Here is a 144,179-nt window from a genome sequence, read left to right as displayed (position 1 = left end):
TGCTAAGCCATAAAGTTTAGCTCAAAATGCTAAACCACTTTGGCTTAGAGTGTCATCTCAAAAGAGTTATTGACATTCATGTTTTGTGTAACCTGCTTGTTTCTGTTGTCTAAGCTTAACTATTAAGGAATTATTATCCTATTAGAGATCAACATCTCTTATCTTTTTTTTTTTGGTGCTATGGCTATCTCACATTATTAGTTGGTATCATTCTGTGAGATGGTAACGTTGCTTATAAACACATTTACATGTCTAGTAAGGGGTGTGTGTCTGTGTGCGTGTATCAGAGAGAGAGAAAGAGAGAGAATGCAGCAGTCTCCATTAAATATATGAAATATTCTATTGAAGTAATAGAAATATTTTGTTGAAGTAATAGAATATTCATATATTCTATTATGTAATTTGATCTTACTAAAGTCAAGGCTAAGGCCATGGCTAGACCAGGCCTATATCCCGGGATCGTCCCGGGATCAACCCTGTGCATCCAAATGACACACAGGGGATCCCGGGAGCAGGCAGGGACGACCCCTCCATTTGCCTGGGATAATCCTTAGGTCTAGCTAAGGCCCCTGTCTTATGTTGGGCAAGAGGCAGTAGATTCCTGTGTATTTTATAAATGTTTACTTGAGAACATAAGTAAAGGAAGTATCCTCTTGAATTTCTCCATTGATGACTAAACTCTAAAAATCTTAACTCTAAACTTAGTGAAAATGTTTACTAAGGCAGGATCTACTGCTTTAAAATGGTTTTGACAACTGTTGGGGCCCATGACACACTTCATGTACAGTTTCAAACCATTTTCAAAGTGTTATATCCTACTCAGCGTAGATCTGGCCTAAGTCACTGTTATCATACAGTAGACATAATAGGACTGGATGCAGACTAACTCATTTGAATTTAGTTCCCAAAGAAATCTATGGGAGTTACAACTAATTTGTCCTATTGATTTCCACTAAGTCAGATCAGCTTAGTCTGCATCCAACCGCCCAAATAGTATTTATTTATTTATTACATTTCTATACTGCCCAATAGCCAAAATTCCCTGGGTTGTGGTTCATAAAAGTTAAAATAAGTTGATAGTGTTCCTTTTGTGGACTTAATAGACTGTAATCTCAGTCACAAATGCCCTTTCATAAGGTCACTGGCTTGTTATGTTCTTATTAAGAGTATCAACTGATAAAAACATCTTTAGATAATTAAGCATAGAGCTTTTAATGGATTAATCAGTTGGATGTAAGTAAATTTGCTGATTACCTTGTCCCTAGAGGTGCCTTTGTGAGATATGGAACAAAGTGTGAGATAAATTAGTAAAATTACAATGAAAAAGTAACTTATCAGAACAATTTTTCAATTACAATGAAAAAGTAACTTATCACAATAAAAATAATCTAAACACAAAATCAAACAAATGTGATCTCTGGCTTCATTACCACCAAGTATGTGCTCCCACATATTAATCAACTAAAAGTTTAGTTGATTAATCTACCAATTAAACCGATTAATGCTTGTCACCCTAGTTCTTATATAATGGGATCATCAATCTGGATAGGTCTGTTGATCACTCCATTAACCTGGCAAACCCCCATTACCATCAATAAGGCAGGGCTCTTCTGGGAGTATCACTTCTAATATCTCCCTTGAGGCCCACCTGCTTTTACTGAGATAATCATATCTGTTGCCTCTTGGCAGTTCTGGCTCATGTTTCCCCTGAGGAAAATCTCCAGGCAACCATGCATTTGTTACGGAACATAGTCCTTCATGTGCCATATAGATAATTACCTCCGTCTTTGAAAGCATCACCACTGACAAGTGATGTGTTTTCTCTTTAAGACATTGAGATGCAGCTTATCTTGATGCTCAGGGCACTAATTTGGCTGGGCTGAACAACAATGCCAAGAAAAGCTATTTCAAGAGCCAAAAGGGTGCCCAGTGATCGGCCATTTAGTCTCACAAATGAATGGGAGGAAAAGGTGGTGTGCGGGAAACATCCGGTCCCAAGATCTGCGCTAGCTTTGCCACTCCATGTGCTCACTGTGCCGGTTGCTATCGTGCACAAGCAGCCCTGCAGAATGAGCTCAGCTTGGCTCAAGCAGCTGAGCATTTTATAATTTGGTAACTGAAGCAGATCTCTATCTTCTAGCCGTCGCGGCAGAAGCTTGCTCATGAAACATACGGGTGGGTTATGGCATCTGTAACATCGTGAACATCTGTCGGGTTGAGGCCTGCATCTTGTTTCCTTCTCCAATTTGGGGGATCCTAATCTGTTATCATACAAGATGTGACCTTTTCCCACCCTGGTACAGCTGTGCGTCCCCCCCCCCCACATACACACACCCCGCACAAGTTTTCAATGATCCAAAAATAGACATCTGATGTAGTTGTGTTACTTCTAGAAGAAGAAGAAAATTGAGCATGATTGTAAGCTGCTCTTTCTGAGGGTGAAATGTAGCATTGCTACCACTGCTATGCTATAATTAGTGTATCATAGTGGCTAAGAAACAGAACAGTGACCCGGGAAGTGAGACAGTGACGTGGGGGCACTGCCCCTGCAGAAAATTATCTAGCTCTTCTCTTTCTCCTCACCTGCAGCTGAAAGAGGTGGATGGCCCAGTATAGTTCCCAACCATGCTGTTTGTCCTGGTTACTGGCTAGAACTCCAGCCTTCAGGAAAATGTACTAACAGCACACTCCTATGCTGTTGGAGGGCTCAACTTTTGAGTACATGTGGCAGGGGAAATGCTGGCTTATTATCCCAGCCGCAATCGTGCAAACTGGGTCACTCTCTCATTCTCCATGTGGCAGCAGCAGTGGCTGCTAGTATGGCAAGGTACAGAGGGGAATGGGTGACACCAGAGGCTACAGGATAAGGCTGAGGGCCCTGTGCTATACATGTCTGCTAAGAAGTAACTCTGAGCTAGTTGATCAATAGGGCTTACTCCTAGGTAGGTGGGTATAGGATAACTGCCTTAAAGGTTTATAAGGAAAGGATTCATCCAATTGCTATTAAATTACTTGGCACAGTCTGCCTGTTCTAGCTAGTCAAGATGCGGTCCTCAAGGAACTGCTAGAAGATATCAAGGAAGCAGTCCTATGGCCCTAGACGGAGTCTGGTGGGACAAATTGTAAGCCTATGCGGCAGGGTATTGCTATTTACTGTGTTATCTGTACAGCACCATGTACATTGATGGTGCTATATAAATAAATAAATAATAATAATAATAATAATAATAATAATAATAATAATAATAATACCTGAATCCAAGACTGTTCCAACCTTGGCTCCTGGAATCTGAGCTTCCCTCCCCCTTGCAGCCAGTGCAGAGAGAACCAGGACGATTGCCTCTCTGAGGACATCACTTCATATCCATGCTAAGAAAAGCTTCCCTTGTTGAATTGTTGAATTTCTGCCATGCTGTTAAAGGCACATCTTTCCATCTCCCGAAGGCCTAGTTCTACAAGACAAAAAAAGGAAAGCATCCCATTGTTGCTCTCTGTTTGGAATAATAATAATAATAATAACAACAACAACATTATTAGCAGCACCTAGATTATCAGCCATCTCCTGGACTAGTGTAAATTCTAACAAAATCATTTAGAAACAGCTTGGTTTCTTTATTATATTTTGAGTCTGTATCTTGTAAGGAACAAGGGATGAGATGCCAGGTCCTTGTCTGTTAATTAACTTGCACGATATATTCTTTTCTTTTCTTCAGTCAAGTAATTGATGGGTAGGAATGTTACACACAAAAACCAGGTTGTGCAAACTTGTTTAAGCCCATTAGATATAAGTCTCGAGATAAAACAGGGAGCTTGTCAAAACAATTTGTACAATAAAACAGGAACAAGCAGGAGGTGATTTCAGTTATTATAGAGGTATGCACTAGAGATACAAAGGCAGGAACATAATCTGGCCTCTGTTTCCAAAATCACAGCACTTTTAAAAGACTGCCTACAACTTCATAAATATCCGTTGAAAAGTATGAGTCATCTACAGAAGAAAGCTTCCTGTGGTTTGAGAAGTCATCTGGATTAGTCAGGGAATGAACGGTCCAAGAAAGCGTCTACCTGGTTTAGTGACAGGCTGTAAAAAGTCTGCCTCAGAAGATGGCCAAGAATAAATTCAGTTAACTCCCAACAGTATGTCTGTCCCTTCTAGTATGTAGCTTGGCTCACTTCCTTGAGTCAGTTATGAGAGGTCAGGCAAGGGCAGGACCAGAGCTGCAGTAGAATGAGATGGAAAATGAGGTGATAAGAGTCTTGAAGTGTAAAACGGGGTGCAGAATGCAGGTAGGGAATCAGTTCACATTTTTAAATGAGATGGTCAGGCCCAAGGAATTAGAATTCACTGTACCACTTCTAATTATATCATTTCAGACTGTACCACTTCATCATTGTTGCATGCCCTACCACATAAAAAATAATAATTCAAATAGAAAACTAGCACATCAGAGAGGAAGGTTCTAGTCACTGCCATGTAGCTTTCTATTTGCATGCAGTCACACAGGGCAGCATTCAAAAACCTCCCTGCAAGTAGAAATCTAACACAACAGTGACTAGAACCTTTATCTAGATTTCTACTTGCAGGACATTTTTGACTGCAGCATCAAATGGCCTGTCCCATCTGCATTGATCCTACTGCATTGGTAACCCACTAATGTCAGTATACTGTTGGCATAGTCTACTCAGGATCCTAAGGCCAGGGCCGGTGCTACCACAGAGGCCACTCAGATGGCCACCTAGAGAGCCAAGCTAAGAGGGGCACCGCGCCACACTCACACGCGTTGTTGGCTGTGAGCTGGCCTGGCCCGGCCCGAGGATTCAGCTGGGCCTGGGTGGGTGAGATGGCGCCCCCCCCAGCCGAAGCGAAGCCAGGGGCACTGGTGTGGGGGTGGCAGCTCCACATTTGGACTTCCACCCGGAAGCCGTCCTCCCAGAGCCACTCTAGCCACCTGGAAGCCGCCCTCCCAGAGCCACTCTAGCCACCTGGAAGCCGCCCTCCCAGAGCCGGGAGGCTGCCGCCAGAAGAAGAAGAAAAAGCACGTAGCGAGCTCGACCCTGGCTCAAGCCAGCCTCTGCCTTACTCCTGAGGAAAGGGCTCCGGGTCGCCTCGCCTCTCTCCTCAAACAGGCTACGATGTCCAGGCAGGTGAGCAAGCAGGACTCCCTCTCCCTTCCCCCAGGAAAGCTAGGGACTTGTGGACTCCTCGGAAGATAAACTCTCCGGCTTTCCCGATCCTGCGTGCGTGGATCAACGGGACTTGCATCTGACAAAGCATTGCACTGGGAGGCACCAGTGCGGCCCGATCTGCCTATGCCTCCTTACTTGGAAGCTTTATTCCCCTGAGTAAACGTGCGGAGGGGATCGGGACGCCAGGATGCATAGTGGGTTGCGTTCGCACAGAAGTAAGTTCTGGTGAATTCCAGACGGCTCGGTCCCAAATCGAAGTGAGCCAGTCCCAGCTCTCCACTCGGCGCACACGTTCGGACTTCCGCGCAATTTGTGTGTGGGGGGGTGCAAGTAGCTCGCCTTGCCTAGGGCGCAAAATAGTCTGGCACCGGCCCTGCCTAAAGCTCTCCAAATCCTCTACACATAGGGCTTATATCATGCAATCAAGATTGGTTGCCCACAGAAGTTTACAAGTCCTTTACATGATGTCATCAACCTCCAGGGCCCCTCCCATGGTTTATGACCTTTATCCCACTTTCAAAAAGATTGGAGATAATGCGATAAGGGATGTTAATCTGATCCATCAGCTGTGTGAAATGATAGTGTAGTGCTTTCTCTGTTGTGGCACCCCGACTGTGGAATGCCCTCCCCTTGGAGGCCTGACTGGTGCCAACGCTGATTTTATTCCGGCGCCAAGTGAAAACATGGCTTTTTAACAAAGCTTTTAATGGTTGAATTCACTAAGCTGGCATATTGTTTTAACTATTTTAAAAGTTTTACTGCTTTAAATTATATATTGTTTTAACTTGGTTTATCGTTTAATTTGTTTTTAGGTGTGTATATTTACTGTTTTATATTATATGCTTTTACCTGCCGCCCTGAGATCCTATTGATGTAGGATGAGATATAAATGTTTTAAATAAATAAATAATAATCACAGCACCATCTAGTAGTTGTAAAACGAAACATAGAGAACTTACTTAGAACAGAGTTTCTGGATTGCAAACTACATTTCTGCCCGTGTAAAGAAGCCAATCTTAATCCCACAAAGACTCCGAAAGCAGAATGTTCTGGTAAGCATGTGGGATTTCAGTCTCGTGTGATGAACCTTCCAACCTGCATAACTAGAGTCTAGGATTGTGATGTGTTCATATGTACTGTATATGAACTCTTACCTAGTTTGTTAGAGCAAATGTCTGCCCATGTCACTTGAGTTAATGGATCAGTTCCTGTCTGCTACAGCATTAATGATTCATAATCACTGAAGACTTGGGTGGACCTCACAATCAAAATAAGTGAAGGTTTAACTGGGACTCTTTAACAAAATGTTTTTCAGGATATAAAGCTATTTCTTTAAGAAGCTGTTGAGCCTGGTGGATGAACAGTTTCCTCACAGGATCCCTTTTCTGATTGACTTTCATATGAGGACATCTCCCAGAGGGTTCTTGCTGAGCTGTGAGGGTCCCGTCTTTTGACATAACAATTATTGCCGGATGCTAATGCAATAGCAAAAGCAGCATGCCAAAGGAATCAATGGAGAGCTACTAATGAATGTTAATGCATTGTTCTAATTTAGTACATTTGTTTTGTTGATGTTCTTATTAACCTTCTGATCTGTGCTTAATAAACCATTCTATTTTTGGGTACTGCAATCTGAAGCAGTGGAGGGAGGGAGGGAAAGAAAGCTAAAACCAACCAAGTCACTGCAAATGTCACCTACTTTCTGTAAAAATTAAGAATGCGCTTCCCTATGTTTATTTTATAAAATGTAATAAATACACAAATGTATGTCCTAGTGCTTGAGAGTTCTTCACATACCTTCTTTCAGGAAAACTTACAACAACCCTGTAAGGTAGGTCACTATTATTCTCTCTGTATTGCAGATGTGGGAGTGAATCCTGAAGAAGGAAGACAGTGGTTTGCCTAAAGGATTACTAATAAAATTTTTGGGGTGGGTGAAAGAATACAAGACTGATCATCCAATCAGTCTCATATCTTCTACAGGTCATATCCATGAGTTAGAAATGGATGAAGCTCAGGTCCAGTACTCAGGGAGGAACCATAGCTCCATGGTAAAGCACCTGCAAAGGATTTTATCCAATCTCTATTCTACTTAGAGTAGACCCATTGAAATAAATAGGACATAAGCTGGCCACGGCTAGCTTAAGTCCTGTTCATTGCAAAGAGGTCTACTCTAAGTATGATGAACATTGGATAAAACCATTTACATGCAGAAGATTCCAATCCTGGTACCTCCAGTGAAAAAGATCTCAGTAGGTGAAGGGAAAGAATCCTATCTGAGACGCTGGAATGCTGCTCCAGGTCAGAGCAGACAACACACTGGACTGGAACGGGGATACAAAGAGTCTATCCTGGTTACCCCAGAATTCATTTTGCTACCTAAGATTTCTGTGCTATTGCATCTTTGGACATATTTTTGTGCATCCAGCCCAGAGGTACCTATAAAATACCTCTCTTCAACTCTTCTATCCATCTGCAAAGCACATGGGGACCAATTAGGAGGAACATCTGGACTGTAAGAGAACATAGGAAGAGCCATGCTGGATCAAACAAGGGTCTATCTAGCCCAGCACTCTGTTCACAAGTGACCATCCAGTCATGTTCCCGAGCAACAGTACTTCTGATACTGCAGGTAGTATAGAGCCATCAGGACTAGTAGCCACTGATAGCCTTATCCTACCTGAATTTGTCCAACCCGCTTTTATTTATTGCATTTCTATACCGCCCGATAGCCGAAGCTCTCTGGGCGGTTTACAAAATTAAGACAATTCAAGTATAAAACAACAGTATAAAAGCATAATATAAAATACAATATAAAAGCTCAACCAGATAAAAACAGCAGCAATACAAAAATACAAATTTTAAATACAAAGCCATCACTACATTTTGAGGCAGCAAATTCCATAGTTTAAATATGTGCTGTGTGAAGTAGTCCTTCCTTTTATCTGTCCTGAATTTCCCACCATTCAGCATGGGAGGACCTGGGGTTTGAGTATTATGAGAGAGGAAGAAAAAATGTCTCCCTATCCACTTTCAGGTTGGTAACTGAACCAATTATATAGAGGGTTCTCCCTTGCCTTCAAAAAGAGGCTGGACAGCCACCTGCTGGGTAATGTTTTAGCTCAATGGCAGACAAGGTCTCATCCAGTTCTATGAATTGGTCATGGCTGTCCCAGACTCTTCAGGTGGAGAGCTTGAAGACCACAAGGAACCCCCTAATTCTAGTTCTAACCCACCCCACCCCCCAGCATCTGTAGGGAAGCTAAACCATGCCCTTCAACAGTGGTGGATCCTAAGGAACCAATGGACAGGGGCTCTGAGGAATGTGCCAAACCCATAGTGTCAGAGGCGGCAGCTGAGCAATCACTCAGTTTCAGAGGGAGCCAGTTTGGTGCTGGCACAAGCCACTACTTAGAAGCAAAGTGCACACCTCATAAGAAATGCCATGCTGGATCAGACTGAGGGTACATCTAGTCCAGCACTCCGTGCACACAGCCGCCAACCAGCTGTTGACCAGGGACCAACAAAGCAGGACATGGTGCAAGAACACCCTCCCCTCCAGTAACTGGTGCACACCGGCTTACTGCCTCGGATGCTGGAGGCAGCACACAGAGTAAAGATCTACTTGAGAGCAAGGGTCTTCTCAGAGGTAGGGAGGCTCTGAAGCTTAGACAAATGCCTTGCAGCTGTATCTGGGTGTGGACTAGGAGACCTAGCTATGCAGGGCTTCAGCTGAGACGTCTTAGCTGCTGGAGTAACTTCATTTCAGCTCCTGGTACCTTGCAACCTTGCTGTTGGGGTTGATTTCTTGTGTGGGTGATCACTGGACCCTGAGAAGACCTACTTTTGGACTTCCTTTGTGCTGGACTGGTAATTCTGTGCTCTTGACCTTTTCCCTGCCTCCTGGCTACTTCTGCTTTGAATTGCCCTTTGGTTGGACTGATAAAACTGTGCTTTGACCTTTTGACTGACTGCTGAATTTGCTAAATGGGTTGGCCCCCAGGTTCACCTTGACCCAGCCATTGCAGCACAGTTTCTAATTGAATGTCTATTACACAGTGAGGTGAAACATTCGCATGGGGATTTCTACACTGTTTCTAATTTTTGATGGACTTCCTCTAATCATAATACTTCCCACTTCAGTGCTAAGGCTGAAATCCTGTACCCACTTATCCTGGTGTTTGCCCTATTGAACTCAAGTAGGACTTACTGCTGAGTAGAAATGCATGAGATTGTGTAATAAGGTACCAAATAGGAGTATGGCAAGCTTACTGTCCACTTAGGATTACTGTAAACTCCAGATGGTTTATTATACTGACTTAGAACATTGGTCTATGTAGTGCAGTATTGTATATACACACTATTGGTATTTGCTCTCCAAAACCTCAGAGGTCTTCCTAACTCCGCTGCCTTAGATCCATAATTGGAGCTGGGAGGGATTAAATACAGGGATCTTCCTTAAAAGTACAGGTTCTGGCCGGTCTCTCTGCATTATGAGAGAGGGTGGAATTTGAATCTATAGGTACAACGGGAGGGAAATTACCCAAACATGGCAATACTATGCATGTCTCCACAGAGGTAGGTCCCATTGAATATGGAGTTATTTGCTAAATTTCTATACCACCCAATAGGCAAAGCTCACTGGGCACACCACAAAAGTTAAAAACCCAAAATATGACTTGATGAAATATAAAACCTTTAGAAGTTTAAAACAGAATAAAAACCAAATTAATTGAGAGCAGCTGCGCAAGGATCAAAACACAAAAACGCACTAGAAAACAAATGGAAGAGCTAAAAGGACTGAGGAAATTAACACTGTATTCACCCGGTGCCCAAAAGAGTACAACACGGGTGCCAGGCAAGCCTCTCTGGGCTGCTCTTTCTACCAGAAGGCCCTCTCCTGAGTAGCTGCCCACCTTCACTCATTTGGCAGAGGCACCCAGAGAAAGGCTTCTGAAGATGAGCAAGTGGGGATGACATTCTGCATGGGATGATCCTGGCTCTGAGCCATTGATGTATTGTATTGTTGTATTTAGTGTTGTTCCCTGCCTCAATCTAGAGGGAGAGGTGGATAAGAAGTTGTTGTTATCTAATGCCAGCATTTTGCATTGGGCCTGGAAATGAACTAAAAGCCAGTTCAGATCACAGAGCACTCGTATAATATGATCATATTGGCCAGTTCCCATTAACTATCTTACTGCCTTAGTTTGGAACAGTTGAAGTTTGTGAACTGTTTTCAAAGGCACCCTATATAACACATTCCAGTAATCCACATGAAAGGTTACCAGAGAATGGGTAACTTTAGCTAAACTATCTCTATCCAGGTATGGTTATATTTGGTATGTCCACCTAAGGTGGTAACAGGTGCAGCCCCCTCCGAAACAAGTTGAAGACCACTTAGCTGGGCAGATGAGCCACACACTAACAGTACCTCTGTCCTGTCCGAACCTAGTCTCAGTTTATTGGCCTTTACCCAGTCCATTACCCACTGTTTCATCTGCATTTGATGAAAAGGGGAGATAGAGCTCCTTTTCAATGGGTCTTACTCTCAGGGAAGTGAGCATAGGATTGCAGCTGAATGATGTCCAGGAAAGTTCTTTTTGTTGGCATACGTTCATATAAATGCAGAATGAAATACCTGCATTACTCTTCCACAGCACTGACTTTCTCACACAGGAATTAGCATTTCTGTCTATTTATTTATTACATTTATATCCCACCTTTTCCCCCTCTTACAAGGACCCTAAGGTGGCTTACATAGACCTCTACCTCGCCATTTTATCATAAATAACCCTGTGAGGTAGGTTAGGCTGAGAGTCAGCGACTGGCCCAAAGTCACCCAGTGCGCTGCACGCCCGGGTGGGGACTAGAACCCAGATCTCCCAACTCCCACTGCACCACACTGGTTTAATTGAAGGCTCTCTGAAGACTGACATTGTGGCCTCTGGTTCAGTGCTGGACTAAATAATAATTCTTATTTTATGTTTTATTGAACTACATTTGACATATTGACTCAAATACAGTTCTAGAACTCCCACATAGCTAAACTAGCCCAAGTGATCCTAAGACTGGTTGTGATCCATATGCAGAAGAGATTCCCATATGGAGAAAAGATTCTAAATGGCGTAACCATTCTGTAACGTATGCTGCAGGGTATTATTTTTTGGGTGGTTGTGGGGCCAAAAAGTAGTTTAAATATTTGAGCTGTCCTTCAAGGTTTTACTCGAAACTAATCATTAACTGTTTTAAAACAAACAAACCACCATTTTGGCATTCAAGAGGCAGCTGGACAACCATCTGTCAGGTATGCTTTAGGGTGGATTCCTGCACTGAGTTAGGGCTTGGACTTGATGGCCTTATAAGACCCTTCCAACTCTACTATTCTATGATTCTATGACCTTGACGATTTGCAAAGGCCTTGAAAAGATAGGCTAGCTTTCTTTGTTGCTCATGAGTAGCCAACAGAAAGAAAGCATCTGGAGTTCTGGTTCTTCAGTTACAGCTTGAAGATTGCTAAAAAGTGAAAGGAGAGCTAAGGAAGGATTGCACCCTTTTAACAATGGCACTAGCAAATAAACTGGAAGTCTTCATAGTCTGTATCAAAAATCCTATAAACGGGTGACTCATGGAAAACCTTGATAAGTATATTTCCATTTCAAAAACAATGGCACCCGGTACTGGCAATAATGTCTCAATATACTTGCCATTTCTTGTATCTTCCTACTTAGTCATGCATCCTGAAACGCCCAAAGCCATTCTCTGTAATGCAGTGATGTGCATTTAGTGGTTGGAATTCTTCTTTGGGAATTTATAAAAGTTTTATCAATTTGGTTTCTTTTAAATTTAAGCACTTAAAAAAAAATAGAAACATCTTTGAAGTTTTGTTTTGTTTTTGTTTCAGTCTATCAGGTATTGGTGGTCTCTGCTTTTGTGGGCACGTGACCACAGCAGAAAAAGGAGTGAATACTGTTGATTCAGAAGAGATGCCGAACAGAGAGAGAGTTACCATCCTATGCATGCTTCCCTGGGAGTAAGTTTCACTGGACAAGTGGAATTTGCTTCTGATTAAACATACATATAACTGAACCGTAATTCTGTACATTCCTATGCATTTTTATTCAGAATGGTGCTCAGAACGGCTGACTTCCAGGCAAGTGTGGATAGGACTGTAAGCTTATCCAGGTGCAAGTCCCATTCAGTTCTGTGGGACTTCTTCCAAGTGCATAAGATTACTGACAATGATCTCCCCGCTGCCCCCACAAACAACGTATTCACATGAGTACTGCGAAGTGGGAGTTGCTAACTGAAGAAATGGTGTTGCACAGGCAGCTGCTGAGATATTTTCAAGTGGTCCTGATAGCTCATATGAGTAGTAATAAGTCCAATTGTGATCAATCAGTCATTAGTTCAGCTTCTTGTTTCCCCCCCTTCCATTTGTCTCTAATATAGTGCAACCCTATACATGTCTACTCAGAATTAAGTCCCATTGAGTGCAACGAGGATCACTCTCAGGTAAATGGGCATTGATTAGAGCTTAAAAGGCTTAAATTTATTTATTTCCAGTATCTATAGGCCATCCTATTACTGGGTTTTCTCAGGAGGGCATACAACAAATATTATGGTTGTGGCTTTTTTTTGAAAAAAAATCCTATAATAAAACAGTGATCTTCCAAGGAAGTACAAGACCCACCCAAAGAGTGAAAATCATGTTACCGATGTGCAATCTAATAAAAAAAATAATTTAATTGCACCATAAGAACAAAATTAGTTTATTGAAATTAGATTTTTTTAGTACACAAAACTACCTACCCATGATAGCAACAACTATGCAATAATAAACAGATTGAGTTCAGTAAACAAGAGGCAAGGTGGCATCAGGTGGATAATGTTGCTGTGTTAAAGCCCAGAGCAGATGGAACCATCCACTCCATTACCTAATCACCAGTTTGTCTTATGTTTGCTGGATTTTCACATCATGAAATTAGACCCAGACACTTTCATGCTGAGTTTGTTTGGGCCACATTTGTCATAGATGGAAGAACTTTGACACTAAGGAACCGGTGGTGTGTGTGTGCGGGTGCATGAGGAGCTGCTCTTGCATTTGTCAAAAACTAAGGGCTTCCCATATGATGATGAAGCCCATCTAAAGAAGATCCCATTTTCCTTTCCAATTCACTGACACTTGCACTAAACCTAGTTTTGCAGTGGTAATGGAGACATCCAAATTGATCCCTGATGAGGGATTAAGGTGGCCAATTGTCCTTTATCATAGGCAGTCCTCTATTTGAAGGACTGGCCAGTCCAAGTCCAGTAGGACCACCTGGGGCAAGCTCACCCATAACACTGATAAATCCTACAGTCAATTCCATTGCAGGACAGGATCTACACTACTACTTTAAAACGGTTTATAACAGGAGTGACAACTGTTGGGGCCCAGGACACACTGCATATACAGTTTTCAAAACGTATATCCTGCTTGGTGTAGATCTGGTATAAGTAGATGAAGTTGTCGCCACCCTAGTTTACTCAGTATGTGTGACTCACCTCCTCATTTCTGGGTGGGGTTCACAAAAGGCAATCATGGCTTCTTTCCCCTATTACATTCCCCTGCTGGCATATATCTGCGACCCTATCAATTACAGCACCTCTCTCAATTACTTTGATCCACCCCTGTGAAGTACAGGAGAATGGGCAAAAGGGTTGGGAAGGGAAGGCCTTCTGTTCCATTGTGAGATATAAAGGTATACTAATGGTTTTCTAGCTTTAAATGTGGCAGCTATACATCTGAGGTACTAGGTGCTACTCTTTTTATTTATTATATCTCTGAATACCACCCAATAGCTGAAGCTCTCTGTCAATTTAAAGACAGTAAAGCAGGGGGTTTTTTTGAACCTCTTTCACTCTGAGAGCTGAATTCTGTTTTGGAGAAGCACTCGGAGGTGGCGTTCCAGTGCTGGGAGAAGCTGAAAGCAGAAGCGGCGGGGCAAAATAACAGCATATTTTAGCTCTTATTGCCAGTAACTCAGCCTTAGGAGAGGCATTTCAACCATTTAGAATGAGAGAGGAAAAACTGCACAAAAGCTGGGGAAACCACCACAGATTGATGGTTAGGGGAAAGGGGATGAAGCCAAGTAAAAGGGAACCTGGGGAATCCTGGAGAGGAAATTTGCCCTCCAAGCCATGTTAAAGTCCCTGGTTAGTTCAGTTTTAAAAGGTGCAATCCTAGGCATGTTTAGATAGAAAAACATCCTACAATTCCCAGCATTCCCCAGCCAGCCATATTAGGAGTTGTAGGACTCTTTTCTGTCATGCTTAGGATTACACCCTAAAATGCATTTATTTGCAGGAGGGTGGTGTAGGCCGTTATTATCAGCCCTAGAGGGTGAGAGGAACAAAATAAGGCTGAATAGCTCTCAAGTTCATTCTAAGGAGTATTGTGACTGTCTCCTCTGAAAAACTGCTTCCATGTAGCTAATGAAGCTAGTAATGGAAATCTTATCCGGATACCACAAAAAAGGCTCAGTGAAAGGGCCTCAAGAAACACTATGGAGGAAATGCACGTGTTCTAGGATGCCTGTTTATTCTGACACATCCCCCTTTGAGCCCTCCTGCTTTCCTGAATTTTGATCAGAATAAACATCGGGTAACTGTTTAATTGAAAACTGATTACACTTCATTTTCTTTGAGCAACTGTATGTTTAAAAAAACAATAACAGTTTACATGCATAATTATCACAGATCACCTGGAAGGGATTTCTTGGATCGCTAGATTAAGCTTTCATGCTTTTGTCATGTAAATTTGGTTAATTTCCAAGGATTCCCTTCGTCCATTTCTCCCCTTCTCTTCTTCTCTCCAAAACCCTCCTTCTCCGCCCCGAATTACCACCTTTGGTTTTAGATGAGTAGAGTAGACCCTCTACTCCCAGGTAGGGAAGAAAGGCCCCATTTACCTATTTGGGTAAGGTCGCTTACTCAAGTGTAAGGAATGAGACCTAGCCGCTGGTTAAAAGCGCCAGGCGCTCGCTTGCACAGCTGGCATACAACACATACCTCTTTTTCCTTTCCCCACAGCTCGGCAGGAAATCAGGGAGAGAAATAAGAGGTGGGAAGTTCGCCCATCAAAAGGAGTGTTAGGCGCCATCTTTGGGGGGCTGAGGGCTTCTTCACCTTCCTTTCCACACGCTCCAGCGGGAATTTGGGAAGGGATAGTGAATACTGATTGGATGGAGGGAAGCTGAAGTGGGAAAGTTTCTGCCACGTAGGCAAGGTGGGACAGGAATGTCCCAGGGGACATTGCGAATGGGGTTGGGCAGGAAGGGAGATTGTGCAGAATTAACCCCTTTCCCTTCCCAGCTGAGCATGTCAGATGACGTAAAAGGTGACGATTTGGGCTAGTAGCCAATTGTAAGTGTAGGATGTTTTTCCCTCTGTATAAAACTAAAAGTTAATCTCTGTTTGTGGTCTCTCTCATTTTGATCTGCGGAGAGAACCCCATTGCGCAAAGGGTTTTTTTGGTACCTGATTGTGGAAATAAAGCCTTTTCCTGAAAACCTGCATCTGGATGCTTTTTATTGGATTCAATTGGTTCATATTCCACAATATTTATAACACTTTCATGGAATCTAAGTTTATATTTGGCACAGTGTGAGAACCTTAGTAGTTCATTTTCGAAATGGCTTGGGTCGGTGCCTCACTTTGCATATGCTCAGAGACATAGAGCTCCATCACACCAGCGTTATAGCCCGTTGTCATGGTGCGCTGCATACAAAGGACTCAGATGATGCTGTCCATGTCCTGCCCTGATCTCGGCTCTCTCCGCCCCACTTAATGCGAGGTTTTCAAGTGCGGGGAAGGAACGTTTTTCCAGCAATGTGCTCGACCCTCTACGTGTATTTTATCCCATCATACTCAATCCGATGTTCTGAGGGCAGGCGGCATTGCTGATGAAAGGGAGGGAGAGTGCCAGGGCTGAGGTGTCCCTGCGAACAACCAATAGATTGTAAGGGGAGGTACAAATGAGATCTGGGGTGTGTGTGTGTGGGGGGGAAACAGCGATTCTGAGTAGAGATGTGAAGATGAATGAAATGTAAGGCTTTCAAACACTGAGTAAACGGAGGAGGATAATACAAGAGCAAACGTTCAGGTGTGATGGAGCTAATAGTATAATTATTTGACTGTACTATAGCCTTTAACACAGGTTCCAGGGTTGAGCCCTTGAGAACCATGATTTATTTTCAACCCCAAATAAGACATTTCCCCCAGATTTTTATAGCTTGTTACCTGGGGTAAATACATGGCTGGTTGTTTTAGTAATTACTGGGGTCTCCCCCACAAAAGAGAGTAAATGAGGTGAAAGAGTTTATTTTTAACCATGATTCATGGTTAAAAATACCCCAGAAAGCTTCCCTCCCCCTTGTAAATGTACCCATTGTTTATTCACAATGTGAAAGGATAAAGTGCACAATAGAGGGAAAGCTCTGAATGGGAGTGGCCTATTTCATTTTGGTTCAAATGTTTGTTATTTTATATCAAAAGTAATTGCGCTTTTGAATAGTGAGGAGTTTTGTTGTTCTGTTCAATTGATCTGGTTTTTACACCACAATGTAAAAGAAATGAAAAGAAAAATAAACTCCAGAGACTTACTTCATATGAAAAATGAACCATAATTATGCTTTTGAATAGTGAGGGGATTTGTTGGTTCAATTTCTTTGGCTTTTACAGAACAATAGTGTAAAAAAAAAAAAAAAGGAAAGGAAAGGAAAAGGAACTCCAGGGATTTATTACATAAAATGCTTTTATATGATTCTGACTGTCCCCACATAGCTAAAACAACTCTGTGATGCAGACAAACACACATTTCCAGTCATGAATACACTGACATATTTATGAGTGCCCCCTTCAACTACTGTCCCCTAAGAATACATAACAGGAAGAACTTCACCTACTAAGTTTGAGCATGCTGGACTACAGTTAAAGGCAGGGCCAGTAAAAAGAATAAGAATGCTACAACCCTACCTGCTGGAGCAAGCTTCCCCAACCTCACGCCCTCCAGGTATGTGAGACTACAACTCCCATCATCTGCCACCACCATGGGTCGTAGGATTTGTAGTCCAACACATCTGGAAGGTGCCAGGTTGAGGAAGGCTTATCCAGATCTTTGGTTGGGTTGTTACTCTACTGCTATTTCTCACATGGCTGAAGTAATGTAAAGTCCCAAACAGGACCAGCTCTACCATTAGGCAAAGTAAAGCAGTTGTCTCAGGCAGCAAATGCTGGGAGGTGGCAGCCTGCCCTCTCAGCTAACCTGCTGCCTTCGGGGATGGTGAGGGATGCTACCCCATTTCCAGTGTTGGAGACTGCCAGTCCAGTCAACTTATATACATGGAACGAGGCACCATCTTGTCCTTTGTCTCAGGCACCAAATATCTTGGCCTGGCCCTGGTCCCAAGACACATGGAAAGAGCAAAAAAGGGGAGCAAGCAGAAGAAAGCAAGAGCACCTCTGTAAACGAAAGGAGTTCAAGAAGATGCTGTTCTGTAAACTGAGGCAATGTTGGTGTGGGAAGGCCCACCAACATGAACTCTTTCTGTATGAAGCAGGGTTTCTCACATTACCCTGCCAGTGTTGGGAGGAATGAGCTAGACTGCCGACCTAGCATGAGAAAGCATAGTTATGGTGGTGCAGAAGGAAACTAGTGTAAGCTTAGTTGCTTTGAGGTGAAGATTTCAACCGTTTTAGCACAGGAGATGAGTCGTACAGGGTTACTCACATGCAGCAAGCTCTGTGGTTGCTGAAATTGTAGTGTGTTTGTTAGAGCTGACTCATACATGCTTGTGGCACTACAGGTGACTCATGCTTAAAGCCAGCATGGATTTGCTCCTGTAAATTCTCCTCTGCATTCTTTTGATGTGTTTGTTTATTTAGATTTGTTTACCTCAGGGCTAGTAGCTAGAATTTTATGAGGTAAAGTTGCACACTTTTGAATACCGCCCCTCCCGCACACCATTTTCACAGAGTGTGCAGCCTGAAACTGCATATGAGCTAAGGTTGCCATCCGATGCATGCTTACTTGGGAATAAGTCCCATTGAACTAGCTGAAGCATTTCTGATAAAACAGACATAGGATTGCACTTTCAGGCAGTGGGATGTTGAGCTGAGCCTCATTTTATACACAGCTGAAGGCAATGCTGCAGGTTGCCTATGTGCAGTTCCTCCAGAGCTCCTGCAGGTATGGGGCAAAAGGGGTGAGGCAAAAAATGCCAGGGTATTTAAATTTCAAACTGTTTTTGCCAGTAACTAGGCCTTGCAGTATTCCCCTCCTCAGAAGCTGGCAAACCAGTACATGATCAGTAGCCAGGAAAAAGGAGGTGGGGCATTATGGGGAACCCAAGTGGGCTGGATTTGGCCCTCAGGAAGTCTGGATTTGGCCCATGGGCCAGAGGTTTTGCACCCCATTCCAACACATAGCCTGTATAAGTTAGCTTCCAATGTTCCTATGCTAGCCTATACACATTTCTTTTGTTCTGCTATATTGAGGTCCAAGAAACTTCAGTAGAGCTTTTGAAACCTGTAGAACCTCTTTGAATAGGAACAAAAAAACCAAAAAAACTCATAAGGTCCCTGTGTAGCTCTATTTTGCTTCCTTTCAGCTCCTTTTAAAAACTGTTCTCTGCCCCTTACCTGGAATCACAAAGTAAAGGCCGTTTGAGTGAATGGTGACTATTTTGCAGTGTTTCTCTACCCTTATAACAAAGGTCAAGTCCCATTGCCTGAAGGGCCAAAGAACACAATAATTAAGATGTTCTTCTCCCCTTCCCAGTGGCCACATCACACAAGATTCCGCTTGACCTCAACGTTCATTCCCACACCCTAGATGCGACAACCGATATAGCGAGGCTGACCGCCTTGTTCTTTCCTCCTAATGAGTCATAACTATGAGTCACTAAGGCAGCTTTTGTTGCTGTAGGGAACTCGGAAAGGTTTGAAAAGTGTTGCTGGTTTGGGGCCCAATGATTTTCTTACTGCTTTGTGGGGCGGGGAGAGAATGGAAGGGTGTGTTGTCGCAGGTATCATTTTGATTCTGAAATCTGCGGCAGAAAAGGGCAGGCTGAGGGAGTAGCCAAGTTATTTACTCCTGCAAATGGTTATTGCTTAGAAAAGTCCAGGGGGAAGAAAAGCAGCTCTTCAGACCTGACCTGTGATAAATGACATGAACTGATACTGAAGTCTTATGCTACAGTCTACAATCTGCCATCTGCCACTCTCCAGACAGACCTCATTGCCCTTGGAGAAGATGTCTTCCTGACCTTGGATACAATTGCATCCTGGCTGATTAGCCCCATCTGCCTTTTCTTTCCTCGCTGTGAGACTAGATGGTATTTTTTTTAAAAAAAATTAATTTTTTTTACCTCCGTGGGTTAGAGAAAGCACAGCCAACTCCATCACTCTTAGAACAATAGAGGAGCTGCCAGATGATCAGTTTGGACTGGCCACTTGACACTCACCGAAAAAGAGAAGAGGAGTGGGGAAAGGACACAGAGTTTGCATAAAATTTGCATGTGCTATTCTATAGGCAGAGATGCAGATTTAGAATTACTGTAATTCAAATAGACATACTATTTTGACAGGCAACTTCAAGGCCCCTCTTCTGATGATTCTTTAAAGCAGACCTGGAGGTTGTCTTCATGACGCTGAGTTGGTGCCAGTCCGCTGCCAAATCCTGTAATATTGCTGGTGCAGGGTGGCGGCAAGTAATCTAGATGAAGGATAGCAGTGTAGTCTTTCCGGCAGCCCCCTGTCCCCAGCTCGGGTGGATGGCGACCAATCAGGGGTCGCCATCCGCCCAACCATGCCTCCACCGTGACTCCAGAGTGAGGATAGTCAGCAGATGCCCTGCATTGTCTTGCTCCGAAGAAAAAGGTCAGGGTAAGTCCCTGACTTTTTTTCTCCACAGCTTTGTCAGAAAGCCCCAGGGTGGCTGTGCGGTGGCTGCTGCATTGTATATTTAACACAGCGCCAAGGTGCACCCACCTCGGGACTTTCTGTGTGCTTAGACATCCCCCAGGACTGGAAAGCCCTTCAAATAGAGGACTGACGTTTGTAAGGTAGGGCACATAGTCTTCCTAATTTAATCTTTACATCACAGAGCCTCAATATTTCCAGGTTTGATTTGTGTGGGGTGGGTGGGGTGGGGGAGAAACCCTGACTTTATTCTCCTCTTGCATCCCTTCCTCCTTCTGTCACATCAGCGCCATAAGTCACTTCTCCTCTGAAAAGGCCTTGGAGCAGCATGGCTGCCAACATCATTTCCTATACTTACTTCAGAAGGCAGCATGTTTTCTGGCCTTCATATATAACCGAGCTATAAAAGGTGCAGCATCCCCTTTTCTCTTGCAGAAAAGAAAACCTCACCCTTCCAATTCCATTTCCCCAGCTGCATTGCCAAAAGTGGGAAGCAGCCTGCAGTCCGCCTAGACCAGGGGTTCCCAACATTTTTTGGATCAATGGGTACATGTGGATGGAGTGGGTGCTCTCACAAAATGTAGGGTGGCCATATGGAAATGAGGACAGGGCTCCTTTTTCTTTAACAGTTGAATAGAAAAGGGAATTTCAGCAAGTGTCATTTGTATGGATGCAGCACTTGGTGAAATCCCCTCTTCTTCACAACAGTTAAAGCTGCAAGAGCCCTGTCCTCTTTTGTATCTGGTCAACAGCTGGGATTGTTCAGCTTGGGGGGGAAAGGAGGCTAAGGGGATACATGATAGCATGGTGTGGAGAATGTGGACAGGGAGACATTTTTCTCCCTCTTTCAAAATACTAGAACCTGGGGTCACCCCATGAAGCTGATTGGTGGGAGATACAAGACAGATAAAAGGAAGGACTTTTTCACACAGGGCATACTTAAACTGTGGAATTCACTACCATAATTTAGATGTCTTTAAAAGGGGGTTGGATAAATTCCTGGAGGAGAAAGCTATCAATGGCTACTAGTCCTGATGACTATATGCTACCTCCAGTATCAGAAGTAGTAGGCCTATATACACCAGTTGTTGAGGAACATGGGTTGGAGGGATCTGTTGCACCCGTCTCCTGCTTGTGGTCAACAGCTAGTCAGCCACTGTGCTGGACTAGATGGACTCTTGGTCTGATCTAGCATGGCTCTTGTTATGTTCTTATGTATCTGTTTTCATATGTTCCAAAATCAAGAGGAGGTACAGATGGGTATGAATGAAACTCCTAGTTGAGATCTTCCATTTGTACCATTATGACTGTTCTGACTTCCAGAAATTAATTTTCCTCTGCATAATGGCTTCTGTTCCAGCCAGGTTTTCTGTCTGTCTATCTAAAATTAAGTCCAGAAGTCTGTTTCTTGCACCAGAAATAATGCCACTTTTCCTTCATAAGAATAACCCTGCTGGAGAAGGGCTCCATCTAGTCCCTTGTCCTGTTTCTGAAAGTGGCTAACCAAATGCCTCTGGGAAGCCCATGAGCAGGGTATAAATATAACATCAATAGCAGTAGGGATACATAAGGAATTTGTTTCCGTTCATTTTTGATCAGGATTTACCCAGTTCTCACCTCCTGGACTAAACATGGACTCAGATAGAATGTTCAGACAAAGTCTCTACATTTCTGAACTTGCAACATGATTTGTGGACCAAAAGAAAAATTGGTTTGACAGCTTTGTGGACATTTGCAAAATACACATGAAAAAAGTACTTTTGACAATGTGTACAAATATGCTTTAATGAATGGGAGAATAATGGATACATTTCATAGAGGCACACAGTTGATGCATACATCTGAAAAATGCAATCTGATACAGACTTGGGTTGGAGTGAGCTTCAAGATAAAATTTGGAGAATTTTGGTGAGCTCGTGAACAACAATAGCTCTCTCCTGCTGCTGTTCTGCAACAACTGTATTCAAGGCATGTGCTTCTAATACTAGAACCCCTAACAAAACATTTTGTTTAGCTATTAACAGTACCCATGTGGTATACATTCCTCACTCCATAGTTGAATCCACATGTCTTGGAAGGGTGAGGTGGCATCACAACATCCTTGACTGAGGTAACTGATGCTTTATAAAAGACTGTTCATTTTCCTCTCATAATGACAGATATTTTGGCTCAAACTTTTATTGTGTCTTTAAAATACACTCCTCTCCTTCCCGGAATGTCTGGCTTAACACCTTTGCTTCATCCAATTTAATTAGCATTTTAATTATTTCCTCACCCCAGGATACCCCCTTCTTTGTATGCTTTGCAATATGGAGAGTGAAATTATTTCCTCCAGACTAAGCCTTTATGATGATGTTGTTGTTGTTAAATCATATGGCATACAGAAAAATCACTAAACTAGCATGGCTGAAGGATTTAAAGTAATCTTTGGCTTATCATTTCACCATATAACTGTTCTCTATCTTGGCCTCAGCTATTCCCAGCAACCAACATTGAGAGCCATAGTGCCTTCAAGAGTTACTGAAGGTCTACACCACTTCTCATTTTTTTTACAATTCCATCATGGTGAGGCTATATCCCACTTGTGCATTTATACCTCATAGTGCACACAATGACATTTTTATGATATTTTGGATAATATGGAATAAAAAGTGGGAAATAACACAAAAAAGCAGTGTACGGAATGCGTAACGTGCCCCAACAGTTATCAGAGCACTTCAATACCAATAGTGTAGATCTAGCCATAGTCATCATGACTTGGGGTAACCATATTGAAAGGAGGATAGGGCTCCTGTATCTTTAACTCAAAGGGAATTTCAGCAGGTGTCATTTCTATGCATATAGCACCTGGTGGAATTACCTCTTCACCACAACAGTTAAAGCTGCAGGAGCCCAATCCTCTTGACCAGATAGGATTGCACCCTTACTTTGTTAGCTTTCATAAAGATTTGTCATTGTGTCAGTGTCCTTCCTTGAAGAATTTCCTTCTGATTTTTCTCCTTGAGCTCAAAATAAGTGTCCTAGGCCCTTTCTACACCTAAGGATTATTCCAGGAAAATGGAGGGATCATTCCTGCCTGCTCCTGGGATCCCCTGTGTGTCATTTGCATGCACAGGGATGATCGGGGGGGGGGAGGCACGTGTAGAAACGGCCCTAGACATATTGGGAGGGGGTGGGGGAGACAGGACTTATGTAGCGTGGAAACCTTCATAGCTTGGGACCCTCTAAGCTGATGCAACTCCACCAGTTTTGATAACATTGCCGCACATTACCTTAGCAAATGGAAGTTGCCTAGAATAGATTGCCAAGCTATCATTGATCCTCACTAGAGCCATGTGGACAATGGATTGCTCATTCTTCTTCTACTTTGAAGAAAGGGAAGTGAGACTGCTAAGGAAGTCGGACCAAAGGTTACTGGCATTCTGCTTCTCTGGTGGCTACTTAACATTGCTAGTAAAGAGGGCACACAGCACCAAAAAAGAGGACACCTATTTAAATAGTATTTACACTTGCTGATTATATATGCAAATTTAGAAATAATCACTAGAAATCATATAGAAATACCATACATCTCACCAGACGATTTTTGTAAACCGCCCCGAGAGCTCCGGCTATGGGGCAGTATATAAATGTAATAAATAAATAAATGAGTGATGGGAAAGTCTGTGACCAAGTGACCCATGTGCCTGCTCAGTCTGCAGTCCTGGTGCTAATTGTTGGTGGGCAGCTCCAAGCCCCCTTCTGAAAGTTCAAATAGGAGACACTTTCAAACAGAGGCCATTTTCAAATAGAGGACTGCCCATTGTAACCCAGGATGCACAGCCACTCCCCGTTTCTGTTGCTTCAACAACAGCTCGACATCCAGGAATTCAGCACTAGCATTTTTTCCTGCCTCTTTCTTTTCCCTGCCAGAGATAATTTCACTTGTTCAATTTCTCCATGTCAACCCGTGATAAAATACACAGGAGCAAGTCTGGGGTGTGGAGGGAGGAGGAGGATCTTCATGCATATTTGACATACATTTCACAGTTAATAACTCTGGGAGAGAGGCACACTATTATAATTATTGTAAAAGTGATAATTATCTTGTCATGCGAGCTACAGCTTTCCATCCACGCCTCCCCCCAGCATCAGAAAGGCACTATGGGAAAACCATGATGTTTTAAACTAGGCCAGACTGTGAAACTGAATTTTGCTTTCCTTCAAGTGGTTTGATTTCATCTTTGACCCATACTGGCCTGGTTCAGACAACATGTTAAACCATGCTGCTTAACCACAAAATGGTTAAGGGAATGCATTAACCTTAATGCATTTCATTAACCAATTTGTGGTTTAGCGTGTTTGAACCAGGCCATTGAGGAATAAATGGTTTAGAAAATGTCTCCCTAAGGAGATGTTTCTTTCCTCTACATCTACAGATAAGTCCACTTCAGCTCCCTGGCAGTAAAACAGAAAAAGAAGAATTAAAAATGATTAATATGATAATGTTCCCTGGAGGAAAGCCATTTTTCTTTATCAATTCAACAATATCATAGCTGTTGGCACAGTGCTTCAAAGCCTTATCATATTTGTGGGGTGTGGGGGGAGCAGGAGGAATGTTGGGATGTAATCTGATTCACTAATTGTACTATCAGCCATCATTTCTCATTGGCATTTGCATGAATTATTGCCAACTATGTTGCAAAGAAAAATCTGCTCTCACTTGATTCCTTTTTTTAAAAAAAAGCAATATCCTGAAAGTTGTGAGGGAAAATGATGGAAAGCAGGCTCAATTTCTCTGGCAATTTTACTTCCTGCTTAAAAATGGGATTTGGAGAGGCTGCCTTTAAATTTGGAACAATTTGACAACATCACTATAGTGGATGATTCGGACAAGAACAGGCTTGAATCTAAGACAATTGACTGAATTATAGGGAGGACTTTTTTGCTGCTCATTTCTTGAATGAGGTAAGTGTGGATGGATTGTCCTGACTTGTTTTTATCTGTTACTAATTTCTTTTGGTAAAGAAAGCAAGATGTCAAATCAGGATTTATTTATATATTTACCATAATGTATCTTTAGTTGCTTGGGAGCTTCATTGGAGCTCATGGGCCTTTTTTACTGGGTGACTGGGAGAGGGGGGGAGGATTCGAGGTGAGAACTGGTTAAAAGATAGAATATTGTTCTGTTTAGCCGTTTGGGATTTTCAATTCAAATCACAGCTCATGTGCAAATTTGTAGAAATTAAAGACCACTTTATGTATTTTGAAATTCCATGCCCAGGCTGGGATGCTTTGAGATGGACAGCTCCTAGCACTGGGTTCTCCAATGTTGTACCCATGAGCCCCTTCTGTTGGCATCTTCTGGGCTCCCTTCCCTCTCCTGATTTTAATTGTATTCTTGACATGTCTTTTTTTAATTAACTGGGAGGCTGGAATGGCGCAAAGCAAAGTGCTGCCCGTCAGCACCATCTGTATTTGGGTTCAAAAGAGTGTTTTTGTGTTTTGGAGGACTTGAGCAAGTTGCTTTTCTTTTAGACTCATGAGTGTGGCCCTTGCAAAAAGATTGTCTCAGGCATTTTATGAATAGGCAAGCCCCCCCCCCCCATCCTATGGCAACCATTTTGAGAGTGTGTCACACTCTCTCAACATTCCAAATGTGCCCACTGACCCATAAAGGTTGAAGCAGCTAAGGATAGTGGGAGTTGTAATCCAACAGATCTACAGGGCACCGGCAGGGGAACGATTATGTAGAAGATGCCTTATTATTATTGCTGTTGTTAAAAAAATAATATTCTGTGAAATTTATGTGAATGTAGCTTTGCTTACCACAGCATTGCATGTATGTTCCTCTGGATTTGGTCACCCTAGATCGTTTCTACAAGAAGAGCACAATCACGTTTTCATGCTGAAATCTCTGGGGGAAGAGCAAAACAGACAGTGTATATAATTGTCCCCACATCGGCGGGATAATTCAGCTGGGAAACATAGCAAATAATGCCACTACATTTGCGTCTTCCATATTGTTTGAAGACTGAGGTGGTTCAAGTGTGACTTGAATGGGATTTCCTCTCAAGCAGGTACACTTTGAATGGTTTGCACAAGTGCTCTTAAGTGGCGGAGGATGAAATAAGGAGGCTTACAATAACTTCCTTGTCCTTGCAGCAATGTGAGCTCTCAGTTGCAGGGTGTTTTTTTTTAAAGCCAACATAAAGTAAAAGAATGTGAAGAACTCATTCAGAGGCTGTTGAGCAAAACTCACCTATAATCATTAAGCTCTTTTGTGCAGTGTTGTGAGCATGTAGCTCCAGATCTGACTGCCTGTAGGCCTGAAGGATCCATGCTCTTATAGCAGGCACATTCTCTACTGATAAGCCTATTGTATCCTGACTTACGAGTGGAGCAGTATTCCAGGCATGTTTACACATCCTCCCTTTGAATAGTAAGGCAAGTTAAAATACAGAAAGATGTATGGTTTCATTGGAAATAGTAATGAATAACTATGAGAAATACTTTGCTTGTACTTCTTTTGTTCCTGTGATTGATTGGTTCCCCCATCCCCCTTTGGCAAGCTGAAGTAAACCATTTTACTGCGTCATGTGTCCCGGGAGACATCGTTAAAGTTAATTTGGCTGCGCCGCTGCCAAGTTTGTCAAAATATCCTGAACTCTACAAAAAACCCAGATATTTTAATCAGACTGAATTGTGCAAAAATGAATGGTGAGGGAGGACATACTGAGATAGCAACTGGTTGGTATGTTAGCTGCTTGAATGCTTGGTTAAACCAAAGGAAATTACAATTGTGGGGAAACAAATAAAGGTTTGCTGGTGATTATTATTATTATTATTATTATTATTATTATTATTATTATTATTATTATTATTATTATTTCTTACCCGCCTCTCCCTCTGGATTGAGGCAGGGAACAACATTAAATACAACAATACGACGATGATGATGATGATGATGATGATGATGATGATGATGTCAGGTGGAGCCTTTCACAAAAGGAAGCACTTCTTCACATAGCACATAATTATCACCACCAACATAGATGGTTAAAAGGGGCAATTTGTGAAATTCATGGAGGATAAGGCAGGATCTACACTACTGCTTTAAAATGGTTTATAACAGTATTGACAACCGTTGGAACCTATGACACACTCCAGTTTTCAAACCATTGTCAAGTGTTTTATGCTGCTTGGTGTAGATCTGGCCTAAGTCTATCAATAGCTGGTAGCCATGATGTACCACTGCCTCCGAATTCCAGTTCCTGGAGAGCAGCAGCAGCAGCATGGGCTCTTTCCCCCAAATCCTACTTGTGTGCATCCCATAGGTATCGGGTTAGCCACTGGGAAGGGGGGGAGTGTGCTGGATTACATAGGACTTTGGTCTAATCTATGGTCTTCATATGTTTGGTCTTATGTTCTCAGGAAATGCAGTGTGAAGAACAGCATCACCTGCTGTTTTTTGCCAAGCTTTAGCTATCATCATCTGCCATTGGCCATGCCGGCTGAGGCTTATGGGAGTTGGAGTCCAACAACATCTGGAGGAAGACTCATACGCATCTATTTCTAAATGAGTAAAAACATGATTTAGTCAATGCATGTATGTGCCCCAAAATGAAAACTGGAGGATTGGTATCCTTTAACTTCTTTAAGTTCTCTTTGTTTAACCTCCTTAGGTTTCTGGCTGCCTGCTTTGTGGTTATAGCCAGAGATGACAGCATGATGCCTGTAAATCCTACCAGCAGTGCTGGCTCCCACTGTCCCTGGGATCAACATCCTTGATTGTTATGTGACTTTGTCCACCCCACAAGCTGTATCTCCTTTTTGGCTATGCATAGGGAACTCAGGGAATGGTAATTCTTGAGAGAGCACATCACACAGGAAAGCATTATTCTCTCTCTCTCTCTCCCTCTCTCTCTCCAAGTCCTACTTCAACTGTACAAGCACACTCTTTCTGAAGAGCCTGTGTCAGCAATTCACTGTTCAGAATGTTGCTTGTTCTGCTCTAACACTGCTTCTGATTGGCACTCAAGTGTAAATCCCTGCACATAAGTCTCATTTATGTAATTTTAAATGTTTTAATATTGGAATATGTTTAATATACTTTTAACTTTTGTATATCTCTATTTATGTATATGTTTTAAATTTTGTGATGCTGCCTTGAGGCCCAGCATTGGGCAAAAGGCGGGATAATAATAATAATAATAATAATAATAATAATAATAATAATAATGGCTAAGGCACCATGCAGTGTGTAGCCTGCCATCCCCTCCACACTGCAGCTTGCACAACTGAACTGTTGGTGACAGATTGCAGGACAGTGGTTGCAGGCTGTTCCTGTCTTTAACCCCAAACACACACCCCTGGGGTCTTAAATTAGTAGAGGCCATGCTGTTTTTGTGTAGATGAAGACCAACAGAGGGAGTACAGTAGGGATGGGCAACATGCAGCCAGCCATGGCCATTGGTGTGGCTCCCACCTGGTCCCTGCCATTGCCAACACATCCCCCCTCCCAAATCCCAGCAATTCCACTGGGAAATTCAGTATGAAGGGAGCATGTGCCCTAATTCTCCACAGAATAGGGCTATTGACACGCTATTAGAAGCACGATTCTGCTGGGAAACAAGGCACATCCCCACACAAACACATACTCCCCACCCCCCAGCAGATTCACTGGCATTCCGGTGTGCCCCCCTTCCCTGGTAGCATTCTAGCATGGCCAAACAGGCCTCCCAACTAGGATGTTGGAGAAATTTGAATCGGACTAAAATGAGAATCCGACTTGTGGTATCCGCTGCTGACTGGCCTCCTCCGCCTGCACGGAGTCTGTGGACTTTGGGGTCTTTTTGGTACTACCTCGAAATGTATGCAAATTTATTTGTAGGAAAATATGCGTGTTTCTGCTGAGACATATGCCATCCTGGGAAATATACACAGGGAAAAGTTGAAGGCAATAGAGAACAATACAATAAATGTTATGTAAAATGCCTAAATTGTTGCGAACCCTCTTACCGAATTCTTTATATATTTTCTTGCACACCGGGGGGAAAGATTTGGGTCTGTCTGTGAATAGAGTGAACAACACTGCACAATTTATGAAACACAGACAGAATGGATTTCACAAAATCCGGACAGTCCTACTCCCAAACTCTGCGGAACAGAGCTTCCAGAAGTGTTGGATGGCCTTGGGCGGTGATCCTTAGTCTGGGAATAGGGATATTGCGAGTTTTGCTTTTTATTATCATCTGTGACATATTGGCGGGAGTGACTTCCAGAAGAGAGGATCAACTACAGCTGCTGCTTTCCTGGGGGTGGGGGGGAATGAGACATGATATAATTCTTCCTTGCTGTGTATTTCTAGGCCATAAAAAGTCTACCTGCCTCTTGGAATGTCATTCTATTGAAGTAGCATTAAGGGGGAAATCCTCTATACTTAACAACAGTGGAGACACACCTTATTCCATACATGACACACCCAGTAAGCATGCAGGAACATTGGCACTGGGTGGGAGTGGCACAACAGTGGTTAATACTGCAGTTCTGTAAACACTTACCTTGGAGAAAACCCCATTGATCTCAGTGGGACTTACTTCTGCAATCCTATACTCCCTAACCTAGGAATAAGTTCCATTGAACTCAATGCTGACTTCCAGGTAGACATATATGGGTATATATGCTAGCTTCATTCCACCCTGATTTCATGCAATCTCAATAAGAGAGAGAGAGAGAGATCTGCATATTTTTCTATTTTTGCACCCATTGACTACAGCATGTTTGTGTGCAATTTAGAAAAGTTTGCATTTTTCCTTGCACATTTGTTGAATGCATTTTGGCAGGATCTATTATTATTAATAATAATAATAAAATATAATATATTTATTTCTTACCCGTCTATCCCTCTAGACCAAGGTGGGGAACAACATTAAAATACAACATTATTGTTTTATTAAAATACAAACACTATTGAAGTGCAATGACAACTGTTGGGGCCTATGACACATTCCATACACATGTTCCAAACCACTTTCAAAGTGTTATATCCTGCTTGGTGTAGATCTGGCCTTTGTTTTGTTTGCAAAACACACAATAAACTCAGAAATATATGGATCTATGACTGCAAATTGCCTTTGGGTTCATCTTTGGTTCCAAAAGATGTGAATTTGGTAATCTTACATTAAAATGCAAATTCAGGGAATTTCTGACCCATCTCTACATAGGATTGCATTGTAAATGTAGTTCTTTTAGGTTTGATTTATGGAGCATAATATGAAGCAACACGTAACTGTCTAACTGTCGTTTCCCTAATAGTTTTGGAAGAAGCATGGAATGCTACATATGTTGATTGTGCTATTTAAAACCAAAAATAGCTCCAGGAAGTGTTCCATCCTCAATCAGTCTGTCTTCTATCCTTTCCTCACTCCCACACTAAATTTGCAAGTAAAACTAAGCATGGCACAGTTGGTCTTTGTATCATGTTGTTCTCTTCTCAGTCTTGCATTCCATAGTCAATATTTTCACATTTGGAAATGGGTTCCATTTTGTACCTTCGATTCCCGCCCGCCCCCCGCATTGAAAATGTGCACACCCTGCCCTTCAAAGAAAAACTGTCGCAGTGCATCTAAAATACAATACAGCAACCCTAATCAAAACCCAAATAAAAATAACGAACTGCCAACAGAAAAGAACGCAGCATAAAAACTCTAGCTGCTCTGGATGTAATGCTGCAGGAATCACCATCCTCATGCCAAATTTGAAGACATGTAAGAACTCCTCACTCTGTGGCAGGTCATGATCCAGGGAATCTGTAAACATGTGGTCCAGATGACATGTTTTGTCAAACCTCCATTAGACCAACCAAAAGGACAACAAAAATATATGTGCACATTTGAGATCTCCAGATCTTTTTATCAGGCAAGTTGTTACACAAGGCGATGGGGCAGGGGAGGGGTGGTAAAAATACTGACTTGATGTTGAAGTCATGGTATGAGTATGATCACAGTCTAGAGATGGAAATGTTTCTGGAGGACTTGTGTTCTTGAGGCTATTTTTGTATTTGCTATCTCTAACTTTTCGCTTCCAACACGTCCTTCTGAGCCATTCCAGGGCAAAGAATCCCGGTCATGTGTTCTTGTTCTTTTTTAATATTAAAGTTAAAGAATAACTAACTGATTACTTTTCAGATAATACAATAGTATTGAAGCAAATATTCCTTGAAATTGGCAGCTAGGATTCCTAGCAAAAGGATGAATCAAAACAGGTAAGTGATTTTCAATTTAAAGCAACTTTTTTGGTTAGGTTAAATCTTACATTAAAAAAATAGGTTTAGGGTGTTTAGAAAATATGCAGAAAATACATTCTACTCTATTCCTATATAATGAACTTCCAATAAGTTATCAAATTTTAAAGTGTAAGTAAAGCCACACACATATATTAAAACAAAGTTTTGGTGTAAAAATCTGTCAATTAAGCAGAGGTCCCTAAACTTTTTGGGTCAGTGGACACATTTCAAATTTTGAGAGTGTGTCATGGCCACTCCCACAAAATGGCTACCATGCAGTTGGGTTTGTCCATTCATAAAATAGCTATCACATGACTGATCAAAAAATACTGCTTTCCCAGAAGCAAACTGTTGAGACTCAAAGAAAAAGTAACTACGTACAATGCAGAGGTGGGTTCTGAGCTCCAAAACACACTAGAGGGCAACACTTCTCTTTGCAGCAAAACAGCTGCCCAACTAAAAAAAAAATGGTTTCTAATTAAAAAATATATCTTAAGAAATAAAATAAAAATCAGGAGGCACAAGGAGCTTGGTGAGTGCCGGAAGAGATAAGGATATTTACTCATAAAGAAGCAGGAGTGCTTCACACACGATTTTATGATTAAGAACAGAAATCTTTATTCCCACGCATAGTTATATCTGAATTCAGTCCATTTACTTACAATATTGGTGGGGGACATTTTGTTCTGTTGATGGCAACTTTCCCCAAGGTACAAGCTGTCATGATGGGGATGGGTGGAGCCAAAGTGAGCAGTAGGCAGAAACAGATGTAAAAGTGGGTGGAGTCACCTCTTCTCCCTCTCCCCCCTCTCCCTCCACACCCAATAGGCTGCCAGAGGAGGGATAGAGCACTTTTGCTAGAAGTCTGAACTGACCACTTACAAATGAGTTTTGAAATTAGGCTGAAGGCCATGTGCAACCTTAGGGCCACCAGAATGGCTTTTAATGAAACTGAGGCTATAGATAAACAGTCTTCTGTGGTAGAAAGCCTGTCTTTCCTTTGTTTGGACCCAGCCCATGGAAAGAGAGATACTTCTTGGTTATGAGGAGTGTCATGACTAGTGGAGGCTGGAGGCTTCAATTTGAGTGGGGCTGTGAATCCATTCCTCCCCCTCGGGGGAGGCAATTAAGTGGGGAAGGGGGGACAAAATGGGGGGCAATGAGCCAAACTCCCCCCCCCCCGCCACCTTACCTGGCTCTGTGCAGTCTTCAGCTGAGGGACAGGCCTCAAAGCAGAAGCAGGCCACCTGCTTCTGCTTTGAGGCCTGGCCCTCAGTTGAAGACAGTGACGGAGCCAGATAAGCCCCCCTGCCCCCTCACCTGGCTCTGCCACCGCATGGATGGCGGCGGCGGCGGCGGCAGGTAAGCCAACCTCCCCCCGCCCCCTTACCTGGGTCTGTCGCAGGCTTCAATTGAGGCCCCATCTTGAAGCCAGAAGAGGAGGCCATGGCCTCTTCTGGCTTGATGCTGGTGCCTCAATTGAAGCCTGCAACAGACACAGGTAAGCCCCCCTGCCCCCTTACCTGGCTCCATTGCCACACGGATTGCAGCGGCGCCGGTGCCAGGTGAGTCCCCCTCCCCCCCCCCACTTACCTGCGTCTGGAGCTCTGGATTGAGGTGAATTGCTTTGCCTCGATCTGCAGCTCCCCCAACCCGATCCGTCTCTGCCTTTGGCGGAGGCGAATCAGGCTGCTCTGCTATCGCTTCTATGATCCGAAGCGAAGCAGAGCACAGCTTTAGCGAAGACCATATTTTGATGTTCGTATTTAAGAATTACATCTCAAAACACTACCCATATTCCCATCATTTGTGCTTTGAATCCCACATGCATAACCCACAACTGTGCATCGATTGCAAAAAAGGTGCATGTGGGGGGTCCAAGTGAAATGTGCATACACAATAGGTTGCTTGTCGGTCTCTGGTATGCATCCAAAACCCTGCAAAAAACTTTTTTCTGGGATAATTGAACATGTTCGTTTTTTTAAATTAGAATTAAAATTAATTTTTTAAAAAAGAAACCATTTGGCATCAAGAAAGGGTAGTAGCAACATTTCTTCATAGAAAAGTCTGGAAACAAGGCAGTCTGGCTTCCTTCCTCCCTTCCTTCCTCTAAGTTGATGAGAACAAAAATAAAAATAAAATAAAACATTAAACGATCTGGCTTTTAAAATACCATACTGAAGTGGGTTTCCTTATTACAGCTGTTTTAGGCAAGCTACGCCTTCTAGTGATATTATCCAGAATCTTATCTGTTTGGATTACGGCATTTTCTTACTTAACACATACTGTCATAACTTCCAGAGTTTGGCAGGCTTTTAAACAAATATTGTTCCTAAAGATCCTGCTGGTTTCAGTGTTTCATTTCTGTAATACTCTTGTTTGTCATCAATGGAATTCAAGCCCATCAAACTGATCAAGAGGGAACGGGGGCCAGGAAAAGGTAGCCTGGAAGTGCATAAGCTAAGAACGTTTCGGAGCTTCACATTCTTAGCACCAGCATTACCAAGAGAGAAAAGCCACAGAGATCAACAGTGCGATCATCTATGTGCCTACTCAGAAGCAAGGTATGACTTCCTCCCAGGTATGTGTGTAGAGGATTGCAGCCTCAACCAGATGTGATTCAATGCCTTTGCCATGGGCAATTGCTTTTGGCATGGTTTGCGATTGCAGGCTAGCTACATCCTAATGGCCCGGGCAGCTGCTATATGGCAACTTCTTCATTTTATTTATCTATTTATTCATTACATTTATATCCTGCCTTTTTCCCTCCAAGGAACCCAAGGCAGCATACATAATCCTCCTCCTCCTCTCCATGTTATCTTCACAACAACAACCCTGTGGGGTAGGTTGGGCTGAGAGCATGTGACTGGCCCAAAGTCACCCAGTAGGTTTTCTATGGCTGAGTGGGGACTACAACCCAGATCTCCCGACTCCCAGTTCAACACCTTAGCCACTACACCACACTGGCTCATTGTACAGATGCCTTTCTCTATACCAGGTTAATACACTTAAGGCACAGCAATAACTCTGTTTGGTTTTACTGTAGTGTTCTTCATCTTATCAAAGAACTAGAAAAGAAGCTCAGCGATGGGTCCATTTCCCAGGCCTGTCAAAGCAATGCAGTATTCAGGAAGGGTAGGAAACTCTGCTAAAAGTATGTGTGCAGGAGGGGGGGATATGGGAGTGGGAGATCTGCTGCTTGTCTGCTACAACTACAGTGAAGAACAAAAGAATGGGAGTAGGACAGTCCAACGATTGCATCTGCATAGTCAAAGACATCTGGAGGACGCCAGGTTGGGGAAGACTACTCTTGACCATCACAGTTTAGTCCCAATCCTTCTCTCATTGCCATCGTCACCAAGTTGGCTGTGCTAGCCACTAACTTCAATCTTTCCACCTTACCTCGTCTAATCTTTTCCCCATTCTTTCATGTCATAAACCTCTTGATTCCCAGCCAGTTTTCTAACACCAAGTTGTTATCAATTTAGCAGAAATGCCCAAGCTATTACCAGAGAATGTCAGGAGGCATCTATGGGTACCAGGACAAATGTACCATTTGCCCATTGGATGGGCCAGTTCTGTACAGAAGACTATACTTGATTTTCAGAAATGAATTACTTTTCTCTCCATGCTGTCGCCCTGTGCCTCTTTTAAGCTTTTTGCCTGTTTATATACGTGGAAGATGGAGAGAACATAGTCTCCTTTTTGGGGGTAGTTTTTAAAAAAGAATCATATGAATTACCAATATCTTCATGTAATGTAGAGAGTGTGGTTTGATACCTGGAACTGGGTGTCTGTTTATATCTCTATTAATGGCTGCTTTGGAACAAGCCACCATCTTTCTATTTGTTTGATTTACTGGTGCAATTTGAAGTGTAACATGCTCTTCTAAAGAAGGTATATGAAATAGTCATCATCTTGATATGTTGCATCAAATGTGGTACCACTCAAAGTCCCATGGAACTTATTGGGACTGACATCCTAAGATGTCTGCTTGGGACTGCAGCTTTGATGTCACCAAGGGCAGGAGAATAAAGCAGGTTTCTGTTCTACAGCACAATCCTATACACATCTACTCAGAAATAAGTCCCATTGAGTTCAATGGGGCTTGCTCTGGGGTAAATGGGTATAGGATTGAAGCATTAATCTTTCAGAAGAATGGTTTATACAATGGGACAGAACACAATTTTAAAAATATATTTTACGACAAACAGCTAGCCTTCCTTCAGTGTGTACATAAATTAAAACTGCCCACTCACTTTCTTACTATAGTTAAAGCTGCAGGAGTCCTGCCCTGAGTGACCAGATACAAAAGAGGGCAGGGCTTGTGCAGCTTTAACTGTTGTGATGAAGAGGGAATTCCACAAAGTGCTGCATGCATACAAAGGACACCTGCTGAAACTCCCTTTTCTATTCAACTGTTAAAGATACAGGAGCCCTGTCCTCCTTTTCATATGGTCACCCTACCTTCGGGGTCACATTCCAGTGTGGCTGGGGCCAAAGGCAAAAAGGCTTGTCAAAATACCAAAGACATCCACATATCTTAGTTTAGAGCTCTTACGGTCAGTAAGCCTTGGGAGAGGCATTTTGGCCTTTTAGAATAGGAAGAAAATGTGCAATAGCCAGGAAGCCACCAATAGTGAGGGGAAAGAAGGTAAAGCCAGCGGAAGGGAGCACGGACCTCTGGGAAACCTCAGAGGGCTGGAAAGGGACTCCAGGCAGTTTACATAGGGCTAAGGTGTGACAGGCGGGAGGCCTAGTTATACAATCTGTACTGTGGTGTAGTGGTAAATTTGGACATGCAGTTGCTCATCGGTCCCCACGGGCACACCTCCAAGAAGAGTCCAAAAATGTATCAACAAACCAGTTCTAGCAATCTCCACCAGGAGCAGGTCTTTCCTAAAGCTAAGGGGTCTTAATTGCCTATTCAAGACCAAACGGGTATCTATGCGATCTATTAACCCCATAGTGGCTGTGCAGCCGCCAACTCGCGGCCTTTCCCCCCAAAACTGCCCATTTCCATAGTCTGCATCTTTTGAGCTAAGCACTGTCCAACATGGCATATAGGCACCCCCTAGTCATCCCCAAACACTTTGCATTGCAACAGGGAACAATATTTTGTTGCCGGTAAAATTAATTTCTCCCCCGGCTCCTGTGAGGAAAGCAGCTAAGCTCAGAGGGCACAGGGAAGCCTGAGGGGAGAGGGGGCGGCAGATCATGTCAGCATCCCTGCTAATCACAAAATGGCAGTGCTGCATCCCTGTGAGTCCTGGATCCACTACACACCCGTACCTTTGTATACAACACTGGGCTGTGATTGTATTTAACGTTACATCAGAAAAGGGTTTGTACTGGCAGAGTGGTTAAATGTATACAAACACTCATCTGAGAGACTTTAAGCACTTCAGTATTAAACAACAACAAAAAGTAAATTAAAAGAGAGTGACTATTTGCATTTTGCTCAGAGTAAATATCGAGGAACTGCCTCTGCACTGGCATATGGGAGGACCACATTGGATCTAAGTGATCCAACCCCATTCCAGACCAAATAGCGGCAGCCCGGAACAACGGTCATGAAAACAGAGAGATTTGTTCTAGTATCTTACCCAAACACTGGCTTGTGTTGACCTGGATATGGGTAAGGCTTGTGTGCTGTGGTTGCTTAACAACCAGAAGGAGATTATTTGTCCACGTCCTAGACTTGCTGCCAACATGTCTGGGGCAGAAAAGAAGCAGAGCAGAAGGAGGCTAATCTTTCTTGAAGAGACGGCACCCAGGATATATTCTGACTTTTCTCTATGAGAAACTTGATGAGGAAAAAAGGAAGGACTTTCAGGGACTAAGTGCACATTGCCTCTTTAACAATGCCTCCAGGAGCCACACACCCAAAGAAAGTCCCCGAATTGAATCAGTCGTATTGGTCCATATCCACAAGCCAGTTCTAGCAGTTATCACCTCCACAAGGACCAGGCCTTTTCTAAAGCAAACGGGTCTTAATGGGCAAGCTGCCCCAAAATACTTTGCATTAGAACTGTGAAAGCTCACAATAATGTATTGCTGCTGGGGAAATGCACCTTAAGTGAAATAAGCCAACCAGAGCACCTCAATATTTCCCCCTTGTAGGAGTGTCCCTCCATTTCTAATGCAAATCCTCTCTATGCTCTCTTCCGTAAGGATGGAAGAATCTTCCAGGTGGAGACAGCGGTAGGTGTGCAAACTGATTCAGCTGGGACTGAAGAGGGGAGCCACTCCCCAGCGCTGGCTGACTCAGGCGCAACCTTTGCCATAATCATCAGGGGTGGTGAGAGGTTTATGAAGGACAACTTGACTGTGCTGGGTGGAACAGCTGGGAGGGGCACCTGACCTTGCCAGTGCTGAGAGGAGGTCAGACACCAGGTGAGGGGCTTCCTTGGTGCACCTCTCACTGTCCCCATCTGACAGATTCATAAGAGAGAGCAGAGGGAATTTGCATTGGGAATGGAGAAAGACTCCTACAAGACTCCTACAAGGACTTTGCCTGCACTGAAAGGAATTGCTCCCAGTATTGGCCTAGTCCAGCTTTACCCACACTCCCACTGTTATCACCCCATCCCAGGTGATACCAACTGGGATGGGTTGGCATGCAGTGAAAACTACCCCCTCCCCCGTTATTTCCAATCTCTAATTGGAGATAATGGGGAATTCCAAGGAGGGTCTGCCTTACAGGCTGGATTAGGCTGAAGGTTCCTCAGGCCTGTTATAAAAATAAAACAGAAGTGCAACAATTAGTTAATTAAGTAATGATTGTTCCTATTTCATATATTACTGGAGCCCCCTCTTCTCCAGGGGCTGAAATGTGTTAGGCGTCCCACAATTTCAAATGGACAGTTAGGAACATAAGGTAAGGTGACCCTATGAAAAGGAGGACAGGGCTCCTGTATCTTTAACAGTTACATAGAAAAGGGAATTTCAGCAGGCGTCATTTGTATATATGGAGAACCTGGTGAAATTTCCTCTTCATCACAACAGTTAAAGCTGCAGGTGCCCTGCCCTCTTTTAAATCTGGTCACTCTAGTATAGCTCCTGCAGCTTTAACTGTTGTGATGAAGAGGGAATTTCACCAGGTTCCCCATATATACAAATGACATCTGCTGAAATTCCCTTTTCTACGCAACAGTTAAAGATGCAGGAGCCCTGTCCTCCTTTTCATATGGTCACCCTACATAAGGATGCTTTAATACAGGGCTTGGCAGCTTCTGGCCTTCCTCTAGCCCTAGCCAGCATAGTCAATGCTGAGGGTTGAGGTGATTTGCACTGCAGTCCGTCAGCACCTGGAGGGCGCAAGCTGTCCACGCCTGCTTTAATACGTGTTCATACTGGGCTGCAAGTCACTTTCTGTTCAAAGTATGGATGTGTTACTAATATAAACAGGAAAGGTGAACTGTACAGAACCCCTTCCCCTTGTTTTCCCTTTAACACAATGCTGAACTTGCAAGAACCTGATTCCCTCTGGGTTAATAACTGAAACAAAATAGCCTTGCACTCCTCAAGCAAACACACACGCACAGACAAAGACATTTTTGAAAGGAAACACCTGCCACAGCCCTGACCCTATTTTTCGCTTGAAGCAGGCCTGAGGGAGCGCGCGCACATCCATCTGAGGCAGACACAAGGCCCCGCTGACCAAGCTATACTCATCCTCCAGATTTCTCAAATGTTGACAGAATATCTCTTATTCTCATCATTCTCCTGCACTCCCACCCCCTGATTATGAAGGAAATGTTGTGTTTCACTGCTGAGCCGGTTCAGTATTGAACCAATCCTTGTTCATAACAATAAAAACAATTTTACATTACGGGATGCTTGTTTTCTTGTTATGACTCTCCAAATCCGTGCCTTGCAAACGCAAGGCAAAACTGCACGGGCCGTGAAACATAGGATTTGCTGTTGAGTGAATCTTCTTTAAAGACCTGGTTTATTTATAGCTGTATTTGTTCATTCAGTCAGTTCGTTTGTTGCACTCAAACAATTGGTCTGAGGGTGACATTCATGATACCTTCCTGCCTCTCACCCTGGTTTGTTATGATCAAAAGGAATTATTCTAGGGCAAAGAAGTTTCAAACCCTGGGGGGGGGGGGGGTTGGCGATCATGGGGGTAAAAGAAACTTCTTCCCTCATGTGTGGTGCACATGACCATGATTTACATAATTACCCGTGATTATGTGTTGTCTGAACTGAGAGTGGTGCATGGCAGGGGTGCCTTCTTGTTCATGCCTCAACCCCTACTATAAGCCATTGGTTGTGGCATGGGTAAGAAGAACCCACCCCCTTGCACACTGCACCGGATTCGGACAACACTTCAACCTGCACTGCATCATAGGTTATTATGCAAATTGCTGTCATACACACAACACTTGTAGGGGGGGGGAGAAGCCACAATGGCTTCTTTTTTAAAAAAAACAACCCGTGATCGTCTCAACCTAGTCCCTGACTCAGTTTTGCAGGACTTTTTATTGAACTAAGTCTAGGGAGCTCTGGCTCTGGGATACTCTGGGCCCTTAGACCCTTCCCAGGGCAAGAGTTCCACCCCTCACTCAGGCTTCCCCAACCTGGGGCTCTCCAGATGTGCTGGACTCATATTTTCCCCCTCCCTCCCATGATTGATTACGAGTTCCCAGGGCTGGGCAGAGGGGGAGCAGTGGGGCCAGTTGGCATGGGCCTACGATTTTGAGAGGGCCTACTCTGAGTCCCCCTGGTAGAACCAAAGGGGGACCCTTTAGTAAAGATTTGTTACAAAGTAGCTCTCCTGTGAGTGAGCAGTACTGACTCCATTTTGAGACAGCCAAAAAGCCAAGGTGTCTTCACCCCCCATCTCCAGCAGAGATGAGACAAAAGCATGTAAAGCATTTCTGAATGTGAAGAAGTGATGTCTTACATACATCTTGAATAAAAGTGCCTGCCATTACTTTTTTTATAAATTGTTCTAGTTCATATGTATTTAGAAGTGATTAAAAATACTTAATGAGCAGTTTGAAATGGGGCCTACATTTCCCATCTGGCCTGAGCCTATTACGAGCTTTGCCCAACCCTGCAAGTCCCATAAATGTTCCAAAAATGAAACTATCCTACATAAACAGTGCTCTATTATTATGGCAGCTATAGGGTACAAGTGTTAAATTTTGTTCCTGATAAGCGTCACCAAGGGCGGCTGGAAAGTCCCAGAGCCCGCTCTGAAACTTCCAAAATGCCCAGCCAAGGGTCCTGAGGTGTTTAGATAAAAGAAGGATGTGGGTCAATGTGGGTCAATGGGAGTTGTAGTCCAACACATCTGGAAGGCACTAGGTTGGGGTAGGCTGGCCTACCATAGCATGATTTGTTCACTATGAACCACAGGAAGCTTTCCTAGATAAATAAGATTTGCGAGCCATTTCCTTCATTTAGAAATCACATGACAGGGGCGGCGGGGGAGAAGGAATGCAATATTTCACAGCCTTCTCACAAGCAGTCTTGTTGTGAAATGCTTTTTTAAAAATAAACCTTGAGACTTCCTCCATGCCTTCCCATTAGGGTGCTTAAATGTTAATCCACAGTATCTGAAGCTTCCTTTCCACAAGGAAAGAGAAACAAAGACGGAGGCTTGCGCCATGTGGGCTTTTTCAAGCACTCGAAGACATCGGGTGGCCTTCCCCAACCTGGTGCCCTCTCCAGCTGTGCTGGCCTACAATTATTGGCCATTCTGGCTGGGGCCAGGGCTGGCACCCAGGGTAGGCATAGTTGGGCACTCGGCTAGGGCCCACACCCCAGCGAGGGCCCGCTGACAAGAGGGCCCTGGAGATGGTCCTGTTCACAATTACTCACTTGCCTCTTGCTCTAGCCGAGACAAAACCGATGGTGAGAAGGAGGAGTATCAGATGCCACTGCCTACTTGCTCACTGGCTCACAGCCTGTCAAGCAAGGGAGTGGCGGCAATGATGAGAAAGAAGATGAGAATCAAGGGCAGCTGGTGACAATGGCTGCTAGAAGGTAGACCCAGTGAAGGAGGGGGGCCTGTTGAGGGTGTCTTGCCCAGGAACCTTCTAAAACCAGAGTCAACACTGGCTACGACCAGTGGGAGTTGCAGTCCAAAACATCTGTAGGGCCCCCAAGTTCGAGAAGGCTGGTTCGAGGGCCTGATAGCCTGAGGACACACGATGTAACCTTGCTGAAGAGGTCAGGCTGGATAGTGCCTGGATAGGAGACGACCTCGTAATCCCGTGCGCTCTGTGTTGAATTCTGTGATGGGAGAAGGTGGGCACGAAATAAATAAATTTATATACTAAATAAAGAAACAAAGAAACAATCCCTCAGGCATCTGCCCTCGCTTCAATTAGAAGGATGTTAGCTACACTTTCCCCACATCCTTCCCATTCTGCTGCTGCTTTCTCCACCATCACTAGAGCTTAGAGAGCTTAGCTATCAGCTGCTTATCACCTGGGCCAGAGGGTGTTTCACCCTGTGTCTGCTAACAGCTCCCTCTGATGCTCTTTCAAAGGGCTCGCTCCACTGTTGCCGCTGTTACTACCTAGGCCAGGGAGTGCTTCACGTTGTTCTAGTTGGTAAAGGAACTATGAACTAATCATTTCAGGGAAGTCTTGAAACATTTCAGTGTTTGGAAGTGGAGTGCACACACATAACAATATAGAGGTAATACCTATCTTATGAGTTGTAACAATTACAAGGTAATCTTTTGAACACATTTGAATTGCTCCGAATGCTCTAAAAATTACATACATGCTAAAAATGAATATCAATCAGTTGAATGGGACTTGCACTAGAGAAACGCTCAGTAGATATGTCTAAACTCAAGAAACGTAAAATTCAGAGTGCAGCATGCAATTTGCACTCTGAATCTTCCACTCCCCTGACCCTCAACTTTGTTCAGGTTTTATACTCTGGCATTTCTACATGTATTAAACTGTTTCATAATGGCTTTATTTAAGTCAATGCAGTTTGGTAGCTCCGGGCGAAGCCAAACCAAGGCCACCTTGTTATCGGTTCAGGTGTAATAATTCATTTTCTCAGAAGGCTACAGACCATTAATAGCAGGAACGCATCTCGAAATGTTTTTCCAGCCAGCCGTTTCTCAGGTACTGTGTCAATGACAGCTAGTTAATGATTAAAGTGGATTTGCATCACTTCGGAAAAGAAACACATAAGACGATTGTACCTATAGCGTACCCTTTTCTGTTTTATGAAAATGGGTTTCTATTTGCATACCATCTTTAGTTCCTCATGCAGTTGAATGTTTTGTTTGGTATAGAATTATGCCTCTCTCTTTCCCTCTTCATTTGTATGCCTATGAAGTACTACGTAGTTTTAAGGGTGTCGGGTAAAGTGAACTTTTTTGTTTTGTTGCTTCACATGCCTAAAGCCTGCAATCCCATGCACACTTTCCTGGGAGTAAGCCACACTGAAAACTGTGGGACTTACTTCTGAGTAAACATCTATAAGATTGCACTGCCTGTCAGCTGTAGATTTAGGTCTTAAAGGCCCCATTCAGAAGACACCTTAAACCTCGGCTTTAACCACGGTAAAACCACCTTTCCCCCTTATTCACTGTGGTTAAAGCCATGGTTTAAGGTGTCTCCTGAACAGGGTCATTATTAGGGATGTGCTCCGCTTCTAATCGGACCGGAGAAGCAGTAGCGGAGCGGGGGGCTTCGCCTGCCCTTAAGGCGGAGGTGAAGAGGATTGGGGGGCCGGCGGAGCGTGGCGAAGAGGATCGAGGTGAAGGCGGATCCTTCGGCTCAATCTGGAGCTCCGCCGGAAAGGTAAGTGGGGTTTACCGGGCCCTGCCGCTGTCGCTGTCGCCCATGTGGCGACGGCAGCAGGGCCCGGTAACGTCCCCCGCCCTCCTCTCCCTTACTTTCTTCCGTCCGCGGTCCGTCAGCATCTCCAATTGAGCCCGTGGTTCCAGCAGGAAGTCTGGGCCGCACTTGCGGCCCAGACTTCCTGGTGGAACCACGGGCTCAATTGAAGACGGCGACGGACCGCTGACGGAGGCAGGTAAGGCCCCCTCCCCCTTGGTCCCTTACCGGGCTCTGCCGCCGTCGCCGGATGGGCGGCGATGGCGGCAGGGCCCGGTAACCCCCCCTATGGGGGGGGGGACCGGAGCTCCGATCCGGATCCGGAGCTCGGAGCGGAGTGGGCACAGGCGGAGTGGGGGCGGGGCGAAGCGGGCCGATCCGAAAATGGCGGATCTTAAAGTGAAGCGGAGTGGGGGGTCCGTGCACACCCCTAGTCATTATTACACTGGTTGATTATAACCAGAAATATATTTCTAGGAACTAGGAAATGAAAGGCAGTTGGGGAAGGTGCCAGTTTAATTATTGCCTTGTGTACCATAAGCCAAGGAAATGAAGAACTCAAGTAGACAATTAAATTGCACCTTAATCCTACTAGGTGCATAGCTGGATTTGGGTTTAGGTAACCATAGAATGAAATGTTTGCCCTTGAGTGTAGCACTGAACCGCTCTGTTGCATGTGAGCTAGTTTAGTATTCGTCACTGTCAGGATGACTTTTAGAGGTTGATGCTGTAACAAGCAGAGTCAGCATAGCCTGGAGGATAAATACAGTCAGTTAATGGGTTCCAGTCTTGGTCCTCCTGACACAGACACACTGTGATGCCTTGGGGAAAGTCACTTAACCATCCTGACCTTCTTTTCCCATCGGGGGCAGGGGGGTGGCGGAAATTATGTCAGCACATACATTGACTTTGCGAGAAAGCAGTATCTGATTAAATCAGTCAGAAAGACATAATATTGCTGCTGTTTTGGACATCATTCCAAAGGCTATCTTAAGGTAACCATATGGAAAGGAGGACAGGGCTCCTGTATCTTTAACAGTTGCACAGAAAAGGGAATTTCAGCATGTGACATTTGTATGCCTGCAGCACCTGGTAAAATTCCCTCTTCATCACAGCAGTTAAAGCTGCAGGAGCTATACTAAATACAAAAGAGGGCAGGGCCCCTGCAGCTTAAACTGTTGTGATGAAGAGGGAATTTCACCAGGTGCTGCAGACATACAAATGACTCCTGCTGAAATTCCCTTTTCTATACAATTGTTAAAAACACAGGAGCCCTGTCCTCCTTTCCATATGGTTACCCCTAAGGATGCGATCACTTCAGTGGTAAACAGGAGGTATGAATGAACGGTGGTACTACCAGACAGGGGGAAATGAGAAGTTGGTTGTTATTTTAGTTAAATGCAGGTGTCTTTATTATATCCTGGCACTTGTATCATCTCTCTCTCTCTCTCTCTCTTTAAAATAAGAATGCACGTAATAGGACTGCAGGCATAATTTTGTGAGATTGCCACTATGACCAAGAGGGCTCTTTCCCTTCCATCTCAGGGTGCTGTTTCCAATGAGGGTTACTCCTTAGCAAGTGAGTTTAGGATTGAATCCCAAATCTCAAATAAGTGTGCCTATGTTAACAGGCTTTTAAAAAAGACAACACTTGGGACTTCTCCCTGGATTGATTAAAAAAAGGGAGGAATCTTAATGAGACAAAAGTAAACCTGATGAGATTTAAACAGGCTTTAGGAGGGAGAGAAAAATCTTTAGTAAGGCATGCATTAGATCAGATTTCTGGGCATGTTCAACCTTCAGTAATTAAGAATTATTTCTGCACACTCTGCACACTGTTCACATTTTACTGCACTGTACACTCAGTACCTCTTAGGCTGCACTCCTGCACACCCTTACCAGCTGGGAGTAAGTCTCATTGAGTTAAGTGGGACTTGCTTCTGAGTACACATACAAGATTTTGCTGAAAAACCACACTTTGCATTGACCAGAACAGGATACAGCATTTCATTTAAGTTCATTTTTATGCATTAGCATTCTTAAATCAAACAGCACCTACCTTTTTCAGAATAAATGTTGATGTAATAGTAGCAACATCAATGTCAGAGAGCAGAAAAAGGAGGAGCACTTGGCACTTGCTATTTTCCAGTTAACCATCTAGCATCTGTTGGTTGTTGGATTTTTTTGGGGGGGGGTCAAAGAATGCTAGATTAGGCCCTTTAGCCTGATCCAGTAATGTATATTTTATTTTATTTTTATTTTTTGAAGCACACTCAGGTTTATGCAATAGAAAGACAGTTATCTCTTAACTACGAACAGTGCAATCCTCTCCTCAGAATTGAGTCCAATGGGGGCTTACTCCCATGTCACTGGGTATAGCAGTGGGCTGTGCACTCTTTGTCCTTTGCAGTGCAATTTACCCATATGGAATAATGATTCACTTAAAAAGGGTGACCCTATGAAAAGGAGGACAGGGCTCCTGTATCTTTAACAGTTGTATTGAAAAGGGAATTTCAGCAGGTGTCATTTGTATATATGGAGAACCTGGTGAAATTCCCTCTTCATCACAACAGGTAAAGCTGCAGGTGCCCTGCCCTCTTTTAAATCTGGTCACTCTACTATAGCTCCTGCAGCTTTAACTGTTGTGATGAAGAGGGAATTTCACCAGGTTCCCCATATATCCAAATGACACCTGCTGAAACTTCCTTTTCAATACAGCTGTTAAAGATACAGGAGCCCTGTCCTCCTTTTCATATGGTCACCCTAGCAAAACTATAGAGAGAGACAAATAGATAGATAGATTCATTCCAAAGGCAAGAAAATAGGTTTACACCCACAGCGTACATTTCCTGGGGTGTACCATGTTTGAAGCCATAGCAGCCTGTTAGAAGCGCTGACTCATAAAGCAGACAGTGAGTCAGAACCACTTCTTCAAAACTTCTCACACAAAGATAGCATTGTGCTGCTGAAGCCCATTGGTGGGGTGGAAGGCGGAATGTGAGAGGCGTCAGTGGAAGCAATGTCAAATAACATGGCCTGTTAGAAAATCCACCTGGGTAAGAGAACACACTATCAGCTGGCCCTGCACCTTGCCTGTGGTTTGAGGTAAATATTGCATGCGAGTCTTGTGTACAGAGGCACGTCGTTTGCAAAGAGTGGGAAGGTGTGGGCTTCGTCTTGGCTACCTAGAAAGCACGTTGCATAGTTACACTCACTTCTCTTTTGTGGTACTGATATTGTTAAACTAAAAAAAGAAAAGAAAAAAAGGAGCGGAAAGGAACTTCATGCTTGCCACCCCCAGCTTAAAATTGGGTATTCATCACCTTTTGGTAGCTGTGTAGAGGTATTCCCTAATAAAATGGCTAACACTCATTTATGTAATGCCCTTTTTCTTTTTAGATATTTCTAATCCAGTCTTTGTGAAAGGGTGTGTTTACTTTATCTATCCCACCTTTTCCTTCAGGCTAAGTTTTCCCCACTTCCCTTCCCACATGCCACTGGTTGCTCTCAAAATCCACTTGGGTGTCATAATAGTCCCCACCCCCCATCCCATCCTGTCAGCCTGAACATCCTCATCATTCTTCAAGTCTCTTGTGCCACTGGCCATCACCTTTCCTCCTTGGCTGCCACTGACTAGAGTGACCATATGGAAAGGAGGACAGGGCTCCTGTATCTTTAAAAGTTGTATTGAAAAGGGAATTTCAGCAGGTGTCATTTGTATATATGGAGAACCTGGTGAAATTCCCTCTTCATCACACCAGTTAAAGTGCAGGAGCTATACTAGAGTGACCAGATTTAAAAGAGGGCAAGACACCTGCAGCTTTAACTGTTGTGATGAAGAGGGAATTTCACCAGGTTCCCATATATACAAATGACATCTGCTGAAATTCCCTTTCTATGCAACTGTTAAAGATACAGGAGCCCTGTCCTCCTTTTCATATGGTCACCCTACCACTGACCACCATCCTTCCTCCAAGGCAGACAAAATGGCTCTCCCTCCCATTAATTCAGATGAGGCTCAGTTGATTTAGACATCCTGTGGAAGCTCCGTTTAAATGAAGGACGTTGGATTGAGCCAGGTCTGACATTTCTGTCTCCCAACATTCCACCCTTAGTGGCACTCAAAATAGGGCTACCCAAAGCAAACCACCTCATCCTCAGGAGTAGCCCTATGCCTGTGGAACGAACTCCCACTGGTGGTCTGCCACGCACCATCCTTACAGGCTTTTAAGGTGACCTTAAAAACATTTTATTTTTCTATGGCCTTCTTATAAATGAATACTGTTTTGCTGCTACTGCTTTTTATTGTTAGTTTTTACCATTAGCCTTCATTGTTTTTAACTGATATTTAACCATCTATGCTTTTATTGCTTTTAATATTTATACTGTTTTATGTATGGTTGTAAGCCGCCTTGGGAGGATTTCTGCCCTGAAAGGCAGTTAAGAAATATTTTAAATAAAATAAACAAACCTTGCCTTGTTGTAGGGCCAAGTCTGTTAACCATTTGCTGTGGGATAGCTGTTTCTGCACTCAAATCAGCTCTAGGTTTGTTTATTTATTCAATAGGTGAATCAGAGCTTGAACAGAATTGAAAGTGAGTCAACAGCCTATGGCAAGTTCAGGGGCTGTTGACTCACTTCTTTTTCATCCTGGATCATTATCTAAACCAGCCCCCGGATGTTTTGGACAAGGCTCGAGATGTTTTGGACCACAACATCTCCCATCAACCCCAGCTAGCATGGCCAGTAGTCAGGGATTATGGGGGTTATAGTCCAAAACATCTGGAGGGCATTGGCCTACCCACACCCCTGATCTAAACTATAGCAAATGGGTTACTCCTGGCAAGTTGCCTTCACGGTTCTGTTAAGTAGCACAAAGCTTCAGAAACTGACCCAAGTTAAGACTCAACAAAATGAAGGCATGCTTCTTCCTACATCACCTTCCTGGATATTAAGATCTATTGAGGCCCTTCTCTGCTTAACTACACCATTAGCGATAAGGCAGGGGGTGGCAGGGAGGGTTTTTTTTCAGTGATGGTACCCCATTTACAGAACTCCCTCCCCAAAGAAGCACACCTGGGGGGCCTGCTCTGTTATCTTTTAGGCAAAAGGCAAAAGCATTGCTTTTCTCCTAGGCTTTTAGGCTACCTCTTATTTACTTTTTAAACTCTGGTGGTTTTTATTGTATAACTCACTCAGGCATTTTAAAATGTTTTTAATGGTTTTTGGGGGGTTGCATTTGGTTTGTTGTTTTTGCATTTTATTATTTTTAATTTGAATTGTAAACTGCACAGGAATGTGTGTGTGTATGTGATGTATATATGTATACACACACACACACACACACACACACACACGGGTGATATAGAAATATTCTAAATAAATAGTCAGCAAGAAGGTGTGGATGAAATAGCCTGGAGTTCCTTATCCCCACAGCTAGGAGAAACCTCTGCTTTTTAGCTGCCTAAACAAGTCCTCTGTTCAGATAATGCACCCTTCAAAAGATAGCCTTGACACTGATATCAGCATGTGCTTCAGAGAGAAATCTCAGTGAGCTTCTTTTAATGGCTGATGTACACAGTCTGAGTCAAGCAGGAGGCTGGGAAAAGGTACAGATGGATGCAATCCAACTTCAGCTAACGCAAACAACCAAAAAAGGGGACATCTGCGTTAGTTGTCTTGGGGACTGGTTCTACAAACAATATCTGGCAAGTGGGAAGAAGAACATCTTCAGAACAGCAGTGTTTTGTCTTAACAATGGCAAGCTGATGATTGTCTACATACAGGTGTATTGTTGGCACCTGCTATTTATTTATTTTTTCATGGTAGATAGATGTTGGACTAGGCCAATTCTTAGCACTGTAATAAGCAGCTGACATCTTCTATGGGAAATGTTTTATAACAGAAGTATATTCTGGGTGCAATTGGTCTGCTTTTGTTTCACAAAGAACAAAACTTCAGTCTGTACTAGAGGAAGAATGGAGAATATCAGTGGTCCCTGTATCTACATTACTGTAGCTGTAACGTTATAGATAGCTCTGGATGATGTCAGTGATCATGTGATGTGTTCCTTATAATGTTATACAGAAAGGTTTTGTACCATTTTACCTTTCATTGTAACACTTCTGCATTGTTAGACTTCTTTCAATGTGCTCCATTATTATGATGTTCTGTGTCACATTGTGAAACTAATGTCACATGATCCCTCACCGGGCTTCCTGTCTGATGTAACTTCCTCTATGCGCCTTTAGTAACTGTTTCTTTGTTAGAACTATTCTATGCGCATATGCGCATCCTTTATTTATTTTTTTAAAAATAAATTAAATTAGAAATTGGCTATGCACATATGCGCATCCTTTAATATATTTTTTTTAAAAAAAGGTTTTTATCCGAGGTAGGTTGCATGTAATGCCACGGAAATAATGTTTTAAAAATGAGAAAGATTTAACACATTCTGTTCACCAGGCATCCCTACACTTTCCTCAAGAGACAGACAACTCCGACAATCCACAAACCACTCTCTCTGAAGAACTCCTGCCACAAATATTTGAAATTAAGAGCATGTGCATAAAGGAATGTTAGCTAGAGAGGCGCAGAAAATACAAAAACAAGGAAGTGGGAGGCACAGAGAAAGGACAGTCTGGGAATTGCAAGAATCACAGAAACAACAAGAAGAAACAACACAGACAACGGGGTAACGAACAGTGTGCTCTGCAACAACGTTACAAGAAAAGGTAAGTAACACTACTGAGCAACAGTATACAAGGTAGCGATACAAATTACAACGTAAGAAAGGCTCCAAAAATCGATATAGGAAGTGTAGATCCACACCAAGACCGTGCAGGGCCTGGGTTATACCCTCTGAAGATGTTATAAAGGAAGCAGAAGGACTTAGAAGTTAAGTGACAAAGACCACCCCATAACTAGGTTATGGGTGGCTTATGATGTCTCTAAATCAGCCTTCCCCCAACCTGGTGAACTCCAGATGATGTTGGACTTCAACTCCCACCAGCCCCAACCAGCATGGCCCTTGGCTCGCCATTGTAGTACAAAACATCTTAGAGAGCAACAGTTTGTGGAAGGCTGTTCTAAATAATAAACAATCATAGCAGCTGGAGTAGGGGCGGACAAATCTATCAATTTTGGATTCTCTGAGTTTCTCATTTTTTCAATCTTAAATTTGATACATCTCAGTCTTTGGGAATTTGTTTTTAAAAGTTTGCATGAAGATCTAGGTGTTTTTGTACTGATTCTGTGCTTAATATACACAATTTTGTGAGCAATTTCCCTAATATATTTTACCCAATATTTCCTCTAATATGCACACTTTTGTATGCATTTTTGATTGGATGACTCCATTGCAAAATTTGAGAAGTGCAAATTTCAAAAGATGACTGAGTTTCGGTTCATAGAGATCACTCAAAAGTGCAAAATTTGGTAAGTTTATATTAAAATGCGAATGCAACAAATTTCTCCACTATTCCTAAACTGGAGCCTGAGAAGATTGAATGGGAGTTCACGCCATGAATGAGAGTTCCCCTCCATTCACCCTTATCTTCTCTGTGGGAAGAGGCATGAGGAGAAAAAACAAGACTGGAACTTAATTCAGGAAGGCAGAATTTTGCATCTGCCATCTTATTTCTTCTGTGAGGGGCAGTCAGAGGGAGAGGGGCATTGAGTTTCCCCTTTCTTCTCTCATGGGAAATAGGCTAATCACCCCACCCCACCCCACTCCCACCCAGACAAGTTCTTCTTCACCATATTAATATGAAAACACCATATTAATATGAAAAGTGAGGAATCATTTTTATGGGGGAAACCGCTTGCACCTAGGTGTAGTGAGTTTTCTGGTAAGCAAAAAGGCAGACTTCACAACATTCCTATATGCTGGTGGGTAGCCACCTAGAGACATGTGTAGTTTAGCCTGGACAGCAGCTTTATAGTTAATGAAGCAGGCCTTTCACATGCCTTAACTGGTTCTAAGCAAGTACAGCTCAAAATGTCAACAATTGTACATTGCTAAGCCTTTGCCCAATTACCTCATAAAGTGAAAAGATAATGGTGTTGTGCCTTGATTTTGACAGAAAAGCTGACAGACACCTCTTCCATGTTAAGGCTCTGGTTTCAGAGAAAGAGTGGTTGATCTCCCAGCCTGCAATGCTTCAAGCATCTTTGGGAAAAAGAAGCCCCCCTTCTCTTGAATGTGTGTGTGTTGCAAGTGACATGAAATTCTCAAATGTCCCTCAACCCCCGCCACCAAACAGATTTTCTCAATGAGCAAATACTGGGACAAAAGATACTGGACAATCTGCAAAACACAAACAAAAACAGACTTAACAAATCCCTACTTGCACCACAAGAATATGAAACTGTGGCCTTAGCCAGACCTACTTTCTATCCCACGATGGAGGAGGGAAGATCTCACATTGTGATTAATGCAAGATCCCTCCTCCATTTACACATAAGGCACGACGGCCTCAGGAGGAGAGGCATCGTGCCCGCCATTTTTAAAAGAAGACGGAGTGCATAAACAGTTGTGCGCAAAGGTAAGGTTTTTTTAAAATTTTAACTTAATTTCCCTGCTCCCCCCACCTACCCCCGATGGGCACAGCACTCCTCCTAGCCCTGCACGAGTAATTGCGCAAAGCTGGGTCAAGCTGTGACAACAGGCCACATGTTCCACGGTCTTGGGCTCAGCCTGAGACTGCGGAAAAAGCAGGCCCAAAGTGGAGGGCTAGATCCCAGGGCAAGGGAGGGATCATCCCTCCCTAATTCCGGGATCCCCTGTGCGTCATGTGGATGCACAGGGATGATCACGGGGTTCGCCCCGGGATTTTGCCCAGCCTAGCTAAGGCCTGAGATTCAACAGTAGGAAGTCAACAGTGATGCTTCTCTAGGAACTCAACAGTGCTTTTCCTTTTCTGAGAATCCTCTACAAACAGATTCAAAGATGTTCATTACAACACCTTTGGAAGCAACACAATCACTCTTCTTTCAGGTGCAGCAGTACACTTTAGCATTGGCTTTAATAAAACCAATTAGTCCCTGGAGCCATGATGTCATAAATCAGATCCATTCTGCTACAACTCCAGATTATAATTTTCTTCTTGTAATATGAGGACAGTTCCCACAGGAACGGAAGACTATCTCATGAAAGAAGACACAGCTTCCCAGCCTGAACGAATGTATGAGAAAGTGAGCTAAATGTAGGGAGATCTTTTTCCCATTCAGAGAATGTCAACATTGTGTATATTTATGGCAATAAAATGTTTTTGAGGAAAAGCAGAGATGGAATGCATTTTTAATGAAATGCAGAAATTCACAAACTTTTAAGACTAAGAAGAAGAGAGAGATTCATGGGGGTAGTTCAGTTTTGTCTTTTAAAAAAGTACTTTGCTCTTTCTTTCAGGTAAGAATGTGGGGGAATGATAACTCCTGAGGTTATAGAGTCTAACCTCCAGCATTTGACTATTTCAAAAAATTGCATATAAAACAGAATGGTAATACTTTCAGATTTGTATTTATTTATTACATTTCTATACCACCAAATAGGTGAAGCTCTCTCATTCAAATGTCATCATATTTTTCTGTTAAATCATAGCAATGTGATCATATTCAAAACTGATCAAACTATTTAGGCTATCTTAAGTACAGCATAAAGTAACATCACCATTTATATTCAGACACAATCAATACATTTGTTATATTTCTCCAATTTATATCAGGGACAAACTAGGGTGACCATATGAACGGATTTGCCCGGGTTCTTGATGACAAATCCGGGAGCGGGAGGGGAAATCCGGATTTTTCCAAAGAGCAGCTCTAATGGGAATTAACAAAAATGCTTATAACTCCAACATTTTTTAAGATAAAGACATGAAACTTGGCACAATAGTAGCTCTTAGGAAGGGTTTTACTCATATCAAATTTGAAATAGATTCGTTCATCCATTGATTTTTTTAGGATTTTTTTAAAAATTGAGGTTTTAAAATTATTATTTTTAAAATTGTCATTTTTAAAGATAAAGAGATGAAACTTTGCACCATGATAGGATTTAGGTAGAACTTTAGCCACACCAAATTTGAAACAGATCTGTTCATCCATTGATTTTTAGGAATTTTTTTTAAATTGAGATTTTTAAATTATTATTTTTAAACCATCATTTTTAAAGATAAAGAGCTGAAAGTTGGCACCATGATAGCTTTTAGGTAGAGATTTAGCCATAACAAATTTGAAACAGATCTGTTCATCCATTGATTTTTAAGATTTTTTTAAAATTTGAGGATTTTAATTTTTTTTTAAAAAAAATTATTTTTAAAGATAAAGAGATGAAACTTGGCACCATGATTGCTCTTAACAAGGACTTTAGCTATGCCAAGTTTGAAACAGATCTGTCCATCCATTGAGTTTTAGGAATTTTTTTAAAAGTTTGAGGTTTTAAAATTATTATTTTTAAATGACATTTTTAAAAGATAAAGGGCTGAAAGTTGGCACCATGATAGCTCTTAAGGAGAGATTTAGCCATGCCAGGTTTGAATCAGATCTGTTCATCCATTGTTTTTTAAGGATTTTTTTAAAAGTTCAAAGTTTTAAAATTATTGTTTTAAAACAGCTGGAGCCATATCCTTCAAACTCAGGTTGTCAAACCTCCTCTTTGGGGTTTTGCATATTGACCAGTTTCAGCCCTTGGCATTAAGGGGATCTCCAGTCTTTAGGTAAACTGCCACAACACCCACCCTAATGTTAGAGTAGAGAAACTTGTGACAATTATACACAAGCTTTTTTAAAAAATTGAAATTTTAAAAAGCCAGCCATCTGGACGGCCAATAGGAAACCCTGTTAACAACAACAGCAGCTTGCAATGAGTGAAGATACAGTCAGAAAAGGTATTTGAGGGAAGGGGAGACTGTATCACACAAAGCATAGCAAAAGCTTCAAAGTACAGCAAAACCTACAAAAGTAGGAGTGAGTGCAGTTAATTTCAGATACATTGAATCTCTCACTTGTTCTTTATTTCAGTAATTTTAACATTAAGATGCTATGTAGAACAGATTTGTCTTAAATGTGTGCTATAAAATCAGATATGTGACCAAGGCTATGTTCGGGTGGCCACGCCACGCCACGCCCCCTTGGTGCTGGACATGTCCCCTTGGGGGCCGACCATGTTGTACTCCTTTTTGGTTTCCAAAATATGGTGACCCTAGACTCATCATATATATTCTACAGGCACCTACTGCCTTTTAATTTGGGCATATATACAATTACCTTTTTAATACTTTCCAAGATTTTGCTTGACTTTTCTTTTAACTGATACATTTTTGTTTGTTTTCTAATCCCTTCTATCTACCACCTGGGCTGTTTCGGGGCCTGTTCAGACAGCACACTAATCCATGGTTAGGCTGCCAACCCCTTTTCAGCAAATGGTTAGTAAACAAATTTAAACCGTGGTTATGTGGCCACCATGGTTAGAAATGGTTCACATGCCACGCCAAGCCATAATGTTTAGCTCAAAATGCTTAACCACCATGGCTTAGTGTGTCATCTGAACAGGGTCACTAGGATATGATTTTTGGCCTACAACTCCCATCAGCCTGAGCCAGCATAGACAATGGTGAGGGTTGCTTGGAGTTGTAGACCAAAACATCTTGAGGACCACAATTTGTCCACCCCTGAACTACTATACTGCCATTCACATACTTTAACAGACCGCAGGATCCTTTCATAAAGGAAATTCTAGCATTCCTCTGATTGTTTCATTGCTCATTCACTAAAACGTATTAGCTCACTTACATATCACTGCAGATGCCTGAAATCTCCTTTCATTGCTGTACAGTTCCAATAGCTACATTCTTTCATTCTTGCCATAAATCTTATGTCACTTCCAGGTTGTAAGTAAGGACCCATTGTGATGCAATCTTACAGCCATTCTATCTCATAATGAAATATGCAGAACATTTCAAACCTTTATTGAACAAATAGTCCGTATGTACAGTTTCTTACTGGTGAATTTTTTTAATTACTAAATAGCATGGGTAATAAAGTTAGTTTTCACAATTACCTGAAAGGCCCAACCCTGTAGTTTCACCTCTAACTATGCTAACCACACATTTTGTATTCTAGTAGTCAGCAGGTAAACTCAGCTTATGTAAGGAAGAGTCGTATCTAAATATACTTATATATTTATTACAATTTCTATACTGCAAAACGTATTATATTTCTATACTGCCCAGAAGCTGTCTGGGCAGTTCACAACAATTAAAACCATAAAATTCAAGATGATAAAATACAATATAAACGTTTAACATTATTGTATAAAAATAAAACTAATAACCAAACAGAACTTAGCAGCAGTGCAAAGATTTAAAATGCAGTATCTGATTTACTGTTTTTCCACTATGTAACCTCTAGATAGCACTGTGGTATAGTGTGGAATAGTGCAAATACACAAGAAGAAATTGCACTTTCTTTCACTTTTATAATTAAATGTTGCATTTTCCATGTTCTTACAAAAAAACCTCTCAGAAAGTGCTGGTTAGACACAGAAGAGAAATTGGGCAGGTCATGACATAATCTAAAAAACCTATAAAAATACGATGAGTAGGAAATGATGAATGGGAAATAAATGCCTTGTGTAGGAAAGTCCTTAGCCAAAATGTTCAAAGAAGGGAAGATAATATTATAAAACAGGGTTTCCCCTGCTTTTAGCACAGCAAACGTCACTGATAATGGTTACTATTTCAGCTACAGATGATTATAAATACATTGAAGCAAAATTATTTGGACCCTATTTTTCTCGACATGAGATAAAGCAAGAGTCCACTCTTATGTGAGGATTCCCATCTACATTGTATTGCGCTTGTAAAGTCTCTGATGGTGACTGGCTGAGCTGAACTTTATAATACTAGGAACAAAGTGGTTAGGGAATGTTTGCAGCCCAATTCTTGAGGAAAGAAGAAATTGTCAGTTTGGCTCAGAATAAACCTCCTGCAGCTCCTAAATAGCATGCACTGCTTTGAGGGCCAGGCTGAAGAACAGGAAAAGGACCAAGATAATTGGCAGGATAAATGGCAAGAAACACAGAAGGAAAGTAGCTAAATGAGATATGCAGAGCAGGAAATTGACTGAGAAACCGGAATCTGAGGGGAAAGTAGTTGAAGGTGAAGAAGGCTTATGAGAAAAGACCAGGAACTGGCAAGAAGGAGAAATTAATAGGTCTCAAATCTAAATGCTGCTGTGCATAGAAAAATAACCCTGCCCTCTTGTAAAGCTGTTTGCCTTAATGTGACCTTGCTGCTTTGATACACTTGAAATACTTTGTGCACTCATGATTCCTCACTCACAGTAATTTGCATGTCTTTTATACATTGTTGCCATCCTCCAGGGCATCCAACGGATTGGACAAGGGTGAGTTGGCCCATACTTAATTGCTGTAAACCATCCACTGTTTTCCACACCCCAGGATGATTCAAGCAACCATGCCTACAGCAATATTCCCATAAGAATTCATTGCTGGCATGGTACAGGCAAGAGGGCTGCAGCCCAGGGATGGATGCTCTAGCTTTTGGAGATCTTTGGTCAAGGTAGCCTCAGTGCATCTCTCCTCTCCCCCCATTAACCTGGAAGATGTGAGGTGTGAAAACTGAGAAATCGATCACGGTGTCTTGGACTTTCCTGGGTGCTCCATATAGAATTATGGTGCAGGGGGCGTTTGGGGCCCCAACAATTAAGCCCACCCTCTCCTTCCACCAGAGTCCTCCACAGTCTGGCTTTCCCAAACAGATGGGAATTTCATCTTGGGAATCATTGCAGGGAGTATCCGACGAGGGAAAATGAATGTTTTACCCACTTCTTGTACGTTTCGTGCCTTGTTCTTGATGAGCACTGGAAACGCCCTAGCACAGTGGCCAGTTGACGAGTCCAACATTAAGAAGTGCTTGAAAAATTTACAAGAACAGTGGGACTAACCAACTTGGCACCCCTCTGATTCAGTCTTTTGACCTTTCCACTACCGGGCTCAAACTATTTGAACATATGTGCTGCTTTAGCAACCTGCTTGACTAGACAATATCCTCTTGGGATTACACTTGTCAGACAAGTCACTATTTATATACATGAAATATTGAAAAGCTTTTGTAATTCACTTTAGACCTTTGTATTTGGGTTATGCAAATAGTTGTTTCAAAGCCACTGCTTAGCCCTAGAGAGCATATTGTTCATTTGCTGAAAAGGAATGATTTGTACTTCAATTAGTAAAACATGCTGAATTCATCAAGGACCCTGGCCATGATCCAGAGATGCACACACCCCAGATCTCAGTGGTTGAACTATGATTTTTCTTCTTTTTCATCTGAGCAGGCCCCCGATTTTTGACATATTGCACACCACATTTTAAACTCTGTTCTAGAAAACCAACACATTATGTCAAAATTCTACATGTCAATAGGTGTGAGGGCTAGAAAAACCAAGAACCTTCAGTTTTGTATCCAGCTCTCTGTGTTGAGCCACTGAGACTGTAGCTTAGAATGTTTTCCTAGGCAATCAAATGTTCTAAAGCTTCGGATTGGCCCCACTCATCCAGGCTGGCCATTGGATACTCCTGGACAGAAAGGGCAATAAAGAGCTTCCTGTTTGGGCCTGACAACCTGGCTTGAGCAAAAACGTCTTCCTGGCTCTGGTGCGTTTCTGTGTGTCCCTTGGCTCTGACTCAACGCTCGGCTCACCTCTGTCTGCTGCCTACAGCTCAGCTTGGACACTGCATAATTTGAACTTGCTGTAAATAAAATATCTCTGTAACTTTGCTTAAATTTTGGTTAGTTTCCCAAATAACTTCAAAGTGTGGATGAGGGATTACATTTCTGAATGCTCCTTTGCATTTGAAAACAAGCAAATAAAAACAAACTCCTTCCAAGCAAAAACAGCAAGTGACCCCTTAAAGGCAAGGTTTTTGTCTGTGTGTGTGTGTGTGGGTGGGTGGGTGGCATAAGCTTTCATGGATAAGAATCCATGTCATCAACTTGTTAGCCCTCAAACCCGAGAGCAGGACTGGCCACTCCCTCAGTGTATACTTTGCCAATGAATACACCGGGTTGGAGAATGCAAGTTAAAGTTTATTCGTAAATGTTGCAACATTGGAGCTCCAGCGGGAAATGCAAATTAAGAGCTCCCGGAACAAAGGGATCCTCTGGAATATATAGACTCTGATTATATCACTTGTTAGAAGACATAATTGGTCAGTTTGCTTATCTCTAATGGACTTTACTGGCCCATGCTGAGTTAAACAAACTAGGTTACACTACTAATACAAGGTAAGGTGAATACAGTTCATACGTCACAGCTTACATTCAACACTGATTGGTTGAAAGTTTTTCCTTTGTCTAAGATGCACTTAGAATCCGCCATGAAGGAATGGGGGGGGGGTCAGTTCTTAACTTTTCACCTGGAGCATAGGCTTATTTCACAGAATGAAATTCCCTTTTACACGCATCAAACTGACTGTAAATTCTGTGAGGGTAAATCTATCTATCCCTTCCAATAGCCAAAGATCTCTGGGTGGTTCACAACAATTAAATCTCTAAAATACAACATTATAAAACATAATATAAAACCTTAAAAAAAATTAAAGCAGAATAAAACCAGTGTAAAACCAGCTGCAGGGAAACATCTAAAAACACATATTTAAAAACAAACTGAAGAAATAAAAAGCCCTGGGGAGGGGGGAATAAAAAGGTCTTCACAAGCACCCAAAAGAGAGCTTTGGCTATTGGGCAGTATAAAAATGTAATAAATAAAATAAATAAATAAATAAATAAAGGTCACAAAATAGGCACCAGACAACCTCTCTGGGTGGGGTGCCACCACTGAAAAGGTCATCTCCATCATAGCCACCTGACTCACCTCATATCAACCTAACAAGGTTGTTTAAGAATCATTAAACAGTATCCAAAGTATTTAGCTTTTTATTCCACATTTCAAATAGCACAAAATATTTTCAAAAATGGAAAGAAACGAAGCATGGGCTACATTTTACCAATAAATCATAGCAGTTCTTGATATTTATTTATTACATTTCTGTACTGCACCACAGCCAAAACTCTCTGGGTGGTTCACAAAATTTGAAACCTCCAGGTACAGCGTAAAATAATGTAAGAGATAAAAGCTTAAAATTACAATTTAAAAGTGCAACCAGAATAATACCTTATTTGATTCCATTCCAGTCTCGTGCATTTCTATGCTAAGGATATCTAAATCAACTTTCAAATGCCAAAGTGGACAATTTAAAGAGAGATTGGTAGCCCAAAATTGGTACCCACAAGTGGCTGCAGCAAGCTTGGAAGGAGTTCCTACACCTCACTGTTGTATTCATTCTCAGGTTCCTTCCAGCTGACTGCGAAGACTTCAAGCTGGATTTATGAGCTGAAGGTCTGATATATGGTTCCATGCTAGCCAAGTCTCTGCTGTTCCATCAGCCCCATTCAAGCAATGCTAGAACTACAAGTACAAGTCGACTCACCCATATGCCTGAATTTCCCATAGGAAACCGAGGGGATTCTGCAATGGCCAGGATTGATATTAGTGATTCTTTTGCTATTGCTGTTAGCTTTCATGATTCTGAGGCTGCTTCTGTCTCTTTCTCTTTATGGCAGAAGTGGGAAAACACAGGAGGGTTAAGAATGGAAGGCAACCTCATCTGGATCTCCATATAATTCTATGAAAGAGGCACAGTGATGACACAATAAAAGCCAAGTCTGGAAGCATCCTGAGTATATATGATTGAATCAAAGGGCCATACTAGACAAGGCATTAAATGAATGGTTGTAGTCCAAATCGTCTGGAGGGTCTCTACCTTAGATGTTATCAGATATTTAACTTGAGTCAAGAATTGGAGTTTATCTTAAGAAGTCAATTGCAGTATGCTGTTGTTGTTTGAAGTTCCAAACCTCAATCATAAGAACCCTTCATTCCATACAGCAGCTGTTCTCAATCATGAGTCCCTAAAGGGAGTTGGAACACTACAGTTCCCATCACCTCCAGTCAGAGTGGCCAATGGACATAGATGATAGGATTTGTAGTCCAACAACATTCAGGTAGCCACAGTTGGGAAAGGCTGATCGACAGCTATCCACATCAAATGGACAGTTCCCATGTACCCGTTTCCCTTGAATTATCCCCATAGCGTAAAGCTGTTGTTGTTAGCTAAATCACACCCCTGGGTAGTGGTGCTCCTAAGATCCTTTGCATACCAGGTAAAGGTTTTAAGGGGGAGAAATGTAAAAAATCATTAAAAAACCAATGGATGGCACAATTCAATTCCAATTTGGTATGCTTAAAGCCCTCCTTAATATCCATTACTGTGCCTATTTTGATGTCTTTATCTTTAAAATTTATGCAGATGTAAACATTTGTTTAATTCGTACTTTAAACATATCAAATCCACCTCCTGTGTCCCCAGTGGCTGCTTCCGAAACAACAAAAGATTCACTCCTAAAGGGGTAGTAAAATAAGTCAGTTCTTTTGGCTTTATAGCACAAATAAAGCAGGATGCTTGGGAATACTTCACAGTCAATGAAGATTATAAGCTGAAAAACTTCAGAGTCCTTTGCATGCAATTCACAGTGATTGCACAGTATAACGCTGGTGTGATAAAGCTATCAGACGAACATAACAGAGAGAGATTCAAGAGTGGTTCAGAAATAGGCTTTGTGTAAGGACTTGCTTTGACTTTGTAAATGACTGTGCACGTGCTGTTTCAAATGGAAAGGTGCCCGAGTGTGTGCTGTGCTAAACATGAACCATTGCAGACTGCTAGGCTAATTAATTAGCTGGGATTGAAAGCTGTTCAGGCACACTTCTGAAGCTGGTTGTTGACTTGGAAAGTCAGTTGTCCTGAAGCACTTGCTATACCTCTCAATGAAAGCTATTGTCATATTTCCCTCATACACAGAGCAGCTGTAAGAAAAGCGGCAGCCAAGATGGCTCCTTATCTTCTGAAAGTGAAGGAACAGTAAACACAGAGAAACTATGCTTGTAATTGTGCTTTCATGAAGTAAGGCCAATTAAATCGAAGCCCTCCCATTTGAAGGCCCTCTGGAGATTCAGGGCAAAACTCTACTACTATCCCCACCCCCTCTTACCTCTGAGCTTAGCTACAATTCTCACAGTACCAGAGATGGAGTGGGATGGGTGGGTGGGAGGAATGAATTTTCCCAACAATATATTCTTGCAAGTTAATCCTGTTGTAATGCAAAGAATCTTGGGGTGGTTTAGCTTTCCAAAAGACCAGCTCCTGTTGGAATGAAAACTGCTAGAACTGGTTTGTTGATGTGAATCAAGACAGCTGCCTACATTTTTGGAATCTCCTTAGCAGCATAACTATGGGGACTGTCGTGATGATCAGCTGCACTGCAACATTTACCACTGATAAAGGGCATGTGCTTGTGTGGACAGGTACGTTTTGTGAGCTAGGAACTGTTTTGTATGTATTTGCAAACGTGTGCTATTCGTGTGATTGCTCTGTATATTTCGCCTGCCACCTTTCTAGGAAGGGATTGAGCAGGGCCATTCTGAGATGTAATTGGCTTCATGATGAAGATTCAGGGACCAATCTCCCATGTGCACGACACAATCCAAGCTGAAAAATAAAGTGGTCAGCCTCAGGCAGGATTACAATGGTTGAGTCAGAGGTGACTCCTTGGTCATATGCAGCCTTGATTTTGTACTCTGCGTGGATTATGGCTAATAGTCACAAAAGTCCATGTGTATAGTGCGGGTGTGTGTCTATCGCTTCATTACATTTGGATCTCACACTTCCTCCAAGGAGCTCAGGGCGGCATACATGGGGCTGTTCCATTTTATCTTCACAACAACCCTGTGAGGTAGGCTAGAATGAGAAAGTATAAGGTCACTCAGCGAACTACATGGCTGAGCAGGAACTGAAGCCTATGGCTCCCTGGTCAAAGCTGAATTCTCCTTACACCATCTCATCTTGTTTCTGTACATATAGACCCAACCAAACGCTGAGTGTGTGCTATTTTTATTTATTTATTATTTATTTATTGCATTTATATCCCTCCTTTTTTTCTCCAAGGAACCCAAGGCAGCGTACATAATCCTCCTCCTCTCCATTTTATCCTCACAACAACAACAACCCTGTGAGGTAGGTTGAGCTGAGAGTCTGTGACTGGCCCAAAGTCCCCCAGTGGGTTTCCATGGCCAAGTGGGGACTAGAACCTGGATCTCCCAACTCTGAGTCTGACACTTTAGCCACTACACCACACTTTTAAGTACTAAGGATCTACCAGTAGTTGAGGAACATGGATAGGTAACCACTGCGGTTTTTAATGAGAAGTGAGACTGTCATTCAGTGTCTCCCTAACCTGCATCCATTATTGATGCCATAGCTGCAATTCACATCTCATTCACATCTTACAAGACTTACCTGGTCTGGATAATAAACCTATGGTGGTCTATAAAAGGACTAAGAATCTCAAGGACTGGTTGGTACATTCCGACCACACTATGAACTCTGTAAGAACAGTAACACAAACAACGGTGGGGAATTTACCCAAACCCCAGGGATTCCATCCCTGTGGCCACTGTGTGTATTGTAAACACACCAAAAAGACTTTGTCTTTTAAGAACATCAGTAATGACAAGATAAAAACCATCAGAGATTTCATGACCTGCAATTCGACAGGGGTGGTTGTATGCCATCTTGTGCCCTTGCCATAAGATCTATGTTGGAAAAACATCAAGAGCCCTCAAAATTGATGCCATTGCTGCAATTCACATCTCATTTGGCTCCCTCCTCTAGAATTAGAAGGAAATTGCACTAATGGGGAAGGAGCAACAGAATGGAATATTTTCCCTGCTTTGATGGAGATGAGCATGCCATGAGTCTCTCTAGTTGGGAGTTGCCAGTTTCATTGTTGATGCCCTCTACCTTCTTATCTAGCTCAGGGGTGAAGAACTTCAGACTCAGGGGCCAAATCTATGGTGTGACCACACTTAGAATACTGTGTACAGTTCTGGTCACCACACCTAAAAGAAGATATAGAACTGGAAAAAGTGCAGGAAAGGGCAAATAAAATAGTTAAGGGGCTCGAGCATCTCTCCTATGTGGGAAGGTTACAACAACTGGGATTGTTTAGCTTGGAAAAAAGGAGGCCAAATGGAGACTGTGGATGAAGAATGTGGATAGGGAGACATTTTTCTCCCTCTCACATCGTACTAGAACCCAGGGTCATCCCATGAAGCTGATTGGTGGGAGATCCAGGACAAATAAAAGGAAGTACTACTTCACACAGCGCATAGTTAAATTATGGAATTCGCTACCACAAGATGTAGTGATGGCCACCAATTTGGATGGCTTTAAAAGGGGGGGGGGTTGGATGAATTCCTGGAGGAGAAGGCTATCAATGGCTGCTCATCCTGATGGTTGTGTGCTAACTCCAGTATCCGAGGCAGTAAGCCTGTGTGCACCAGTTGCTGCGGAACATGGGTGGGAGGGTGCTGTTGCTGGACTAGATGGACCCTCGGTCTGATCCAGCAAGGCACTTCTTAGGTTCTAAATCTGACCCTAAAGAGATCCCCGTACTGCAGACTCAAGGGCCATGCCCCCACCCCCTACATCATTCCTTTTCAGCAGAGCTCAGCACAGACCAAAGGAAGTCTGTCTTAGAACCCAGGAAAGACCCTATTGGACACCACTGAAGTAGGATTTTTGTCACAGCCATTTGCATCTAGGTCTTAAGCTTAATTTCTGCCCAGATTGGATTTCCAGAAAGCACTAGCTACTTTAATCTGCTTAACTGCAAGTTTTAGGGATATTAAAAGGTTCAAATGAATTCAAATAATACTTTAAAAGGTGCCAATTGCCGGTGGTTTTATAGAGTGCTGTCAAAATGAGAAGAGGATTATCAGACTTTAGCCCTTAGCAATGAACACGCAGTAGAAGTCAGACTGACTCAGGCAAAACTGTTACACTTACTTGACCTTTAAAATTATTCGTTCTTTTTGTGGAGCCACTGTGCTGTGTACTGTTCTATGCGGGGCCAAGGGTTTTTGAAGCACAGCCCCAAATGGCACCCTATCTTGGGCCAACACTTTAAAAGGTCTCACTGTACCATTCAGATATCAGTTCCTGCATTTGTCTATCCTCCTACATTCCACTGCCTGAAGCAACCTGCTTCACCTTGCCAAATGCTTGGGCCAGCCCTGATATTGTATTTTATATCATGTTTTTATACTGTTTTATACTTTGAATGGTTTTAATTTTTGTGAACCGCCCAAAGAGCTTTGGCTGTTGGGCAGTATAGAAATGCAATAAATAAATAAATAAATTTGTATGATTTCAGTGTTTGGTTTCCCCCAGCTTACTTTTTAAGAAAAAGTTTGCTTCCACATGACTCCTTTCTTTGGAAAGGGGGAGATCCTGGGGCATCCCTTCAGCCAGGCAATGCCAGACTCCCTCAGAACCAGGCATTTGAGTTTGGGTGGCTTTCTGAAGAGCTGCCCTGGCAAGTTTTACTGCCAAGGTGGCTTACCAGCTGCCTACCCTCTGCCTCAGAGGGAGTTCTCAGAGTGAGATAGGGTATGGGCCACTGAAGGAGCCACCTGCCTTCTGACTTGCTCTAAGAACCCTCCTTCAGAGCAGTGACCCAATGCCCTATCTCACTCTGAGAACCCTCTCAAAGAGCGGGCAGTTGCTCCAGAGAGACCAACAAGCTGTTCTCCTGCTGCAGTATTTGCCACAGCAAAAAATCAGGGCTGGCAGGACTCTTCGGAACATCTGCTCGTGGCCGCTGCCTTGTTCTAGTGACATGGCAGCGGGGATCTCTCCTTGTGTTGAGGAGCACCCAATTTGCTGCTCCTCTCGGTCTACCGCCAAAGGCGGGAAACTCACCTTGCCTCATGGGAGGACCAGCCCTGTTGGGGCAAGACTGCTTAACTGCTGCTGCCCTTATCTGGATCACCTCCTCAACCTTCTATTTGCTTTTGAAAAAATCCACACCTAAATGGCATCATGACCGGGGCAGGGAGGAATATGTTTTAGCAGCTGCTAATCTTTTGAGTTGTTTTACTCATTGTTAGTTTTGAATGATTGCATGATTTTGTTATTGCTAGGCCGCTCTGAGCACACTCCCAGAGAAAAGGCAGGATCCAAGTATTTAGGACTGGGGTGTTGGACCTCTTTCAGCCCATTCTGGAGAAGCAGAGAAAAAGTCCTACAAAGACCCAGCACTGCCTGGAACATGCTGGAATGGAACTTTTTTCATTCATTCTAAATCAGGATCAAAGGCAACAGGAACAGGGATAAAAATACCAGCATAGTTTAGCATTAGGGCGCAAACCTATACATGTTTAGACAGAAAAAAGTCCTACAATTCGTAGGAGTTTCCCCCCTGTCTAAACATGTATAGGATTGCACCTAAAGCTCTTAGTACCAGTAACCTGGTTTTAGGAGAGGCATTTCAACCTTTAAGAATGAGGGTGTTGTATGTGTGTAGAGTAGGGTGACCATATGAAAAGGAGGACAGGGCTCCTGTATCTTTAACAGTTGTATTGAAAAGGGAATTTCAGCAGGTGTTATTTGTATATATGGAGAACCTGGTCAAATTTCCTTTTCATCACCACAGTTAAAGCTGCAGGTGCCCTGCTCTCTTTTAAATCTGGTCACAGTATATCTGCAGTATAGCTCCTGCAGCTGTGATGAAGAGGGAATTTCACCAGGTTCTCCATATATATAAATGACACCTGCTGAAATTCCCTTTTCTATACAACTGTTAAAGATACAGGAGCCCTGTCCTCCTTTTCATAGGGTTACCCTAGACTGTAGAGGGGGAAGAGAATCTGCGCAGAAAGTGGCGTGGCCACCTGGGTACCCCAGGTGGGCTGGAACTGTCCCCAAGTTCTGAGATTCTGCACCCCTGATTTAGAATGCATGGCTAAAGTTCCGCTCCAGCATGCCCCAGCTGGTGCTGGCTGTTTGCAGGACTTCCCCGCCCCCGCCTAAACATACATAGGATTGTGCCCTGAATGAAACGGGGCAGTGCTGGGGTGGGGGCGCCCCAGCGGAAGGCATGCGCCGGAGTTGACGCTGGCGCTCGCCCTGTCACTTCCCCAAACACGGATGGCTTGAAGCTGTCTCTTTTCGCGACACCGCCAGGAGGAGGACGAGCGAGCGAGCTAGTAGCACGACGGCTTGCCTCGGGTCCCATCACGTGAGCGGCAGGAGCACCGGCCGCCGGCGGAGTAGCAGTCAACTTGTCTCCCGGCAGCTGCGGTATGAGGAAGTCAGCGAGAGGCGCCCTGGCCGCCGCGCTTCCTCTGATCGAGAGCGCTGCAAGGGCGGCGGCGGAGGCACCGCGTACGTGAGTAGAGAGTGCTGCCCCGCGGAGCGCGGCCGGAGCGCTCTTGGAGAGGTCGGGTTTGCGCAGCGACCTCCCTCCATTCGGCTGCTGCAGGCAACGGGGGGCGGGGAAGGGGCGGGAGGGGGCGCGGCCGGGGCTCTTCCTTTGCAGCGGGGCCGAACCCTCCCCACAGCGATGATGACACTTCGGCGCTGGAGCCACTAGGATCCTCCTCCCAAATCCGGATCCTGCCCCCTATCCCTTTCCCAAAGGAAGAGGAACACCCTGATTGATGATTAACTCTCGGGTTTCCGCTGTCTCTGCTTCGGCTCGGTCGGGCCCAATCGGGGCTTTCTCGGTAACGATACATACTTCCGTGCGTTTTGTTGTCGTTGTTGCGCCGCGGTTCGAAAACTCGCTTCGATTTGCGCGCGGGGTGGTGGCGCTGAGGGAGGGAGAGTGAGAGAGGCAGAAGCCGGGAAGCTCCGGCCCAGGGTCTCTCCCCGAGAGTTGCGGCGCGGCGCGGCTGGGAACTAGCAAACGCGCAACCCGTTTCTCCCCCACGCCCGCCCCATTTCCAACCCAGCGGATTTGCTGGTGGCTACTGGATTGCAACTGGCGGTTCAGGGCTGGTTTTATAGTCCTCGGAGGAGGAAGCACGATGGGGGAGGTTGGGCATGCTCTAGGGGAGGGGCTGCTACTATTGCTGGATGCCTTCCGCCAGCTGTGCGGGACAGATGTTGGCTGCCCCCCTTCAGTGGCTGGTCCCGGAGGGGCTCGTGCGATAGGTCCCCCCCAATACACGCCCCGTTGCCTACTTGCGCCGTCTTTCCCGGTGGAACTTTTGCAAAACTCGCCCCCCGCGCGCGCACACACACGCCGCCGAGAGGAGCCGAGCCGCAGCCCGGGAAACTGCCCCGCCTCCGGATTTGCATATGTTTTTGTTTTGTTTTTAATCTTTTTTGCAAGTTAGCGGAGTTCGGCGGCGGCTAATCAGTTGTGTGAGGACGGAGGAGCGAAGCCTGCGAGAGCAGCCGCAGCAGCAGCAGCAGCCCCGGCCGCAATAACCTTGGGGCTCTCGATGGAGGCGGAGGAAGTAGCGGAGGTGGCCGCGTCGGCTGCAGTTAGCGACGAGTGGCAAGAGGTCGTGCAGAAGAGAAAGGCCTGGGCGAAAAGCAGGGACTCTTGGCAAGCCTCGGAAGCGGAGCGGCTCTCGCCAGAACTGGCCCCGGAGCCGGAGATCGCCGGTGGAAAGTTGCCCTTGGCTGCTGAAGGAGGTGTGTCCTGTCGGTCCTCGGCTCGGGCATCAGCCGCCCAAGCTACAGACGAAGGGTCTTGTGTCACCTGAAAGGCGAACAGATTTATTTGTGGCATAAGCCTTGGTGAACTCGTATGCCTAAGGGAGACTGCATGCGTCTGACGATGACGTCCAGCCAAGCGTATGCCTCAATAAATAGGTTAGCCTTTCAAGTGCCCCGACGTTCTTCTTTTGTGTTTGCGGCTGAACAATTGATTAGAGGGGGAGGGGGAGAATGATCTTGAAGGGTGCACTCCTGAGCACCTTTAAATCTCCTTGATCCTATGCAGTAAGCATGCTTAGGATTGGCTCCCAATATTAAACAACCCTTAGTAGGGGGTAAATCCTATTACACTGGCAGTGTTCTAAATCCGAAGCATGTTTACTAACTAGAATCAAGGGGGCATATATAGGGTTACAGCTTCAGTTAAAACTTGCTTAGGATCAACCTGTAAAACTCCCCGTTGTATGCTTTTGTGGTTTAGTAGTAAAATTAAGGAAATTTTGTGGCTTTTGTCCCCCTCTCCCCATTCCTGGCCATGAGCAAGAAAGATGTTTGGCAAGCGTTTGATTATTTTTCTTTTTAATACATTGTTCATAAATTACAATTTCTTGTTCCTTTTCTCGTATTTCTCTCTGCCCCCTTGCCCCTCACCTTACAGGCAATATTCCAAATGAAAAGATTGCAATATGGCTGAAAGATTGTAGGTAAGTACATCTTGTAAAGAATGATATCATAGTTAAATAGGCCTTTTAGGTTTAGACGGAGTCTGTGCCAATCCCATCCTGGGTCCCAGACAGTACCTAGAACTTTGGCACTAAGTATTTTTAAATACCATTAGCAGTTCAACTTCCTCTTAAGATCCAGTCCCAAACAGTTAAGGGAAGTTCTGTAGACTGCAGTGGGACTTTCCCCTCTCTTCCCAGGAGTAAATATGTTTGGGATCATTGGGCACAATCCATTCCATGCTGTAATCTTGTGCATACTTACTTGGGAGTAAGCCACACTAAGGCTAATGGGGTTTACTTCTGGGTAAATTTGTTTAGGATTAGTCTGATATAGTTAGGCATACTTAAGCCCCTTGCTTTTGGGGAGTTCACTTACTGTGTGTGGGATTGTGACCAAAGTCCTTCAGTAGACACTGTGCATGTGAGAGAGAGAAAGGGGAAACTGCTTGGTCAGTGTTGTTTAGATTACAATTTATTACGTTCGGCTGTTCTTTTGGGGTCGCAGGTTCTGTGTCATAAAGACACCACCCACGGTCCGTAGGCAGAAGTGTTGTCTGGAAACACAACTTTTACAGGAACAAAAGATACCTTCCATGCTGTCACTCTACGTTGTGATTTCGGCTGTGATCTTAAATGCATTTAGGCTACAGTGCTAAGCCCTTGTATCAGGAAGTAAGACCCTTGGCTACCAACTGGATTTCCTTCATTGTTTGTAAAGCAGGGTTGAAGTCTAGCTCCTAGACTGGGAAGGAATCCACTTGAGCCTCATGGCTGTTATGCAGAAGAGGATTCTGTAGAAATCAATTACATTTCTAGGCGGACATTCTTTAGATAAGACAGTGTACTGCACAGTGATATTAAAAAGACTTCATTCAGTTTCTTGAAAAATGAACTTTATTAGAGCAATGAATCAGAAACTGCTTAACCCTTAGTATACTCACACTGACTATGAAGCGAAGTTTCTCTTAAGGAATGCTATTATGCTCCCGCGAGCCACGCCAGCAACTCAGGAAGAGACACAAAAAATGAACCAGTTTTTTTTGGGTAATCATGTTTTTGTGGGATGGGGAGAGTTATTTTACTACTATTATTATTATTATTATTTATTTATTTATATAGCACCATCAATGTACATGGTGCTGTACAGAGTAAAACAGTAAATAGCAAGACCCTGCCGCATTACGACTTCCAAACTGGCTTAGTACCTCTGTATTTCTAGTCATCTCCATTCACATTCCTCATAGTTCACTGCAATAAGATTTAAGAGCAGAGGTGCAGAAGGGCTGTTCTCTCTCTCTCTCTCTCTCTCATAGTGCAACCTGTATGAAGTCTTGTGATCTAGAAACTAAGGTTTTTATTGGTTTGATGCTTTTTATTTCTTTTGTTGTGCTTTTCCTTTATTTATTTTTTATGTTGTGTTTTAATTAAGTTTTTGTTTTAGTTCTATTGTTAATCACCTAGAGCGTCATCTTTGGTGGGTAGGTGGGATATTGATGTAATAATGATAATAAAATAATTGCAGTACATAAAAGCAATGCTTGGGATTTGTTGTTGTTTTGTTGGCAAGTCACCCTTACTCCTTGAAGGTTCTCTCTCATTGATCTAAAGAACCATTGCACATTTCCCCTCATTTTTCCAAACCTTTTGAACAGGTGCTAAGTTAATTGAAGCTATTTTTTGCTATTAGCCTGGGTCCAAAGAACAGGGAACTTAGGTCTGCAATCCCAGGCAGAATTCGGAACAACCAATATTGAAATAGGAGAGACTTTCAAACTCAGGTTGTAGTGGCAGTTTGCTGCCCAGAGGGAATTATTCTAAAATGTCAAAACTTTGGATGAGTCTGAAATAGCTCTGTGGATGCTGCTCATTATCTTTCCAGTGTTGTTCTGATTTAAAGGGTGTTCTGGGTAGTTAGTTTACTGATAAAAATAGGAACTGTATTAGCAGCCAGGGCTGTCACTGCAATTTTTTGGTTCTATTTTGATGGCACAGATGCTGTCATTCTCATTGTCGGAAAACAACTCGTGTGGGAATGAATGAGAGCGAGTCCCCCGCCCCTCCATCCCCTCTGCAACCCCAGTTTCATTGTTGTGGCTAGAAATGATTCTGGTTTTTTTGCTACGGCCATCAAAAAGAGCTCAGCATTTTTCTTGCTGGCTGGAAGCATTTCTCTGATAGCTTCATCACACCAGGGTTATACTGTGCAATCACTGCGAATTGCGTGCAAAGGTCTCTGAAGTTTTCCAGCTTATAATCTGCTTTGACTGTGAAGTACTCCCATGGATCCTGCTTTAATTGTGCTTGAAAGCCAAAAGAATCGACCTATTTTGCTACCTGTGTAGGAGCGAATCATTTGTTGTTCTCCGAGCGGCCACTGGGGGCGCAGGAGGAGGATTTGATATGTTTAAAGTACAAATTAAACACATGCTTACATCTGCGTAAGTTTTAAAGATAAAGACATCAAAATTGGCACAGTAATAGAGATTAAGGAGGACTTTAAGCATACCAAATTTGAATCTGATTGGGTCATCCGTTGATTTTTTTATGAATTTTTACATTTCCCCCCTTAAACCCTTTTCCTGGTATTCAAAGGATCTTAGGAGCACTGCCGCCCGGGGTGTGATTTAGCTTCAAACCACCACCACAACAACGACAGCTTTACGCTGTAGGGGATAATTCGAGGGAAACAGGTACTTGGGATGAAGCCTTTAAATGAAATGGGCCGAGGGAACTGTATGCTTCCCTTACAGATTTGAAAAAGGAATTTAAAGCTCTTTGAGAGGGGCCACTGGTAAGGTTAATTCTTTAACCTAGAAACCTTGCAAAACTTGACATTCACTTTTTTTGAAATTCAGAATCAGATAATTCTGTTCTTGTAGAACATCTGAATACTGGAGCTAGGTAGTTGCAAACAGACACACAGGTTTATTCTCTTGTAATGGTTTGAGATGTGAGTTAAAACAACTGAGAGTCTTGTGGCACCTCAAGGACTTAATAAATTTATTATGGCATATGTTTTCGTGTACTAGACTCTACTTCATCAGATGCATTAAATGTTATAAGTGAATTGTGCATAATATACTAGTGAGTAAACCCAGTTTCTTGCTTTCTGCATTAACAGAAAACGATTCTGTGATGCATGCTACTTCATCAAGATCAGGAACTTGTACAGAATATATAATCACACCCAAATATAAACTCCAAAATTCAACATTTGCATGCCAAAATCCCTGTCTGAAGCTTTCAAAGGATTAGTGCCGGTGTGGGCAGACTTCCAGGATCTACTTAATTTTATTTTTTTTACTAGATCCTTGAGGTCCACCAACAAGAGAAGGTGTAAAATCGTGGCTCAGGCAAATGGGTGTACGCTAAGGGTTGGTTCGCACAATCACCATGGGTTAAATGAGCCACGGTGGCTTATTTAATCCTCTGCACATGCTGGGTTCCATTTGCCTAATCACCCACTTGGGTGTGGCTTATCATATTGCCCAAACCTGGGCAGCATGGCTTGTTGGAGGGACAAACAACCCTCAATAATTCATGGGATGTTCTTGTGTTATTTAAGGGTTGTTTCCCCTTCAAACAAACCATGCTGCCCAGGTTTGGACATCACTGCAAGCCATGTCCGGTTGGGTGATTAGGCAAATGGCATCTGGCATGTGTTGTGGCTTAAATAGGCCAACATGGTTTGTTTAATCCACAGTGATCATGCAAACCAGGTCTAAGAGTTAAAGCAAAAGTTGCCTCTGAGCACACCTTCAGCCCAGGAATTTGGGATCAGGACCAAGCTTATAAATCCTTTAACACAAAATCCTCTCCTGGTTCCCTACCCAAGAGTTCTTTTTCAGCAACCTAATGTAGGGGGAACTTTTAGTTGTTGTTGCAGTAGACAATTGATAGGGTGGTTCCAGGTGAGGGTCTTTTGGCGCCATCACTCCTCATTCACTGAACTTTATGGGGTGTCCAGATGATGCTGTCTTCAGCTCATAACCCTTCTGTGTTTTCCCATGACTTCTTCCATTTTTTTTTCTTAGCGCAGAGAATTGGTTAAACAAAAAACAGAACAACTACATTACCTTCGAATTAGTAGCACTAGGAGCTCTCTGTCTAGAAGCACCGATAGGGTAGTATCCAATGTTAGTGCTATGTAGAGTAGACCCATTGAAAGGAATGAGACTCGTTAGTCATGACTAACTTAAGTCCCATTCCTTTCAATGGGTCTACTCTACATAGGATTAACATTGGAAACTATCCAGACTCAGGCCATGGCTAGACCAGGCCTATGTCCTGGGATCATCCCTGTGTGCATCCAAATGACCCACAGGGGATCCCGGGAGCAGGCAGAGATGACCCCTTCATTTTCCTGGGATAATCCTTAGGTCTAGCTAAGGCCTCAGATCTACTGCAAATCAGTGAAATCTACCAGTAAATCCTGATCTACTTTCTACCCAACCCTGCCTTAGTGGATCCAGTGAATCATATTTGATGTCACAGCATTGCTGATGCTAAGCATGTGTGAATGTGATCCATTCCCTTGGATGTGAGGCTGCTGGGAGCCCCATGTAAGAGCAGGATATAAGCGTCATATATATCTTTCTTTCCTTAGTAACTGAAGCTACTCATTCACTTAAAATAGCTGGTGAGGATTACACCTATATAGCACTTAAATTTCCTTTTAAAGATTCTGTTACCAGGCTGGTACCAAACACTGGTGCGTGAATCATTGTCTCTTTGTAGACGTGTGTGTGTGGAATTAAAAAGGCTTAATGTTTGCTATGCACCAAAAGCTTGGAATTTAGTTCTGGCATATTTTGCTGATTTATTGTAAATGACTAGTTCCATCTAGAATGTGAAAATGAGGGATGGAGGAAAATGCCTCTGAAAGGTGTGTGTGTGTAGATCTCTGTGAAAAAGGCTCATAATTTTTCATAGGGATCAATACGCAACCCCTTTTTCAGTCCTCTTCACACTAACCACGGCAACTGTTGAGAGCCTTGACGACTCTCAAACATAGCCATGGTTACTGCTAAAGGGTGTGAAAAAGGGGGTACCTTGAATTTCTCTATGAAGATAACACGCTGGGGACTCGGCAAGAAGGAACTCAATGCAGGTTATCCCCAAGGGTCGGGGCAATACTTAAAACCCTGGGATCACCCTGCTGTGCACCACTTTTCTCCACTTGTTTACCATCAAAGGCTGTAAAATCAGACTGTATACAGGTTCCTCTTGTCAATTACCTTGTCTGTTTGACAGCTGAAACACAAGGTCCCAGAAGAGGGGATCTTGGACAGTCGAAGTTGTGCAACTATGAAAATCCAGCAATTAATTTTTTTAAAAAAATAATTGTGAGAACACTTTCGCACATTACCGGGGTCTAAATAAATAAATAAATAAAACATATATATTTTTCGGCCCCAATTTGCACAAATGTGTGGAGGGATTTTTTTTTAAAAGCCGGGAATCACAAGGGGGACTTGGCAGCAGACAAGGCAGGTTCTGTAGTCTTGACTCATGAGATACCTACTGAGGCCAGTAGAAGGACCGAGGGTTAGGAGGGGGAAAACAACCCATGGTGAACCCAGTCATTTGTCAGGCTCACCGTAGGTTGTTCCGATGACAACACACACTGTGCGGCTTATTTTGCAGGATGGGTTGTCATGACATGTGAACACACCCTATGTAGTCTGTTGATCTACAGGATTTCTGTGCACAGCTTTCTCCACCCCATCCAATCCATCATTTATTGTTATGGTCAATAGCCAGCATGGCCACCCCAACACTTAGGGGCTTCCCGGTGCATCTTTAAAGGAACAGTACTGGGACTAGTCCATAAAAGAAGCAATCCCTCTATGTTAGACCATGTGGCTGGCCCACCTCCTGCGTTCTACCCATATCCTGTTCAGTGCAGAGTTTCCTCCCCACCACCCCCCTCGCCTTCTATGTTCAGTTATCAAAGGAGGAAATTGTCTGTCTCATGTACAAAGTGGTGGTGCTTATCAAATGAATGCCTTCTAAGTGTACATTGAACATGAAAGGAGGTAAAAAAAGCAAGAGTTTGCTTTGTGAATTTTTATGGCAGTGCTAATTTCATAGTTCGTACTTAACTCAAATAATTTGTCCTGGCTATAAATCCAGCTTTGATGGTTGTATAAAGCTTTGTTGTACTCTTGGTGGTGGGGAAAAACAATTGTGGAACATACCCTTGAAATCATTGCAGCTCCGCCCTGGGGCTAAGGAGGCATCGGCAAGTTGTGTTGGTGCTTTGCTTTTGAAGTTATTGTAAAGCTCAAGTCCTGATCACTTTTCATCTTTCTGAGATGGAAATGGAAATTATGCAGGCCAACCGTATGCCTATTTACTGAAGCATACATCCTATTGAGTTCTTTTGGGCTGAGTCCCAAATAAGAATGCACAGGGGTGCAGCCTTCAAAGGTCTGGAGTGGGGGTTGGTGCAGAGACCCTTCCACTCTGTCTATGTTCTACTTAAGAGCTGGATTAAAGTCAGTGGGCATACTTGAAAATAATTGGTTTTGGAGTGCCTTCAAGCTTTGTTACGGAAGTAAGGGTGCATGGATGGATGGAGGATGCTGGGAGTTGTAGGACCTTTTTCTGTCTAAACATGCAGAGGATTCAACCTTAAATGGATTAAGAAATAACCCTGTTGATTCAGTGGCACTATTCCAGGATGAAGGTTTGGGGGCAGATACAGCTGTATTCTCCACCTTGGATACAGGGCCATATTCACTGGGGAGAAGGGGCTATGGGAAGGTGCTGTTTCCAGGAGAATTGCAGGACCCTTCCTGGACTCTTTATCTTCCATTTTTTAAAGTAAGCTTCTCTTTACTGCTAGAGTATGGTGTCCAGTTAACGCCTCCTCCTGATGGAACAGCTTCCATCTTTGTAATAGATAAGGGGGCTATTTTTCCTTGCAACCCCCCTCAAAATCTGCTCTGAAGGGTCGGGGGGGTCCTCTGGAGCAGATTTGGAGGGAGGGGAGCTGCAAGAAGGAGAAGAGGGTGCAAGTCCTGTTATATGAGCAGAAGTCCTCTCACATGACATTGGATTTTGCCCAGATGTATTAGGAAAAACACACAGTTGCTCAGTGAAAAGTAAACCTGCTCCTTTGCCTTCCATTGTGTTGACCAGTGAGTGCAAAGGCAGAGGATTTTTCAGGGATAATTTTAAGTAATTAATGAAAGAGTTGGCATGCCAGCTTTTATGCCATAATCCTCACAAGATGGTGTATAACAGAATGAAAACCAAAGGAGATCATTTGGATGGTCTAAAACAGAAATCCAGTATCATAAGGAACTACCAACTCTCAGGAACTAGTGGCATAAAAAACATTGTTAAAGGAACACATAACGTATTTCTTAAATTCTGAGACACACTTTTCTCCCCATATAAACATCTCTAAAAACGGGGTGCATCTTAGAATCGTGGGTGTGTCTTAATGTTGTTGTTTTTCTGTTGGTGGTACTGAAATTTGTGTGCGTCTTACAATCAATGGCGTCTTACAATCGAAGAAATACGGTACCAGAACAAATGAGTCTCCAAGGCATATTTGAAAGTATGTACTGAAGGGTCCTTTTATGGTTTTGAAGGAAGGGATTTCCACAGCCACAAGGCCACCAACAAGAAGGCCTGATCCATTGTGCCTGCCAATCTAATTGATGATACTTGTGGGCTTTCATGCACACGGGGGTGCTCTGTAATCAATACATGTCCAACAGGCATATTTGCTGATTAAATACAGTTTAAATACAATTACGCTTCTTTAATATGCATGTTTTAAAGTTTTGTTTTATTAGCGATCAATTTCAGAGGGATAGCCATGTTTTTGTTTCTTTGTTTCTTTGTTTTGAGATATGCCTTTCTACCAGAAATGGCATTCAACATTAGTCTCTTATAGCAAAGAAAACCCAAACTTTTTATGGCACCAGTATAGTCCTATGTGTGTTTGCTAAGAAGTAAACCCCACATTGTCCAATTTATCTGTAGTAAGTATGTTTAGAATTACAGTCTTATATCAGTATAAACATTTTGCATTTGATGAAGTGGGTTCTATTCCAGAAAAGCTCATGCCACAACAAATTTGTTAGTCTTTAAGGTGCCATAAGATGGTTTGTTGTTTTAGCTAACAATACTACTTATATATTTTCCCCATTGATTTATATTGATGCTCTCAGGCAAAAATCTTATACAGACTTATGTGGACGTAAGTTCCATTGAACTCAGTAGGGCTTACTTCTGTGCAAACATGTATAGGATTTGTCTACTTGGAAGCTTCTTGACCCAAATGTCTAGTTACAGCCACGCTTGGATAATGTGGTTAGAACCTGATAGGATTGTACTCTTGAAGAAGAAGAAGAAAAAAGCATGCAAGGCACAACTTATATGAACATGTATTGGGTGTGTATAGATGGCAACGAATGTAGGTGTAGTCAGAGGCCAATGCTACCAAAGACTGCAGCCAAAAATTGGGCTGGTTAGTCATATTTTTTTATTTATTGTGGTTGTGTTCCACCCTTCCTCTGAAGAGCTTAAAGTGGTATGTATGAGAGGGTTGTCTCATCTTATTATATGTTATAAAATGTTCTGTGTGGTCTGTCAAGTGAATTCGTCATCTCTCCCCTCAGCTCTTTGGCTTTGTTGCCCTTTCAGTTCCCTAGACTCAGTAAGCTCTCTTTGCTTCCACCCCCTTTCCGAAAAGCACCAAAGAATCCCTTCTCACCTCATGTCAGATTTTCTCTTAACCGCAACACCATTCCTTTTGTGCCCATCTTTCGCTTTGGTTTCTGTCTCCTCCATAAGACATTCCCCTCAGGTTTCTGTTCTTCAGCTCCCTGCCTCTTTCCTATAGGAACATGGGAAGCTGCTTCATAATGAGTCAGACCATTGGTGGATCTACCAGATCAGTATTGCCTTCACCGATTGGCAACTATTCTCCAGGGTTTTAGGCAAGATTCCTTTAGCCCTGCTTGGAGATGTCAAGAATTAAACCTGGGACTTATGTTGTACTCCCTTCTTTTCAGTTATTATGTTCTGCGTCTCTTTTGACTCTGCTTCTTAGCCTTCAGCTGCTCTACTTGTTTCTACTGCTTCTATTTCACCAGCATATGCCAACCTGTCCTTGGGCACTTCTCTTCACCTCCTATATTTCCCAGGCTTTCCTCCTGCTTCAACTCTGCATTTTTCTCGGTGTGTGTCTATTTTCCACTCAGGCCTCTACATCTTTGCCTTGGCAACCATGGTCCTCCTTCCATGCCCACATCAAGGGAGTAATGCAGTAGTCATTAGCACCTCTAATAGAAAATTGAACTGTTTTTTGCTGTATTTTCCCATGCAAAGTATCATAGGGCTTTCACTGTAGAAACGCCAAGAAATAAAATGTCAACACTATGACCCTGTTCAGACGACACGCTAAGCCACGTTAGTTAAGCATCTTGAGCTAAACATTATGGCTTAGCGTGTCATGCGAACCATGGTGGCTACGTAACCACAGGTTAAATAGGCTCATTGACTATTTGCTGCAAAAGGGTTAGCAGCCTAACCATGGTTTAGCGTGTTGTCTGAACAGGCCCAATGTGTCCCTAGAGAATAATGGCCAATGATAGCATTCAGTAAAAAATTGAAAGTCTGCACTGTGTGGTTCTAGATTATTAGTGGGTTTTTAAAATATATATATTTATCTGTGGCCCATTTAGCTCTTCCTCTTTCCTAGGTTTTTTGGGATGTTTTTCCAAACCACATTGACCTTTCACTTTTTTCAGTAGCTCTATTGAGGCTTATTCCATTACAAGGCAGTTTCTGCTTGAGCAAATCCAATATTAGTCCAGACTTCATGACATCACAGTAGCTGCGATTAGATGTCTGATAGGAGGAAGGCGGTGGAAATAATAAAATAATAAAATTGTACCCTCCAACATTTCACAGGTGGAAATAGTTACACTCCAGTGTAGGAGTGAGCGGAAGTCCCAGCTGATCAGTGGTGGTGCGCTGCATAAAGGCAGGGCCAGCAAAATCCAGATTAAAAGTGTCACAAGCAGAGAGAAATGTTCATGTGAGCAGTAGCAGATGTCTCCAGATGAGAAAAACAGGGAGGCAAGTCACGACCTGCAAGGCAAATCAAATACACATGAGACACGCATATATGCACTATATTGCATTCATACCATTTGGAAGGCACCGATTATTGGTTACGTTTTTACAGCTTTGGTTGCGTTTACAGCATCAGTGAGCATTTTACAGCGGAAGAAGACTTGACATGCAGCCATCAGCAACTAGCCCAAGTACAGACAGCGAATCATAGAATAGCAGAGTTGGAAGGGGCCTACAAGGCCATCGAGTCCAACCCCCTGCTCAATGCAGGAATCCACCCTAAAGCATCCCTGACATGGCTGTCCAGCTGCCCCTTGAATGCCTCTAGTGTGGGAGAGCCCACCACCTCCCTAAGTAACTGATTCCATTTTTCGTAGTGCTCTAACAGTCAGGACGTTTTTCCTGATGTCCAGCTGGAATCTGGCTTCCTTTAACTTGAGCCCGTTATTCTGTGTCCTGCACTCTGGGAGGATCGAGAAGAGATCCTGGCCCTTAAGTAGTTAAGTAGAACAAGCAGTTAGTATTGCAGTGCCTCTGAGCATATGCAGAATGCTTTGCCATTACTATTAAGGAACTGCAGTCCCTTCCCCTATGTCCTCCTTGCCACGCCCTGCCCCAATTTCAGCTTAAGAAGCAGAGGTCATAGAGTGATGGTACATCTCCCTGCAGCAACCTCTGTTTACACTTGAAGTACTACTCCACTTCTGAGAACTGCAACCTAAGAACTCATCCATTCGGGTCACTTTCACACAACAATCCACTGCTAGTTCCCCTCCCTTTCCTTTTTTAACAGCTCTTCACAAACACTGGCCTGGTTCAGGCAACACGCTAAACCATGCTGCTGAGCAGCATGGTTTAGCGTGTTGTCTGAACCAGGCCACTATTTATTTATTTATTTTCATTCACCCTCCCTTCTCTTGTCAAAGGAAAGCCTCTCCTAAAGCTTCCTTGCTGGCAATAAGAGCTTTGAGTGAAAATATGCTGGTATTTTCAGCCCCTCCCCTTTTTGCCTTGGGCTCCGCCCACCACTGGAATTCAGCTCTCGGGCTGAAAGAGGTTCAGCACCCTTGTAGCAGCAATGAGCTCTACAGAGATGTGCAAAGCCATTCTCTGGGAGGGGGCTGCGAAGAGAGTCTGGTTTGTGCAGAGAAGAAGGGGGACCCTTTGCAGGCTTTCCCTCCCCTTGGTGCTACTACAAGGTCATGCCGTGCCTGTCCTCCTGTGCAACCCCAGTAAGAAATCCCTTTGCCCTTCTCCAGCCTCAGTAGCAGCTGAGGGAAGGGACTGGGGAACCAGCAGCTGATGGAGCAAAGCTCCCCTCCCTCTCTCCCATTCCCGTTAAACCACCCATGTTCTGTAACAATAATTTTTAAAAAAGCAAAATCTCCTTCCTATTCTTTAACTAAAAATAGAAAAAAGAGGCCACCCAGGCTGCCTACGTTGCCACAGCTCCGGCCTCTTCGAAAGTTGAAGCCGATGGGTCTTCCATGTGCTCTTTTGCAAGAGCTGTATTCAGAAAGCGCAAGATGGGCTGGGGAAACTGGTTCAGATTCAGAACCCATTGGATTTTTCCTATGCGGGCTGTGCGTTTAACTTAATGCTTTATTTGAATTTCTAAACCGGGGTAGAATCCAGCTGAAGTCCTACTCAGAGTAGACCCATTGAAATGAATGGGACTTAAGTTAGTTGTGACTAGATTAGAGCCATTCATTTCAATAGCTGTACGCTAAGTACGTCTTTAGTTTGATTCCACATTGGGGGGGTGGGGTCCAGATGTTTTGGACTCCATCTCCAGTCAGTCCCATTTTGCATGACCAGAAGTTAAGAATGATGGGAGTTGTAGTCCACACTATCTTGCAGACACCAAGTTGCTCCCCCCCATTCTAGACTATTTCTCTACCCCCCATCTCACCTCCCTATTTCCTCTCATTAGTCACAGAGGACCTTAGGAGATTTTAAAATGTTAAGCCAAAAGAGCACTTTGACAACCGGCTTGAGTTGGATTTCAGTGCTGGTTGCTGGGAGACGGCTGGCCTTACTAGCCAGGGGGAGGGAGGCAGGCAGGCAAAGAGGACTTTGGAGGAGCAGGGACAGAGGCCTTATAAAAGGAAAGAAAAAAAGTTGGAACGGAATTTCCCCCAAAAAAGAAATAGTTGCTGCTCAGATGAATTCTGCCCTCTCCTTCCCTGCCCATGAACCTCTTGTCAGCCTGGTGTGGACAGAGCATAGCATGTACATTTGCATCCCTCACAATACTGGCTGTGTGGAAAGTCAATTGCAGTTCCAATGTAGCTTACAGTGGAAGCGCAGTGGAGGAATAACATTAGGAGTGTGTATGAGAATCCTGTCTTTCATTGTACAGTCATCTCTCTGACAAGCTGTAGCCTCCTTGGCTTCCCACACTTCCTGCCCAGGGGAAGACATCATGAATTTATTCATCCCATAGGACCTTTTCAGATCAGGAAGTGGAGGCAGCTTGGGAGACTGTAGGGCAATGGTGAGATGCGTAGTAGAAAGAAAAAGGTAGGAAGTACCCTTAACCACCTCACAGTGATTAGTTAAGGTCAAAATCACCACCTAGACACATTCAAAATAAATTATAAACTTCCCTGAGAATGAGGCAGAAAAATGGAAGCCCCTTTCATGGGGAAAGAAAACTTTCAGGAAATTCCTGAGATTTTTTTTTCTTGCCTCGTAGAAATAAAAGGACACTTTTCAGATTTTTTTCTCTCCACATTTTCTTCACCATTATTTTCTTGTGGTGGCTGCATTCCCTCCACTCAATGCCCTGGAATGATGCTAGGTATGGGGGGCATTGTGGAGGATGCAAAATGGGGGCCAGGCTGCCAACGTAGTTGATGCTGTTGCCACTTGCAGAGGCAGTACAGAAAAATCAAAAACCCTTAGGGGAAAAGAAGAAGAAAGAAGCTGTTCCACAGCCCTTGCCAATGGTGATGCCTACCTGTGAGGAATTGTTGGGGAATTTTTCCTCCCCCTGGAGAAATTTGGTGAAATTGTCGTGTCCCCCCCCCCCCCCCGCGGCCAATTTCTCTGCCCACAAATACGATGGAGAATTTTGAGATGCTCTAGTTTTTTCCTGCTTGCCTGCCTGTAAAAAGCTGGTTCCAGTTTTACAGAACTCACAAGAATGCTGTTCCAATGGTAATTTCTTTTAATGGCCTTCTGAGAAAGCAGAGGGAATAACATTACCTGGTGCTAAAGTAATAAGATCCGAATAACTGGCTTTCTGAGGGTCTGATTTGATGCATGGATACAAGCTAGAAAATCTAGAAGAATGGATAATTAGCATATCAAAGTAATTTCGAAACACAAAACGCCTTAGCTGAGATTGGGACATCAACTGGATCTTTGTCAGCAGACAATCAAGACCTCTAACAAGTGTCTAAGGCAATTACTCTTCTCCGAGAATTAAAGGGAGAGCCATAAACCTTACAGACCATGTATGAAGATGGTAAGTAAGAGCATTTTAGGAGTGGAACTCTTGTGCTCACACCGGTCTCTAAAATTTCTAGGCAGCAGGTGCTGGTAAATGGTAGTTTGTGTAGTGCAAAAAGCACATTTGTACTGTGTCATTATGACTAATGTCCAATGAAAATTTTACAGTTCAGTCTCCAGAGTTAGGTGTGCGTAGGCCCACAGACATCAATGGGATTAGGCATGTGTAACTCTTTATACGACTCAGCTGTATTTAGTGCAGCTAAATTTAGGTAATTTGTGTTTGCAGGGTCAGAATGAAATTTAGCATGGTTAAACCCTATTGATTGCCATGATTTTAAGCATGTTTAAGGCTGCAATCTTGTGCATGCTTACTTGAGTGTAAGTCCCAGTGAACATAATGGGCTTTGCTTCTGGGGGCACACACTGACATTACTTTAAATCTGCATCTAGCAGTGAACACTTTTCCCACCTCATTTTTATTCTAGATTAGGTGCAGGGAGCCCAGTCTGGATCAGGACTCTATACCTACTCTAGAGGCTAAAAAAAAAAAAAAGTGGGGTGGAGAGATGTTGTTGCTAGATATGGGTTTATAATGTCTGTTTTGGTTCTGAGCAACCAAAGGATTGTGCGGTAAGGCACCTTGTTGAATCCTTGGTGTTCAGTTAAAAGCATGCAGAAAGATGGTGGGATGCATCACTTGTTCTTGTGCGCTACAGTAAAGAAAACTGTGGGCAGAACTGTGGGGAGGGAATGTCTGCTTGGTCACTGCAGGAATCGAACAAAAAATGCAGAATCAGCTGTTTCTATTTTTCAGTTTACATAATCCTCTATTTTTTAAAATGTAAGTTTGGTTTTGCATCAAGTGTAGTTATGGTGGCCAGATGCAAAAAGAGCACATTGCTCCTACACCTTGAATAGCTGTACAGAAGAGCAAATTCCAACGGGTGTAGCTTGCTACGCAGGCGACATTTGCTGGAATTCCCCCTCCTACGTAACTACTAAAGGTGCAGGAGCCCTGTTCTCTTCTGCATTTGGCCACACTAAGTGCAGGGTTCTTGTTCAAACAGGTATCCATGAATTGGATAGGAGACAGTGACTGACTCTAATTAGGAGAGGGGCCATGCTACTTCAAAGACACCATCAACAGGGCTTAATCTGGAAAGAGGAACTGCTGTTTTTCTGTGTGGATACGTGATAAATTTGCCCTATATTGCCTCTGACTCTGAATGCATATTGCATTTCCTTGTAGTGCTATCAGGGCTGTGCAGAAGTTCCTCTTTTGTTCTAAAATTGTATAGCTATTGTAGAAAACAAGCAGTTCCACTTAAACTGATTATCTTTTCTGATGATGACTTACAAAAGGCTGGTTGTTTTAGAAGGGGCTTCTTTTCTGGGAAGTTGTGCAAAACTATAATCGCTGAAATATAGTGGGCAGCGTTTAGGCAGTAGGGGAGGCGTGATGCCATTGACTGTTAAGAGCTAGTGTGGTGTAGTGGCTAGAGTGTCAGACTGGGAGTCAGGAGATCTGGGTTCTAGTATCCACTCTGCCATGGAAGCTCACTGGGTGACTTTGGGCCAGACACAGACTCTCAGCCCATCCCACCTCACAGGGTTGTTGTGAGGATAAAATGGAGAGGAGGAGGATTAGGTATGCCGCCTTGGTTCCTTGGAGGAAAATAGGCGGGATATAAATGCAATAATAAATAAAATATAACCTAAAAAAAGAGTGTTCGCTTGCTTGCTTAATTTACAGTTACAGAGCAAGTCCGATCTATGTCTAAATAAGAGGTCAACTAGAACCAAAGACGAAGAGGTGGTGGTAGATGACATTCACATGTGGTTGTGACTTTGTTTGTGTTCCTGGCCCTGCTCCTGTGTCTGCTTCACACAGAAACAAAAACCAGGAAAAATCCCTCAGCCAAAGCTGAGGCTGATTTTTATTGACCGATCGCGAGAGCTTTGGGGTTGAAGACATTCCTTGCGATGGCAGGGGAGGGGCAAAAATAATAATATTTGAATTGGAAAGTACACAGGAAACATGTAGGTCTTTCAGGAAATGGGGAGTTTGTAAAATGCCTGTGAGAGAACAGAATTGATTTCTTAATCGTAGTCTGGTAGCCAAGTTGCGGTTTTTGGAATGTGCCGCTCTGGTGCCTTTCAAAGCACTGTTGGCGGGTGGGAAAAGGGCTCGTCTATTTGGTAATTATATTGTTTATCAACCCAATGTCATAAACAAACACACATTCTAGAACGTTCAAAATATGAGAAGTGTTCAGTTAGGCAGCCTTCCTCAAGCTGGTGCCCTCCAGATGTTTTGGACCACAGCTCCCAGCTCCTCTCTTGACCGTTCACCGTGCTGGCTGGGGCTGATGGAGCTAAAGTCCAAAGCATCTGGAAGACACCAGGTTGGGTAACGGTTGTAGATGCTGCTATATAAGGCCTAAACATACTTCCTATGGGTAAATCCGTTTGGACAGTGTGGGAGATTTACCTCAGCAAACACACATAGGACTGTACTGGTCCATAAGACAGTTTGGGTTTTCTTTGACAAACATTTGAGTGCCATTTTTGGTAGAAAGGCAGAGTACAAATCAAATCAATAATTAAAAAAGCAAAAATTTGGCTATCCCTCTGAAATTGATGGCTAATAAAACAACAAGTTCAAAACATGCATATTAAGGAAGTGTAGTTGTATTTCACTCAGTGGCTTTGATTCCTGGCATGACCAGGTAGGGCTGAGACCATGGCAGGATCTACACTACTGCTTTATAACTATATTGAAGTGCACTGACAATGACGCATTCCATATTCTGTTTTCAAACTGCTTTCAAAGTGATATATCCTGCTTGGTGTAGATCGGGCCCTCTGTTGCCAGTCGGTGTAGTTGCCACTGAGCTACATGGAGCAATGGTCTTACTCCGTAGTAAACAGTTTTCTATGTTCTTAATAGACTCCCTGGTGGAGCCTGTTAGTATGATTTAGAGCACTTGGTAGTAGGTTTTGGACTAATCCTCTTTAAGGGGCAAGTTCCTTTTTATGCTTGTAGAGTTGTATGCAAGCCAGAAATGTTCAGCTATTCCTGGCATGGAAGTGCAGTGGAGATCAAAGAAGAGCCTGTTTGTCTTTGCTTTCCTTGTAGCTGTTCAGTCCTACTCAATTTAAGTAGTTAGCTGCACTCTCACCTGTGACAACTACAGATTGCCTCTCGGTAAATAAGGAAGGAAGCTTTTTGTGAATTGAACAGGCATGGATGTTCTCTCTGTCTACCTTTTCCAGGCTGTTGATATGCCACAAATGCCTTGTAGGCGTTAATGTGAGGGCTAGTAACTTTTGTGGGCTTGTTTGTAAGGCTGTCAATGATAGCAGAGACAGATGAGGTGTTATCCTGGCTGGAATAGTCACTCAGCCAATAAAGGAGCCAGACTGGGCTTTTCTTGTGTCACAGTCTTGGTTGGTTTGCTTTTTTCATGAGCCATTTCAAACATAGCAGTCATGGGTAAAGCTATTGGAAAGTGCAAGAGAGTCCACTATTGCTGTGTGTTTTTTAACCTCTGGTGCCCTCACAGCAATACCAAGTGGTATATAGTTGCTATCCCCATTTTATATTTGGGAAACTGGTATTTGGAGATGGTACCTTTCCCAAGCCCTGCAGATATGGTACAATGAAATATTCCATACAGACATGAAAGTTTGTGGCTATTCTGTTAGGGCTTGTTCATAAGATTATTGTGTCAGCTAGTAAGTGGTAAGTGGTAAGAGGAACAACAGTTGTATCAACGCAGTATTGGAAAACATGATGCCTGTGCTACAGATAAATGTGCCACAGGGTATTTTGAGGGCTGTGGTACTAAATTCTTTTCTGCCCCCACGTTTTAGCTTTTCAGTTGTAGCTGTGCTTTGATTTTACAGTGGTCTCCATTCCAATACCACCTCTGTAGAGTGCGTTATATCAACTAAATGCAAGAGAACCAAGGCGTCCTTCCCAGGTTCAAGTTTCCTGTTTAGCAGTATAATTCACTCCTAAACAGGCTTGGGAAACTCAAAGGCCTTGCTCCTGTAAAATAACTTCCCCCTAACATTCCAGTTGTTCTTCAGTTGGGTCTCCAAGGGCTTTCTGTGCAGATAAATAGCTCTTGTTCTCTCTCTCTCTCTCTCTCACACACACACACACACACACTCCCTTTCACCCCCCCCTTCCACTTTCATTGTAGTGGAATAAATTATAGTGCTGCCTGTATGCAGAAAATGCAAACAGAGAGGCATTTTGACAGGGCTGTTTTACTGTTAGCTGTTAATAGACTATAGAGGTGAAAGGCTTAGCTCTTGAGAAAGAGTGCCAGCGTTGCTGTTCGCTTACCGTTTTGCTACCAGCCAGCGCGTGTATCATTGGCAACAGATCCGAGGAAGGATCTGGAAGAGGTTCTGAAGTGGCCACTGAGGAAGCACAGGAGAGGAATGTTAAAAGAGCCATTAAAAGCCTGTGGTATAAACAAACAGTGCTGTACTTTAAACCTGAGCTTTAGAAAGGTCACTGCTTGAAAATGTTTAACAAAAAAACCTTTCTCCTCCTCTGAACCGTCCCTGCATTAACACAAAGATGTTCCAAGATGCCATCAGGGATGGGTTTTCAGACCAGTTGGCATCTTGTCCACTTGTTCAGGAGTCCCCAATCTAGTGCCCTCCAGGTGTTTTGGACTATAACTCCCAACATTCCTCCTGCCCATTGGCCATGCTGCCTGGGGCTGATGGGAGCTGAAGTCTGAAACATCTGAAGGGCACCAGGTTGGGGAAAGCTGTCCTAGTTGAGCTGCCTTGTCACTTTTTATTGGCTATCCACATTCAGAAGGGGTGTTCGAAGCACCTGTTGCTGACGATTTCTGGCCAGTCTCTTCTCAAAGCAGGGGTGGCCAACTTCTGGTCTCCAAGATGTTTTGGCGTACGACTCCCACCAGCCTCAGCTAGCATGGCCTATAGTCAGGAATGATGGGAGTTACACTAAATCATACTTCCTGTAGTGCTTCCAGATGGGGCTACATGATTTTGTTACCCAAATTAATAGCTAAGGAAAGATCCTTACAGTGGCAAATTGTTGAGACCTAAGTATTTTATTTTGATTATGGCCTGTTCTGCCCTAAAGGCTTTGGTGTGTACTGTGCAACCATCATGAACAATACATTTCTTTGTCCTTGAAGGACAGAGTTCCCAACTTTTCCATGGGCCACTATAGCTAAGCCTTTAACAGTAGCTTGGTGTGCAAATATTAGTAGGTGAAGCTGTTTACCCTTGTGTTGTGAAAAGCCTTGCTTTGCATTTCAGCAGGTGAAGCCTTTCAAAGGACCGAGGTAACATCTGTACACCTAGATGCAGTTAAAGGGACAAGAACAAGCCAGGCTATGTGATCAGTTGGCAACCCTATTCATGGACTAGCGTTGTCAGCTGTCAACCTGGAAGTTATGCCTGACCCTTTAAAAGCTCCAAAGCAGTGAGTTGGGATGCAGATATTGTATCTACTTCCCCCCCACCCCCGGCCCACCATATACTCTATGGCACAAACGTCGACATGCCACAGTATATGCCTGTGTGTGTGTGTGTGTGTGTCCCCTTTGGTTCACAGTGACCATTACAATTTTTATATGCAACAGATTTATTAATATATGCTTCCAAACACAGATTTCCCAGTGAGATTCGAGCAAAAGGTTGGCAATTTGGAGGCATCTTGGCTTTCTAAAAAGTGGGTGTCTCAGTCTGTCCCTTTTTAAAGAGGGTTACTTTCTACTGTACATGTTTAAATGTAGTTTTCAAAGTGTGTGATTCGTCTCCTTTCCCTAGAGAACTAGGTTATCAAGAGGGTCTGTCCCAGTTGGGCACTGGTTTGACCTTATTTAATTGGGGGAACTGGAGACTCATGGGAGCAAATCCTTTTTCACTGGTGTTTTTGTTGCTTTTGGTCCTAAGTTCATGAGATTCTTGAAGTTTTTTCTTTTTCTTTTTTACTTATTCCATTTGGTTTCATACGGTTCTTTCAAGGGTTCAAAGTGTTCCACACAATCCTGTAGCAATTGCAGCATCCCTGTAAAGTGGGTTATGATTGGCTTGCCTAAGGCTACATAGTGAATAAATGGCTGAGCAAGATTTGGACTGGGGACTTCCGGTTCGACAGCTGAGTCTCTTGGAGCGCAATCCTATGCATGCTTAGGCAGGAAAAAAAAATCCTACATCTTCCAGCATTGGCTGGGAAATGCTGGGAGTTGTAGGACTTTTTCCCGGGTCTAAACACGCATAGGATTGTGCCCTTAGAGAGGGAGGGCTGGTGGAACAGCAGAGTGCAAGATCTAGTGCAGTTGGGTGACTTGTTGTGTTCTGGTTCTTTTGGCCTACAACTCCCATCAGGCCTAGCCAGTATCGTACTGAGGGATCATGGCAGTTGTAGACCAGAACATCTGGAGGGCTACAGATTGCCAGCTGCATCCTGTCTTACTGTTTTGGAGTTTCTTAAAAATTCCAGACATAATCTGTGGATAGAGGCTGGCAATGCTATGAGAGGTACTTATGGTTGGATAGTACAATCCTATGCATGTTTACTCAGAAGCAAATCTCACCAATGGACATTGTTATGTGATGTGCTCTCATTAGACCCGTGTACAAACTTGCACACGTTCTAATAAGACTTACACCCGCTTATAAGGAATCTTTTGACATTGGCAATAGAGCGTCTGTGGCTAAGTAAGGTGATTCTTACTCAAGAAACTTACAGCACTGAAGGGGATAACGCCACAATAGCACATTTATTGAGGTTGAAACAAATACAAAGGCACAAGCTAGTTTTGGGGAAATTAGCTGAGCAAGTAAAAGCTTAGAAGCAGTTTCAAGACTGAAAAATAGACTTTTTGAGACTTAAGAGTATGCACACAGAGACAGCAGGGGAAAGAGTAGAGGGAATCTTTAAAAGCAGTATACCCTTCCTGGGGCTGCAGCCCTTTCCTGTAGACCAGAACTGGGGAGAGTTGCAACTCTTGGTCTTAGGTGAAGAGGAAAAGAATACAGCCAGGCAAAGCACTCACTTATGGCGGCTTGCTCTCGCAAGCTGGCATCTGTAGTATGCCCTGTGTTTCTGGTTCTAAAGAGAGAGAGAGCTAGCCTGCCTCTTCTCTCAAACTTGAGGGTTTTTGTATGACTTTATCTAAAGATCTACTTGCTATGGGAACAAAAGAGGGTGATTTGGGATGATGGCTGTACTTGATGCAGCCTGGAGTTCAGCAACAGGACTACATTAGCATGTGTATGACCAGGTAAAACTCTTGCCATCCAGCATTCATATTCTGCTTCGTTTTACCCCTACCTTTGTCTCTGGGGAATGCATTTGAAGAAGTCTATCAGGAAATGGTTACTTGACCTAGACTTTCTGTGAATGCTCTCAGTCTGTAGGTGGGGTTTTGGGTCGCTTTAAAATGGAGTCAGTACTGCTCACAGAAGCTACCTTGTAACAACTTAGACTCCAGTAAATTGATTTAAGTTTGCTCCCTAAATTGGGTTAAGTAAGAATGCAAGGAAAAGACAGAATCCAAGTGAGTGTTTCTAAAAGTATAAGAGATTTTATTGTACTTGTAGAGGAACTGCAACATGCGACATGCACACACGTTAAATGTGTACATTTAAATCCTTTTGTAATCTAAAGTGTGCTCATTCTGCCCAATCTTACAGAATTGGGCATAGATAAATGGATGTGAAATGTTTTAAAATGTAAAATGAATTTCAATTCAATACATTGCTGTAAGGCACTCTACGTGCCAGTTGCTAGTAATGATGATACTAAAACATGGCTTTTCTTTTTCTTTTGAAAGACTTAATTCAGCACATTAACGTCGCTGTGTACTTCAGGCTGTCTGTGCAATCTTACGCATGCTTACTTGGGAAGATAGTCCCATACAGCTTACTTCCTGCTTAGGTTCAGGCTGTTAGGTTTACGGCTGTACCACTTTCGCAATTCGTATCTCTTTGGAAGCTTGGTTTTCTCAGAGCTCGCTTTGCAATCTGTTTTGCCTGTGTGTGTGCGTGTTCATGCTTTCAGGAAGAGGAGGTGGCGGATGTGAACAAAGTGCTGCTATAAGGAAGGACGTGAAGAAGCAACTTTTTAAGGACAGTCATGCATGTTTTAAACTCTTCTGTGGTTTCAGAACACCGCTGGGAGCCTCCCTGGATGAGCAGAACAACCCAACATTAAAAGGTACGGATCTGATGCCTTCAGTGCTGTTCTGTTTTGGCTTTGCCTATTTTGAAAGTACAAACGTAATAATTCAAAAACGCGGTTTTGAGTTGAGTGTGTTTGGAAGTTGCTGAGATAGCCTTGTTCCTTTGCAATATTTCTGACAGGAAAGGCGGGAAGGGAGTAATGTAGGGCTTTAACAGTGAAGGAATTCTTAATCAGTTTTTCCCAGCGATAAAGACAGGGTAGACTTTGTGTGTGTTTGGAGTTGGGGGCGGTGGGGGGGCGGCGAGAGAGTTAATTGATAAGTTCTGTACTGAGAAGTAGGTCAACCTTGTGGTACAATCTTTCTTGGCTTGCTCTGACTGAACTTGCCACACCTGAAAAGTTACCACCTGCGCAAACCAGAATGCAAAAGTTCAAAGTACAACAAGAATCTGCAGGTAGGGACAAGGCTCACAAGAAAATCTTGTAGTTGCTGGAGCTCCCTTCTTTCAGTGCAGCGGGAAGAAACGGGTTGTTTGTTCCAGGCCGTTTCTTCGGCTTGTAACTCCCTGGTAAGATACCCTAAGAATGGCTTAAGATGCAATCTTTGCGTTACATTAAACGTGGCGCAGCAGTACCAAAGGTATGTGGTTGATCTGAAATGGCTATTTTCTTTTAGCATGCAAGCAGAGTCCTTTCCATGTGTTCTTTCGTTTTCCTTTCTGTGTTTTATAAGACTTGTTATCTATGTTCAGAATAACAACATCTGTCAGTTTGAAGCCTTCTGCTGTGCATTGTGGAGTACTTGACTGGTTCCCAAACCTCACTACTGATTTAAAAAAGAGCATTTTTAATATGATAACGTGGTGGTTTTTTAAAAAATGTATTTGGGGCTTTGGTTTTAAATTGATAATCCAGATTACTGGAAAGCAGCCATGACACTAGAAATTGATCTTGCTGACGTCTTTTTAGGCATGCTGGTGAGAAATGGAGGAAGTTTTGAAGATGACTTATCTCTGGGAGCCGAAGGTGGGTGTGACATTAAACGCATGATAGTTGCTTCCCCCTCCCCCGCCCGCGCAAATCAGAATCCATATAATGTGTTAAAACAGAACAGTGTGCTTTTATTCTAATGGAACCATATGGGCTACTTTGTTTGACAAATGGGAGGAGGGGAGAAGATGGAGACCCTTGGGAAATTATGCAATGAAAAGAAAAGAAAGGGTCTTTCAATAAAATGTACTTACTTGGCATACCCATGGGCCAGTTTCCGAGCTTAAAGTGAGACGTGTATGTTCGGTACAGCATAATGTTTCAATGTAGCATTAAAATGTCGAAACTTTATTGCAACATCTCCCCACCCTCTTTTCCCCCTTTTTTAAAGAAAAAAACTTCTCATTCTTCTTAAACTGGAGATACCAGGAATTGAGCCTGGGGCCTTCTACATCCAAAACATGTGCTCTGTACCACTGAGTTATGGTGCCCCCTGTGGTAATAAACATTGCTTTAGTAGACCAGCGGTGCCACATGACTTGCTGAAATAAATTACCTGCTGTTGTTTACACCTGTGGGATGACAAGTAAGGTGTGGTGCATTGCGCAAGGAACCCAAAATCCCCCCCCCCACTCCTATATGATCTACTATTAAAGAGGGATTTTGTTAACATATGGTTTTGTCAGTAGTAATAATGAGTATTAGGCCTGGTCTTGGAAGTCACGTGATGCAGTAGCTGGGCTTTGCAGAGAGATGAATGCTGTCAGTGCCTGCTTGAGACACTTCTTGGGACCAGAATACATGCTCCCTTGAGCTCCCAGAAGAAAGCGTGGGGATATATATGAGTAATCACTATTGTTGCTTTTATACTAATTTAATGGATTTCTTGTGCTTCATTTGTGTTTGATTTATGCATCTCATGGTGTGGGTATCTTTGTAGTAGAAAATGAAGCTGCTGTTCTCAAACCTTCATGCTACCCTAAAATATTTAGCAACTGTATCTGCTTATCTCTGTCTGTCAGCTCTGTCTTATTGACATCAAGTTTAGTTTATGCCCCCAAGGTGGTAGGATCAGGTCCTTGGCAAGAAGACTACTTAACAGCATTGTTTTTGTTGAAAGATTCCATGATGGGGGAGGAAAAAGATCTAGTTCAGTTTTCCTTTTTATGAGTTTTAATTAAATCAGAGTACGTTGGATTAAAAGATTTCCTTACAACAGACTTTTAGCTTCAGGCTTCTCTGCTTGCTAAAAAAAGACATCGAAAATTATTTTCTCTGTGTGTTGGTCTGATTTGTTTGATTGATGACCACAATTAATCATTTGTTATTTATAAAATAAATATGGACTGAAGTGGCATTCACAGAAACATTTAAGGGGCAGACGCTGAAGAACGTATCGTCAGGCTGTGGCGAGACGTTCATGGCTCATGTTCAGCTCTGCCAAGGCTTTACCTCAGGGCTGCTTTCTGCATTTCGGTTGTAAGCAAATCATGTCTGGAATATTTAATAAATGTCCCGGAATCTGAGGTGTATTTTGGACTCTCTATGACCAAATTAACTTTTTAAGTACTCGCAGGTGTTATCATTGACAGTGCCATCATACAGAGACACTTTTCCCCTGCACCGTTATTTGCATTGGTCAAGCTGAGCTTTTGCCAGTTTTTGTGTGTGGAAGCCTGTTTGACCGAACACCATCACAGGAGAAGGGTAAAAAGGAAAGAATATCTGTACCCCAGGCAGAGATGTCTTTCAAAAGCTAGCCCTTGAACCCAGGTTCAAGTGGCTCCGCAAGGCCTTGCTTCACATGCAAGCGTGTTTTTTCAAAATGGATGGGATAAAGGCAAGAGTCCAAAATAGATTCCATACAGGAATGGACTATTGTCAGGGAATGAAGGCCGTGGAGCATGACATACATGAAGTTGTTGAGGGAGAGGCCCCATCTGTGTCCCCACTTTTATCCTTCATGCATTTTGGGGAATGCCTAAAGAATTGAATATGCCAGACATGCTTTCATAGCAGCCTAGTCAGAGTAAAAGCAGTAGTGTTGTTTGTTGTATCAAATGACTATCATCCTGTTAGTGATTAAATAGGCCGGTGCCACCAACTTACATGTATTTCCCCCCCCCCCCTCTTTTCCCCTTCAGCTAATCAACTGCATCAAAGCAGTGAACCAATGGAGATCTGGTAAATATTCACACTTTTGATTTTGGAGTAGTGCCTGACATGGGGTTAGAACTGCAAGGCCATTCGATATAAAACATTAACTTATTGAACGGATGGTCATCAGGGATATATATTTATGGGACAAGACTGTGAGGAGCGTTTTTCTTACTGTGTACAATCTGAATGAAGTAAATATCAGAAATTGGAAATGTTTGGGTTTTTTTTAAAAAAGACACAGTGGCCTTAATTAAAATTGCCCTGACAGCGATCCAGATTCCCAGAGATGCATGGGGCTCCCACAGCCCATGATGGGAGATGGAGTTCTATGCTTGTAAAAGGGGCTCTCTAGCATCAAATGCATGGAGATGAGGCCTAGCAGCCTACAGATCCCAGTGGGGCCCTCTGTGTGTTAGATACTTCGAGATGTTGAGAAGGATTCAACATGGTTTGGTCAAAAATGTCATGTTAAAAGAAATAGGAGTTTGATGCAGGTCCCTGAACATGGCAAAGGACAGTAGGAGGTACTAGACACCCAGGAGAGGGGTGGGTTTTGAAGGGGTCATGATGCTTCAGATAAAATACTTCAGCTGTCCATTTAAAGTGAAAGGCTGTGTTGTTCTCTCCCCTGCCCCTGCCCGCCTTTGAAGTGATGAAAAACAAAGTGCTCTTAATAAAAAAAGAAATGGCACAACCTCATATAGTAGGGACGACTTTAAAAGAGGAAGAAAACTTGGTGTCCTTTGAACTTTTGATTCATTTTTGTTGTCAGTAATGGCATGTTGGCGAAGGACAAGAGGCTTCAGTTTCATCAGAAGGGCAGAAGTATGAATTCCACCGGCTCGGGGAAAAGCAGTGCAACCGTTTCAAGGTAAGCAAAGGAAGAGCCCTGCTGGATCAGACCAAAGGTCCATCTAGTAGCCCAGCATTCTGTTCGCACAGTGGCCCACCAACTGCTCACAAGCGGGATGTGAGTGCAACAGCACAAGCAAAGCATCCATGGTCTGGGACTTGGAATAGGTCAATGGGATTTCTTATTCCTCCAACCCTTTTTTTTGCCTCCCTGACCCAAATCACCAAGTTAATTCTTGATGGTGATCTGAGGGTCTGCATTTTGCCCAGCTTCATAACATTGCTGTTTGAGGTATATTCACAAACTTACAGCTCTTGGAGTTCCATGTTAACTGTGATGGAGGCAGCCCTGTTTCTTGTGCATGTGTCTGCTCTGTTTAGCTATGTCTTGTTTTGTATGTCAAAAGGACTTCATGAATCATGGGAGTTGAACCCCCACCTGGGCTCACTGTGGCCCATCTTTTCAGGCATTCTTCCTCCTCCTCCCGTTGTCAGAGGCGGACTGAGGCCCTTTCTACACCATAAGGGTGTAGAGGGACGCAGGGGAGACGATCCCAGACTTACCTGCTTCCAGGATTGTCGCTCTGCGTCTAAACAGCCAGGCGACATCCTGGGTGTCGTGCCTGTCACAGCCACCATTTTTTTCTTAAAGAAGAGCTGGAGCGCGCTTGTGCTCCCGCGAAAAAAAAAGTAAGGAAAAAAATGGCCCGACCTCTCTCTCCCCCCAGCCCTGATTCCTCCTGGTCCAGCTCCTTCCCTCTACTGATCCCCACTACTAGCAAGAATGAGGGAAGAAGCCTGCACGGGTGCCCACGCGTCCCGTGGTCTCAGGATGATCTCAGGAACGCAGGAAGAATGGGGTTTTCCCAGGGATTATTTATCCCTGGGAAAACCTGTGCTTGTCCCACCCCCCTTTGCACCTGAGAGTCCCTGTGTGTCATTTGGACGCACAGGGACTCAACCGTGACCAGCCTGGATTTTCAAGCTGGTGTAGAAACGGCCTGAGAGAGGCGTATCTGGGGCAGGAGGAAGGTTTTGCTCCTTTTGCTGGTGCCCCCCCCTTTAATGCTAAAATCAGGCCCAACATCTACCACTTCATACCTGAACAGCATAAATGTGAGCAACAAATATGGCTTGCCCCTTCACGTGTATATTTATTTATTTATTTATTTATTACGTTTTTATACTTCCCATCAGCCGAGGCTCTCTGGGCGGTGCACAATCAAAACCATAAAATACAACAAGTATAAAATTTAAAACAAAAGTTAAAAAAAAGGCAATATTAAAAACCAGCTAAATTAAAATCTAGGGGAAGCCTGTGTGAAAAGGTATGTTTTCAGGAGGCGTTTAAAAGATGTTATGTTTTCTGCCTCCCGAACCGCAAAGGGGAGGCTTTTCCAGGGGCTGGGTGCCGCTCTGTTTCAAAAAATGGAACTCAAATTCCAGAGATTCTGGCATATGAATCAATTGAAGGTCCTTATCCACAAGCCACTTAAGGGCACAACCCTATGCATGTAGAGACAGTTTTAAAAAACAGCCCTACAGTGCCCAGCATGTCCCAGCCAGCATGGGAGTTGTAGGAATTTTTTCTGTCTAAACATGCATATTTGAATTTGCGACTGCACACTTCCCTAGGAGTTAATCCCATTGATCTCAATAGGACTGACTTCTACAGAATGTTTAAAACCCACAAGACTTCGGTGTGAAGCTATATGCAAGGGACTCTTGAAACGGTATTCGAGGAACTTTGGAACACGTTGCTTAAAAAGTAAAGCCCTGTTCATGAGTTCCTCTTCACGTGATTGCAATTGTGTGTGCAGCACGGTGGGAGTAGAGCTGGACTGCCATTGCTTGACCCATCCTCTCTGTCCTAGCCCCGTCGCCCTCCAAACTGCTGTTTTTACATTGGTGCTCGTTGCAGTTTAGAACTCTGTGAAATCAGGGTTCTGAATCACGCAAGGAAATGCCTACATGAGTGGAGAAGGTGCCCTGCTGGAAACGTTTCCCTTCTCAGGGCATGGTAGATGACTGGTCTGGTGATTGTGGTGGGATGAACAAGTCCGGTCCTGCTCTCCTCCTTCATGCGATTACGTTGGGCAATGCCTGAAGGGCTTAAGTCTTGCTTCGATTGAAGTTGCTTCCAAGTCAGCAAGCTCCGTATCACCATCTCGGTCATAAACAGACCAAATTCCGCATTCCGAAATTGCACGTATATATTTGGTAGCAAGACTCACACAACCCAAGAAATCCTTTACTAAATCCAAGTTCTTCCATTGAACTAGGTTGCCGATCTTGTTTGTGCTTAACCAACGGGAGAGTTTAAGTGTTTTTGTTTTTGTTTTTAGTGTTTCTGAACTACTAGAACTATATGAGGAAGATCCCGAAGAGGTCCTCTACAATCTTGGATTTGGCCGTGATGAACCAGACATTGCTTCTAAAATTCCACCAAGGTTTTTTAATTCATCGTCCTTTGCCAGGGGGATCGATATCAAGGTTTTTCTGAATGCCCAATTGCAACGCATGGAAGTGGAAAACCCCAATTTTGCCTTGACAAGTGAGTAAGCCAAATTTAAGAGCATGGTTAAAAAACGCTAAATGGAAAACCTGATTTAGTTTGGGCAGTATAGAAATGCTGTAAATACATATTGTTGGGGAAGTTGGCCACAAAGGATAGGGTGTTGCCAAACGGACCTCTAGTTCTGAAAGGTATTGAAGTAGGACTTAGAGAATGGCTAAGAGACCTAATTCTATTTCTTGTAAAACTCCTCCAGTGTTGAACTTTCTGAGCCTGGTTACCTTGGAAGAGGGAGCCATTCTCCTCTTCAGCTGGCCACCTTCCCACCCCACACCCTCCCCACACCCTCATACTGCAGTTGGAGTTTTCCATGATCACAGTGACTGTCTACACCAGGCTTCCATAACTTGTTGCCCCCCAGATGTTTAGGACTCCAACTCTCATCATCCCCAGCCAACATGTCCAATGGACAGAAATGCTGGGAGTTTTAGTCCTATTAGGGAGCAGGTTGGGGAAGGCTGGTCTAACAAAATACGGGATGCTCGAGACCAGTGTTCCCCAACTTGGGTCCTTTCAGATGTTTTGGCCTACAACTCCCATCAGCCCCAACCAGCATGGCTAATGATCAGGGATGAAACCAGCTTTCCCCAACCTGCTACCTAAGAGGCTGATCTGAACACTTGGGGCCATCCTGAAGACAATTTATCAGGAACGGCAGAAGAAAGAGCGGACATGGCTAGTGGGATGGGGAGTTTGGGATGGAGGAGAAGGTACAGGGGAGAGAATTGAAAAGAACGATAGGAGAGCAAAGCGGGGGAGAGGGACCTTTGTGTGCAAAGGTTATGGGAAAAGCCCTACTTCCCCTCCACTTCTTTCCCTGCAAATTTGAACAAGCAAGTTGCTAGTTATATGCCAAACAACTTATTTTCCTCCAAGCGACTTGAAAAGCAGAAGCGTTTTTAAGACTTGTCCCATGTGCTGGGTTAGCGTTCTGGGTTTCTTCGCACTCCCTCTAAAATCCTAAACATCATGCCCTGAAAAGAAACAAGTGTTTGGCATACTGGCTGACACCTCAATTAGAGAACATCAAACACTGTCCTTTAGAAGTCAAGAATGTTTTAATCAATGAGATTTCAGAAACAAGAGTCATGGATTTAGCCAGGATGCGTGAGGGTCAGAGATCTAAAGTACTGTCGTGCTCATTTTTGTTTTTACCTTTTGCGCATTCCAAGTCATTTGTCGCTTCGACGTTGAGGCTTACAATGCCGCACATTGTTCTCTTTGTCATTTCTTGTTGTTGTCCTTTTGCCAGGTCGCTTTCGTCAAATTGAAGTGCTTACTACTGTGGCCAATGCATTCTCTTCCTTGTACTCCCAAGTTTCTGGCACTCCGCTGCAGAAAATTGGGAGCATGAATTCGACCGCTTCCAGCAAAGAGGCCTCCAGCCCTCCTCCTCTAATGCGAAGCAACACGGCGAGTCGTTTAATGAAGACCTTATCTAAACTCAATCTTTGTGGGAATCCGCAGACAGGGGAAGGTGGCAGCTGTGCAACATCCTTATCAGCTGAGAAGGGGAAATCTGAACACGGGAGTGAAGAAGTTGAGGTTAAAAATGAACCCAAAACTCCAAAACACTTCAAAGCGTCCCTGCTGGCTACAGTAAAAGAGGAAGTACCTAACAGTCATCCCAGTAATGTGGAGGTTCTTAATTCTTCAGAACTTTCTGCTGGCACTAACGTTAAGCTGGCAACGCAAGACGACACGGTGCCTCACGGAGATGAACAAAATAGTGACCCTCTTGGTCATTCAGAGGGACTCCACGGAAAAGCTGCTGTTACGAACTCTTCTGGTCTCGAGAGCGATACGCTAGAATCGACCAGCTGTGGGCTTGAAGGCAATTCAGACCCCCCAAATCATCCTTCGGCACCAGATAAAGAGCGCTGTGCTTCCATAGCAAACCCATCCATTGTCAACCTCATGCTGCAGCAGAAGGACTCCTTTGAGATGGAAGAGGTAAGTGGCAAACGCCTTATTCTCGCGACATGTAGATCCTCCTTGACTGTCCTACAGTAATGATGGAAACAACGAGCTAAGAGAACAGGCCCACAAAGCCCCTGAAGTGGTTCTTTGATACCCAGCTTCTGGCCAGCAAGTTGTAAGTGAGACAGTGCAGATGGGCAAGTCTTAACTAGGATCACTGGCTGCCAATTAGTTTCCGGGTGAAGTATAAAGTGTTGGTTATCAGCCCTACATGGTTTGGGTCCAGGCTACCTGCAGGATCACCTTCTCCCGTACAATCCGCCCCACACTGTTACCCAGAGGACCTTCTCTTCTGCTGCTCCCAGACTGTGGAATAGCCTGCTGGAGGAGACTCGTCAGCTTGACAGTCTCTTAGGATTCAAGAAGGCTGTCAAGACTGATCTCTTCTGGCAGGCCTATCCAGTAGAATTTTAGGATATTTTAGCATGTTTTTAGGATGCTTTTAGGATGTTTTTAAACAGTATATACCATGTTTTTAATCAGTATTTTATGCTTATTGTTGTTCCCTGTCTCGATCCAATCGGAGAGGCGGGTAAGAAATAAATTATTATTATTATTATTATTATTATTATTATTATTATTATTAGAAACCGGCTTTATCTTGGTTTAATATACTGGGGAATTCTCGTTAGCCTCAGCTAACTTCTCTAACTGCTGGTAAACCTAAGTTGAAGCATGGGATTTGTGACCAAGAGGAAATGGGAAGGGCGGGTGGGAAGGAAATTTATAATCTCATGACCTACTCCCATTCTCTTTAAGCCTGGTTAAGAGATCAACCGAATGCTGTCAATGGCAGCCTATATGGGTGTGTGTGTGTGTGTCTGTGTGTGAGAGAAAACTCATTTCTATCCAGATCTTTTGCCTGCTGAATCTTTTCCATGTTTCAAAGTAAAGAACAGTTGTAAAGCACTTGTATGTTTTCTTTCTCTCTCTTAACCAGTAATGTAGTGTTGTTGCATTTTTGAACAGAAGTAAGCATAATAACTTGAATTTTAAAGGAAAGCTCCTTTCTCAGAAGAGAGCAACACCCCAAATGACAATAACAAGTCCATGAGATCCTTGCTTTCCTCATTCAGAGGCTGTGTTGGTGGGTGAAGCATTATAAGAGGGAGGGGACATAGCTCAGTGGCATGTAGAAAGCCCAGGGACAATCTCCTGCACCAACAGGTGAAAGGATCTTGGGTGGCAAACGATAACTGCTCCTTATAACTTCTCTAAGTGCATCTCAAGGTGCTGGTTTAACCCATAAAGCCTCAACTGGTTTGGACCCATGGCTTTGGAGATTGCGTGCACCCCTGTGTCTTGACAATGATTGATCTTAAAAGTTGTAACATTGATGGGGGTATTTTCAGCTGTATGGTTGTGGAACTTCTTCCTCTCCAAAGCCTGATTCTCTTCTTGGATAGCAAGACCTTCTCTCCCCTTCCCCCTTCCCCCTTCAGCCATTTTTTGGTGGGCAAGGTTAAGCTTTTATTTGGGAACTCAGTTTTTGTACATGTTTTGCCTAGTCTGAATTATTTTTATTCAAATAGCCTTTTGTGTGTGTGTGTGTGTGTGGCTTTTGTTTGTTTGTGGGTTTTTTGCCATAACCTTTCTGAAAGCTGGGAATAGGGTGGGATGGGACAGGCATCCAAATAAACCAGGGTGGCAACTTGGCCCGCCGTATGTTGTTGGACTGCAGCTCCCTAGCTAGCATAGCCAATAGTGAAGGCTGATGGGAGTTGCAGTCCCAACAACATTGGCAGGACCACAAGTTGCCCACTCCTGGAAATAAACAATTGGAAATAAAGAGGTATATACTGTGTGTGCCTCTATTTAGGAACGCAATTTACTTATTTGGTACATTTATATTCTACCTTTCTTCAGTGGTGTAGTGGCAAATTTTGATTGCAGGCAGTCATCATGACACTCCTCATCGCCATGCCCCTAGGAGAGTCCAAAAATTCAGGCAGCTGTGTTGATCCATATCAAGAAATGAGTTCTAACAGTTTTCATCTCCACTGGGAACAGGCCTTTTGTAAAGCTAATAAGCCTTAATTTTTCATTCAAGACTAGAGTGACCATATGAAAAGGAGGACAGGGCTCCTGTATTTTTAACAGTGGTATTGAAAAGGAAATTTCAGCAGGTGTCATTTGTAGATATGGGGAACCTCTTCATCACAACAGTTAAAGCTGCAGGAGCTATACTAGAGTGACCAGATTTAAAAGAGGGCAGGGCACCTGCAGCTTTAACTGGTGTAATGAAGAGGAAATTTCCCCAGGTTCCCATATCTACAAATGACACCTGCTGAAATTTCCTTTTCGATACCACTGTTAAAGATACAGGAGCGCTGTCCTCCTTTTCATATGGTCACCCTATTCAAGACCAAGCCACTCCAAAATTCTTTGCATTACAAGAGGGAACAATATATCATTGCTGGCGATATTCATCACCCCTTCCCCAGATACTGTGAGGATTGCAGCTAAACTCAGAGGGAACAGGGAAGTCTGTGCGGGAGGGGGTGGCAGCTGATGTCAGCATCCTTGCTAATAAAAAAGTGCCTGTGCTGTATTTCTGTGAGCCCTGGCTCCACTATACCACTGCTTTCCTTTCATAGAACTCAAGGTAACACATACTGGCTGGGTTCACACAACACAACCCACACTGAAGGTTGAGTGTGGGTTGTTGAACCATGAGTTATTGTTGAAACTTGAGTTGTTGTGTTGTCTGAACGCAGCCCCGCTAATAAACCATGTTTTTTTTAACCACGTGTAACTTCTGAAGAGAACCCATGGTTTGTTGTTGAGTTGTGAACTGTGGGTTGTTCTTGGTTTGTTATTGCAGCTGGATTCAGACAACACACTAACACATGTGTAGATAGCAACCCAGAGTTCAACAACAAACCTCACTCAACCCATACTTACCCTTTAGTGTGGGTTATTTTGTTTGCGTGAACCCAGTAGTAGAGTTCTCAAGTGGTTTCCTCCGATCCAGGCACTCGCCACACCCAGCCTTTGACCACACATCAGCTCTGAAAAATCCACAGAGAGTACAGCTGGTGTGCTGAACTGACAATGAGCTCCTACCAAATAACTTCTGCGTTCCGGTTTTAGAGGGTTTGATCCTTGGGAATGTGAAATCCAACCTCTTACACCAGGAATGAGGCCTTTCCTTTTTGGTTTGTTTGTTTGTTTGTTTGTTTGTTTGTTTGTTTGTTTAAATAGGTCTCTTGTGTAGAAATGTATAAAACAGTAAGAGGGTGCCGAGGGCCCTCGTGTCTGCTTCTCTCTTCTCAAGTTCTGCTTTGGAATGTTTTCATAACGCAGAGCATGGCAAGAACATTCATGCAGGTTTTCCCGTGCTGTTTTGGAGCCTTTGAGGCTTGTGCTCCTTTAGGAAGTGTGCTGCTGTCAAGATAGCCAAGCCCGGGAGAGTGAGTCAAGGCAAAGTTTCCTCAGGAGCCCTGGCCTCTGTATTCTCAGCCAATCAGGTCCTCTTGAACTGGCATCCCATATTGATATTGGCTAAGGAGCTGTGAAGGGGTGGGTGGAGTGGGCAAGGGTTAGCGGAGAGTACAAATGCAGGCTGGGCTCTCTGATCCTGTGGTCCAGGCAAGGGCGGGTGTTGGGAGACGATTAGCCCCTTCCTCTTCCCAAAAAACAAAACCAAAAGGAAAGAGGGAGAAGGAGGGAGAAAGAAAGAAAGAACAAGACGCTCCTTGGAAGCAAAGTGAATCAAGGCAACTCCTCCGAAATTCCAGACCTAGCATATGGCTTGTAAGATGAGCTTTTTATATGTATTTGGTTTTATGTGTTCCACCGTGTTAATTGTCTTGCATGGACAAAAGTGTGGTGTGTGTGTGTGTGTGTGTGTGTGGTATGAGTGGTATTGAAATACCACTTGCTATGGCAGTTTTGATCATGCAACATATATCTGTCTCTATAACCAAATGAGATTAACTTGCTGAATGGTTGCAAATCCTTTTGTCTTCTTTCAATCTGATTCTGGCATTCGTTTGGTTCTTCTTCTTCTTCTTCTTCTTCTTCTTCTTCTTCTTCTTCTTCGAAGTAGTAGTAGTTTCTAACCATCTTATTTCCGAAGATGTGCTTTAAAAGGTGCTGACATTGTTTGCTGACAGTGCTGAAACCAGAAGGTGTCAGGGATGGGGGAGGGCTTCCAATTTTAAGAATAAATAAATTGCTATTCACTCACATATGTCTTGCCCTTCCCCATAGACCTTCCTATTCTCTGACTCTTCCTACTACCATTAATCCCCCCTCCCATTTTATCCCACTGTTCTTAGGACAGATAGCACTGAATCAAATTCACCATGACCACTACTTCTGATACTGACTGTGTTTAAATAAACTTGGCTTTTGTTGGTTTTAATCAGAATGGGCTAGGCTGGGTGGGGATCAAATCAAATGCCATAGTATGAGCTTGATTCTGATCATGGTGAAATGGCAAGATTAGGCAGGGCTTAGAAGACATATAGGCAGCTCCAAGGATGCCTCAGTTCTCAGGAAAATGGGGCCATTTTCTTGTCTTTTGCCATCGGGTTATTGACATACACATCCCTCAAAGTGGCTCCAACATAGGGTCTTCGGTGGCAGCGGGGGCTAGACTAGATGACTCATTTCCAAGATGTTCTCTTGCCTTCTGCAGATAGCACTACTGGAGATAATTGGTATGTTGATTGCAGGAAGTGTGGTCACACCTGCTAGCCCAGCCCCCAATTTCCATGAGTTGATATGCATACATACATACTTACAGGTTGTACACACTATGGCAAAAGTCTATAGCAACTTGTTCTCATGTAGGCTTTGTGAAGAAAAGTCAGTTGTGGTGAAGTTGGGGTGTCTACCAGTGGACACATTCACTGTTCCTCCAACCATTACCCAGCCAGACGCACACTGATTGCCCCATAATTGTTGCTTGAATAGGGTTTATGACTTGGCCCATTCCGCTTTGGTAATTTCATTCGTTTCCCAGGGCTGCCAAGCTGTTCAATAAGCTGTTAATGGAAGTGTACATAAGAATGCTAAATGTATACAGATTACTTAGAGGGCTTTAAGTATCTGTGCCTGTGGAAGGGAGATATAAAGGCATGTATACTACAAAACAGAAGCTCATTAACTTAATTATGAAAAAAGGTCAGGATCTTAACTGAACTGTACCTTTTTTGGTAGTGTAACTAGCATTGCAGCTCTTGTTGATTTTAGTCTTTGTTTGATCTCTTATTATTGTGTAGTTTTAATGTTGTGCATAAGCTGTCTTGGAGAAAATCATTGGAAAGACAAGATGAAATATATAAATATATGGAAAATTAAATATTTCCTAGTAACAGTAGCGTTTTCTTCGACATGTTAACTTCCAAGTTTTCCAAGTTAACGTAAAGCCAAACAGTTATGATAAAGCTATAGCATGAGGGTTTTACCATGATAACTGTATTTCCATATGAATTGGGCCTGAATTTAGTGGTTTCAAGCTATGTATATACAAACAAAATACATTTACTTTCTCCACTCAAAATATATAGAAACTTATATCAATACAAAGGTGAAATGCACATTACAAATACAATATCTGAACACATCAATACATAGGTGAAAATACACAATAGAAAACGATGTATTAAAAATGATTTTCTTAAATGAAAAAAGTTATTTTCAAACTTTTAAATTTGTAATTTTGCATTGCTGCTGTTTTTATCTGGTTGAGCTTTTATATTGTATTTTATATTATGGTTTTATACTGTTGTTTTATACTTTGAATGGTTTTAATTTTTGTGAACCGCCCAGAGAGCTCCGGCTATTGGGCGGTATAGAAATGTAATAAATAAATAAATAAATAAATAATTTAAATCAGATATTTATGATTTAAATTGCTTGTAAAAATGAAACAGTGTAAATAATACTCAGTTTACTTGTAAATTAACATGGTTTAGTGGTCAGATTTGCACCATTGTTAAAGGAATATATGGGAAACGATTTAAATTTTCCTTACCTTTTCGTTGATTTAAATCAATCCACCCTTAAAGAAATTCATAGCTCTGACTCCAAGATGCATACTATGTTTCAGAGGTGGGTTGGGCTGAGGGTCTGTGACTGGCCCAAAGTCACCCAGTGGGTTTCCATGGCCGAGTGGGGACTAGAACCTGGATCTCCTGACTCCCAGTACAACACTTTAGCCACTACACCACACTGGCTATTAGGCCTGATTTTCTGCAGCAGGGTGGACAACAACACCCAGAATAGTTGGGCAGCTGTGCAGGAGCCAGTGCCCTGGAAAGGGCCCATCCGTGCTTGAGCTGTGACGCTCCCACCTGTCCCTCTTCATTTGCTTAGATTTATCGAACAGAAGTCTGGTAGGAAGCTACCATTTTGATCTTCCCACAATGCCTCAGAGTGATGCTACTCCAAAAAATTGAGGAATAATAATAATAATAAATTTATTTCTTACCCGCCTCTCCCTCTGGATCGAGGCGGGGAACAACACAGAAAATGATGGTCGGCTCACCATTGTCTGTCACATATTTCAGTGTAGTGCTGTGCTGAATCCTGCCCGCTAATTTCGGGAACTTTTTTTCTCCCTTTGAAAGAGGCATTTTTTCCTGCCTCTTTTGCAGGATTTTTTTGGGGGGAAATTTTGGGGAATTTTCTCCTTGGGGGAGGGGGACAGGATTTCCACATACCCTTTTTAAGTGTAGCCGGTTGTTGAGGGGGGTCTTCTTTCTGTTTTTTTTTTTTTAATTTAAGAACAACAACATCTGCAGCACTTGGAGGAGCCTGGCAGTTCTTCCTGAATGCTTATTGGAGACCGTGTGACCTGTCCATCTCCAATAGACATTTAGAAAGAACTTCTGGGCTCCTGCCAGTGCTAGGGGTGTTTTTTTAAAAAAAAAATAGAAAGAAAACCCCTCAAAACTCCGTACACTTAAAAAGTTACGTAGAAACCCTGTCCCCTCCCCAAGGAGAAAATCCTCCGAAATTCTCACCTCTCCCATCCTCTTTTGCCAGAGGTTTTGTTCCCCCCCCCAACCACAAAATGCCAAAAATGGAATAATCAAAACTTTTAGTGCAGCACTATTTCAGTGGTATTACTACTGCTCTCCACCACCATGAGGAATTTCACAAACTGAGACTCCCACTAAGTGGAGACTGTACCAGGGTGTGGGGCCCTGTGAATGACACTGTGCAGTGGGGTGGCTCACATCTAGAGCTGGTCCTGCTCAGGGATGCTGCCAGCCCTTCTTAGAACAGGGCCATGATGTTCAGGATGTAACAGAGAACCTGCATTGGGATATCTTGCCCTCCCTCCTCCCCTAAAGAAAATGGATATTACGACAAACTGCATACAAAAACGCTCCCGCTTTGTTTCTTTGGACAAAGCTCAAACGGAGTTTCTTCAATAGTATTTAATCTGTTCTTTTTAAAACTGTGATAACGGGCACAATGCTTCAGCTTGATACTTTGAAAATATGCCTGTTTCCTAAGAGGAAGTCCTTTGATATCGGATGTTTCTATTTTAATAAATTAGTATGAAGTCGGAGTTTGTTGTGTGAGAAGAAAAGCAAGCAAGCGATTTTTATCACCAGAGAACATCTTAGAATTGAGGAAATGTCTGAAAATGGAGTAGTTGTGAAATATGGAGGCCAGCTGCTTAAGGGGGGAAAAAGACTGCCTGGTGGCTGATTACTTAATCACATTGGCATAAATATTTGCAACTCTTAATACTAGTCATTTATAATATATTATCAAGCTAAAAGGAAAGAGCACTTTGTTTTAATAGCATTCCCCACCCCCACTAATTCATTTTTGGCCTCATTTCATGTGGGTTTTCTTTCTTTTAAATTGTTGGGCCAGCAGTATTCAGACTATATTCTATTATGTTGTGGGGTAGTGAAGGGGGTTACCACTCGTTTAGCACATTCACCTTAATGTCTGAAGGAGCCTGCATTTCTATTTGCTGAGGGAACTGCACCAGGTACCGGGCCAGGTTTAAGCTTCTTGTACTAGTGTACAAAGCACTAAACAACTTGGGATCAGGATAACTGAGAGAGCACCTTCTCCCTACCAACCTGCCCAGGCACTGAGGTTATTTGAGGGTCTGCTCCTGGTGGTCTCCATTCTCTGATTGGAGTCCACCAGGGGAAGAGCCTTCAGCGTGGTGGCTCCCCTCCTGTGGAATTCCCTGCCTCTGGAGGTCAGGCAGGCGCCAACTTTGTACTCCTTTCGGTGCCTCCTGAAAACATCATTATTCCAGGAAGCTTTTCCTTAATGTCCAGCCAGGAGTCACTGTATTTGCTTCTTTTAAGATCTATTTTAAGTATTTTATTCTGTTTTTATTTTGATTTTAACTTCTACACCGCTCCGAAATCTTCAATGGGGAGCTGTATATAAATATTGTAAATAAATAAATAAAATAAATGCATATATGCTCTGTATTTGTTATCATGCAGGTTTCTGCTTGCACATGCAGTGTGTGTTTTGGTTAGAGATGTAAAATTTCTGGAAATTTTGAAGCCATGGAAAAAAAACCGTTTTTTTCCGGAGGGTTTCGGGGAAAAAACAGATTTTTGGGGGGGAAATTGAAATAATGCAATATTAGCACTTTTTTGCAGATTGAAAGTCACTTTATTACTTTAGGAACATAAAGTGTAATTATGTCCAAGTTGGTTTGGCATAAAATTATTACATTTGGAATATTAAAAATACAGTGTATTCAAACAATTATTACAAATTGAATTTCCTTTTTAAAATTTTTACTTTTTGGGGGGGGAAACAATTGGAGCTACAAGCTCCTGAACTGTTAGGAAAACCTGAACTGTAAGAAACCTCTTTGGTTTTGCCAGTTTATGAGGAGCAGGCAAAAAACAATTTAGAAAAACAACAGAAGAAACCATCAACATTAGTAACAAAGAAAATTATTTATTTATTTTTTTATTTTTTTATTTATGGATTTTTATGCCGCCATTCAGCCAAAAAAGGCTCTCATGGCGGCTTACAAAAGTATTTCTTGACAGTCCCTGCCCACAGGCTTACAATCTAAAAGACATGACACAAAAGGAAAGGGGATTGGGAGGGAGGAGGAGGAGGAGGAGGGGGGAAAGGAAAGCAAATTCAGGCACTATAATCTTAGTTGGAAAGTTCAGCAGTTGACAGTTGGTAGCAGGAGGGAGGGGTCTCTCAGCTGGAGCTGGACCCAGGCACGGTGGAGAGGTGCCTGGCTGCTGCTTCCTCCCTCACTGGTGGCCTCTGCAGAGACAGTTGGTAGCAGGAGGGAGGGGGCTCTCAGCTGGAGCTGGACCCAGGCACGGTGGAGAGGTGCCTGGCTGCTGCTTCCTCCCTCACTGGTGGCCTCTGCAGAGACAGTTGGTAGCAGGAGGGAGGGGTCTCTCAGCTGGAGCTGGACCCAGGCACGGTGGTGAGGTGCCTGGCTGCTGCTTCCTCCCTCACTGGTGGCCTCTCCAGAGACATCTAATCTAACCTAAGTTACATTCATTTCGATGGACCTACTGTAAGTCCTCCACAGTGTCAAGCAGACATAAAGCACCCATTCCTATAAAAAGAACTGAGAAAAAGTGGGGACCAAGATTCAATGAATATGCATGAAATTTAATTAGACTCATTTCCTGAGCTATAGCTATCACTATCAGTTTCAGTCTCTGCTTCAATGGCAGTGCTGCCCCCTAGAATCAGAAATGCATCTTGCTCTTGCATTTGGGAGTTGTAGACTCAGTTTGCAATCTAGGATTTGCTTGTCCTTGGTGTACAGAAATTGTAATAATCTGATACTGTACATAGTTTTTAGAAAGCATTTGGAGAAGTAAATATCTGAACACCTTCTCTTAAACTTTTTATTCATCATGCTAAAATAAAACATCCCATAATCCATTTTTCTTCATTTTTTTTTTCAATTTTTCAAATTTTTCAGAAAAACCCCCAAAAAGGCTTTGGGAAAAAACGTTTTCCCCCCTGAATTTTTCCATTTTTTTCTGGGCCTTCACATTTCTAGTTTTGGTACAGATTTGGTCTTCGCTGAATGTTCAAACTAGTTCCAGTATTTAGGAAGCTGTTGGCTGCCAGTTAATTACCCATAATTATTCAATACACTTCAGCCAAGCATACACCAAAAATTGTTTTAGGCAGTAGTGTAGTGGCAAATTCAGAACTGCAGGGTCCTTTCATGAAGGGAAGGCCCCCTTCTATGATTATACAACCTTGTAAGATTATAGAACTCCACGGTTGAGTTTTTGCACCACTGTTGAGAAATGTGTTGGCTGGCGGGAAACCTCCACAGAACAGTGGAGGTTTTTTGGAAAACACTCCATGCAGAATATCCACGTTGTGCAGAGGAGAGTTCCTGCACAACTGGTGTGTTGTGTGAAGGGCTCCGTGGAGTTTTCCGTTACCTTGAGTTGACTTTTCCCACTGGCTACAAAGTTTCCTGGCAAGAGTGGTGAAAGGAGTGAGTGGTGCTCTAGAAGAGCCGCTGGGATTTTTTTAAAATTTTTTTGTAGCAATGGCTGATGGGATACTATCAGGAGGACCAGGGGAGGAGAGAGGGCGGAGGAACTGTGTTTCAGGATTTTTTTTCTTTTTCTTTTTAATGGCTAGTTGTAGATAAGTGTGGAACGTTTTGTCTTTGTAGCTTGTCTACAATTTGGGTATAACCTTCTCTGTAATTAAGAAGCAGCTATTTATAGTTATCTGTGACATTAGATTTTCAAAGTGTCTCAGAGTTTTAACAACGAAGAGATGGTGAATGCACCTAAAAGCCAATAAGTTCAACTATATTCTGTTTACTTCATCCAATTTTTAATTTTAATTTTAAAATTATGATTACATTTCATCGGCAGCACACATGTGTCGTTCCTGGCTATTCTCCTTTTGGTTTCCATATGCATGAAACTAGAAAACAACCCCAGGATGTCTGCCTCCACTCTGGCCAGTTGTCCACATTGAACCCCAAAGCTTCAGCCCTTTTAATTTGTGTCAGGAGACACACAAGGGTCTGGAGCATCTCCCCTCTGAGGGAAAGTTACAACAGCTGGGATTGTTTAGCTTGGAAAAAAGGAGGCTAAGAGGAGACCTGATAGAGGTGTACAAAATTATGCATGGTGTGGAGAATGTGGATGAGGAGACATTTTTTTCCTTTTCACATGAAGGGTCATCCCATGAAGCTGATTGATGGGAAAGTCAGGACAGATACAAGGAAGCACTTCTTCAGCGCACAGCGCAGTCCAACTATGAAATTTGCTACCACATGATGTAGTGATGGCCATCAATTTGGATGGCTTTGAAGGTGGGGGAATGCATCTCTCTCTCTCTCTCTTTCACTGCTTTACCTGGATCCAATGAAAGTGTTTAATCAATACCTGGACACGGTAATGGATTGGATGAAGGCTAGTAAACGTAAACTCTTGTCTGGATAAGATGGAGGTGACTATTGCTGGGCGGTTCATCTATCTGGGGTAGTGATACTCTAGAATGGGTTGCACTCTTCCTAAAGAATTGAGCTCTTTGCTTTGGGAGTGCTTGTAGTTTAGCTCTGTCACTTGAGCGAGAAGTATTACCTGTGCCTTTAGCCAGGTCAGGTTGGTACACTAACTATGGCTCTACATGGATGATGATAGCCAGTAATCCATGCTCTCGTAACCACAATGTGTTGTATGTGGGGTTGCCTTTGAAGACAGTCTGGAAGCGTCAGTTGATACAAGATATTGCAGTAAGAATGCCTAAAGCCAGGCATTACGTTCCCGTAACATTAGTATTTTATCATCTTCTCTATCTCTAGGTTCATTTCTGAGCTCAATTTAAAGTGCTGGTTTTAACCTCTAAAGCCTGTCAGCACATGAAGCTGAAGTCTGAAGAATGACTTCTGTCTATGTTGTGTCTATGCCCTGTCTATGCCCTGAAATCTTTATGTACCTAGTGTGCCAGAATTCCAGTGGCTGGTGATTTGTGAATGGGCCTTTTCAGTGATAGCCCCCAGGTGTGGTATACCTTCCCCAGAGTGGCCCACCTGCTGGCTACTTTGTTGTCTCTTTGACACTAGACAAAGACATTTTTATTGTCCCAAGGCTTTTTACTTTCTATTGGCTTTGCTGCCATTTTTTTTAAAAAAGTTATGTTTTAGAACTGTTCTTCACAATTGGATATTTTTAGATGGTATCTTCTGCCTTGATTTCCCCCCCCCCCCATTTTCCATTATTATAGATTGTGAGTGTGGGGATGGGTTGTTGCTTTTAATCTTGTTAGTAGTAGTTTGGATTGTAAGTTACTTTATTGTGTTTTACATTGCCGTGAGAACCCCGTCTGTAAGACTACTCATAGGCTGAAGAAAACAAATGCACAAAAGATGTGATTTCTCTTCTACTAAATGTTGGATTTAATTGAATTCTTACATATGGGATGATTTTACTTTAATAGTCTAGACTGGCATCTATCAAATGGCTCACTTGAACACGTTCTTGTTCTGTGTAACAACAGTTCTTTTTCCCCCAAACAAAAGCTTTCCTGTCTCGTTTCTCTGTTGTTTGAATAAAATAGTTGCACAAGAACTGCTTATTTAGCAATTAATTTAGAGTAGTGTTCTTGCTGTTTAACAAAGGAGCTACTTTGTCCTAAAATCTCCTCCGTCCCCATAAGCAGGCCTGCCTACATTTCTGTAGTTTCCCCGAGAAAATTGAACTCTACAGATTTTGTAGTGCTGCCCATTGAAATGCATTGTGTTTGAGATGATGTCAAGTGACATGAAAGCTTCCTATCTGTAGTGTCTGGTACTCATTGGGTGATGAACCTGCCATAAGCGAATGCTCCATTCTTCATTTATTAGACCTTTTAAAAATTAAAAAAACAACACATAGTCTCAACAGGGAGTAACATATAGGACCAACTAAATATCACAAAACTTTCAAGGTAGCTTTTTTGAGTTCCACAGAACACGTCTTCAAGTTTGGTGTGTGTGTTTTAAAGGATGTTAGTGGGGGATGGGAAAGAGAGAAGAATTTTGCTTGAGGAAGGCACAGTAGAAGCCCAGTCTGCAACACGTTAGTGAGTTTAACATTGGAACATGCTGCAGATGGAACATCTACAATGCTCTCTATGAGTGATGTCTTTTCCCTTCTCCAATCTTTTTTGTTCTTGTTTTTTTAACATGGAGTCTGGCTAAGATTTCTGTTAAAAATGCACAAGCTAGCTGTCAGTGTTTTATGATTTTTAATTGTGATTAATACAGGTCTTATTGTACTGCTCTTTCTGCCCTTCTCTGGCCCCATTCAGAAGACACCTTAAACCATGGCTTTAACCATGGTGGTTAAGCCAGAAAGCTGGGCTGTGTTCAGAAGACACCTTAAACCACAGCTTTAACCATGGTGATTAAGCCAGAAAGCCTTATTCACAGTGGTTAAACCCGTGGTTTAAGGGGTCTTCTGAACAGGGCCAATCTCTCTCTCTCTCTCTCTCTCTCTCTCTCTCTCTCTAATGTACCAACTTGTCTGTCTCTGTTTTTTTTAACCTAAAAATAATTTTTAAAAGGATCCTCGCAGGATGGATGAAATGATGAAAAAAAAATCACTTTGCAATGTTGTTTTTTCTTTTCTCTCTTTCTTTCATTTTTTTAAAAAATCCTCTTATCCTAACTTATTACCCTTGAAATACTGACATAACGTCATGGTCTTTTCACATTTATTGCGTCCTATGCGTTCCATCTTAAGTATTTATTTGCTGGTTCAGGAAGTCTGAAAGTGATATACAAATGGTAAAATAGCAATGAGTGATTATTTTTGGATTGCCAAATTTGATTGCATTGGAATTGTTAATCAGCTAAGCAACCAGTTATGCAGGATATACAGTTTCACATAAATTGACCAGTGAATATATTATTAGGCAGAACTTTTTTTAAAAAACACCTTGATTTTCTTCTGCTACAGATTCAAAGCACAGAGGGAGAGATTCCACATGCTCTTAACACTGGCCAGCTGGCTTTAGCCAAAACTAAAAAAGGTGAGTAGTTTTGCGGGGTGGGTGGGTTGTTGCCTCTTCTGAAAGGGCTCTGGCACAGTCCCTTTGTTTCTGAGAGCGTCCGCTGACATGCTGATTTAAGCCCTTGAAGCTTTTTAAGTAGTGGCCCACCCCAAAGATCCTAGCCTTAATTCCCAGTTAGGTTTCAAATCATAGTATCCTCTTGTGAAGTGGCACCTTAAATCACAGGGGATGAGTCAGGTTGGTAACCTCAATTAATGGTTTGACTTCTCTTTACTGTCTGTCGACAACGAGTCAGAGAAATTGAAAGGTTGTATTTTATTTTTTAAAAATCTTAGAGCCCTGTTATTTAAAATGACCATTTTTAACTGTAAAATTACATAGCCGTTAGGCCTAAATATGTGTAGCACATGCAGCGTTTTACTGTTCTTCAGAGTGCTGACTGCACAGAACTCTTGTGCATTTGGCCACACGGATAGTCTTACACTGCACTCCTATGTACATTTAAGTCTTGCTGTGTTCAGTGGGGCTTACTCCGCAGTAAGTCTGTTGTAGGATTGCTCCTTTAGCTTCCAAATGGGAACATATTGTAATTAATTATGATGAGGCGCATCTAGTTTAAGCTTCCATCTTTTGTGCGGTGAGCAGCGTTGGTTGCCTCTATCACCCCCTGTAACTTGATACAGGGAGACCCATTGATAAGCCCCTCTCTCTTCCTCTATCAATATATGGGCAGTGTCATTCTCTATTACTTGCTGCAGCTGGCAGGCATGAAAGAATCCCAGAAACATCACCATTGCCCAGAAAGCTCAAGCCTGTCCTGAGCCCTGTCTAGTTAGGCAAAGAGAAGGGTGGAATACTGGGAGGCCATCATAAACAGGTATATTCTGCAGTAGTGAGTGGTGTAGTTGTAATGCAGACACTCATCATGCAGTCCCCATAGCCACACCTCCAAGGAAAATTAATAATAATAATAATAATAATAATAATAATAATAATAATAATAATAAAATATTTCTTGCCCGCTTCTCCATCTTGATCGAGACGGGGAACAACAATAAACGATAAAATACATAATACTCAATTAAAACATAATATACATTTTTAAAAACATCCTAAAAACATTTTAAAATGCACACAGCTGTGTTGATTTCTCTCTCTCTCTCTCTCTCTCTCTGGCTGTGTGTATGACTGTGGCTGTGTGTGTATAAGCACGCATACCCCAAAGAGCATCGGTACATAGTATAATATCCAATTTATTAGGAACAACTGACAGTGATAGAACAGTGGGCTGGCAAAGGGTATTGCATTGGTTGGAATGTTGCATTTTGGCTGGAGAGACCTGAGATTGCATGAGAAAGGGAAAGAGAGATATACAACATGTCCTCAAACAGCGTAAGACCTGCAACCTGAGATTTTCCAGATGTTTATTTTTCCAGCACCAGGGCGAAACATTTTATCTCAAAGTCGACAAACCAGTTCAAGCACTTTCATCTCCACCAGCAGCCAGTCTTTTGTAAAGCTAATAGGCCTTGATTGCCCATTCAAGACCATATCACCCCAAAATCCTTTGCATTACAGCAGCTCTCAACAATATATATTTTCTAGCTAAGCTCAGCGGGAGCGGAGAACTGTGTGACCCAGTTTGCGCAGTTGTGGTGTGGTTAAAAAGCCATGCTGGGTTGTTAATTCTGCCGCACATGCCAGTTGGATTTCCCTAATTACAACAAGCCATGGCACCTGGGTTCGGACACACCAGCATGGGTAATTAGGGAAATTCAGCCAGCTTGTGATCAGTATGCATAGTGGGGGAAATAAACCACCATGGCCTATTTCCCTTGCTGCAATTGTGTGAACCACCCGTGTGTGTGTGTGTGTGATAAATATAATATCATTGTTCCTCCTAATGAAACTGTCCCAGCATGCCCTGGCTACTCTATAATACTGACAGTAGCAAAGAGGCCATGTTCTTCAACTTGGTTAACATCCCACCTTTGAAAGCCCTATCCAGCCTTCTCCAATCTTATAACCACCAGATGTTTTAGATTTCAACTCCCATCATCCCCAACCACTATGGCTAATGGCCAGGAATGCTGGGAGTTGTCTTAAAACATCCAGAGAGCACCAGGTTGTGGAAGGCTGCCGCAGGCTTGCATTATAGGATGTTCTCTTGTTCCCATCAAACCACATTCTACTGCCTGGTTTTGTCATTAATGACAATACAGGCTTCAGAGTTTACATGCAGGGTGTTTTTCTGCCTGTACCAGAGTTATGCTCTTTAGCACAGAATGTTATGAATTTGTCATTGTTGATGGTGTCATGCTTTCAAAGATGGGACCATAGACGCATTTAGTAACTTACTGTGGTCTGAAAGGCATTTTTAGTAGGCTTGTAGTAAAATATATTTAGCGGTTTGTTTTTCGCACTTCCTTAAAAAAAGCAAGGGACCATAAAAGAAATTCTTGGCATTTTTAGGTTAAGAACACTGAATTTTACAGGCTTTTAAATTCTGCACTTCATGAATTGTGCATATATATTTTATAATCCCCTAGTTTTTGAAACACATTATTGGTGAGTGTGTGTGTGTGTGTGTAAAAACAGAGTCCTTCTATACAGATGCTACGATGTACTTTTTAGGTAATGCATTTTAATGTCCAGAAAACAAGTTTATCTGGTGTATTCAGCGCTGGCATTTGTTATTATGTAACCCAAATGGAGGTATGTTTTGCTCGCAGGGTTTCTGTTTGTGAAGTTGCTGGACTGGAACAAAAAGATTCACTTGCTATGACCTATAAAGATGAAGTGCTGCTGAAATGTACAGTATGTGCCAATGCTAGCTGGGGAAAACTTGTTTTAGGAAAGCAGCATTACTCTCTCTCCCCCCCCCCCAAACGTGGTCACTCAGTAATGGCCTGATGGGTGGATCTTTTAACTATAATAATCTTAACTCTTGTTTTAAAATAAGCCTCCAGCATGTTTCAGTAAAGAAGCGAGTGCCTGGGTGTCTTAAAAGCTCTGGAATCCAATATGGCCCATGTGAAACTGCCTTATGCTGAATCGGCATGGTTTGATTATCAGGCATTTAGCTTTGTCTATTTTTGACTGGTAGCAGTTCTCTAAGGTCTTGCTTCCGGGAATTGCTTCCTAAGGTCCTTTAAACTAGAGATGCCGTGGATTGAAGGTGGGACCTCTCTGGATGCAAAGTATGTAGTGCATACTATGGAGCTACACCTACGGCCTAAAATCCCGAGTCCAGGTGAGACTCAAACCTGCCCTTTCTCTGAATCACAAACAGAAGTCATGGCCTTGGCTATTTTTTTTTATGCCATTTTGCTCTTCAATACCTCAAGTGGGTATACAAAGCCCCCCTCCCCTCATTTAATCCTTGCAACAACTGTGGACTGTACCCAGTGTTAATCTGATTTACCGAAGACCCATTGAAATGAATTGGACCTAAGACAGACTAACATTAGATACAAACCCATGTGAGGCTGATTGGCCCAAGGTCATACAATGAACTTCATAGCTTTGCAGGGATTTGAACCTGGATTTCCCCAGTCTAACATTGGGTTGCTTAGACCTCTTCTCTGCATTTTCCTGGGTCCCTGGAATTTTTACAGGTGGTACAAGGATGGCCAACATCATGTAGTCGATTTCACGGATACTCTTTGACATGAATCTCTGAATACGGAATCTCATGGTTTTGATTCAGAAATAGTAGCTTGACTTTGATTGTGATGATTACTTTGATCCTCTCTGCTGGCAAATGCCCCCTATCACTGTGTTTTATAGGCAGTGTAGATGAGAGGACCAGGACACATTGGGCAAAATGAGACATTTGGAGAACTGCACAGGGCTCTCTTTGGTTGACCAGTGGGGAAAGCTGGGAACGTATGCCCTCAAAAGCATATCAGAGCCCTTAGAATCATAAGAGCAGGTGATAAAAATGTATAGCAAATAAAGACACCCTCGCACACCCACACCCACACACCCCTCCTTCTGCCCTCACCAGCTTTAGGGTTGGGTGGAAAGACTTGAATGAGATTGTGCTGTTGACTCCCTCCTGCTTTTCTGGTTTTGGGGCTAGATCTGAGTCGGCAAAATGTAAAATTGGACTAAGGAAGCAGGTTCAAACGGGTTTGTTTGGTGAATAAGGACATATGATAAGGATTGGTAGAAAGGGAGATTTGCTGATGTGAACTCTTGAAATAAATCCTAAGTGTGTTAACAAATTTGTATGTCATCTAGAGCATCCAGTAAGACCATGTAATGCCCACTTCCACCCTTCAGCTTTCTAAGTGTTTTGGCTATTTGGTCCTAAACATCTTTTGCCCTGGGCCTTCAGCCATAGAGCAGGCTAATATCCACATCAGTGTATATGTTTAATCTTACTATGTAATGCTTTTTATTTAGTGGTTCACAAATGCCAGGCAAATAAAATCTCAGCCACAACTACTTTGGTCTCCCTTATCAAAGAAGGCAAGGGACTATAGCTCAGTGATAAAGAATCTTTTTTGTGTGTACAGGGTCCCAAGGGCAATCACTGGCGTCTCCAGTTTGAAAACAGAAAAGAAAAGATAGCAGGGCTATGAGAGGTCTCTACCCAAGAGCCAAGAGTCAGAGAATACCAGAGAAAATCTTGGTAGATGCATGATGGGACCAGTGGGCTGACTTGGATTGTGTGTGACTTGGGATCTGAGTCTGAAATGTAGTAGTCTTAAAAATAATATTTTTGTTAGTCTTTTGCAAGGAGAATTGCAAGGAGTTTATGGAGTCTGTCTCTATAAAAGTCAATGTTCCATGACACTCCAGTATGACCAAGAAATAGAGCCCAGGATATGCTGTGTTCTTAGATCTTCATGGTTGGGGTCATCTGTAGGGGAGAAGTCAATTTAGTTCCTTTTAGTAGGACTTTGGGATTGTTTGTCTTATAATATTTATTTGCATTATCAGCAAAGATCAGGTCTAATCTCTGCAGCTTCTTAAACTGATGTGTAGATCTATCGATGACTTAAGATGGAGTATTTAAAGCAGACCTGGTCTCATTGAAGCCAGCAGAAATGAACCACTGGAAATTCAAATAATGGCTGGCACCACATGTGTTTCACCAGGTTGAAAGCAGCCTCCAGACATATTGGGGCCTGTCAGATGCTTGGCAACCCCATTTTTCGATGACAGGCTGGTGGCAAAATCAGAAAGTTTGTTGAGTTGCTGTGCATGTGTGCATGCAGTGAGCTTTATTTGGCTTCATGAGTTGAAATTAGTGTAGGCCTGAGCTAGTCTAAGCTCAAAACTTGTCTGTCTATGAACTACCCTATTTCTTCGATTCTAAGACACACTTTTCCCCTATATAAACATCTCTAAATATGGGGTGGATCTTAGAATTGCGGGTGTGTCTTAGGTTTTTTTTTTCTGTTGGTGGTACTGAAATTAGTGTGTGTCTTACAATCGATTAGTGTGCATCTTACAATCGAAGAAATACGGTATAATTCGGAGGATTACTGATTTTCATGAAAACAAACCCTCAGAGGCTTAGTGGTTCCTGCCTAAATTGCATCATGCTTCTCTTGCAGTTCCTATAAACTGTATGTGTTTGTCCCACAAAACAGGAATAGAACACATGAAACATGGATACTATTGCACTTCCAGCCGAAAACTCACATATATGATATTTTAAGAGTATGCTTTTTTCCTTTTCCTTTTTGATGCTAGTACACTCACAGTGTGTTTTGGGATAATGGTAGAGATTTCAAATGCCAAGTGTTTGGAATGGAAAGGCCAGGTATCTCACTTCTGGAAATAAATGCATGTCTCCTCTTGTTAGGTGAATAACGACTTATGGATGTGGTGTTTCAAAAGAATTGGTTGAGACTCTTTTATGTTTATTTCCACTTCTTGTTTTCCCCCATCAACAGACCAGCTATTGCGATCGGCAAGTCAGCATTCTGACAGCAGCGGTTTTGCAGAGGATTCTTCCACAGACTGCTTCTTGCTAAATCAGCTGCAGGTATGTTTCTCACATGATTCGGATGTGTTCTTCTCTTCCTTCCTTCCTTCCTTCCTTCCTTCCTTCCTCTATCTCCCTCCCTCCCTCCCTCTCTCTCACACACAACAAGTATATACACATGTGCTTCTCTTTCTACCTCTTTCCGTACTTAGCAATTTGCCATAAGTGTGAGAGAAAGCCAGAAGATAAGATCCATGCTGGATCAGACCAATTGGGAAACTTAACTTCCAGATTTTAAGAAAGCTATAAAGACTGATCTCTTCTGGCAGCCCTACCCAGTTGAATTTTAAGATGCCTTTTAATATTGTGCTGCTTTTAATAATGTATTCATTTTAAATGTTCTAATCAATTATATGTATTTTATGGCTTTTGCATTTGTGTTGTACCCCGCCTCGGTCCAGAGGGAGAGGTGGGTAACAAATAAAATTATTCCCACAAGCAGGCCATGAGTGCAACAGTAGTCTCCCACTCATGTTCCCCAGTAACTGGTATTCTCCTTGGACTTGGGTATACAGAGGCAATATTGGAGGTAATACATAGCCATCATGACTTATAGCCATTGACAGTCTTATCTGCTATGAATTTGTCTAATGTCCTTTGAAAGCCACGCAAGTTAGTGGTCGTCACTGCATCTTGTGGCAATGAATTCCACAGTTTAACTATTATTTCATTTATTTATTTAAAGCATTTTTATCCTGCTCTTTCCCCCCGCCCCCAAAAGGCACTCAGAAGGGCATACATACACTCAGTAAAAACAAGGTTGTTCCTGCCAGCAGGCTTACAATCTAAATCCAACAAATGTGCTGTGCAAAGAACTCCTTCCTTTTATCTGTCCTGAATCTCCCAGCCATCAGCTTCATGGGATGGCCCCGGATTCTAGTATGATGAGAGAGGGAGGAAAACGTCTCCCTATCCACTTTCTCTACATCATGCAAAATGTTATATTTCTCCCCCATGTCCCTCCTTTACTTACTCACCCTTTTCCTAAGCAAAATAGTCCCAAACGTTGTGACTTCTACTCATACAGGAGTTGTTCTGGCCCCTTGATCATTCTAGTTGCCCTTCTCTGCACCTTTTCCCCCCACTCTACAATATCCATTTACAGTTGCAGTGACCAAGGACTGTACACAGTATTCTAGCAAGGTTCCACCATAGATTTAAATAAAGGCATTATGATACTGCATTTCTTTGTATGAAGTAAAAAGCCAGGGTGGTGCAGTGGTATAGAATGTTGGATGGGGAGACGGGCAATCTGGGTTCTAGTCCCCCCGGGCCATGGAAGCTTCCTGTCTAACTTTGGGCCAGTCACAGACTCTCAGTCCAACCCACCTCACAGGGTTGTTATTGTGAGGATAAAATGGAGAGGAGGAGTATTATGTTTCTTGGCTTTCTTGGAGGAAAAAAGGCAGGATATAAATGCAATAATTACGTAAATAAAGGGAATCCACATTTAATGGCTGAAGATGACTTTTTTAAAAAACCAACCTTGTGTGACTTAAAAATATGATAAATTGGTGCCCTCTGCTGTTACATTGTTTTTCCTGTGTGTGAAGATGCCAACATTTTGGTATTTTTCGTTGTCTCTTCCTCTCTCTCAACAGGGACATGATTCGTTGCAGGCCATGGGAAGCAGCGCTGACAGCTGTGACAGTGAGATGACAGTGACGTCTTACAGTGAAGAACTCAAGACGCCCATCGGCGAACGACCGCCGTACTTCAATGAGCTTGATGAGGAGAAATTCCTCCTCTTAGAAATGGAGCAACGGGAGAGGGAGATGGTTTCGGAGGTTGACGCAGGAGGTGGCCATGATGTTCCAGGAGGCGGAGCTGGGCAGGCTCAAAGCAGAGAAGATAAAGAACTTGGCAAAGGAGGTTTTGTTAACAAAACTGAAGAGGCCTTGTCTGAAGTGTTGGAGGAAGTCAGCGAAGAGAGTGATGTAGATAAAAGCAGCGAATACGAATTCCCGCCCTATAAAACTCACCACATTCTTAAGTCAATGTCCTCTATAGAAAGCAGCAGTTCATCTCCTTCCTCCGTAGAGCGGGTCAGCATTGCTTTGCAAAGAGCCCAAAGGAGGGTCAGTGGCTCATCTGATTCCAGAGCTGGTCGCTCCCTGCTCAAATCGAAAGACTTTCTTCTCAAGCAAAGGCATCGGCTCGCCGACCCGGGTTATCCCCTGCGGCGCACGCAGTCCCTGCCAACCACATTGCTAAACCCGGTGAGAGTGGTCTCATCCGTCAATGTCCAGCTAACTCCGGGGAAGCAAACTTTATGTAGCCCCCCTTCTTTTACTTACAAGTACGACAGGCCTGAGGAGGTGGGGAAGGAGGAGAACGAAGGAGGCGGCGGAAAAGGAGGAGGAGGAGAAGAAGAAGAGAAATCTGTCAGCAAGGTCCATGACAGTCCCCCCACGTGTAAATCCACCTTCTACATTCCTCCCTCATCCCTCAGAAAAGAACCTCCCCAGCCTGTGGTGAACAAAGTGGTGGACGAGCCATGCCGAAGCAGAATACAGAGCTGCCCTTTGCACCTCCCAGCACGGATGTCTCAGTCGTCATGTTCGCTGCACTCGCTACATTCCGAATGTCCGGACCTGCCCTTCTGCGCCCACATGAGAACATTTAGTACACAGAGCATCCCGAACACCCCCGGGTCGTCTTGTAGCAGCTTGCCTTCATGTTTTAGCTGCCCCCACTCACTGAGGCACACGGGGCACCCCCAACAGTTCCACACCACCAATCCACCCTCCACGGTTGAAATGCAGCTGAGGAGAGTCTTGCACGACATCAGAAGCTCTTTGCAAAACCTCTCACAGGTAAGAGATCGCTGAGTTCACTGCTGTAGCCCAGCCTTCCTCAATGTGTTGGACTACAATTCCCATAATGCTCAGCCAGCATGTCCGTTGTGATGGTTGGGGATGATGGGAGTGGAAGTCCAATACATCTGGAGGACACCAGGTTGAGGAAGGCTGCTGTAGCCTTTGTGTTGCTCTGTGTGTGTGTTATATGTGTGTTGCTGGTTTAAGACTGCTGGCTTACATAACACTTGAGTTTTGCTTGTTTATTTAAATCAGATGTGGGAATGTTCAGGAGGTCCAGGGATCAATTTCCAGCCCTTGCACCCCCCTCAGGGTGCACCCTGCTACTACACCACTCGAAGCAGCAAAAATTTTTTGGCAGTTTGCCACTGAAATTCAACAGAAAACCACTATGGATACTCAAGAGGGGCAAATTTAGTATGATAACGAGCTAAATTTGGCACTTCTGAGGCTCTGTATGTGGCAAGCCACCATTTTTGGTTTTATTTTGTTTCTTGCTGAATGTCAGCAATGTGAGGGCAGCAATGTAGGGCGGCACTCAAGGCCCTGTGGCAGCCCTGTGTTGCTCACCCCGATTTAGATTTATGATCCCCAAGGTTGAAAGCACGTAATAGGGCTTTTACATGTCACTTATTCTAATGTCCAAAAAGGAGACAACTTGTACAGTGCACCATCCCATGTGTCCGTTGCTAACTTGGGATTTGAATTCCCAGATCCAAATTAGATGCTCTTATCAGCTTGGTCATGCTGCCTTTCACATAAACAAATATCAGCTTAATCACATTGCTTTCCACATAAACAAGGCGAAGTGGAAATACAAAAAACCCAAATCTGTGAGGCCTGAATTTGATTTCTTTCGTTTGGGATCTGTTCCAGCAAAAAGAACAAAGAGTCTTGTGGCAACCTCAAAGATTAACAAAGGGATTTTGGCATAAACATTCTTGGAGTAGGTCCGAAAAGCATTTGAACTACATATAATTCTCTTTTACCCCATTGGTTTGTTTGTCTGTTTTTCATTTTTGCCTGTCTGTTTTAGGGTTCCCTATTTCCCCCCGCCCCCATAAAGTTTATGCCATAATAAATTGGTTAGCCGTTAAGGTGCCACAAGACCCTTCATTGTTAAAGGCTATCTAGAGTGTTCTTGTGTGCTTCTGCTGTTGTGAAACTGAGGTGAGGCCATTTCTCAGTTAGGCCCCAGTTTACAGAGGCAACATGGTGTGGGCAGGTCTGGAGTGAAACCGAGAGGACAAAACTGTACAAGATTTTAATGCCACACCTGCTTCTAGAGAGTATTCATGAAACTGACAAAAAGAGAGAAGTAAATGTAGAAAGGGGCGTTTTAGGATTGGAGCCATGTTTTTTGTGGTGAAAATAGCTAATTTGAAAGCTCTGAATATTTTATAGCTCCTTATCTAATACATGTTCATTAAGCGCCCTTCCTCTACAGGCTGCCTTTCAAAAGTTCCTTCCAAAACCCATTGCACAATTTCTACCCTCCATTTGTACTTAATAGCTTTATCATATTCCAATATGCTTGCCAGATGCAATAAACTCTTGTGTTCTGGGGCGGTGCGGGGCAAGTTCATTTTTTTAAAAGATAGTTTCACAAAGAGAAATCCCACTTATGGTACATAAAAGTATTGAACTGACAATTGTTTCACAAATGGGGGTTTCCCAGAAACTTGACCAGAAATTTTGAAATCCAGCTGATCATGAATCTGACACTGCCTTACTCATTCTGTTTGTGAAATCTAAACTTTTCCATGGTTTCTGTAGTTAATAAGACTCCTATACTGGACTTGCCAAACATTTCCATATTAAAGGGGCCAAAGGTGTTGCCTCTGTGTCTGTGAGAGAGAGGGGGGGGGGGCGCAGGCTGAGAGAGCATCAATGGTAAAATGTGTAAGTGGAAAACTGCACAGGTATTGGATTAAGAACATAAGAAAGAGCCCTGTTGGATCAGACCAAGGGTCCATCCAGTCCAGCACTCTATTCACACAGTGGCTGACCAGCTGTCGACCAGGGACCAACAAAGCAGGACCCATGTTCCCCAGCAACTGGTGCACACAGGCTTACTTCCTCGAATACTGGAGGTAACACACAACCATCAGGGCTACTAGCCATTGATAGCCTTCTCCTCCAGGAATTTATCCAACCCCCCTATTAAAGCCATCGAAATTGCTGCTCTGAAATTCCAGCACTGAATAGGGTTTTGAATCTAAATCCATTCCTCTTAGTTGGAAACCACACTCTTCATAGGCACATATTATTATTATTTATTTATTTATATAGCACCATCAATGTATGATAGAGCTCTCCATATGACTACCACCACTCCAAGACTTGTGGAGGATTGCGAGTTTGTGTATCTCCCCACCCACCTTCACCCACGCCAAAATCACAATGCATGTGGAAAATGACCAGAGGTCTGCATTTCTAAAATGAACCTTGTAATGAAATTGCAGAACTGAAGAAGTAGAGCAAAGGAGGCTGTAACCTGTGTGGCTGTTGTTTTAGTAGGTGGCGGGGTTGATAGGTCTAGAATAGAAAATGAGGATTTAAAATTTGGGTTTGCTTCGCTTGAAATGCCAGCTAATTTACCCATTAAATTATTTTAGAAGAGCAAAATGGGCAAGAGTAAATGATCTGCGTTCTTTAAACGTCTCCACAATGGTGTTTGCTAACTGGATGCTTAACCGTTGCATACTAGTTTCACTTTGCTCAATGCAACAAGTTGTTAAAATGATTCAGATTGAATTATATGTTGTTGTTTTTCTTTCCCACTGTAGAATGCAATGATGAGAGGTCATGACTTTACTACGTCTTCTTACAGTACTCCGAGATCATCCATTCTACCTCTCTATGAAGTAAATGGCGCTTTTTTCTTCATCCGTATTGTGTTTGTGATAAAACAATAGCCACATCAAACAGATATATAGGATTCCTCTCCAAACTATGGCATCTATTCTGGGTTTCCCCTTGCCTTGCTAGCTAGAAGGAAGATGTGGACTGCTGTGTAGGACTGGGTCTCCCTATATGCCTCTCTTCCTTCATCTGAGCTTTTTCAAGGGCGAAGAAAACTGAGGCTGCTTCCAGATAGAGGTCTCCTAGTGCTATCAATATGAAGGCATTGTGCAGTGATTCTGTTTTCTTCCTTAACGGTTTTCTACAGTAAAAAAATAATAATGGAAGAAGCCATGGGAATACATGGGAGGGTTCCATGTAGAATGTGGTGATTTCTGCACACATACACTAAAGAGAAAGGGGCGGATCGTATCACTACCGGTGTTCACATATACTACAAAGGTGGATAAGTATTATAAAAGCCTTTTAATACATTAATAAGTTTCACTAGTGCAGAAAAAAAGTATATTGCCACTGTAGGGCTGTGTAGTCTGACATTTAAGACCACATTAAGAAATACTAGGAGCCCATTAAAAAACACTCAAAGTCAAGGATTATTATTTTTTAAAAAAAAGAAACCAGACCAAACGCGTTTTGACCCTAAAGGAGGGTCTTCCTCAGTGGTCACATATACTATATAAACACTTAGAGATACTAGGTAGTTATTTACAAATTGCCAATACCACTAGATGTTACTGTCCCTTGCTTTTTAAAGTAGGAATTGGGCTAGTATATTTCAGCCAGTATCCCAGGTTTGGGATTCAGCTTCCTGTCCCAACTCCCAAGGTGGTTTTCTATCTGCAAGGAGCCTCTTTATTATGTTCTGTAGCGAAAGCTGGCCCCGATTTTGCTGGTGTTTTCACATGTATTTCTTTTGTTATTAAAAGGCATGTGAAAACACCAGCTAAATCGGGGCCCGCTTTCGCTACAGAACATAATAAAGAGGCTCCTTGCAAGTAGAATACCACCTTGGCAGTTGGGACAGGAAGCTGTATCCCAAACCTGGTTTTGATTTCAGCTCCCTGCATTTGTAACCATTGACCATACTGTCGGGGGTTCTGGGAGTTGGAAGTTCAACATATCTGGAGATCTGCCTTCTGTCCACCTCTGATATAGAACCTAGATTTTGTCCATGAAAATGTATTGGCAGCACTGGAGTTCAAAGGAATAAATGCTACTTTGGTCTATCCCTATCTAGAATACCTTCCAAGATCTTCAAAGCGTGAGAAGGAATCTAAACCTTTTTAGAACACAAATGATGGATCTGGAACTGGCCATGTTGCGCCAGCAGACCACAGTTTATCAGCACATGACAGAAGAAGAGAGGTAAACAACTTGCTGTGGTATTTTGCGCCTATAGTGAGTTCCTCGTATTTCTACTAAAACCTTACCACCTGTTCTCTTTCACGCCCAAAGCACTGTTTTTCTTCTTCTTCTTCTAGGTGTCTTGAATTAATCCTAAAACATGCTTTTCCTCCTCACTCCCACCCAAGCAGGTTGGCAGGCTCTGCTCCTTCTCCTTCTTCTTCTGCACATCTAGAGCTGGTGTCTTCATTCTGCCTCTACCACTAAAACACTTTGTTTCTGATCATCGCTCACGTTAGACTACTGCAGCTTTCTCCATGCTGATTTCCCCCCCATCCTGCCAGCTTTCTCCTCTTCGCTCAGTGCAGAATTCTTCTGTCAAGATCAGCTTTTTGTCCCTTTGCCTTATGATCTCTTTCCTCTTGGTAAGTTCCTTTCATGTATTTATTTATTTGTTTTGCATTAATGTTGAGTTCCTATTCCTCAAGTTTTTGGATGGTTTTGATACTGTGGCTCACCCTCCATTTTATGGCTGAGTTTTACAGCTGCTATATAGAACAGGGATGGAGAAACTCCAGTCTAATCCGACCTGCAGAGGTTCCCCATCCAGCCTGTGGAAGACCCTTGGATTCCTCCAGTGGGGAGGGGCTGAGAAAAGTAACAGCACAGATTTGGCATTGTGTGTTGCTCATCATCATTCCAAGGAGGTGCCCTAGCCAGCATAGCCAGTGGGGAGGGATCATGGGAGATGTAGGCCAAAACATCTTGGAGGCCCACTTTTTATCTTTTCAGGCCTGTGATGTAGGTTTGGTTCAGAAATAGTGAGTGAACCAAGGTCTCCCAGCGTACTTTACCTATAAGTGAAGTCTTGAATCCATGGCCGTAGCTAGACCTAAGGTTTATCCCAGGATTGTCCTGGGGTCAAACCTGTTCATCTAAGTGCCACACAGGGCATCCAGCGCTCAGGCAGGGGCGAACCCGGGATGATCCTGGGATAAACCTAATAAACCTTAGGTCTAGCTATGGCCCATGTCTCCCTAGGCCTAGCCCAACCTGGTTTTGGATTTCAACTCTTATAAGCCAGTGTGGTGTAGTGGCTAAATTGTTGGACTGGGAGTCGGGAGATCTGGGTTCTAGTCCCCACTCAGCCATGGAAACCCACTGGTTGACTTTGAGCCAGTTACAGACTCTCAGCCCAACCTACCTCTCAGCCCAACCTACCTTGTTGTTGTGAGGATAAAATGGAGAGGAGAAGGATTATGCACACTGCCTTGGGTTCCTTAAGAGGAAAAATGGTGGGATATAAATGATGTAGTAGTAGTAGTAGTAGTAGTAGTAGTAGTAGTAATAATAATGGTCAGGAATGCTGGAAGTTGTTGCCCAAGCCATCTGGAGAGCACCAGGTTGGGGAAGACTGATCTAGCGACTTGTCTTTTGTCTGTGGTCCGCTGTACAGGCTCCTTAGTGTATTGCAGGGGTGAGCAACTTATGGTCCTCCAGATGTTTTGGCCTACAACTTCCATCAGTCCTAGCCAGAATAGCCAATCTTTCAAACCAGACTAGTTGCATTGAAATCACATGTACTTGCCATTGCAGAAGTCACACGATGATGAAGGAAAATGTTTGTTAACTTGCAAATAAAAGGTTAAATATTGCTACCCCAAGCTAATAATAAAATAGCTAGGTAGGCAGGGCATGCCCTAAATTCCATCCCTACTTTTCTTGCTACCATAGCTTTTCATGTGAAGATGAAAATAGTATAAAGTTCCTCAGTTTCTTCAGATGATGCGTGCATGTTCACCATCTTGGTCACAGAGGTCAAACAATGTTCGTTTTTCCACTGAACTTGCTCCCAATTTAGATATGAAGCTGATCAACTCCAGACTCTGAGAAAATCTGTCCGTATGGAGCTTCAGGAATTAGAAATGCAGTTAGAGGAACGTCTCCTTACTCTCGAAGAACAGCTTAGGAATATGCATGTATCTTCACCTTTCAGGCAGCAAACGCTCATGGTGGGTATTGCGTTTTGCCCATTGTCGCAAGTGTGTATGTTGGAAACAGATGGTTGCAGTGTAGTAAGCAAGCCAATATTAATGGCCCAATCTGTTCCTCAGAAGAGGAACAAAGTACTGCATGTCTGCTCCCAGATGGAAAATACGATACAATTGTTTAACCAAACAGCAATTTCATAGATACTTCTGTGTAAGGGAAATAGACCTACTGCATGTATTAGGGACAAATTAGTATTTCCCCCTCTCCAGATCTTCATTATGTCCCCAGCATGTACATTGGTTGCATTAAACATTTTGTTTTAGGGTGGAGCTAATGTCATGTAGTTTGACGTTTCACAGGCTAAGGTTCAATGTTAGACATGTGTTGTCAAGCCACTGGCATCAGGACCATTTGGAGTGGGCAGGTCAGGTTAGACCACAGTATTGGGATGGTGGGATCATGAACGTTCAGGAGACATGATGAGTCCATCCCATGGGTATAAGTGTGCCGGTGATGGAACAACTGGAGCCAGGCCATTTGGAGTTGGCTCTTCCACAGATGTAGGTTCGGCAAGGGCTGTTGTTGTGTTGTCCAGTGCCTCTAGGCTTGATTTATGTAATACGCTGTACTTGGGGCTGCCTGCGTAGTCTGTTTGGAAACTTAAAACTGGTAAATATGGCAGCCAGGTTGGTCTCTACCCATGGACACCATATAATTCTGGTTTTAAAAACTTTATACACTGGCTGCCAATTTGTTTCCGGGCAAAATATAAGTTCCGGTGGTTCTTACTTTAAAGCTCTACATGGTCCAGAGCTTTAGCACTGTACTTTTAATGTTTACTATTTTTAATTGTTGTAAACCGCCCAGAGAGGTGGGCTATGTGTGGCTATCCAGATGTTTAAGTGTACAACTCCACCAACCCCCTCACCATTGGCTGTATTGGCTGGGGCTCATGGGACTTGTAGGCCAAAACATCTGGAGAGTCACACATCGCCCTCCCTTTGTGTTAGTGCTGCCAACGATCCAGTTCCGTGGTCCGCCCACCTTTCAGTCTCTGGATTCCTCTTGCATTCTTGACATGACCAAACCTGAGAGAGAGAGAGGGAGATTGGGTAATACAAGGGGCCAGAAGAAGCCAAAAATGTTTCCTAGCTCCTTTATTATTATTATTATTATTATTATTATTATTATTGTTGTTGTTGTTGTTGTTGTTGTTGTTGTTGTTGTTGTTATTATTTATTGCATTTGTATACCGCCCCATAGCCGAAGTTCTCTGGGCGGTTCACATGTTTGGACTAAGTCACGTTTAAGGAGGCTGACATTCTAGATAGAATCGTTTCGATTGCATGCTAAGAAGTTGTTGCCCTCTGCTGAGTCAGGTTTTTCATTTTGAGGAGGAGAATGCAAGTGTTGAGAGAGAGAGAGAGAGAGAGAACAAGGAAACATGAGAGTGAAAAAGCTCACTGCTCTTTAAATATATTTTTTCATCCTTACTTCATTAATGGAAATATGACAACATAAAAGGCCAGCCTAGAATAACACGTGTTGCTTTTTGGGGGGCTGCCTTTTGTCTCCCTCAATTGTCACTTCTCAGAAAGTTACGGTATAGAGTGTGTGATTAAACAGTTTTGACAGCTCCCAAAAATGATGATGGTCATCTCAATTTCTCCTTTCCCTCCTCTTCCTCTAGGGCATGTATGGAAGCAGAAGCACTGATAACTTTTCATGCCCTTCTCCACTGAACGTGATGGAGCCAGTAAGTAACCCTAAATAGCTAAAGGCCAAACTAAAGTTTTCCTTATTCTTGTGTAATTCCACTAGCATCCAAGGGGGTTAAAAAAAGTTGCGGGGACGACATCACCGTGGACTCCAGTGGAGATTTCTTTTCTTCTTCTAACCCCTTTGGAATTTGAGGAGAAAATGGGCTGGGGGTGGAGAAGGGTTTAACACACACACATCCCCTAGCACCATGGTCCTGATCCAAATGGGAGCCATGTGCACTTACACATGAGTAAGGGAAACTGTCCCGCATAGCTCTGCTATGTGTGATTAGCAGAACATTTAGTCTGGCCCTTACTGGTGGGGTGTTTAGTCTTACAGTCACATGGGTGAAGAATCTAACTGCCCTTCTTCAATTGGACTGCCTCCCATGATTAGCATTGGTGGAAAATGTTTTAAGGATTCCAGGACTTGGGTTATGGTTTTTTTTGGGTGGGGGGAGAAGTGTGTAGAAGTGAAATTCTTGAGTATCCGTTAGTATATGCATGGCTGTATATATTCACAAGTCCATGGGGGTGTGGGAAAAGCACGGGATGTGGTATTAAGGCACAGGATTTAGCTTCCTGACTTTAACATAAAGAGAAGAGAATATGACTAGGAAGGAAGGTGGACATCTGAAGGGTTTAGGGTTTAGGGGCTCTTTCCCTGATCTAGTGCCCTCCAGACTAAATGCTCTAGCACTAGCAGACACAAGGATAATGGTGTGTGGCACTGTTAGTAAAGCTTCAAGTTGAATAACGTGGTCAGGCAGGGAAATCCTGGGTGAGGATCCCTCAGGTGTTGGCAACAGAGCTGTGGCTGGGTGTATTTTTAAAAATTGTACATTTTTAAAAAATACAATTTGTTTTTCTGCAGTACAAAAGGGCATTCAAAGCAGCACATAATAATTATTAAAGCCACCGAATATAATCCTCAAAGCATATAAACAGTTGTGTTCGTTATGTCCCCATCCTTCTGTTGGTCATGTGGCAAAGCTGCCTCCACCAGATATGCAAGCAGGCACTACCAAATTCATTTTATTTGTTTATTAAAACATTTGCATCCCGCCCTATATCGTTGAGATCTAAAGGCGGCGTAGAGGTAAAACCAGTCCAACAGTGTAAAACAATAAACAATGTACACAGCTAAAAAACATACTAAACCATTAATCAGGCTAAAACCAGTAGAAAATGGAAAAGCAATGAAATAATTAAACTAGCTTTAGGCAAATTTAGCTCTCAGAGACTTTGAGAAAAAAGCTATGTTTTAACTTGGTGCTGAAACAAAGCCAGCATCAGTGCCAGTCGGGCCTCCAAGGGGAAGGCATGCCACAACAGGGGTGCCACAACAGAGAAGGCCTTTACTAACGCTTTGTATGTGCTATGAGGCATCAACATTCTTTATTGCCAGCTTGAATGGGCTTCTAGTAGTGCAGCCTTCCTCAATCTGGGGCGCTCCAGATGTGTTGGACTACAACTCCCAGAATGCCCCAGCCAGCAGCTGGCTGGGGCATTCTGGGAGTTGTAGTCCAACACATCCGGAGCGCCCCAGGTTGAGGAAGGCTGTAGTAGAGTCAGAAAGGAGGCAGTGGCATCTTGGTATCTCAGTGTATGTGCACAGTATATGAGATAGTGGGGCATGCTCTTCAGTTCATGCTAGATCTTGAAGTATTCTTGGCATGCAGTGTATTCTGGTGCAATTTAAAACAGTGTGTGGCCCAGGGATGAGACACCCATTTTGTGCTCCTGTTGTGTTTATTTTTTGTCATTATCACAAGACATTGGGTACAGCAGTCGTCTCTTCTTTTCTCACCACCCCCACCCCCAAATCCACAGGTCTCTGAACTCATCCGAGAACAATCATATCTGAAATCGGAGTTGGGCTTGGGACTGGGAGAACTTGAAATGGGGAGTCCTCCAGCAGAGGGCTCAGAATCGGTGTTTGATCATGGTGGAAATTCCGATTCCTCTTCAGTGTGTTCTAGTCAGGCCAGTAGAAAAGCCGGTGCACGTTCATCTGAAAGGACGAGGCGGTCCAAGCCCCACAGCAAAAAAGTCTACCGAGCGTGTGTGGCATTGACGCCCTCAGCACCGGCAAGACCAGGAACGGGGCAACTGCCAGAATACTCTGAGGAGCACACAACATCCCAGTCGGAGGTGGAACAGAAACTTGAAAAGATTAATCTTGCACCTGCGGCTGAAGACATTCACAAGAGCGTGGAGAACGACGAACTGCAGCAAGTCATCCGAGAGGTGAGGGAAAGACTGGGTAGACATTTCCTGAAGGAAGAAATCCTCTCTGTCTGTCTGCCTGCCCGCTCCCCCCCCTTTAATACACTTGCAGTCTTAAGATTTTGCCAGAGTTTAAAGATGGCAAAGGTAAATTAAACTGTATAAATGAACAGAGAAAACAAATAATGGTTAATGGCAAGGTTGTTGCTGGTCAGCCCTTGTGGGAAGGTGCAATACTAGAAGCATTCCCCCCTCCCCTGCCCAGTAACTCAGCCCAGAACTTCACTGGGAGTGCTGTGCAAGTAGAGGAAGGCTGAGCGTAGCAGCAACAGAAAGGACCCTTCGATGGGCTGAGAGAAGACCTGTGGCACAGGCTTTCATGGAAATATTAGAAGGCGAAAATGCCTCTTTTTATTAAGCCCCTCCCTTCCTCTCTCTCTCTCTCTCTCTCTCTCTCTCTCTCTCTCTCTCTCTCTCTCTCTCTGTGTAAACTTTCCCTAACCTGGTGCCTGCCAGGAGCTTTGGACTACAACTCCCAGTGTTCCTGACCATTGGCCATGCTGGCACGGGGCTAATGGGAGCTGATCCAAAATATTGGGAGGACACCAGGTCGGATCACAACAATGAAGGAAGAGCCTTCCAGGCACCTGCAGATAGCACAGAGAGAATACTTAGTGATGGCAAACTAATCCAATGAGGAGCTCTCCGATTTTAAATAAATATAATCCATTTGCTTTAAAATATGTTTATTTTTAAAAATGGCATTATGAGGGGGGTGGGAGAGAGAGAGGAAGCTGGGCAAATTTAGCGAACTACATTCATTGGGTTGTATCCAGTGTTGTTTGTAATACCCACTGGAATGAATGTGACTTGAATTAAACTAACATTGGGTCCAACCCCTTGCAGAAGTGGAAAGGCAGCACATTCCCAGACCTTTGGAGTAATTTGGTCCATATGAAGCCTCCTTATGCGGAGTCAGACTATTGGCCCATGAGTCATTTAACATAGTAACATCAGAGACTCCTCTTGAACCTGCTGCAGGCAAAGCATACATGTTCCACCTCTTGAGTTGTGGCCTTCCCCTGCCTTCCACAGCTGTCTTTATCCACTTAAAGCAGCAAACATCCTCATCATAAGACCATTTTGGCCTTTAAAAGACAAAGGAAGGAGTCCATTTTAGTCACTACCAACTTTGGTCTGTGGGCTCCTGTAGTTCAACAAAATTATCATAGAAATTTAATGTGTTCAGCGTGATCTCGCAAGGGACATCTAGCATTGCTCCAGTGCCATTTGAGTCCTGATTAGTGCTGAGACTGAGTGTTGGAAGAGATAATGATGATGTGTTTTGGTGCCCCCTTCTCTCCCCACTCCACACACACCTCCCCCTGCAATCAGTGCTATCATAGCTGACAGTACTGGCAATCTCTTCAGTTTAGTTGGGAGTGGTCCTAGTGCTCAGTCCATAGCCACACAAGGCAATTGAACGATCCAGGAAGAGAACCTATGGTTGGTTGTTGGATTCTGAACTCTGGGTTGTTCATGGTTAATAACCCATAATTAAACTATCGTTCCAGGTACACACGTAACATCAACCCATGATTCAATGACAACCTGTATTCTGGGTTATTGTTGCATGTGAATCAGGCCATTATGTGTCTGTACTGGGTACTATATAGCTGAAAGAACATGAACACCAGTCCAAAAGGCAGTTAGATATAAACTGAATGTGCGTCTGAGTTTTTTAGACCTTAATTCCCAGTAAGTGTGGTTAGGCATTACCACATTTGTTTGGGATATGTATCTCTATTGACATCTCTGCATGCAAAGCATGTGTTTCCCTTCACCACTGAGCTAAGGGCCTTCTTCTGCCTCCCTGCCAGTCTCAGGCTTCATGCTTCAAGTCAGAAGCAGCATCAGTCTTGCGCAACTTCTTGTCTTTTTTAGTATGGGACATGAACAGCCCAGTGCAAAATTATAGGTAAGACCCGGCCCTTTCCTGGAGCATTCTGCACAAGCTACAGGGCTTGCAGGGGAGGCAGGTTAGATTGTTGTGCTGGTCACAGAAGGCCTCCCCCAGGGTTTAGAGTGTTCTCTGTGATACATGGATAACTTAAGGGAAGGAGCTGTCCGTTATGTGGTGTTGTCTGAGGAAGGGACCGTTGACAGTTGCTAGGCCTAGATTGGGTACTACAGGAGACCTGGTGCATAATCTTTACAAGTTCTGATTTTAAACTGTCTGCTTACTGTGCAATCCTTTACATGTCTATTCAGAAGTAGACATGTAAAGGATTTTAATGGTTTGAGGGTGAGGGTTTTAATGGAATTGTTTTATGTGATATTGTAAAGCGCCTCGATGCCAGAAATGGTGAGGCGGCACTATAAAAATGCTTTAAATAAATAAATAATAATAAATAAAGTAAGTCCGATGGAGCTCAACTGGGCATCCTTCCAGTGGGCATTGATAGGATTGCAGCACTAGTCTCTGAAATGCAGCACTTGGTCAAATTGCTACTTTTGTATGTATTGCAGGAGGATTTTGTGCCGACACACACTTCATTTAGTATAAATCTTTGCATCTCGTAAATACCGAACACATCAGCCTTGCATTGTTTGCTTCCAAAATAGAATGACTCTATTGCAGGGAAAGACATTAGTATGCATTCTTGATATTTCTTCTCAAATGTTAAACTCGTGGCTTACTGAATCATTCTTCCTCTTCTGTATCCTTGAGTTATCTTGCTCGTAGGGAGGGGGAGAGGGAGAGGCATAAAAAGTATGCAGTGTTTCAGAACACGCCTGAGTCGACCGTAATGCATTTGAGCTTTTGACCTGTAACTATTTACTGGAATGAAAAAGAACCTACTATCCCGTCAGATAAATGAGTTCACCCCCACAGAAGAGGACTGCAAAAATGTAAAGGCACTTAACTTTGCTCCCTCTTGGTTTGAGGAACATACAGTCTAGGCTCTGATTTACAGAATATAACCGTGCAAAAAAAAAAAAAAATGTGGTAAGATCCTTTACTTAAATGAATATACTGATTAGTGGGGAATAATGTTTTTAAATAAATTGTTCGAGGAAGATGATGTGATTTTGGTGGCCTGACTAATATTTCTGAATTGTTTCCATGTCACTTTTTTCAAGGCGTTAGTGGATTTTGCAAGTCACACCAATGTCTTGGCAGGGTGAAGTAATGTGAGCGTGTGAGGACATCTCCAGAAACAGCAGGCCTTTGTTACATGCCTGCCATTTACCTGTTTGGCAAAAAAAAAGTTGTTTCTGGGAAATGATGCCGGGGGCTTGGTCTAGTTTTTTAAATATCCTTTTTTTAGGAGTATACTTAGCTGTAAAGCATTAAAAAAACAAACCCAGCCGACCAGTTGCAGCTTCAACGTTCTTTCTTACATGCTACTTTCCATGGGGATGGGGAATTGCATCCTTTGCAAACATTGTTTATCAAAGTGCCCCAGTATTCCTCATTACAGAGAGCAAACTTGGATGCAGAGGGCTTACAACTTCCTGCCAAGGTCACACAGGAAGTCTTGCTGTTGCAAAGCCAGGAATAGAACACAAGTTGCCTGTTCCTAGTCCTGTTCCTTCCCACAAAGACGAATCTTGTTTGCTCATCCATTAACTGTGCTAATTTAGGAAAGCCGTTATCAGTTTATTTCAGAAAGCAGTGTTTATTTCCTGTCAAATTTATTCATACCCTCTTCCTTTTACTTGGAGTGAGAAGTAACTGTCCCGGAATGAGCAAGCATCTAAGGAGCAAGCGAGTGATTCCAGCCAGCGTGGCTGGAAATTAGAAACCTTGGTTCTGTGCACAGTTGCCCTATGGGGTCAGCCACCATGACTGCCACTTGGAGCAGTTTCCCAGACAACAAAGTATTCCCAGGTTTTGAACTGGCCTTGCCCACCCAGACTTGCCCTTTGGTCCTCCTAGACAGGAAGAACTATGAAATACTTCCTGTTTGGGCAGTGATTTTGTACAACAGCAGTTTTTCTGGCTCAGGTATATTTCCCCTTTGTTGCTTGGCTTTGGCTCCTGTCTTCTATTTCTCAGTATCGAAATAATCTGTGAGGTACTATAACTTACCCTAGGACATGAACTTGTTTTTAGATCAAAGAATCCATTGTTGGTGAAATCAGACGAGAAATTGTAAGCGGATTGTTAGCAGCCGTCTCTGCCCCTAGCAGATCTGCTAATGCGAAGCAAGAAATACTACCATGAATCGGTACAACAGGTAACTTCTTTAGCATTGCTGTTTTCCCATTGCCTATAATCTGTGATAACTGAGGGAGAGATTGAGGATGTTCTTCCATAATGCAAAAGAAATGTGTTCTGAACTTTCAGAACATGTTTGACATTTCATTTATTTATTACATTGATCTCTTTCCCTTCCTCCACGGAGGTCAAGGTGGTGTATGTTGTTCCTCCTCCCCATTTTTATCCTTACAACAACCCTGTGAGGTAGGTGGTGTCTGGTCCATAATCACCCATTTAGTTTTATTGCTGAATGGAGAGTTCATCCTGTATCTTCCCAGTCCTAGTTTGACAGTCTAGCCACCCCCCACCAAAGATGGGCAACTTGTGACCCTCCAGATGTTTTGGCCTACAACTCCCATGATGCCTCATCATTGGCTGTGCTGGGTAGGGCTGATGGAAGTTGTAGGCTAAAACATCGATCATAACTACAAATACAGAACTGCTTCTGTCTTTTCCTAAGATCTAAGTTTCAGTTATTCCTGTGTCTGCTAATAATTATTACTAAATAAAAGACCTATATCTAAGATCCTCAATTTGAAACACACCAAGAGAATATCTATATTGCCTCTTTATCACCATACTAAATAGGTTCTTATTCTTGTGCAAATATTCCTTCTGTTGATGGAAAGGTCATAATATGGTGAATCTGTTATGCTTTGGGCCAGAACTGCAGCCCTTGCAGGGCTAACACCCGACTAGAGGTTTTGGAGACATCCACAACGGAACCAAATGAGTTCAGATCTTTTATCCTGTCAGGTGGACTTATGGACCTTGGGAATTTTGCACAAATTTCATCATAGAAAAATCTGCAAAAATAAAAAAGGCCAATATGTGCATGCCCACATAGGCTAAAGTGTGAAAATGCACTTTTGGGGGAGATCTGTGCATTTGGGGAGAAATTGCACATTTTCACATGTGTTTGTTGTTGTTTATTCGTTCAGTCGTTTCCGACTCTTCGTGACTTCATGGACCAGCCCACGCCAGAGCTTTCTGTCAGCTGTCGCCACCCCTAGCTCCCCCAAGGTCAAGTCTGTCACCTCCAGAATATCATCCATCCATCTTGCCCTTGGTCGGCCCCTCTTCCTTTTGCCTTCCACTTTCCCTAGCATCAGCCTCTTCTCCAGGGTATCCTGTCTTCTCATTATGTGGCCAAAGTACTTCAGTTTTGCCTTTAATACCATTCCCTCAAGTGAGCAGTCTGGCTTTATTTCCTGGAGTATGGACTGGTTTGATCTTCGTGCAGTCCAAGGCACTCTCAGAATTTTCCTCCAGCACCACAGTTCAAAAGCGTCTATCTTCCTTCGCTCAGCTTTCCTTATGGTCCAGCTCTCGCAGCCATAGGTTACTACGGGGAATACCATTGCTTTAACTATGCGGACCTTTGTTGTCAGTGTGGTGTCTCTGCTCCTAACTATTTTATCAAGATTTGTCATTGCTCTCCTCCCAAGAAGTAAACGTCTTCTGATTTCCTGGCTGCAGTCAGCGTCTGCAGTAATCTTTGCGCCCAGAAATATAAAGTCTGTCACTGCCTCCACGTTTTCTCCCTCTATTTGCCAGTTATCAATCAAGCTAGTTGCCATAATCTTGGTTTTTTTGAGGTTTAACTGCAACCCGGCTTTTGCACTTTCTTCTTTCACCTTTGTCATAAGGATCCTCAGCTCCTCCTCGCTTTCAGCCATCAAAGTGGTGTCATCTGCATATCTGAGATTGTTAATGTTTATTCCTGCAATTTTAACTCCAGCCTTGGATTCGTCAAGCCCAGCACGTCGCATGATGTGTTCTGCATACAAGTTGAATAGATAAGGTGAGAGTATACAACCCTGCCGTACTCCTTTCCCAATCTTAAACCAGTCCGTTGTTCCGTGGTCTGTTCTTACCGTTGCTACTTGTTCGTTATACAGATTCCTCAGGAGGCAGACCAGATGACTTGGTATCCCCATACCTCCGAGAACTTGCCACAGTTTGTTATGATCCACACAGTCAAAGGCTTTAGAATAGTCAATAAAACAGAAATAGATGTTTTTCTGGAACTCCCTGGCTTTCTCCATTATCCAGCGGATATTGGCAATTTGGTCTCTAGTTCCTCTGCCTTTTCTAAACCCAGCTTGTACATCTGGCAATTCTCGCTCCATGAATTGCTGGAGTCTACCTTGCAGGATCTTGAGCATTACCTTGCTGGCATGTGAAATAAGTGCCACTGTCCGATAGTTTGAACATTCTTTAGTGTTTCCCTTTTTTGGTATGGGGATATAAGTTGACTTTTTCCAGTCCGATGGCCATTCTTGTGTTCTCCAAATTTGCTGGCATATGGCATGCATCACCTTGACAGCATCATCTTGCAATATTTTAAACAGTTCAGCTGGGATACCATCGTCTCCTGCTGCCTTGTTATTGGCAATGCTTCTTAAGGCCCATTCAACCTCACTCTTCAGGATGTCTGGCTCTAACTCACTGACCTCACCGTCTGAGCTATCCCCGATATTATTATCCTTCCTATACAGATCTTCCGTATATTCTTGCCACCTTTTCTTGATCTCTTCTGTTTCTGTTAGGTCCTTGCCATCTTTGTTTTTGATCATACCCATTTTTGCCTGGAATTTGCCACCGATGTTTCTAATTTTCTGGAAGAGGTCTCTTGTCCTTCCTATTCTATTGTCTTCTTCCACTTCCGCACATTGCTTGTTTAAAAATAATTCCTTATCTCTTCTGGCTAACCTCTGGAATTTTGCATTTAATTGCGCATATCTCCCCCTGTCACTGTTGCCTTTTGCTTTCCTTCTTTCTTGGGCTACTTCCAGTGTCTCAGCAGACAGCCATCTTGCCTTCTTGGTTACATTTGTGCAAATTCACACTTGAAAAATTCAGAAACTTTTTTAAAAAACTGATTCTGTCGTGGGTAAATGACAGAATGAAAAGCACCTGACAGTCTACAAATCACAGACGGAACAAATTTTACACCATCCATATGTCCCTATGCCCAACCAAAGGAGATAAAATTCCCCATGATCCATGATCTAGGCACAACCAAGGAATGGTATTGAAATCTCACTTTTTAAGTGTTACACAGTTTAAGTGTTACACAGTTCAAGTGTCCACCTTTCCAAATTTAATCCCAGCAACTCTGCTTGGCTACCTGTCAACATGCCCATCGGTCTTATCTTGGAAGTCAACCAATTAATATGCACACTGCTGCATTAGTAACTTTGCACAATTTACTTCTAACTTCAGATCATAGAATAGAATAGTAGAGTTGGAAGGAGCCTACAAGAATCATAGAATAGTAGAGTTGGAAGAGGCCTATAAGGTCATCAAGTCCAACCCCCTGCTCAGTGCAGGAATCCACATTAAGGCATACTGACAAATAGGTGTCCAGTTGCCTCTTGAAGGCCTGTAGTGTGGGAGAGCCCACAACCTCCCTAGGTCATTGGTTCCATTGTCGTACTGCTCTAAACGTCAGGAAGTTTTTCCTGATGTTCACTCGGAATCTGTAACTTGAGCCCATTAGTCTGTGTACTACACTCTGGGAGGACCGAGAAGAGATCCAGGCCCTCCTCTACTTGACAGCCTTTCAAATGCTTGAAGAGTACTATCCTGTTTTGCCTCAGTGTTCTCTTCTGAAGGCTAAATATATATATTTTCCCCCTTTCTCCTCAAGGGTCCAGGGACACTGTGGAATTCTCCTTTTGGATCATTTAGATGGAAGTATCTGTAGAGGAAAGAAGTGATGGCTACTATGTACAATCCTTAGTTGTATGCTGCATAACTTCCCACTTCGGTTCCCTGTGCTATGAACCGGATGGTCTCCATCTTACTACTGCCCATGCAATATCAATAGAACTATGGTTATCTTGCAAGCCTTAATATTTATTTGTATGTTCCTACTGTTCGTTTGTGCATAGTTCTATTTCTGTGTAGAGGTGTTCCTCATAAGACTTGAAGATTTCTGGACCTACCCCAGTTATAAGTAGTCTAGGATTGTTATGTTTCAACAAGTACAAAAAAAAGCCACTGACCTCTGTGAGGTATTTATTAACTGTGCAATAACTGATTCACTCTGAGAGCTTGAAATGCCGATTTCCACTGCTGTTATGGAGTGCCACTTCAAAAGAAGAGAATCACCTGTTGTAAAAGTGGTTAACACTTGGGAGAAGCTATTGTTTGCGGAGTGTTTAGAGAAGTACATGAACTTGCTTAGAACTACTAAAGATGCTTACACTGAAAGCCTTACCTTTTGCAGTAGATACTTTTAAAAAATATATTTTCTCTCCTTCTTTAATCTTCCTGTTTTCTATGGGGGTTATGCTTTGTCTCTTTTTTTTAAAGCCTTAATATATAAATATATATGAACTACATCTTAATTATATAAGGAGGTGGCCTTTTTCTCCTTTTATAAAACAAGACTATAAAACACTAGTTTAAAACAAACAAATGTGGTGTATAGCTTGAAAGTAGATTGGGATAGTATTATGAGAAAGTGGAAGACACTATTCTCCCAAGTCTGCCATTCTCTAAAAGTTTTAATATGGCCCAGGGGAAATGTTATTTATCACAACTGATAAAATTGGAAGTAGGCAGAGTTCTTAATGTGTGGCTTTTGTCTATGGGATGCTAAGACAGTTGAAGTATAATAATGTCTGCCAATGGGATTCCTTACGTTTTAATTACTTTTGTTTTCAACTAAAACAATTTTAACATTTTGTTGACAACATAATCAATGACTAGCAAAACTGTAACAATATTGTATGAGGAAAGTCTGTCAAAGAGTTGTAAGCTTGTCTGGGAAATACACAAGGGCTGATTTCTTTTTAAAAAGGGGCTATTATGCCAATAAAATTATTTATTTTACCTATAAGTCTAGTCTTGTGTTTTGATGTCTTTACTGTTACTGGATATTTCTTGTATTCAAGCATTGAAATCTTGTGGCTGTAAGAATAGCTCCTCCATTGGAAATTCATGAGAAGAAAATGGCTTATAAATTAAAGTCTGCTTACAGATGCTGCAGAAAAGATTAGAGTTCTGAGTTGGTAGATTTGCTTATCTTGCTGCAGGTGGGGTGTGACATTTTTAATGCTCCCTACCAGCAGCCAAAATGGTACAGTTCATTCTAGCAGCACAGGACTCTGCCATGTCATTCTGCTGCATGGGTAGACCTGGTCTGACGTTACTGTATAGGTGAGGACTGCCCATGGTTTGTTACCCTATCCAGGGTTTGTCTGGCAGGCGATTAAACAAAGCATGGTTTATTTTCTTAACTCCCGGATTGTTCATTTCCCTCCTTCACCCACTCCCTCCCTGTATCCCAACTGCCTTTGTGGCACTGCAATACTGGCATGTAAAGAGGCTGAAGTTTTTGAACACACTTGCCCACAAACTATGAACAACCCACAATTCTGAGTTCATACATAACAAGAATCCACAGTTCACAACCCAACAACAAACCATGGGTTCTCTTTGTGGTTAACCCATAGCTAACCCACAGTTCTGGGTTCGCATGTAACAACCCATTATTCAACAAACCATGATTAATTAAACCATGGTTAAGTGAACCAGACGTGGTTCACATGTAACGGCAACCCAGAGTACAGGGTGAGCATGGGTTATGGAGTGTTATTATGTGGGGGCCTGTACTATGGTTTAACCATAGGTTGGTAACCACGAACAACCCAGAGTTCATAACCCAACAACAAATCATGAATTCTCATTGTTATAGCTTTGCACATCACACAACAACCTACAATTGGGCCGATTGGAAGTTCATTCTGTGAAGTGGAAGCAGACTGCACACGACACACAATGTTATGTGTGAACAGGGTGGCATCCCAAAAGGAATAAAATTAGATGGTGGTAGATTTTGAAAACAACCCCTTCAATCCTTGGTATGAAACTCTAATTTTATTGATCCAGATCGATCTTTGTATCAAAAACCTTGAGTTTTAGAAATACTTCGCAACCACTGGTGCTATTGTCTCAATAACAGAAGCTATTGGCTGGCATGTTGCCCTCCCATTTTGTAAGGCTGATCTCCGGACTTTAAAAGGCCTTCCCATGTTTACAGGCTGAAATCTAAATTTCAAAGAAACTTTTAAAAAAATAGGGATATGTGCATATTGTGCCACATTCAAGGCAGACCACCAACCCCTCTCCAGACAAGTAAAATATCAGCCAACCTAAAACATGCAGAGGAGAAAAAAAATCTAAAACAGCGATAAAACAGCAGTATCACAATATTTGAAAGGTGAAATTAAAAATCCTTACATATTTTCCTGAAAACCAGCAAGACAAGCACTCAAAAATTTGAGAGCACTTATTTAATAGTGCCACTATAGAAAAGGCCCTACTCCTTCCTATGGCTGCTCCTACCTTCCTAGTTGAAGTGAACCTGAGGAGGGTTTACCATGTATACCTTAACAGAATGAAATTTGTGAGGCTATAGTTTTAGAGGAAGAACCAGGTCCAAGCAATATAATACCTATAGATTGGTGTTTCTATGTCACTGGAACAAATTCTTCCTTTTATCTTGCCTCCATTTTAAGGTACATAGCAACCTACTGTCACCAGAGTGATGGTTTCACTACTCCTGGGTATATAACAAACCCCACATCTGAGAGTTAATCTACATGGTATAGTTGTACAACTTCTGAATGCAGGTAGAGGATTCTGCAATTGCTACATGGGGCAATTTATTATTACACTTCTTCCCCACATTAAACAACTGGATCATACCAAAAGCCTACCTAGTCCAGCATTCTGCTTCCAAAGTAACCAATCAGATGTCTATGGGAAGCCCACATGCAAGATATGAGTGCAATAGCACCCTGCTCATACCAGGCTAATCCTTTACCCTCAGAAGCGTCTGTCTTTGCAGTGAGTGGGCCTACGCCTACACAAGCAATCCTTCATGCCGATGCTATTACGGTGATGAATATAAACAATGTATTGGACGCATTGGCCAGGATCCAAAGCACCACACAACTACGTTCTGCATGCCCAAAGGGACTGTGGGCCTATGTTTCTCCAACAATGGCCTACTGTGTCACATGTCAAACAACATTTGAACCGTAGGAGGTGTCTGAAAGCAGATTGTGCCACGGCAAGAAAGTCTGCTGTTCAAAGAAAAACAAAAACAGAAAAACAAGCCAAAAAAAAAAAAAATACCCACACACCATTGGGCACATCCAAATCACTGGGTGTGCCAAACATAGCATTTTGGATTTATGTAACATTTAAGCAATATTTTACTCAAGTTTTGTGATTCTCCTAAATAAACAATTTTTCAAGCAATATTTTACTCAAGTTCCATGATTCTATGTTAATCCTATATAAACATTTAGTTGAATATGGGTTTCTTCTTTGCCTTTTTATTTCTTTGATATTTTCAGCTGTCCTTACAAATTCATGAAAAGTGTTACTAATATTTTATCTAGCTTTAATCCTCAGCTTTTGTACCATGCATTCTGTGACCCTGTTCTATATTTCTGTATGTTTGTATTTTCTGTTATTTAAAAAGAGACTCAATATGTTGTAGCATTCAAGACATCGTCTGAGCTTGAACTAAAGCATGTTCAAGTCAGGAATAGTTTATTATTTTTATGCTCTTTATTTCCCCTCCCCCCCAGAAAGAGATTCTCTTTTTCCAATTTTAAACCTAGAGCATATTTTTTTGTAAAATCCTTCACTGAAGTGAAAGTGTTGCTACTTTTATTTCTCATTGCACATGTATATCCTATTTAAAGATGCCTGTAAAATAAAAGCTCCATCAGACGAGCATTTTATTGCACACTCGTTACTGGGCACTCACAAAGTTTGCTCAGGTCCCTCACATGACATTGTCTGCCTCTTCCGCCCCTTCTGGCCTTCCTTGCGCAACAAAAACAGCCTTCATTAAGTCCAATGTTTTTTTAAACTCTGAATTGCTGCTCTCTCCTGCTTTGTGCAGGAGAAACAGCGCCATTAGAACAGCGGACTCAATGGGCCTCGTGTGTGTTGTGTACTTTCTCTTTTGAAAGA

The 144,179-nt window shown here is 43.0% G+C and overlaps 1 protein-coding gene across 3 annotated transcripts; it reads left to right on the top strand.

Annotated features, from left to right (window-relative positions):
* Positions 1-66,458: 66,458 nt before the first annotated feature.
* Positions 66,459-141,013, top strand: ITPRID2 (ITPR interacting domain containing 2). 3 transcript variants are annotated; one of them, XM_063116295.1, is made up of 19 exons: positions 66,459-66,604; positions 67,557-67,864; positions 68,547-68,592; positions 90,348-90,397; positions 91,334-91,390; positions 93,499-93,538; positions 94,287-94,385; positions 96,712-96,920; positions 98,194-98,894; positions 112,838-112,910; positions 118,805-118,896; positions 120,498-121,712; positions 124,505-124,582; positions 125,818-125,945; positions 127,786-127,936; positions 129,607-129,672; positions 131,510-131,926; positions 136,026-136,149; positions 139,828-141,013. In XM_063116295.1, the coding sequence occupies exons 2-18, from the start codon at positions 67,669-67,671 to the stop codon at positions 136,134-136,136; spliced, it is 3,729 nt and encodes a 1,242-aa protein (XP_062972365.1). In that variant the 5' UTR covers positions 66,459-66,604; positions 67,557-67,668; the 3' UTR covers positions 136,137-136,149; positions 139,828-141,013. The 3 variants fall into 3 exon arrangements, with proteins under 3 accessions (XP_062972365.1, XP_062972364.1, XP_062972363.1); XM_063116294.1 differs by lacking the exon at positions 66,459-66,604 and adding an exon at positions 66,805-66,945; XM_063116293.1 differs by lacking the exon at positions 66,459-66,604 and adding an exon at positions 66,805-66,963.
* The last annotated feature ends 3,166 nt before the right edge of the window (positions 141,014-144,179 follow it).

This window comes from Elgaria multicarinata, chromosome 2 (genome assembly GCF_023053635.1).
Source record: "Elgaria multicarinata webbii isolate HBS135686 ecotype San Diego chromosome 2, rElgMul1.1.pri, whole genome shotgun sequence".
NCBI lineage: Eukaryota > Metazoa > Chordata > Lepidosauria > Squamata > Anguidae > Elgaria > Elgaria multicarinata.
Note: the sequence above shows the minus strand (reverse complement) of the source record. Positions and strands in the feature narration are given on the sequence as shown.

Coding starts and splice junctions, on each gene's coding strand:
- ITPRID2 (XM_063116295.1), top strand. CDS start 67,669: ATGGAGGCGGAGGAAGTAGCGGAGGTGGCCGCGTCGGCTGCAGTTAGC. Junction 94,386..96,711: donor AGCAGTGCAACCGTTTCAAG/GTAAGCAAAGGA, acceptor TTTTGTTTTTAG/TGTTTCTGAACTACTAGAAC. Junction 112,911..118,804: donor TTTAGCCAAAACTAAAAAAG/GTGAGTAGTTTT, acceptor CCCCATCAACAG/ACCAGCTATTGCGATCGGCA.